The 121,896-nt window shown below is 45.2% G+C and overlaps 1 protein-coding gene across 2 annotated transcripts; it reads right to left on the bottom strand.

Annotated features, from left to right (window-relative positions):
- Nucleotides 1–425: 425 nt before the first annotated feature.
- Nucleotides 426–62,344, bottom strand: TSN (translin). Of its 2 annotated transcripts, XM_085647514.1 has the most exons (7): nt 62,135–62,344; nt 59,675–59,768; nt 46,412–46,459; nt 44,198–44,294; nt 39,277–39,392; nt 24,416–24,495; nt 426–2,363 (listed from the first exon to the last, which is right to left on the bottom strand). In XM_085647514.1, the coding sequence occupies exons 1-7, from the start codon at nt 62,198–62,200 to the stop codon at nt 2,124–2,126; spliced, it is 741 nt and encodes a 246-aa protein (XP_085503640.1). In that variant the 5' UTR covers nt 62,201–62,344; the 3' UTR covers nt 426–2,123. The 2 variants fall into 2 exon arrangements, with proteins under 2 accessions (XP_085503640.1, XP_085503641.1); XM_085647515.1 differs by lacking the exon at nt 46,412–46,459.
- Between the last annotated feature and the right edge of the window lie 59,552 nt (nt 62,345–121,896).

Here is a 121,896-nt window from a genome sequence, read left to right as displayed (position 1 = left end):
CAAGATTTTAAAAAAGTGTTTTAAGGAAAACATAGGTCTAGTTAAATTCCATCTAACCAACTACCCATCTAATTTTTAAATGCGCTAAACTCTATATGCATGAAGGTGACTGATGCTTATAACATTACTCAAAAACAAAAAATTCACCACAGACTTAACTCAAACGGAGCACGCATAGGCTTCCTTGGGGTTCGCTTGCGCCAAAAGGAACATCGCTCAGGGGTGGGGGGGTTGTTGATATCCCCAAGTGTCCGAAATGGGTGTATGCATTGGCCTGCGCGCCTGTATTGGCATTTCTCACTATCATGCTTTTCTGTGTCTCGCCATGGTACCAGTGGTTTTGTTCAATAAAAAGAATTTAAAAAAAACTAAAAACATTTTTTTTTACATTCAGATAAAATACGAGGTTATCAATTCTGAAACCATTGAAAACGTATAAAGATTTTATTGCTTACAACAAAGCCAGCAAATCTAGCTGAATGACTAAACACGATTCAACAATGAGTTACTGCTGATCTATATGCATGCTTCCTTTCTCCTCAACATTATACAATATTGAAATAAATTTAAATTTTGGCAACATACTTCCCTAAAAAGGGAATAAAACCGTCAGTACTAGTACACATTTTTTAAATTGGATTATACACCATGTAACAACACAAACAGACTAACTTTGATTGGAGTTAAGCAAATAAAATCTGCTAATGGGCGTTGTGGAACGCTTTCAATAACTGAAACGGAGCATTCCAGTAAACAAACAAAGCACATGTCTCTTGAAAAAAAACAGTGTTATGGAGTTTCCTTGCTTATCTACACAGATTGAAATACGTCAGTCAAACAAAAAGTAGTAATTTGACTCCAAGCACAACATTTCTTTTTGTGGGGTCGCTTAACCAGTTATGAGTGCCAAAATTTATTTTACTGAAACACACATTTGCTAACTTTGCTCTGCTTCCATTTAGCAAACTGAAGGTTTGTTTTACATTGAGGGAGACCTGCTAAGAAAATAAAAAGCACAAAAAAATATAGTACTTTCACAATCTCAGCATCTGGTGTGTTGCACCTATTCGGTGCAAACAGGAGCACTGATCACTATCCCTTCAGCCAGCTCTATGACAAACAAAAATATACCCTGGTATTGTCTGCTATGTACCTTGTATAAACTGTAAAAGAATTAAATTCGATCTTTAACAAGATCATGCAGAAAAGTGGGTTGGGGTCAGAAACGTTGCTATGTGCTTCCCAACCACCTTCCCACGTCTCTCACTTTTGAAGCAAAAACAACTGCGGTTTTATTCTGAAAAGAAGAAGATTTCATATGGTACTGAACCCTAACACTGACCTTTAACTAGCTGTGAAAGCATTGTGAGAAGCTGTGCATTTAAAATCCAAGGAAATTTGCCAAGTTTAAATGGTTTGAATTATTATGAATGTATTCTTTAAACTTTCAGACTAAAATGTGCTCCTTGAGGTTCTGAAAAAAAAAAAGAAGCAAACGCTTTCTCATACAACACACATTTATCTTTACTAGGCAATAATCTTGTAGGTCATGACAGACACATAATTGAAATCGAAAGCAAATCTGTTGCCCTTCGTAACACATCCAAGCGCTCTATGTCAAATAGTTACTGTAGCAAAAGTTTTTTTTTCATGTCTCCCTCTGGCCCAAATTCTTATCAAAAGCAAAAAAAGGATGGTGGTAATATTGATAACCTGCTCTTTGGGAGGTCTGCCTCAAATTCTCTCATGAACATTAGGGGTACGTCTGAGATTAATTTCAGAGTACTCCGCTCATGGAGCAGGAAGAAACTGTCATTTACAGTGGTGGAAGATTTGACGTCACAGTTGTGACCTTTTAAATATGATCACAGTCAAAATTTGTAAAAGTAGCTTTTAGAGTTAACTGAGTGAAGACAAAAACAATGCAGTTTAACTTTACATAACTGTGCTACAAAACCCGGATCAGACCACTTGCATCGGTTGTATGCTTTTGGAACTAATGAAAAATAACTTTAGTTTTTTTTGACTTTCCACAAAGAAAGGATAGGAGCTGGAGTTATGCCTTGCTGCCGTCTACCCAGTGGCAAACCTCTTGGCCAATCAAGGACAGACGCAAGCATGCTCTACTTCTCTGTTTCAACTGCCTCTGTGGTCTTTTCCTTGCTGAGTCCTCTGATGGATAGGTCATATACCACCTCCTCGATTTTCTTCACATCATACTTGAGCCCATCATATCGCTTCCTCAATGAATCATTTTTTAGGTTAAGAAGTCGGAATCCAGCATCCAGCTCATTAATGAAACTGGAAATGCGAATGGGTCGAGAATAGTCCCCTGCAGTAACACTGTTCACAGCCAGCCTGGACTGTGCAAACCAAATAAAAAGTGGGGGGAAAAACAGTTTTAAATTAGGCCAATCCTCATAGAAATTTAAAGCAAATAGTACATACATGGTTTATAGTAGCTTTTAGTTTTAGCAGATCAATTAATTCAAATATTTTATTAAACAAGAACAACTTTATGACGACACTGCAACATATTTAGTCAACTTAGAAGGGGGCTGAATAAAACTTGTATAACAATTCTTTTCACAGAAAAAAACATCTTTATTCAAACTTTTAAAAACATTACCGTAACCCTATCTTTTCCATTAAGTGCCCTTAACCCTGCCCCTTTATGGAAAATAAATTAGTTTGGTCCGGTCTGCTATGATGTGAGCCTTATTAATAAAGTGTCACACACCATAAACTGTTAAAATTTAACTATGATCTGTAACCTATAGTGTCTGGTTGCAGGGAACTTGCATTAAGGGTATGTGTGATTCCACTCTGAAGAGAATAGGCACAGTGCCTGTACTCTTCCTATCGGAGTTCGTAAAAGAATAATCCAGGACAAGTTCCTTACCTTCGGTATCGCCTTATCTGGTAGAGTCATGATCCAGCCGCAGATTCCTTACCTTTGAACTTCAAGGCGTCAGGCTGGATCCGGAAGATTTTTCTTATCAGTACCCCTGCACCCTGGTGGATATTGTTGGTCGACTCCGCGTAACGTCGTGGGCATAGTGATCGTCATGACGTCCGCGTCATCAATATAATCGTCACTCCGGTGCGCTGACATCAGTATTTTTCATGCCAGAAGCACAGAGCCTTGAAGTGAGTGACCATGGTGTTCTAAAAAAAAAAAGACAGCTAGGGCGCTGAAGGGAAACAGCCCTGATACGAATATCAATTCCACAGTGCGGGGAGGATGGGTGAGTCGGTAAGGAATCTGCAGCTAGATCATTTCTCTACCAGATAAGGCATTACCGAAGGTAAGTAACTTGTCCATTTGATAGAGAAATCTAGCCGCAGATTCCTTACCTTTGAACAGATACCCAAGCCATACCTTCCCCAGAGGAGGGACTGTTGAAACATTTTAGACCAGAAAATCCTGCAGATCAGAGTGGCCAAACAGGCTTTCCCTGTGAACCTGAGATTCCAGGCAATAGTGTCTGGCAAATGTGTGCAGAGACGCCCAGGTGGCCGCTTGCCAGATATCAGCAATTGGAACCCCACACTGGAGGACTGTGGTGGCTGCCTTCGCCTTGGTGGAATGGGCCCCAAGGCCTTCAGGAGGCTGCTTCTTTGCCAAGGCGTAACAAATTTTAATACAGAGGATAACCCAGCAAGAGGTGGCACGCCCCTGCTTTGCTCCCACGTACCCTAATATGAGTTGGTCATCCACCCGGAACTTTTTGGTGCAATCAAGGTAGAACAATAAGGCTTATTTTGGGTCCAGACGGTGGACATGCTCTTCTTCTTTGGAAGGGTGCGGAGGTGCATAGAAAGTGGGTAGAGTAACGGACTGTCCCAGATGGAAGGGTGTCACAACTGTGGGCAGAAAAGATGCCCTAGTTCTTTGTACCACTTTGTCAGGAAATATGGTCAAGTAAGAAGGCTGTGATGACAGTGCCTGTAGTTCGCTCACCCAATAGGTTGATATGGTTGATGTGAAGCTTCTGCCGGAGACCAGAGTCCTCTGATCTTCACCTCCCCCAGATGGCCGCCCCATCCCAGAAGAGATGTGTCCATCACTACTGTGAGAACTGGGTGGGGAAGAGAGGGGTCTGCCTCTGACCCAATCACGGTTTGTCAGCCACCACTGCAGGTCTTTTGCCGTGCCCTCCGATATAGAGATTTCCTGGATGCTGTGCCCATTGGAACTTCAGGTCCCACTGTAGAGCCCGCATATGCCATCTTGCAAGGTCAACCAGCAGGATGCCATGAGGCCCAACAGCCTCAGAGCCATTCTCACCGAAATCCAGGATAGCGGGTGAAACATCGGTATCATAGCCTGAATATCCTGGTCTCGCCGTTCTGGAGGATAGGCCTGAAGCTGCACTTTGTCCAGAACTGCTCCAATGAAAGGGAGCTTCTGACTTTGGTACATTGATAGTGAACCCTAGTGAATGCAGGAGGTTCACAGTAGTCTGGAGGTGGGAGACGACTGCTTGGGACGAGTCCGCCTTCAAAAACCAGTTGTCGAGATAGGGGAAGACTGGAACCCCCTGATTTCCGCAGATGGGCTGCAACTTCCGCCATCACCTTGGTGAACACCCGAGGGAAACTGGTGAGGCCAAAGGGGAGCACGGCAAACTGAAAGTGCTAGTGGCCTACCGTAAACAGCAGGTAGCGACAATGGGCAGGCAGGATGGGGATATGAAAATAAGCATCCTGCAAGTACAGCACTACCATCCAGTCTCCCGGGTCCAGGGTAGACAGGATCTGAGCAAGGGTGAGCATCTTGAACCTCCCCTTTTTGAGGAAATAGTTGAGGACTCTGAGGTCATGGATAGGACAAAGGCCTCAGTCCTTCTTAGGGACCAGTAAATAACGGGAGTAACAACCACAGCCTATTTCTGGCCCGGGAACCCTCTCCATATACCTCCCTTGGCCAAGAGAGCTTTTACTTCCTCACAGAGTACGGCAAGGTGATCCTCCGTCAGCCGATTGTAAACTGGAGACATGGATGGAGAGGTAGTCTCGAACAGAAGGGAATACCCCCTTCAGACTATTTGCAACATCCACCTGTCCGAGGTGATGTCCTGCCAATGGTGGAGATGATCGTTACAACAAACAAATGATGGACGGATGGACGGAATGCTGGCAATGCAGACATTCTCCCCCAGTCAAGAGATCTGGGTTAAATCCATTGTTCTTTTGCCCACTACGGAGATGATGGCATATTCTGCCACCAACTGGCCGTGAATGATCCTGAGGATTATTAGGAGGTGTTTGCGGTGAAGGAGGGGATTGTGGCTTGGCTCGACTTCTGGCCTCCTGACCCTCTGGGTCAGGATGAACCGCGTCCACAGCCCTATAGTGGCTGTTGAACTTGCGGGCCCTATGGACAGAATAGGGTTGGCGCAGTTGGTAACCCCTTCCGTAGCCATTAAAGAAGCGAAAAGCAGACACAGGCGGTGATGTGGTGAGGCGCAAGCACTTGGCCGTACCCTGCGAGTCCGTGAAACGCTCAAGTGCTGCATCTGCTTTGTCTCAGAAACTATGGGAGCCATCAAAGGGCATGTCCATAAGATAAGCCTGGACATTCCCTGGAAAACCAGATGTCTTAAGTCAGGCGTGGCGACGTACGGCCACCATCGTGGAAAACGAACGGCCTAGGGAGTCTGTTATGTCCAAGTCACATCAGATGGCGAACTTCACTGCATTTCTCCCGTCAGAAATCGCTTGGGAGAGTAGAATCTGGTCCTTCTCCAAGACTCTGGGCAGCACCTGTGCAACCGTGTCCCATATCGAATGGGAATAACGTCCTCAAGGTGCTCACCCACCGCAATGCTAGACTGGTGGAAGAGAACATTTTCTTTCCAAAGCTTTCCAGTCTCTTGGATTCCCTGTCCAGGGGTGCAGAAGGTAACGCGCCACGGGAAGTGGAAGCTTGAACCACCAAGCTTTGTGGGGTGGGGTGGACGGTGATGAAAGCAGTGTCTCCCAGTGCCGTGCGATGGCAGCGGGCAATCATTCTGTTCACAGGAGGCCCTGTGCTGGGCTTGGACCAGGTGCCCAGAAGAACATCCGTCAAGGCCTCATTGAAAGGCAGCATGGGTTCCCAAGTGGAGACACCAGGCTGCAGGATCTTTGTCAAGAGGTTAGAACGGACAGCCACTGTAGGGAGCTGCAGATCCAAGCCCTTCGGACCACCATAGCAAATGATGCCCCCTCCTCTATATCCAAGTTAGGGCGAGACAGCATGCTAGAATCTTGGGAGGTGTCCAGGTCACTGGTATCACACAGTTCCTCATACCAGTCCATGTCCTGAGGTTGCGGGATTTCTAAGGGATCCTGCTCCCCCTCCCAATCCTCCTAATCCATTCCTAGCCTTCCGAATAGGGCAAGTTGAATAGCATGGAGCCGTATGGCTCCTTCTGCGCCTGTCTCAGCGTTGGTGGACGCTCAACCGGCTCCGTGTTGTCCTGAATGAGGATTGAGGAGGCGCCTCCAGTGGACGCAGGGAACCTCGGCGGTGGAAGCAGCACTGGGGAAGATTGCTGTGGAGGTGCGACCGGCACCGGTCCGAACCCGGGAACAGGTCCACTAGTAGAGGCCGTGGCACTGGGGTCAGAGCTGAAGGCACAGAACCCACAGGGACTCCTTCATCGGAGCCCGATAGGCCGAGGGCATGCCGGCAGGGTCAGGCCGCCCAAATATGGCGAACATGGCGTCATAGAACTCCTTAAGTTTGCCGGGGGTCACTCCTGGTCCCGGAAAGGGAGGGAAAAGCAGACCTGGCCCAAGCACCAGCCCCACAGAAAAGGGCCTGGAACGCCGAGGTTCCTCGTCTCGTCATGCGACCGATGTGGCAAAGTTGAAGCACACTTGGACTTCTTGTGCTTTTTGGGATGGCTCTCACCTGACCACGACGACTTGGAAGAAGAGGACGTTGATCCTCCTGAGCAGTGCTCGTACCTTCCTCTCAACCAAGACCAGGATCGTGACAGAGATCGATGGGGCAACCTCCGAGGCGCCGGGCTGCAAGCAGCTTTCGGAACCGCTTACTCAAAACTTTCGGCCCATGGCCTGGCAATTGGAGCACGACTTTGTTGTGGTCGCGCTCCAGGCACCAGAGACCTACCATATGGGGGTCTGTGAATGAAATGGCACAGTGAGAGGACCCACACGGTTTGAACCCCCGAGGTCTTCTTGCTAGACATCCCTAGCACACCAAAAGAAGTTGCCAAAGTAAAAAAAAAGTCTGGCAAAAAATGACAGGTGGTAAGCTCTCTTCAACAGATCTGTGCTGGCTGGCGCAGAAAGAAAAGTACTGATATCTGTGTGCCGGAGTGGCGGTTATATTCACGACAACGAACACGACACCAATGACGTTACGTGGAGTCGACCGGCCCCATCTACTGGCTCTCAGGGGTACTGCTAAGAAAAATATCCCAGATCCAGCCCGATGCCTGGAAGTTTAAAGGTATGGAATCTGAGGCCAGATGTCTGTATCAGATGTGTTTTGTTTGTTACTCAGGTGACTGTCTTGTTAACATTTTAATGCATTCAGTCTAACAAAAGTTTGATTCAGGTCCTTTTTAAATGGCCTTAGTTTTATGTTTCAATTGAGTCCTAACTGAACGCCTTGTCTCAAGTGGGAAGCCTTTCTTATTGATTGTGATTACTGTAACAAAGTCTTCAGGCCTAACTGTGGACTGTGAGGAGTTCCTGTTACTGCAATACGCCTAATCAGGAATATTGCTAGATGTATATGTTAGGGCAGACAAGCATGAAAATGATCACCCTGTATCGCACAGATATGAGAAACAGACTAGAGTTAATTTCCTTCTGTGGTGAATCCTCATGGTAGACAATCTGCACTGTCATCTGCAAGGCCCTTTTTAGGAGTTTTTTTTTCTTCCATTTGCTACTTCCACCAAGAACTTGTTCACCATGTGATGTGCTGTTTTGCCAACTGAATGGTCTGTACAGAATTATGATTTGGAGTGTAGTATTTATCTGTGTGTCGATTAAAGTGCTTTTTCTTTTTAAAAGTAAAGCACTGCCTGTACAATAATTTGTTCAGTGTCAGTCTGTTACTGAGTTTTGTGTTTCCAACCCATGTAACCTCCCTGAAGCAGGTTTGAGCCTGCTTTGCTGTTGCTACCTTGGAAGTAAAGTGATGAAGGCATGTCCTTGGCTTTCAATTTGGTGCACTTTGGACCCATGTAGTAAATGGCCTCAGTTGACACAATTTAGACACAGTAACCCTGGATGACATTGGGTCTCCAAATAAGTTTTAACAGGGCCCCACAAAATAGCATATTACCACAATGATTATAGAAAATGTTAAATACCACACAAAATGAAAAAATGTAGTAAGGTTATCGAGCACTATGAAATGTTGCCACGGCCATGCTGAATAATGCTTTTCAATGTATATTAGGGACACATTTATTTTCTCCTAGTGCTGTATATAACCTTTCAAATGCTGTACTGATACTACACATTTTACATTTTTAGTTAATTACAAAAGAAAATATGTTCTGGTGGTATGAATCTAAAATAGGTTTTCTTCTAACAACTTTTCTGTGTGGTAGTTTTCTCTAAATGTGTTTCTTTGCAATGACATAGTGGTGCTTATTTTGGTTTCCTCAACCTAAGCAAATGTTCACTATAACATTTGGTAGCATCTCTGCAATGTATTTCTTTGAAATTACATAATTCAGTTGGTGCCCACGTTCAAACACACAATAAACATGTAGCTTTACAAGGCAGGAAAAGGCATTGTTTCGCAAACAATGGAACACTGAGTTTAAAGATTTTTTTTCTCATGCTGCACAACAAGTCCCAGTAACTTTTTTAAGTCCCTTTGTTAAAGAGAGGGAGTGAGTCTATACCCAACATCTGGTGTAAGCTGGACATACAATCCCCTTAGGAGTATAGTAGGGTCATGTTCCCGGCTCTAGATTACTACATGTGTCAGGTCACCATACAGCCCTCAAGACCAGTTGTCAGCATAAGAAGCATAGTAAAACTTTTAATCTGAATCTAAAAGCAAAGGACAGCAAATTTGTCAGATTCTTGGACCTATATTATTTACTTTGTCGATGAATTGTCCAACATTGTGGGATTTGGAGGTGGCAGTTTCCTTTTAAGAGCACAAGACTAAACCCAATAACAACTTGTTTAACCTCTAAACATTGAGTTCCAATACAATCTCTCTCTCAGACAGGAAGTCTGAGGAAAAAAAATGAATAAACACCAGAAACCACACTAGTTGCTTCGTTCAAGATTCTTGGCAGATTAAATTGCTTAGGAATCCTCGCAACCAATACGATCACAAAGTATAATTGATATGCAATTATTGTACAGCAAGGTAGTGCGCTCAAACTAGGCGAGACAGACCTCTTTGATGACCTATGACCTATATAAAACTGATTAATAATTTTAGTCAACCATCTAACTGATAGAAGGGTGTTTGGACAAAGTGTTTTAAAAATATCGGGAGACAGAAATATTAGAAATTAAATATCATGATGCCCAAATATAGTTGAAAGGAATATCGCTTTTTGAGGTAAGTCATTTAGTTGTACAATACAACAATGTTTTTTAATATCGTTATCACTAATATACTGATCAAAAATATCATTTTAAAGGGGGGCGTGGCCAGCAGCATGGCAGACTAGACGTGTCCTGCCGAAGCTCTGCAAGCCCACCAGTGAGCCTGCCGTTATCCTGAGCTCACATTCACTCCACAAACATGCACGCCCGCGCAGAGTGTCGGGGAACATACTGTGCGAGCAGTTGGGGACCGTGAAGCCCCGTGTGGCGCTGCAGTGGCCGGAGAACCGACGAGAGGAACAGACCCCGCATGAAGGACAAGATGGCGGCGGAGGGAGCAGAGTAGCCAGAATCGAAACTAACCAGCACCGGAGGGTACCGAGCTGTGTTGTACACCGGGGGGAAGACATCGCACACTGGGAGCACTCGGAGGACGGATGGAGCCGTGCCTCTCTGCCCCCCTCCCAGCCGCCTGGACGACCGGGCTGCCGCGGTGAGTGCGTGCAAAGCTGGCAGCGAGGGACGACCGAGGTCCGGAGGCAGTCGTAGCACACGGAGGGCAGACAGAGCTGCGCATCTCTCCCCCTCCCCTCCCCACCCCCCCCACCCCTCCCAACCTCCTGGATGACTGGGCTGCCTCAGTGAGTGCAGGCGGCGCTGGCGGCGGACAGCCGCGGTTAGAAGGCAGCCATAACGCCCGGAGGGCGATTGAAGTTGGTCTCCCTTCCCCCCCTTTCCGGCCTCCTGGACGCCCGGGCTGACGCACAAGTTCGAACTTGTGCGGCGCGGCAGTGAGAGAAAGATGTGGGCTGGATTCGGCCGCAACACCCGATGGACAGACGGAGCTATGCTGCTCTTTCCCCTCTCCCTCCCCACCTCCTAGCTTACCAGACTACGGCGGTGAAGGTGTGGGGTGCTGGCGGCAGGGGACAGCCGCGATCTGGTTGCATCTGTTTGCCATTAGAGCGTGTCACACCTGAGAAACGTAAGCGGTGGGGACAACAGGAAGGCACCTAAGCCGGCGAGTTGTAATCCGGCCGGCACCCGGGGGGGAGGGGCTATTGAAACACTGGAGGAAGGCGTTCCGGCTCCGTGAAGGGCACACCAAGCGACAATGGGCCCCTGATCAGTGCACCACCTTCTTGCGACAAGTGGGTCTGAAGGAGTCGTAGGGTCTGCCCACACCACAAGAAGAGGGCCGCCTGGTGCCTGACGCAAAGGAGAGGCCGAGGTGCGCTGAGGCGCCCCTAACCACGATGAAGCACTCTATACCCGACACCAAGGGAGGGATTTGGTTCCACCAGAGTAGCCTGACCCCCGGTGCACACTGTGGGGGGGCTGGAGGAGAGGGTTGCAGGTGCAGTGTTTGGTGCATGGTCCACTAAAGGGACAGTCTGGCCAGCTCCTGTGGAGATAGGATATCAACTCTGGTGACCAGGCACCTGCTGCTAGCACGGGGCACCGGCCGGAACGCATTCCGGGCAAGGGTCCTGCAGACGCCAGCTGAATCGGTGAGGGGTGGAGGGAAGGTTGGACAGCCTACCTGGCATCAGTGGAGGGACATAAGAGACGGGGGGCACACGGTGGCTGACCCTGTGGTGCAGCATAGCGCCCCACGAGAATTACTACCAGAAACAGCGAATCTCTGAACGCAGGCCAGAGGTAACCCATTGGTGTCATTACAGAATCCAGGCACTGTCCAGAGGGATTACCAATGGCGCGAGACAAGGACACTAAAACACAGAAACAGGGGAAGCTGGTGGGGGTGGTAGTTTAACGCAGTTTTCCAGAATATATTAGGAATGTACCAAGCAGGAATGTATCAGTTGCAGCCACTCGGGGGGGAGGGGGGGGGATTGAAGGGGGGGGATGCGTGGCGGGGGGAGGAACGGGGGAAGATGAGTCTTAGCAAGAATGGCAGTTAATCAGACCCCATACCTATTTTTGGGGCCGTAGACCTTACACCACACTAGTACATGCGGGATTCTCCATGGGAGCAAAGGGGATCGCCATACTAATAAGGAAAAATCCGCTGTTTAGGAAAGAACGCACTTTGAGCGACCCTAATGGAACATAAGTGGCAATACAGGGGCTTTGGGACAGACAGATCACACTTATTAGCGTTTATGCGCCCCCTAGACAACAGAAGCAAACGATGGACAAACTTCTTGAAGCAGGCTCACACACCCACATCATAGGAGGGGACTAACGATGTGATGGATCTCACTTGGGATCGCACGACAGTCCAACTAGGGGGCCCCAGGGTAACCCCACTCAAAAGATTTGCAGACACACTGACACTTACTGACCTCTGGCGAAGACAACACCCCCAGACAAAAGCATACTCTTTCTACTCCGGGGCCCATAAGGCCTTCTAGAGACTAGACTACATATTCACCCTGGCAGGAGAAGTAGGGGAAGTACAAAGGATTGAATACCTAGCAAAGTGTCTCTCAGACCACTCGCCCTTATGGCTGACAATTGGAGCCCGGACACAACACCAGACTGGAGAATGGAAATTGAATTTGTGGGAACTACAGGACGCACAGGTGGCCCAAGAGATCAGAGTAGACACGAACGTATATTTTCGGGAAAAAATATGACATCAGTGGATTCCGCCATTACTTTGTGGGAATCCTATAAAGCAGTCCTCCTGGACAGAGCCCAAAATATGATCGCACATAAGAAACGCAAAGAGACTGAGGAGGTAGCGAAACTTGAAGCGCAGCTCCTACAGGCTGAATCACAAGCCATCGCAGGCGATGACGACTCCCAGTTACGACAGCTAAAGCTCCTGCAGCAGGGAGTATCTTGCGCTAGCCAAAAGGGATGTACAACACACAATACAGGCCATGCATAGACGACTGTACGACGCAAATGATAAAACGGGTAGACTGCTCGTGCGGCTCAGCCGGAAAGAGCTGGAAAGTAGATGGGTCGCCCAAATACAGACAGATGATGATCAGTTCCACGTAACCCCAGATGCAATAGCGAATGCCTTTGCGAGATACTAGGAGGCCTTTTATGCAAAGCGACCTTTAGCAGACTCTGAACAGATCCACATGTACCTACAATCGATATAGCTCCCCCGACTAGAGTCCAGTGAATCACAAGTGTTGGAGGCAAAGCTGACAAAAGAAGAAATTGTGGAAGCCATAGGTCATATGAAAACTGGGAAGTCCGCGGGTCCCAACGGGCTCCCGCCAGAACTTTTTAAACAGCATGGGGCACTTTTTAGCACGCATCTCCTGCAGATGTACTTGGAGGCGCGAGAAACGGGTGCACTCCCCAAAGATTTGAGGACTGCTACCCTTGTAGTGATACCCAAAGAAGGGCGGCCGCCACAGAGATGTGGTTCATATCGAACCATCTCCCTCAGAAACGTGGATACTAAGATTTTGGCCAGAATTCTGGCCACTAGATTAACTCAGGTCATTACAGGACTTGTCCACAGGGACCAGTCGGGCTTTATGCCCAAGAGATCGCCGAGACTCCATCTCAGAAGAGTCTCTAATTGGCTGGAGATGGTGCAAGATAGGACTGACCCACATCTTGTACTGTCCCTAGATGCCGAGAAGGCATTCGACACGGTCCAGTGGCTGTTCCTCATGGCTGTACTGGATAGGTTGGGATTTGGTCCCGATTTTAGGAGATGGATAGCCATTCTGTACGAAGGGCCGTTAGCACAGGTTAGAGTCAACAGGCTCACATCCTGGAAATTCCCAGTAGAAAGGGGCACCAGACAGGGTTTCCCCTTGTCTCCGCTGCTTCCGCAATGGTTCTGGAACCACTTGCATGAGTCATTTATGCACACCCGCACATAACTGACTTTCGAGTAAATGATAATGTGACCTTGATGAACGCTTTTCTCTGTATGCTGATGACATACTGCTATATGTCACGCGCCACAAAACGATGTTCCCCAATATCATGGCGAGCTGCGAGGACAATGGCAAGTACGCAGGGTATAGAATTAATTGGGGAAAAATCATGTGTCTACCCAGCAGGGTAGGATGTGGAGAATGCTATCTATCCCAGCCAACTACAGGTCGCACCCACCGGGATAAAGTATTTAGGTATTAACATCATGCTGGATAAGCAGCTGTCGTTGGAGCGGAACCTTTATAAGGTGCTAGGGGAATTTCACGTAGACGCGGATCGATGGGCTTCATTACCCCCAACGCTGCTGGGAAAAGCCGCGCTCTTCAACATGATAACCCTACCAAAATTCTTATATGTCTTGCAAAATACCTACCATTTGATCCCGGAAGAGGTGTTCACTAAAAATGACGATATCCTGAGAAAGTTCCTCTGGGGGGGAAACTCCCAGGGTGGCATTTGGGAAGCTACAATGCAACCAATACAGCGGTAGCATTTCCCTGCCGGACCTTGAGGCCTACTATTGGGCAGCTCATTTGATAGTTAATGAATGGGCATTCGGCGAGAGGGACCACCCAGCTTGAAAACACGCAGTTCCTCAAAAGGCCATACTCACATTATCTTTACGGAGGCAAGGGAAGTGCAAAATTGTTGCCGGCCACACAAATTGTGATCATGGTGTGGAAGAATGCGGAGAGGCGCATGAAATTGGACGGCCGGGTGACCAAGGAAACCCCGTTCTGGGTGGGAACACGACTTAAGGAATTTGCCAAGCTGAAAGGTTTTCAGAAATGGGATTTGGTGGCCATTTCTCTGCTTAAAGACATAACATATCATAAGGAGCTTTTGACATTCTTGCGCCTCCAGATAGAGTACGGAATGAACAAGACACAACATTTCAATATCTGCAACTGAACCATGCCTGGCGGGCACAACATCTTGACATGGAGGGCCTCCCATAATATGCCCCATTAGAAGGACGACTCCTGATGGACGACATTGGGGAAAAGGCAGTTACTTGGACCTATAGGACAATTATGAACAACACACCAGACCCCCTGCGAAAACTGAGATCACACTGGGAGGCGGATATGGGGGACATAGACGACTTAGAATGGGAAATGGCTCTGATGCATCCTAGGGAAGTAGCTATTAGAACCAGACTGGTGATTGATTCAATTCAAGTACTTACACAGAATGTACTATGACAGAGCCCAATTGCATAAGATAGGCAGAGCGGAATTGCCCAACTGTTTGAAATGTAAGATCATGGAAGGGACCTTCTTTCACACTGTATGGGGGCGCACACACATACAGATATATTGGGGCATGCTGCTGAAGGAGCTGGGGCTTATATTGCACGAATCAATACCCCCAGATCCTATGTTTATTTTGCTGGGTATACCCACAGAGATTGATCTCCCCAAAGTGAAGCTGACATTGCTCCAGCTAGGCCTGGTAGTAGTCAAAAGAGACATGGCGAGGGCCTGGGGTGTTGAGACTAATCCAACGCTAGAAGAATGGTGTAGAGGGATGAACATGTATATGCTAGGGGAGAAAACAACCTATAAATCAAGGGGGTGCCGAAAATGTTCTGGAAAATATAGAAGCCATGGTTAACTTATTATGGCCTTGCACTCACGGATTCGCAGTAGACTGGGGGGAGGGGGGACAGATGGGGGAGAGAGGGGGGGTGGGCGAGCCCGTTGACAGACACTATTTGATATTGTTGATTATTTATGTGACAATATTGTCGGACTTCGCTCTGCTTGTAATGAAAACTGAAATGAGATGCTTTGAATATCTGATGTGGTTTTGTAATGTAACTAAGAAAATGCAAATAAATACATTCCAACAAAAAAAATATATATCATTTTAATTATTTCATTGTGCTTTACTTGATATTAGTTTTGTGTTACTACTTTTATATAAATGTTAATTATTTTTTAAATGTACATTCTCATTTTAAGTGACTTACAATTTTTTTAGAACTATTCAATAGTAAGTTATAGTGTCAAAGCGGGTTGTTGGGTTTGTAGTTGGATGGGGTGGGAAGTTAATTAGGCAATACATAAATAAGATTTAAAACATTTTATTTAATTATACGAGTAATATTATGCACATTATGTATTACTGATTTATATATTGTTTGTAGCCTTTTAGTTCTGTAGGGTATAGGGAGGAGGGTTAAGTAATTCACAAGTAATTATTCATCATTTAATTGATGTTCAATTATGTAAAATATGAAACTGGATTATTTTATTTCTATTCTAGTAGCGAGACGTTAGGCTTGTATGGGTATAGAGTGGGAAGTTAAGTTATAGTTATGTATTCATTATTATTTGTAAATTAATTATTTAATTGAATCTTAAATATGTAAATTATGGAATACGAATACGTATTTAATTTTATTTTAGTTGCAGGATGCAAAGTTTGCAGGGGTCGAGAGACGTAAGTTAAGTAATTATCAATTAATTAATTGCTAATTATTTATTTAAATATGTAAGTTATGGAATAGTTATATTTTAGTAATATTTTAGGTGCAGGCAGCTAGGTTTAGAACAACTAGCTAGGAAGTTACAGGGCTGATTACGATGGCGGACGGACTTCAGTCCGTCCACCATCGTTTCGTATTTGGGACTGCCCGCCTACAAGGTGGCAGTCCAACAGTATGCATTACGATGCGACTGCCACCGAGGCAGTCGCATTGTCTATCTTTTGTATTGCTGCGGATGCTACGGTCTGCAACACCCGCCGCAGTGCAAAACAAAGACCGGTTCCATGCAGTGCCTGCCACATGGTGCTAGGATTTGTAGGGGGGCTCCCAAATCAGTTTCTGCCAGCCGTTTCTCTGCAGGTTGACTGCCGTGGATCGATATATGGAAAGTAATATCATAAAACCTACAACGGTGCCTGGCATGCACCGCCACAATGTAGGGACTAGCGGGAGTTGGATGGCGGTCAGTCTTTCCGACCGCCACACTTCCGCCCACCATCGTAATATGGTGGACGGAAAACCGCATTACATTTATTTAAAATACGATAATTATTTTTTATTGAATAGGAATTATGTACATTTGTTTATTTAATACATATACATGTTAAATAATTTTTTGTATTAACAGTTTTAATATTTTTCTACATTCATGGTTACTCATATATGTGTTTTAAGTAAAGTATTTTCCCTACTCTTACTTAGACTGCAGTAGGAATAGTAAATGTAGCCTCTTTGGAGTTCAACACTTTACCTACTGTGAGTGGGAATGGTAGATGTCACCCCTCTGAAATCCAACACTTTCCCTACTATTGCAAAGACTGGACAGTATATTTCACTCCTCCAAAATCCAATGGTTTCCCCACTGCTGAGCTGTTTGGAGTGGGAATAGTAAATGTAACCCTGCCAATGCCCAACACTTTCCCTACTGGTGTGTAGGCTGGAGCAGGAATAGTAAATTTCACCACTTCGACGTCCAACACTTTTCCTACTGTTGCACATTCCCTATTATTGAGGTGATTGGAGTATAAATAGTAAATCTAACCCCTATGAAGTCCAACACTTTCCCAACTGTTGCATAAACTAGAGTGGGAATAGTACATTTAATATATTTTAAATATTCTTAGACTCAAATAGTTTTTATAAGATTGGTTAAATAGGTTTTATAGCACTAATTGTTTTATTTTTTATATTATTTGTTTTTATGTTGACATTTTGGTTTAATGTTTATAGTATTTTTGGTAAATGTGTTTGGATTTTTACTTTTTATATATTTTATTTATGGTCTACATTATTTTAATGTATTTTTCTTATTCAATTGTTCACCATTTTTATGGTTTAATTGTGTATGTTATACACATAAATACACTTATTACTATGAATACGCTTTTCATATTAATAAATATATATTTTATTTAAATATATAATGTAAACAAGAACATTGGAACGTTGGCAGCTCCACTGAAAACAATGGAGTTCTCCGGGCTGCTTCTAATGGCTGAGAGAAGCCCGGAGCTCCAACATTCCTAAGTTGTTGTTCACAGCTGTTCCTGTGGACAAAGGCTTCACTGGGCCCGAGGAGCCACGAGGCCTTTGTTTTATTTGTTATAACCTTCTGCCCTCTAGTGGTGTACTGTTCTAATAGCCTTACAGCACTCCGTAGCTGGGCTATCCCGGCATTTTAGTCCCGCTCTCTTGTTGAAAGGCCCTCACCAAAGCAGGTCTTTAATGGGCAGTACAGCCCACTACAGTGGGATTTAAGGCTATAATAAATATTTTCATTAATGATATTATATATTTTCACATATATTCATAGTAATACATTTAAAATATAAAACAATTAATACAATCTAAAATAAAAATATATGTATTTATATTCACTGAAAAAACCATAGGTTTCAGGGACGTTATAGTTAGCTGGACATTTCACTCTTACAAAACCATACCAAACAGTTATAACTGCTGATGACGTCACATATTACATCAATCATGACATGGTCAGTGACACCACTGATGACATCTCAAATGCCATCACTGATGACATCATCCAGTGACTGTGTTTCTGTAAAGTTTAAATATGTAAAGTTTAAAATATGTTTTATATTTATATATATATGCCAAGGTGTATTGAAGAATGAGAATGAGTGGGTGTATAAGTGTTTGAATGGATGATTTAGTAAGTGCATGACTGATACAGACATTTACATACGTTTAATTACTCACTTAGACAGTCTGTCTGTTGGTGTGTAAGCAGTTGCATAGGTTAGTGAGTAGCTAAATGACTGTCCATACGAGTTGATTGGTTGTCTGAGTACCTGTGTGGGTGCCAGAGTGTCTATGAGGGTGGGTGGGGGGGGTGTGTGACTCCATGCATGGATATACAAGTGGGTGATTCAGTGGGTGTATGGGCTGAAGAGTACATCTGCGAAGAGCGGTATGGATGGGTGAGTGTGTATGGTTGTGTTTTTGAGTGAATGGATGTCTCAGTGGTACATGTGTGAGTAACTACATATCTGAAAAGCAGTATATGTGAGTGACGGAGTAGATAAATGAACTATATGTGAGAGTGAGTGATTGTGAGAGTGGCTGTATGGATGAGTGTGTGGTTGTAACAGTGATTGTGTCAGAGAGTAAGTATGTGTTTATGTCTGTAAGTGAGCTTGTTTTTGAATAACCGTATAGGTGTGTGAATGAAAGTGTGATTGATCTTTTGCATGACTGACTAGGTGTGTGAGTACTGCTATGGATGAGTGGCGGTGTGTGGGTGTCTGTATAGGTGTATGAGTACATGCGACAGTGCTGTATTAATGAGTGACACAACAAACAATTGATGGACGGAATGCTGACAATGCAGACATTCTCCCCCAGTCAAGAGATCTGGGTTAAATCCATCGTTCTTTTGCCCACTACACCACCCCAGTTTAGACATGGGCATATGCAAATCAGTCTTGACCCTGTGCCTCATGGGAACAGTCCAGCCCGAACTGCCAAGCCATGTCTTCCCTGGACCGGAATCAAGCATCCTAGGACCGGTTTCTGGCTATCAGCCGTCATCAGCCAGGATAGCTTGACTCCAGTGGCGTAGTGAGCACGGGTCCCACGTCTGGGAATACCCATCCCACTTGGGGCGAAAAGCGTTACAACAAACCCGTGCTCACTACGCCACTGGAGTCAAGCTATCCTGGCTGATGACGGCTGATAGCCAGAAACCGGTCCTAGGATGCTTTATTCCGGTCCAGGGAAGACATGGCTTGGCAGTTCGGACTGGACTGTTCCCATGAGGCACAGGGTCAAGACTGATTTGCATATGGCCATGTCTGAACTGGGGTGGCGTAGTGGGCAAAAGAACGATGGATTTAACCCAGATCTCTTGACTGGGGGAGAATGTCTGCATTGTCAGCATTCCGTCCATCATTTGTTTGTTGTAACGCTTTTCGCCCTAAGTGGGAAGGGTATTCCCAGACGTGGGACCCGTGCTCACTACGCCACTGGAGTCAAGCTATCCTGGCTGATGACGGCTGACAGCCAGAAACCGGTCCTAGGATGCTTTATTCCGGTCCAGGGAAGACATGGCTTGGCAGTTCGGACTGGACTGTTCCCATGAGGCACAGGGTCAAGACTGATTTGCATATGGCCATGTCTGAACTGGGGTGGCGTAGTGGGCAAAAGAACGATGGATTTAACCCAGATCTCTTGACTGGGGGAGAATGTCTGCATTGTCAGCATTCCGTCCATCATTTGTTTGTTGTAACGCTTTTCGCCCTAAGTGGGAAGGGTATTCCCAGACGTGGGACCCGTGCTCACTACGCCACTGGAGTCAAGCTATCCTGGCTGATGACGGCTGACAGCCAGAAACCGGTCCTAGGATGCTTTATTCCGGTCCAGGGAAGACATGGCTTGGCAGTTCGGACTGGACTGTTCCCATGAGGCACAGGGTCAAGACTGATTTGCATATGGCCATGTCTGAACTGGGGTGGCGTAGTGGGCAAAAGAACGATGGATTTAACCCAGATCTCTTGACTGGGGGAGAATGTCTGCATTGTCAGCATTCCGTCCATCATTTGTTTGTTGTAACGCTTTTCGCCCTAAGTGGGAAGGGTATTCCCAGACGTGGGACCCGTGCTCACTACGCCACTGGAGTCAAGCTATCCTGGCTGATGACGGCTGATAGCCAGAAACCGGTCCTAGGATGCTTTATTCCGGTCCAGGGAAGACATGGCTTGGCAGTTCGGACTGGACTGTTCCCATGAGGCACAGGGTCAAGACTGATTTGCATATGGCCATGTCTGAACTGGGGTGGCGTAGTGGGCAAAAGAACGATGGATTTAACCCAGATCTCTTGACTGGGGGAGAATGTCTGCATTGTCAGCATTCCGTCCATCATTTGTTTGTTGTAGTATTAATGAGTGACTGCATGTATGAGTGACTGTATGGGTAAATGAGTGGATGTGTGTGAAGACCTAGGAATCAGCGAGTGGGTATGTAGTAACTGGTATTGGTGTGTCTATGGTTTCGGAAATGGTAGTCTGTATTGTAGAGTAGGTGTATGAGAGGTTATATTGGGGTGTGAGGAGGTGCTTCAGATTATCACGTGGATGATGTCGTCAGTGATGTCATTTGAGATGTCATCAGTGATGCCACTGACTATGTCATGAATGATGTAATATGTGACGTCAACAGCAGTGCATGGCGGGGGCGCGAGTTATAGTTAGCTGAACTAACTATAACGGTGGAATTTCTATGGTTTTGTAAGAGTGAAATGTCCAGCTAACTAGAACATCCCTGAAACCTATGGTTTTTTCAGTGAATTTCAATGTTTTTTTAAATGCTGATTTCTAACTATGACATCCCTATTAAGTCTCATTGAATCCTGAAGGTCCCTTGTGGCCAAGTAGCCCACCAGGTACATTCAGTAAGCGCCACAGACCTGCGTTTCAAAGAGGTGTTCTGAGGCCACGCCCCTTTTTACACCACGCTGCAAACGCGGCTTCTGGCATACTGCTGCTCAGAGGATGAAGTCCACTTATGTCTTGAGGTCCTCAGGACACAAGAGGACCTCATCGCCCCACCAGCAGTGCACCAGAAGCCCAGTTTGCAGAGTGGTGTAAAAAGGGGCGTGGCCTCGGAGCACCTCTCTGTAACGCACCCCTGTGGCGTTTACAAGAGGTACCTGGTGGACTAGTTGGTCCCCAGGGACCCTCAGGATTGAAGTGGAATTAATTCCCCAACTTAAAATGCGCCACAGGGCGCGTTTGCACTGTGGTGCAGGGAGGGGTGCCTGATGTGACAAGTGTGCAAACGCACCCTGTGGCACGTTTTAAGTTGGGTGATTAAGTCTCCTTGAATCCTGAGGGCCAACTAGCCCATCAGCTACCTCCAGTAAGCGCCACAGAGCTGCGTTGCAGAGTGGTGTAAAAAGGGGGTGTGGCCTTGGACCACCACTCTGCATTGCAGCTCCCTGGAGGTACCTCGTGGGCTAGTTGGCCCCCAAGGACCCTTAGGATTGAAAGGGACTTAATCCTCCAACGTAAAACGCGCCACAGGGAACGTTTGCACACTTGTCAAATCAGGCCAGCCCCCTCCCTGCACCACTGTGAAAACACGTCCCCTGGTGCGTTGTAAATTTGGGGATTAAATCCCCTGGAGTCCCGAGGGTCCCTGGGGTCCAACTAGCCTACCAGGTACCTCCAGTAAGAGCCACAGACCTGCGCTGCAGAGAGGTGTGAAAAGGGGTGTGGCATTGGACCACCTCACTGCAAGGCAGCTTTGCATACTGGAGGTACCTGGTGGGCTAGTTGGCCCCCAGGGACCCCCAGTATTGAAGGTGAATTAATGCCCCAACTTAAAACACGCCAACTTAAAACGTTTGCAGAGCAATGCTGGGAGGGGGTGGGGCCTCCAGTAGGATGCCGGTCTTTTTTTTTTTTTTTTTATTATTTATTTTTTAGAAGGGGGCTGTGTGGCCCCCCTTTTTGCTTTTTTTGGGTCCTGGGGACCCCATCCCCCAGGGCCTCACCCCTTTTTAAAAAAAAACAAACAAAAAAAAACAAAACTCATGAACGGGAAGGGGGCAGCGTGGGCCCCCCTCCCGTGGCCAATTCCAGCCCCGGGGACCCCATCCCCCGGGGCATGGCCACATTTATTTTTTATGGAGGGGGGCTGACTGTCCCCCCTCCTGACGCCTCTATTGGCTCCGGGGACCCCATCCCCCAGGGACGGCCTTTATTTTTAAAAAAAATTCGGGGGAGGGGGGCCGCGTGGCCCCCCTCCTCAGGCCAATTAAGGCCCCTGGGACCCCATCCCCCGGGGCCGGCCTGCCTTTTTTTAGGGGAGGAGGGCCGCGTGGCACCCTTCCCAGGCCACTTCTGGCCCCAGGGACCCCATCCCCCGGGGCCGGCCCTATTTATAGTGGACTGTGGGGGGGCCCCAATTCCCCCACGGTCCCGCTGGCTCCCCGCCTCCAGCAGGAGCCGGCATTGCTTTTCCACAAGGGGAGCTGCTAACATGCAGCTCCCCTTGTGGAAAAGCAATCTGGTTAGGATTTTGAAAGCGAGAGCAGGAAACCAAACCCAAACCAGTGTTTGCTATGACAGGGCGGGAGCTGCATGGCTCCCGCCCTGCCATAGCAAACAGCAGTGTCCCGGGGGTGGGCATCCCGGGACCCCGCATGAGCCGGCCCTGAGGGGTGGCGGTCCCCAGGGCCATGAAGGCCTCCAGGAGGGGGGGGGGGCACGCGGCCCCCCTCCCACCTAGTACACAGCACCAGGGAGGTGGTGGACCCCCGCATATGCATATTAGTGCCCCAGGCGTGTAGGGGGCTCGAGCCCCCCCACACAGGTTTATTTATTTTGTTAAAAAAGCCCCAGGCGGGGCGGTTCCCGGGGGATGCGGGGTCCCCCGCATATACTTCTTGGCAATGTCCCTGGGACCTGGCCCACCCGGGGGCCTCAATTAAATGAAGCGCGGGATCCCGCGCTTCATTTAAAAAAAAAATAATAATTCTGTGGGATTCGCGACCCCAGCGTGAAGTTTGCCGTCATTTTTAAAAAAACAAATGCTTTTTTTGGCCCTGGGGGTCCTTGTGGGACCCCCTGAGCAGGCCTAGGGGGTCAGGATGTTTCTACCCTGCCCCCTTTTCTTGTTCTTAAACATTTTTTTCACTGTTTTCTTGTGACTCGGTTCTACCGAGTCACAAGATGGCTGCCAACCCTTCCTGCTTTGGAGTGTTGACAGCCAATTAGAATAATGCTCGTGGTCGGGACGGTTCGCGAATCCACCGCGGCCATAGATATTGAAAATTTTATTTTTTGAATCTCTCAGCAACTACTGAACGGATTTACACCATTTTAAAAAAATGTCGCTTTGTGAATCAAACACTACCTTTTTGCAAAATTTGGGGTAATTCCGTTCAGCAGTTCGGGCTGTAGCCGGTCTCAAAATTGCCTATGGAAATGAACACACTAAAAACGCGTTATGGGACCCCCCTTTTTGCTCAGCCCCCGCTTGATGAATCACCCCCAAACTTTCAGGATAGGAGCTGACCTGGATAGACTTGGAGAATTTCGCGAAGATTCGTCAAACAACGCCAAAGTTATTAGCAAATCAAAAAATGCCTTTCCTATGGAAACTAGGTTCTAACTATAACTACCTACTGGCGACCACCAGTAGGTAACATAGTCACACATACATACAAACAAACTTGCACAAACACATGTGTGTGTGTATACAAATATATATTTATATTGTAATAAATATTAATGGAATATATTTAATTTACATTATATTAAATGTATTTATTAAAATATTTTACGTTTAACTACTTTAAAATCTATTGATATTTAAGATAAATGGTTTTTTTTATTTTTGGGACATATTCGTGTCAACGATCCCCCCCCGCTATTTTTGTACTTACCATTATAAGTACAGGAGCACGATATTGTGGTAAACGATATATTTGACACAATATTTTGGTCATTGATATTGTGTCCAGTAAGTGTCCAATGGAACAAGTCCACCCCCATGTCTGGCAAAGACTGTTAATCTTGTGTTCGAAGACTAAAATGGTACATAGAAAGCTATTCGCTTTGCTACCTAGCAGAGAAAGGCTCTTCCCGAGCAGGAACGTGTTGTTCAAATGCCACTGCTAGTCTTACATTAAAAAGTCCCGAATATTCACAACATTTTTCACACGCCATTTTGCAGAATTTTGATTTAAAAATGTGGAGGGTTTTTAGCCACCCACCCTGTTCATAAGGTCAATGTGATGCGCTAATATAGAATATGAAGTAGTTAGGATTTGAAGCTAAGAACTGTAAAGCAAAACAGAAAAGGCCATATCAAAAAGTCATTTCAAACAGGGTAATTATTAGAGCAAGCAAAATTCTGTTTTATTTTGATTTTATAACCTCCCTTTTTGGTTGCGGAGCCCCCGTTACTAAATATCAAAATGATAAAACTGGGGTAAAGGTAATTACATATACATTAGCTTCATACCAGTTCACTTGCAAGCGTCAGAACGCCAGAAAGGTAATCTTCGATGTCAAGGTGAAATCCTTTTTCCCGGTTACACTCAACTGGAATAACAAAAGCACATACAACACAATCAGTATTTAACATCTACGGACACTATGCCAACAAAAAACATGCTCTACGGTATGCTGAATAGAAAGTGTAAGAACAGCAACTTTTTTAGATGGTAGTACCACAATAATGTGAAATCTCATTTAAAAGGCAAGCGGAATAAACTCGGGCCACAGACTGGCCAAGGTTTAAGTTCCACAATCCTGGGAACAGTAAAGGAAGTGCTAGGAAATAAATCACTAAAACAGATTAATGCTGACAGTCAGATAGGAATATCGGCTTCAGTGAGCAGTAAAGCTATGCACATAGATAAACTTGGCAATGAAGAATGATAATGTACAAAACTAAACAATAACTTTACAGAAGATTTACATTATTACTCTTAACACTATTAATGCAGATAGGTTTCTCCTGTTTATTGGAAACAGTGCAAGACATATTCTAATTCCCGAGTGGATCCACTAATGAAATGTGAAGTTAGGTCTGATGACTAGCAACAACTTTGCAAGTACTTAGTGCTGTTGTGCCAACAGTGTAAATGACAGGGTCCACCCAGTAGCGAGGAGACACCTCAAGGGAGCAATCAAAGACACAATGACTTCTGTGTGCCTACTAATGACAAGGTGCTGTAATAGCTGTTATTGGCCCTCTTGAAGCTCTGAACCTGGTGGACAAATGGAAGGCCAGCAGATAACGAACCATGTCGCTGTAACTTACAAGAACAAGTTGCATATCCTTGACCTTATAACATCTGAATTCTACAACAAAGGGCTAAAAAGAGTACCGATTAGATGATACTCATTTTTTATCCCTTGTACACACTATAATCATTTTTTATCCCTTGTACAAACTATAAACCATTAATATGTTAGGACCTTGTAAGGACAAGGTTAACATGTTTCATTGCACTGCAGTTGTGCTAATTTTATCAAGACAGGAGGATCCCCTCTGTTGCTCCCATGAGATGTCTCCTCGCAACTGGGTGAATCTTTTCTATTATTTACACAGTGGTACTAAAAGCTGCTAATGATTGTGTATCTAATTTTGCAATTCATTAGTGAATCCTCTCAGGAACAATGATATATCTTACATTGTTTCCAATAAACATGAGAAAAATCTATGGGGATTACCAGATGACGCCATGTCACTGGGAAAGTCTTTCCTTACTCGGTGATTCCTTTGACAGACTTGATTTAAGGTGTGTAAATCCAGCTTTCTGTAGAAATGAACCTAGATTACAATTCTCAGAATTCAACAATATAATCAATTAAAGTCGAACACTGGAAACTAGAGCCCTGATTACGATACCGGTTGGACGTGTGTCAGACCGTCATCATCTCGGAATCGAAACCGACAGACTAGTAGTCGGCGGTTCCATCCGACAAAGTAGGATGCGACTGCCTACAAGGTGATTGGAAAAAAATTAATTTTTCCATTGCGGCTTGTGCTGCTGCCAGAAAATGGCTGCAGCACAAGCAGCATTGGAAAAGGAATATGCTACTTACCAGTATGCATCTGTTCTTGGCATGTAGAGCTGCAGAGTTGTACACTTAGCATAGATCGCCATCTGGTGTTGGGCCCGGATGTTTGCAGTTTGTTTTTGTTCTTTGGACAGTCTTTGGAAGTCACGAGTTTGGTGACTCCTCCTTCGGTCCGTACTGCGCATGGGCTTCGGCTCCATCCTCAGATTGTTTTTCGCCAACAGGGAAATGATGGAGCGTAGTAATAACAGTGAGAAACCCATGTGTGTTGTATCTAAATAAGATGTACTGGAACGGATACAGGTAGCCGGGGAGGTGGGTGGGCGTGTACAACTCTGCAGCTCTACATGCCAAGAACAGATGCATACTGGTAAGTAGCATATTCCGTTCGAGGCATATGAGCTGCAGATTGTACACTTAGCATAGATTATATAGCAGTACCCAACCTAGCGGCGACCACCGGTATCCGTTGCAGTGGTTTGAAAAAGTGTCTTTAGTACAGCCTGGCCCACCCTAGCTTGCTGCTTGGAATGCACATCTACACAGTAATGTTTTGTGAAGGTGTGCGGTGTAGACCATGTGGCTGCTTTGCAGATGTCATCTAAGGGTATATTCCCTAGAAAAGCCATAGAAGCCCCTAACTTTCTTGTAGAGTGGGCTTTAGGCGGAACAGATAATGTTCTTTTTGCCTTTTGATAGCAAATTTGTATGCACTTTACAATCCACCTAGCTATCCCTGATTTAGAAATGGGGTTGCCTTTATGTGGAGGAGAGAAGGAAACGAACAATTGTTTAGTCTTCCTGAAGGGTTGCATTCTTTGTATGTAGTATAGCAAAGCCCTTTTCACATCGAGTGTGTGTAAGGCCCTTTCTGCAACAGATTGAGGTTGCAAGAAGAAGACAGGTAATTCCACCGATTGATTGAGATGGAAGGGGGAAATGACCTTGGGCAGAAACTTCGGATTTGTGCGAAGTATGACCTTGCTGTGATGTATTTGTATGAAGGGTTCCTGTATAGTGAACGCTTGTATTTCACCAACCCTTCTAAGGGAAGTGATAGCTACGAGAAAAGCTGTTTTCCAGGTGAGAAACTGTAGCTCACATTTATGCATTGGTTCGAAGGGCGGACCCATTAGTCGTGTAAGAACTAAATTTAGATTCCATACAGGGGAAGGTGGTGCCCTGAGAGGAATTACTCGTTTAAGGCCTTCCATAAAGGCTTTAATAGCGGGCACTCTGAAGAGTGATAAATGCTGTCTGTTTTGTAGATAAGCAGCGATCGCTGCTAGGTGTAGGCGTATGGATGAATATGCCAGGTTACACCTGTGAAGATGGAGCAGATAGCATATAATGTGCTGTATGGATGCATCTAAAGGGTTGATTGTATTGTTACGGCAGTAAATTACAAATCTTTTCCACTTTGCGGCATAGCATGCTCTAGTGGTAGGACGTCTGGCTTCCATGATGATGTTCATGCAATCAGGGGGAAGGTTAAGGTATCCGAATTCTAAGATTTCAGGAGCCAGATCGCCAGGTTGAGCTGAGCTGGGTCCGGGTGCCTGATTTCTCCATGGTTCTGGGTTAGGAGGCATGGGGATAGGTGCAGTTTTTGATGTGGTACCACTGACAGTTGTAGTAGCGTGGTGTACCACGGCTGCCTGGCCCACGTCGGAGCTACTAGAATGAGTGTGAGGGAGTGTTGTTGTAGCTTCCTTACCACTAATGGAATTAGTGGGAGAGGTGGAAAGGCGTATGCAAATCTGCCTGACCAGTTCATCCATATCGCATTGCCCTTGGACAATGGGTGTGGGTATCTGGCGGCGAAGCTTGGGCATTTTTTGTTTTCGTGGGTGCCGAAGAGGTCTATCTGAGGATGCCCCCACTGTTGGAAGAATGGCTGAAGAACTTGTGGATGCAGTTCCCATTCGTGTAGTTGTTGCGTTTGTCTGCTGAGCAGATCTGCCATGGTGTTTTGTACGCCTGGAACGTGCTGTGCCAGGAGAAAGATGTTTTGGGGAATTGCCCATCTCCATATGCTCTGGGCTAAGCGGGAGAGCTGGGGAGAGTGTGTCCCCCCCTGTTTTTGGATATAATACATTGCAGTCATGTTGTCTGTGCGAATGAGGACTGCTTTGCCCGAAATCTGTTTTTGGAAAGATTTTAGGGCTAGAAAGATCGCCAAGAGCTCCAGATGGTTGATGTGGAGCAATTTTTGCTGTGGCGTCCATAGACCTTGCATTGTGAGGTGTAGGAGGTGCGCTCCCCAGCCGGAGAGCGATGCGTCCGCTGTTAGAATCACCTGAGGAACCGGGTCCAGTAACGGCCGCCCTTTGGAAAGGTTTGTGGTGTTCCACCACTGCAGAGAGTGATGTGTGCGGCCGTCCACCAACACCAGATCCGTCAGCTGACCCTGGGCCTGGTTCCACTGTTGTGCTAGGCACTCTTGAAGTGGACGCATGTGGAGTCTTGCATGGGGCACTATGAAGATGCAAGACGCCATCATTCCTATGAGCTTCATAAACACTCTTGCTGGAAGAGAGTGTTGGGGAAGGAAGGTTTTGCGTAAGGCTTGAATGCTTGTGATTCTGGCTGAGTTTGGATAGGCAATACCTTTGGAGGTGTCTATAGTGGCCCCGAGATATTGCTTTGTGTGAGATGGTATGAGGTGGGACTTTTGGTAGTTCACCGTGAAGCCTAGCTGGTGGAGCAGTTGGATGGTGCGGTTTGTATGTTGCACACATTGGTGGTAGGACGCGGCTTTTATCAGCCAGTCGTCTAAGTAAGGGAAGACGTGAATATGTTGACGTCTGAGGTGTGCTGCTACTACCGCTAGGCATTTGGTAAACACCCGTGGTGCGGTGGTGACCCCGAAGGGGAGAACCGTGAATTGGTAATGTTGCCCGTCCACCACGAACCTGAGGTATTTCCTGTGAGAGGGGTGTATTGGAATGTGAAAGTATGCGTCTTTCAGATCCAAGGTTGTGAGAAAGTCTCCCTGACATAGGAGCGGGAGGACTTGTTGTAGGGTGACCATGTGGAAATGGTCTGAATGTATGTAGGCATTTAGAGGCCGGAGGTCCAGAATGGGCCTGAGGGTCCCGTCTTTCTTTGGTATTAAGAAATATAGGGAGTAGACCCCTAGATTTTGCTGATTGACAGGGACCTGCTCTATAGCGTGTTTTTGGAGGAGGGAGAGTACCTCCTGTTTGAGCAGTGTGGAATGTTCTTGAGACATTGGACGGTGCCTTGGTGGGATATTGGGTGGGGTAGATGTTAGCTCGAGACAGTACCCTGACCGAATGATTTGGGTCACCCATTTGTCCGATGTTATGGACTCCCATGCGTGGATAAAGTTTTGTAGTCTGCCCCCGATCGGAGTGGGATGGTCTGGGGGGAGCGGAGGGAAGTCATTGTGTGGGCGGGGTGGCAGAACGGGTGGTGTTAGTTTTGCCCCTGCCCTTATTGTTGTTGCCTCTGTAACCACCCCTTTGGTTGCCCTTTGAAAAGGTATTTTGAGGAGGGGACTTGTAGGAGGTAGAGGCGCTATCGGTGGAGAAGCCTCTGCCTGTGCCATGAAAGGAGGAGCGTCGAAAGGAACGTTTAGAGGCTTGTGTTTGGAGTGCCCCCATAGACTTTGCTGTGTCTGTGTCCTTTTTCATCTTTTCCAACGCTTCGTCTACCTTTGGCCCAAAGAGAGTTTGTTGGTCAAAGGGGTGATTGAGTATGGACGCCTGGACTTCAGGCTTGAACCCTGAGATCCTGAGCCAGGCATGGCGACGAAGCAGGACACTGGTATTTATGGCTCTAGAAGCAGTGTCGGCTGCATCGAGGGCACACTTAATGGAGGTGTTTGTAATTAGTTTACCCTCCTGTATTAGTTCATGAGCCCTACGCTTGTGTTTCTCGGGAAGGTGCTGCATAAGAGGCTCAAGTTCGTCGTAGTGTGCTCTGTCATAGTGCGCAAGTAGCGCTTGTGTGTTTGCAATGCGCCACATGTTTGCAGCTTGAGAGGCGGTGCGTTTGCCAGACGCGTCTAGGAGTTTGGATTCCTTGTCTGGCGGTGGGGCTTCTCCTGAGGACTGGGAGTTAGCCCGCTTTCTAGCTGTAGAGACAACTAGGGAATCTAAGGGAGCAGGGCCCTTAATGTATGCAGGGTCTGTGGGTGCCGCCTTGTACTTTTTCTCTATTCTAGGGTTTAGTACCCTGGCCCTGACAGGGTCTTTGAACACCTCTGCGGCATGCTTGGTGACACCCTTAAGCATGGGTAAAATAGATGTGGATTTGTCCTGTATGTCAAATGTGTCCAGTAAGAAGTCGTCTTCCACTGGTTCACTGTGCATGTCTACTCCATGGTAGTGTGCTGCTCTCTGCACTAAATGATGAAACCCTAAGGAGTCCTCTGGAGGAGACGGCCTGGATGGGTATAGGTCGTCCTGAGGCATATCGGGTATATCAGGGTTATTGTAATCCTCCCATGGGTCTGGGGTCCCCGGTGGAGTGGGATCCATTGGGGCGTCCGCCGGGTAATTGTCCGGGTCCCCGTCGTCCGGATCTGGGGACGGGGTCGGAGAGTAATGAGGTAAAGGTGGCGGAGACCTGGGAGGGGGAGGGGGTGGAAGAGGTGGAGGAGGCAGGGGAGGAGGTAGTGGGGAGGGCACTCTGAGGGGAGAAGTAGCAGAGTCCTTCCGTTTGGGCGGTGGAGGAGGAGCCGGAGTATCACGGCGTCTTTTCTTGATAATTAAAGTCATAGCCCAGTCTTTGGACAGAGTCTTTTGTAAAGGGTCTGGTGTAAACAGAGCCAATGGTGCCGAATCGTCCGTCGGCACCGATGATTTTGGAACCGAGGGCTTCGATGGTTTCTGTGCGCCATGCTTTTTTGGGGCCTCCGGTTTTTTCGGCGTCGAGGGAGTTTCCGGCGCCGGAGCGTCGGTGCCGACTGATTTGTGTTTGGTCGGCGCCGAGAGTCCAGGCTTCGGCACCGGTGGCTTCGGAGTCGAGCTGGATATTACTTTCTTCGGTGCCGGATGCTGTTTTTCGGCACCGGGCGTCGGCTGGCTCGATCCCGAGCTGCCGTGAGACTTTGGAGGCTTCGACACCGGGCCCGAATGTGGGGTGATAGAAGCTTTGGTCTTGGTTTTGCCCAGGCCAGCAGGCGAGGGTGTAACCTGAGTCTCTTTGGTTTTGGGCGCGGGGGTGGGAGGGGGCACAGTACTCACGACCCGCTGCGCCGGTGTGATGTCCTCCACGTCGGAGTCGTCGGCCTCGGAAGCGCTGACGACGTCTTCCTCCTGCTCGGTGTGTATTTGCCCCGAAGCTTCGGCGCCGTCTCCGAAGATGTCCGGTGGAGCTGCAGATGATGAGTGCGCCATGGTGCGTCGGGCTCTTCGATCTCGGATGGTCTTCTTCGATCGAAAAGACTTACAGGCGGGGCAGTCTCTGGCCTCGTGTTCTGGAGAGAGGCAAAGATTACACACCTGATGGAGGTCGGTGTGGGGAAATTTAGACCCACATTTTGGGCACTTTTTGAACGGAGTCCTTTCCATCGGCCGGGACCGGAGTCGAGGAGGGCCCGAAGGCCGGTGCCGATGTACGGGATGGAGAAAGTGCCGCTTCGAGAGATGAAGATGATGATGAAGAAACTCGAAGAAACGAGGATTTTCCGTCGAGGCTGGAACCGTAGAAGTTCGAAGCCGGAGCACGAAGTATCACATCCGAGCCCGATGGCGGAAAAAACAATCTGAGGATGGAGCCGAAGCCCATGCGCAGTACGGACCGAAGGAGGAGTCACCAAACTCGTGACTTCCAAAGACTGTCCAAAGAACAAAAACAAACTGCAAACATCCGGGCCCAACACCAGATGGCGATCTATGCTAAGTGTACAATCTGCAGCTCATATGCCTCGAACATTGATGTTTTCACACATCCATGTCCCATGTGCCAGGACCAATGTAGTGCCTGGCACACAGGGCATGGATGTTTGGGGGGCACCACAGGCACCAACCCCCAGGGCTCATAGCGTAGGCCGCTGAGGGACAGGGGCCCTACTAGGGGCCCCCAAAGTCCGCTTCTGACAGCCTTTCAATGGCGGCCGGACTGCCATTGAATGGCTGTATGAAAGGGGTATCATAATGAGGCCCTAGATGTCACATTGACTTGAAATCATGTGCTCTCCCTCTCTAGCCATTAAAACTCTTCCCACCCTAATGTAGCACCTCTCTCTGCTATAGCCCTTACCTTCCTGGAAGTCTCCTTTGCTTATGTACTCCCACTTTTCTCCCTCACTGCAATTTCCAGCTCTAGGTGCCTGCCTCACTGCTTCAAACGTTCTGCTCATAATGTAACTTCCCTTCCAAGATGCCTCCCTTACCACTGCAGCCCATACCCCTCATCTCTAGCTCCTGCATCTAGGCGCATCAGTTTTTTTCTTCTCGACTCCAGCTCTACTTCTGCTCCACTATACCCATTAAGTCACTTACTTTGGATCCTTTTAACACTGTTGTGCTTCCCTTTTTCTTCAAGAAATGCCACTATCACCAATGCTCTATTTCACTCCTCTAGCCCACTCTGGATCTAGCTCTTCTTCAGCCCCTGCCATGTCCCTTTCTTGTATGACTGATTCTCAAATGTCTTTCTCTCTCACCTTCACCTCCACTCTTCCAAGAGTGTTTTTACCATGATTCTCTCCCCTCCACCTGATAATTAGCTTTTTCTGAGTGCTTCCCTCACCAGTGATACTCTTCTCTCTTCTAAACGCTTTCCTGTGTGCCTGTATAACAAATGACTGCCCCCAGTTCCTCTCCAACCTTTATTCCCTGACCTGGCTGTTAGACACAGCACTACCTCTTTTCCAGTTCACACTACCTGCCTTCATCATCCGCCAGTCTGCCAATTTCTGAATTTTTGTCTCCATCGAAATGCCCCCTTCTACAGTCCATCAGTTCCTACATCTTCTTCACGCTCCGTCGCCACCTCCACCTAATACAGTGCATGGTTCAGGACTCCTTTCTTCATCCCTCTCGTGCCTGGACAGTCATGCTTCGTTTTCCTGGGCACCTATCTTGTGACAGATACCACCATCCTCTACCACTATGCTTCCATTTCCTAGTTACATGCTTAGCTCACATTTGCTCTCTCCCTACTTCCCTCATGCTCCTGAAGAGGGAATTGGAGACTGATGACAAATTGTTTGTTCCAATTGGCACGTTGAATGCCGAAAAAGAACAGAACCAAAGAATTACGAGACCCATGTTTGCGTATCCACTAAATAAAAATCTGAAGGACCATATAGTGAGATCGAGAATGCCATCCAGCAAGAAGTTCATCCAAAAACCTATTGATGGCCTTAATCCTGAGGTTGGAAATTTTAAATGCACCACGTGCAAAGCATGCCACTTGGCACTGGAAACAGCTAACATGTTTTTCAATGGACATTCCAACACTGTCTTTACTAAAACGAAGACTGTTGACATGTCCTTGTGATTTGGGGTTTGTAGGTGAAACATCACGTTCCCTGGCCACTAGCCTGACTGAACATAGATCCGCTATACACACTAAAAAGGCCTCAGCTCCCCATGTCCAATATAACATTGATCTTAATCATACTCCAGATGATATCTGGTGGTTTATCCTGGAGAAAATACAGGCTCATCCAGGTATAGACCTCGAAGCTGTCCGTAAATGAAGCAAAGTATTCTGGATATTTTCTCTAAATACCTTCACACAGTGTCTCAATCTTGAAATTCTGTGGAAACAAGCATTCAAATTCAACCATTAAATGCTCCTTCACATTAAGAAACTTGTCTTTTTTTTAACCTTACCACATACCATACCTGATGATTTATATCATTCAACGCTGCTTGATGCCATCTTCCATATTAGACGACCTGTTGTAGTGACTGTGTGGATGTCATTTTGCTTAGGACACTACATCCTTGCCACATTGAGATATCTGGACATTTCTCCAATATTAGCCATAGACCTGATAAGTTTAATCTGGCTTCCTGACCTCTATCTGAGTGACACGCTTAACTCTTTGTATGTAATTATATTATCTTTACATGTATTCATATGGCCAGCTTTTACATCCATCTTTAGACAATTTTTTGTCTGGCATCTTGATTTATTATAGATGCGGTAGCTTGCTTCACACTGTATATAATTAGATTGTTTTCACATTTATTTTTTCTGTTAGTGCACAATTTGCTTTTGAATTAACGTTTTTGCACTGCACAGTGAGGTCAAGGAACGAAGCTTCCCCCCAAATACAGCGCCCTTCGCCGTTCTATTTGTATTTATACAACATTTTTAGAGAGAACTTTGATTAGCTCTTTGGCCGGTTTGCTACCATCCAACCTGGCTCATCAATACACAGCTTTCAGTCGGCATTACAGACATCAATAGCCTATGTATTTCGATTGTTATTTAAGACCTGTAATAAGATGGCGCTTCTTTTCTTGCTGAAACGGTACCTGACCTTCTACTTCTGAGTCACGACCTCGGGCTATATACGTTCGAGGCATGTCACCCTCAACTACGTACATGTGCGGAGATATTGCGGCCAGTAGGCATATCGGCTTATAAGCACCAGGTGAGATAATCTGCATGGAGACATATCTCATGCCTATCAATATTGGGTGGGTATTTATATTGTATACCCATCTCTTCACTTTGCAGCCGACGTTTGTTTTTATACATTGGGCCTACCTTAATTGGAGGGACTCTGTTTCCATCGGACTGGCCCATCTTACATATGCTGATCGAAGTAAGTTGTTAGCCACTATTCCATCTTGGGGGCAATTTAGGTAGGCGGGCCCTCTAGGTATATTTCGGAAGTGGTCCCTTCGGGTTTGTGTAACATGCTCATACTTCCATTTGGATGACATGAGCACCCACTCCAGTTACATGGACCGTCTGATTTAGCCACCTTTCCTTTTATGTGTGGGGGGCACACTTCATGACTCCACCTTTAAGTTTGTCCACTCGCATAGCGCATTTATAATGCTGTTACCCCAAATCATCTTTAATTTTATTCAACCTTAGGACCGAGCTACCAGGTAGTTGAACTCCATCCTGACTTGTCCCGCCACTGCGACATTCTCTCATTCTTGGGTAACAGCAACTTCCATGTTCCCTGTCAGCGATACGCGCAGAGTGGCCGATTATAGTATCCTAGGTAATATAAGTGTTCAATACACCAATTCCATCAATAACTGTGTTGCAGTTGCTCACGCTTCATGCAATCCGTGTCATTTTTTATAAATCTTTTTTCTTGTGTGAATTATTTTTAGGGCACTTTTACCATCGGTGTCATTCTTACAGTGCCAAACATTGTAACTCGGCAGAGTTTGATCACCAGAGGACTTTCTAAAGTTTCTGGGCCCATGCTTATAATCTTTGCCACTGAGTTGTGGCAATAGCCACGCTGTTCTAGGTAACTTTATTGCTTTTTCCCCTTGTAGCAATAGCATGCATAAGGCTGGATCATCTTTACCTAGTCACTATTGGATCAACATTGAACAACATTTTGCATGAGATTTGTTTGTGCTTCCACTTGTGTGGTAACAGCATGCTTGAGATACATCTGGGCTCTTATCAATATCAGTTACACTTACCGCACTGCACCTATATTGTTTTTTCAATTTTTGTATTGGTTTTAAATATCACTCCTCACGTATTTCTTTTCATTTTGGTATTAGTCATCCATAATATGATTTATGTCTGTGATTTACTACAGAATGCTTCAACATGGTTTTTGTCTTCAGCTGTGTATAACATAATTGCTGATTGAAAATGAGGCTAGCTATGTTTTAGTTCTACTAAATGTCTTCATCAATTTTTACCTTTACACTGCTTTATGTACAAATGAATGTTAAGGACACTTTGTAAATAGATGTTCAATAATTTCCCATGATCTTTCCACCTTAATATCTTTTTTCCATAATACTGTATACAACAAAAATTTCGAATTTGAATAAAATTAAAGTATATATTCAGAAATGGGAAAAACTATTTCGGTAATGAGTTTCTTTAATCTATTTGTAATGTTGCATGGTGGTTAGAAAATGTGTATGCCCGCAGATCTATATGAACTATTACCTGCCCAAGTATGTTTTCAAATGTATAGACGTTTTTCCCTGCTTTTGGCAAGTTATTTGTATGCAGGGGCCCCTTTATTCTAAAATAAATGCTTTCCCAGTAGTGCCAGCTGTATCCCTGTCGGCGCTGCCATCGCTTGGAAGGTGGGATCTGAGAGCAGTCCACAAGCAGACACTGGATGGAGGCCCCCTACATTCTGGTATCGGCCTGAATCAGACCAGCTATATGAAAGGACATTGGGTGACTGGCTGTATGTAATTGCTGGGTCCAGATGATGTTGGGTGATCACAACCACCTCCTCATTTCCCAGGAGCCCCTACAGGAGTTCGGGTAGGCCACGAAGCTGGACAATGCAGCTGGGGGTGTGGACAGCAAAGCCCCCAGTTCAAGAATGTTGGAGACCTGGTGACCCCGGTTGAGGCAACCTCATCACTATGATCACCCAGCTGCAAAAACTGTACTGGATAAGTAGGCAAAGGTTTCAGAGGAATCTGGAGATTAGGGAGAGACTTAACTCCCTTGTGGTTGTGCTGTGATCTTTGTCAATTAGTACATACTGCACTACTCAACTTGATGGAAGTAGTTGTGCTGTTCATTCTTACTGATGTTGAAGCGAAGAGTATAGCTCTAATGGGCCCAGCAGCAGTGTTACCGACCTGTTCACTTGGACCTTTACTGTGCATATGGCAGTGATATTGGCTGGCATTGGGATCCAGTAGCAAACATACTTTAAATTCCAATTATAAATCTAAATATGTGAAATGTTGATGGTCATTGCATTTGTAATTCTTTGGTAATGGAGCACGGTAAAATGGGCACACTGGAAATATGCCTAGGGACTTAAAAGGGAGCCCCTGTGGACAAGCCCTCGTAAATGCTGGCACAACCCGCCGAAGTGAACTAAAACGAGTACCACATTGGCAACCACCGGCACAACTTAATCCATACTGAAACACAAGGCAAAAAATAAATAAAACAATGTTCCAACACTAAAATCTGAACAAGCTATAATACAAAACAAAAAAACCTTCTACCCCTCATCGTAGGCTTCTGTTTATAGAAAGTAATAGTGGAAAAAACATCTCCCTGACTCTCCAGGTCAGGGCTCTTCACTGGTGTGGATCAATGTTCTTTGACATTGGTTAGACCCAACTACAAACAGCAGTGAAATGCTTTAAAGGAAACATTTTTACTTGGCTGGAGCACCTCAAACACGTAGTTCTGTACGCAGACCAGTGGTGTTAGTGGGATCCAGTTAAGGATAGATAAGATTTAAAATAATAGGATTTGGGAGGGATCAAGGAAGAGGAAATGTATTTGGTACACAGCACACTGTACAACAGTTTTTTTACATACTCGCATTACACATATTTACAATTGATGCATACGACAAACATTTACATAGAAGCATGATCTTGGTCAGTAGCCAAAGCAGGTAATAAAATACAGGTTGCCATGTGCAATTTCGCCAGGTGACTAACTCACCTACGAACCACAAGAGGGCAGTTAGGAAACCTTTACCACAAAGTGCCTGACTCAGTAATTAATAACCTACATGCCTTACAACTATGCCAAGAATGCACATAGAACAAGCATAACTAGACTACTGTGATTTCTTCATACGCAAGATGCAAACCTCAAAATATTCAAAGATATACTAAATGTAGCAGTAAATTATCATTTGAGTTAATTAGTCCATCACTCACCTAGGAACCCTCACTCAGCTACATGACCTTGCCAAGACAGAAAAAATAAATATGAAATAGCCTGCAAACTGCCATAAGTGAAGATATCAGAATGAAATAGTCTTTCCCTTTTATGATGAAAGAAACAGTGATGGTGATTAGAAAAGAACGCAAAGCAACTAGAGATCATTATGGATTCCAGCTTATTTTCTATCACAATATATGGGCATAAATTACAGTAGGTCACCAGCAACTCTTTAATAGTTGCCATGCTTAAACCCGGTGCACTCAAGGCACCCAAGAGCAGGGTCCATTGGTTTTAATCCAGAGGGTAGAAAATGGACTATCAAAAGGTAAAAATGAAGTGGACTAGAGAACTCCAGAGATGGGCAGCAGCTCAGTGCGCAGCACGGAACGCACCGAGTGGCAATACATAATCTGATCACCAGACCATGATGTAGAAGACCACACTTGAAATTTTCAGATAGCAAGATCCTTAGAATTGTAGAAACACTTTATAAAAAGTACTGCCCCAAAGCACACAGAGGTCTTTATTATGAGTGGCCTGATAAATAAGTTGGATTTTTCCCCAAATACAAAATTACCAACACTGTGGGTACCGAAAACACCGGTGGTGGGGAAAATCTGGCTCGTAACAAGCTCCACCTTCACAGACCTCTAACAAATAAGCTATTTATTCCAGGTCTGACTCCCCTGGAAATTCTACATTTTCCCCAGTACTTTCACACAGAGATTTCAGCTGTTTTTAATGGGCAGAACCTCAACGTTGATATACAGAGATCTGTGGTTTTGCAGCAGATCTCATCATTTTGATGGGGCAGGTAACTACTGTTACTTCACCTCCACTGGTGTTGCTCATGGAGTGATGACGTTGAAGGTCTAAAGAAGAAATGTGAGAATGGGCAAAATAATGTTGCAATAACGATGGTTTTAAATACAACTTTGCTATGTTCCCCCCAGGCCTGTGAACCACTACATAGCCGTGACAACCTATTTCGAAAAAAGCTGCATTTTTTTCATTTAAATAAAAAATGAAAAAAAGCTACAAACAAGCCAAGACTGACGAATAGTGCCACAAAAGATGGGAGTTAATAATATTTCCCTAACCTAAATTAGCTAAGGAAAATTCATTTGCATGCCTATGAAAACAAAAGCAAAGTTTAAATGATTGATCACAAAAGTGAACTACAAAAAAATATGCTATAACAATTAAGTCAAAAACTAAGCACAATAATCCAAGCAAAACGAGTTTAAAATCAAGCACATCCCAGTAGGACTGAACATATAGGAGATCGCTGGCATGAAAATGTCAAACGTGCATGAGAATGGGGCACAAGAACCAGTTTTTCATTATTTTGGCGTGATTTACTAACGGATGATTTTCTCCAAAAGAGGCAGACGCTTCCACCACCACTTTAAAAAGGCAACAAAACTATCTTTGTAACAGGACGCTACATAGCGCTTGTAAAGAAAGGCATCTCTCAAAACTTACTGCCAAGAATGTCTGCTACAGCTTCTCGTGTTACAAGTTCTTCCGTCTCTAGGTAGATGAGAAATGCTGCCAGGAAAACCAGGCGCTGCAATACGAACCTCCAGTGCTCATGAAACCTACATTCGACACGGGCATTGTAGATTAATCATTAAAAACAGAGGGAAGATTATAGCTTTGGATTTCACGTTATCTTAACTGAAAAGATAAATGAAAATATTTTTCAAATTACAGTAATTATAACCCCATTTTATTTAAGCCTTTGCTGTACTTGTTATGAGCAATCAAGGCACTGACAAAGGTGCTGATAAATAAATGCGTGAGCACGTACACAGAAGCAAGGCAATCTTTCCCTTTCAAAGGTTTCTTGCAAAACACAAGAGAAAAATCCAAACACCTCTATTAAGTAACTTGCATGCCTATACCTTTGATGACCTACTCATGAGAATCAGCGAGATCCCAAACTCTTTGGAAATCACAGGTGAATGATTATAAAGCAGACATTTAAAGTAAAAAGAACTGTTGATGGACAGAATGCAGAACAATGTCATACATTCACCCCAGTACAGAGATCTGGGCCTAAATCCATCGTTTTTTTTGCTCACCATGCTATTCCAGTGTGCAACATTCCGTCCATCATCTTGTGTGTTTTGCTGTTCGCCTTATATGGGAAGAGTATGTCCAGACATGGTCCCGTGCTCACTACACCACTGGAGTCAAGCTATCCTGGCTGAAGAGGGGTGAAACCCCGAAACTGGTCCTAGGATGCTTGATTCCGGTCCAGGGAAGACATGGCTTGGCAGTTCGGGCTGGACTGTTCCCATGAGGCACAGGGTCAAGACTGATTTGCATATGGCCATGTCTGAACTGGGGTGGCGTGGTGAGCAAAATAACGATGGATTAAACCCAGATCTGTGACTGGGGGTGAATGTTTTGCCAATGTGCAACATTCCGTCCATCATCTTGTGTGTTTTGACATTTAAAGTAAACACAATATTTGTTGGCATTAAGTGGCTTGCCTCACATTACAGTTGGTAGCGTTTGCATCTGGTTAAAAGCAAGCACAATGTCACGAAGCATACCAAAGTTTATTTTCGTTCATAGGTATAATTATACCTTCATTAGTTCTCAATACAGACATTAATACAAATCATAATGAAGATTTGTCCTCCCTTAAATCTTTATAATACCCGTATTCCAATATTATCCAAAGTTAAATTATTGAGCTGCAAGTTCATTCCTGTGAAGAAGTAAACACTGCTTGCACCACATACTTGTATCATTTCTTCAGCCCCTTAATTGCCTCCGTACAGGATACCATTACAGGCAGTCACTTGTGTCTTTGAAATGGATGACTCCAACCCAGTGGGCACTCGTACCCTAAAGGTATTTACCAACACAAAGTTGCAAGACTTTCCAAAAGACAACTCTTTAGAATCATGACCAGGGTAGAGTTTAAATTTGGACAAAATAGCATGTGGAGCCTTCGATATCGAAGGTAGGACTGTCGCTTATAATGCACAAATGTAACTTCTATTTAATCAACTATAACTTTGACCATTAGAAATCTAAAGAATAAACATTTAACCATTACTTCTACCCCTTTGACATATACCTGCCCCTCAAGGTGGGAGCCTCCCTTTAGCACATTTAGTCCTAGCACAGTAACATTTCCCACTATTGTGAAGATCAAACCATAGCTGTAGCACGTAACATTGAATAGTACAATCCTGCCTCTTGGAAAGAAATAGTCCCAATTAGTTGACAGGGTTCACTGGTACGTAGTACAAAATATGCCAATTTAGCATGTAGAGGTACAGTGTTAAATTAGTACTGCAATACCCTGGCAACTTACTTGCCACTCAAATCCTTTACCCGCCTCTATAAACCCACTGACTATTAGTTACACACAGAATTGATGTAGTTGTTCATTTCTTAACATACAACCCAATGATCACCACCATACCTCGCGGCAGTGCTCCAAAATAGTACATTCATGTAGACAGAAACCTATAATTACAAGCAAGTTAAAAGATACACATCTTACTTGCATTTTTAGTGGATGGCTGAACTTTAAAAAAATGACAAATCCACTATTAAAAACAGTCCCATGTATTGAATTTTGGGGTACATCTACTATTTCAGAGAAGGAGACAGAGACTGTGGTGGGAAAGTGTACATGTGGGAGAGGGAGACGAGTGGGGAGTTTTGAATGACCTGCGATACCATAAAAAGCTGCTGTATAAACACCCAAAATTTGGTATTTGTGGTGCAGGTAAAATAGACTTGAAAACCTGAAGGGTTCGAGACCAGAAGTTCCCAATGGCGTACCACAGAAAAATCGAGGGTAGGATCTAAGAAATGGGGTTACTCTTACTGGCCAGAAAGGAAAAATTGAAAATCTGTTAGTCCTCTTTCTCTAAAGCTGAAATCATTCCAGAATTTGTGCGATGTGGGCATGAAAACACATGGGTGAAGAGGAAGAGAGACAATATCTCTACACACAGACTCAGTGAAATAGATGGTATTACCCCAACTTCCATTTGTTTCAATAGCTTTAATGAGCAGTAGGAAAGAGGCTTATTGAGAGTAACCGAGTTAATGGGATCAATTTAGGAACTAGTTAGGCAGGACTTTCTATATCTTGGTAAAAAAGACCAAAGTGGATGAATATGTTCTAAAGGATATTTTGTCAGATTATCCTCCACTTGCTCCCCCCCCCCCCACCCCCTGCAATGCTATACTTATTTTTTTACGATCCGTGGGAAGGAATTGAAAAACAGCCCATTTCAACTTTTGCATGGGAGGTAATTTGAGAGGTTTGTTTAATGTCCACACAGTTTCTGGCAACACCATGTGGCTAAGCAATCAGAATAGTGTCTGGATTAATACTGAATAGTCTAGTACAAAGGCTGCCTGAGGAGTCACTCGAAATGGTGAGTTCAAAGTTTATATATGCATCTATAAGGTGAATGAATTCAATCGTTTGCAACAGGCATTTAGTCAGAAAAAAATAAATAATCATAGGAACACACAGAAGTTAATTTTCAATATACACCTTTACTCATGTGTGCAAGAGTTATTGGTTTTACAGGGTGAACCATGATACAATTTGTGCTGGTGGTGCGGTGGTTGGGGTATATAAAGGGAATTACCGTTCAATGCGGGGATGAAAATCCACCTTGCAAACAAAATCCCTATGTGTTACTTTGATTATTTAATTTATGTAAAAGAATCACAAGTGCAAAGGGTTGAATATAATTCCTTTCCAGCTACAGATACAAGTATAAATAAACTTTAGACTCATCATTTAAAGTGAATCACCAGAGACCACTATTCCGGATTACTTCCTAAACGCAGGTTCCAGGTGGCCAGTCCTGTTTTAGCTGTACTTGGCTTAAAAACAGCAGTATAAGAGGCTTTGTCCCACGGAGGCCTATATCAGACATTCTTGTCTATTAAAAAACATATATCTCAAATTGTGTCTGCTACTTTCTAGCTGGTGCCAGAGGCTTGTATATCAGCATTCCCTCTATGCCAAGTATCACTTGCCTAAGCAGGTGTCAGGTCATTACAGTGTGATAAAATTATCAATGTAATAAAGCAATGGGTGAAAAAAATTAACCTGAAAAAAATATTGGAAGACAAAAACTGTTAAGGTGTGGACAGGTGAAGGAGTGTGTTTGGTTTAGTTTAGTTTAATTCTTTGTGTAAAGCTTGTTTATGGGTCACGGAAGCGCCAGGGGTAACAGTTAGGCTATGGGTGTAACTTAGGTTGATGGTCAGTGGGGTAAGAAATAGGGTACTTTGATGGATAGGAATCATTAAAGGGAAAAGTTACAAGTTAAGGTTTGAGTCAGCGTTAAGATTATGTTTATGGAAGATATAGATTAAAGATACGGTGAGTTTTAAGTATATTTGGAAAGGAACACGCAAGTAAGGTCACCTTCCCGTTCCAGTTTTTTTAATACAAAAATATGTTAAATTGAACGCAGTATTCACATTTTTGGCAATTGTTGGCCACAGGTTTTTGAAAAACAAGATTTGAGATAGGAACCTCAGATTTTTTACTCCTAGGTGATATTATGCATGTTATGTATTCCCTAGACATCGTCTCTGATGCAGCAAAATTAGTATGTTGAAGAATGGGCTTTTGGCTTTACATTTGATGGGTATGCCAGGGAACATGTTCCTACACCTAGACTGAGACATAGACGTTTAGAGGGCTAAGGCAGCAAGAAATTCCCATTAAAAAAAAAGCATGCCTTGAGGTCAGCAGTGCTCATCTCTGCCTCTAAAACTATTAACCTCTAACGTTTCTTTCTCCACAGAAGGGATCCTATGCATAAATATAGAAAATTACAAGTATTCTTTGCAGAAAGTAAAAACAAAATCCATAAGTCACAAACACACAAGATAAAAATCCAAGTGCACAAACAACCCAGTACCACTCTTCATTGGGTGGTGGGGATAAAAGATAAAGGAAGAAGAGTACTTTTAGAAGTCAGACCAGTATGGACTGATGAGGCGGTAGCATACAGATTTACTCTCAAAAGCTCTATTCATAATTTTGGAGCACTTTGCAGTAATGCCGAAAGTTCCTAACATTTTGGTAATGTCAACGACCTAGAGGGAGAACTGAGAGATCAAGGATCCCTCACCATCAAGAATGCTGTTCAGATTTATAAAATTAGAATTTCAAAGAAAATTGAGACGGCTGTATTGATAATCAAACTAAGAATTTTAATCTCACAGTGCAACACTTGAAGCATTCAGTAGACAAGCTTGCAACAGGTGACTGTACTTAAAAAGCCCAAATGTTAAATCCAACAGTTTATTTTTGGTTTTAAACGGACTTCAGTATTCTTCATCACAAGACAAACAGCTACAGTGTAAATAGCGGTTTTTTTCTGTTTTTAATTACCTATAATACTGGTCAGCAGGGAACTTCGTCTTGAGAGTGGCCAGTTCAATCTTCACTGTGCTGAAATGTTCTCTGGCTTTCAAACACTTTGCGGGTACTTGGCAATAGAAAGGTGATACACACAAGCATGAACACACAGACTTGATTTGTTCAGATCATAATACAGAAAAACGTTTCCAACCATTCATGTCAAACTACGACTATAATGTAAACAGATTTGGTGGAGTTAATCCGTGTTTATTGGGTTTAAGATAAGCACAATAGAATATAAATATCATGCTCTAATGTAACAACTTATAAGCAATCGATGGAATGGAGTGTATGATAGCTACTTTACGCTGGAACAGCTATAACATTTATAAATGCCTTCTTTGTACAAGAGAAGTCAAACTATAAAATGTTGTCACTTCTGGTATTCAGGCGCTGTAAAGCACACTCCATGACACTTACTTCATGATAGAAGACAATGATAACTCGATTTGGGATGGAAGTTATTTGAATTATAATCCGCTTTTCAAAGCTTCTTGGAATTTTGCATTACGCAAGTCTGCATAAAAAAATATATCGTCTTGATATAACGGCTGGAGACTGGTTCATAGAGAAAAGGTCTCATCAAGAGACATTTTCAGCTCAAACCAGTCTCCTGATGCTTTCTTGTGAGATGTTTTTATGCAGGCGAGAGCTTGCCTAAAAAAATCGTCAATCTATCGACAAACCACATTTCACTTTGAAAGCATAGTTTCACAAAGTTTTCATGGAAGATCATGAAGTTGTGTGTTAAAAAAATAAATAAATCACATTTTCGCATACCATTGAACTGGACGTCAAACAGCACTTGGTTCCAGGGCTGGAGAAGTGAAATTATCAAACTTGAATGAATATTGATTCTACTTTGTGTGCAGAGGGTCTTTCCTATTCTACTTTTATACCACCACACATTTTTTTTGTTTAAAATTACTTTATTGGGATTTTTACATTACTTATTACATATTGACCTCTTACATCATTAGAATGCATTGACACATAGCTGCGATTGGTAGCGGAATAGCATACACATTTTTACTGCATCACCGCCATTATAAAAACTAGACGTTGGAAAAAGTTTCTGGGAGGAACCCTCCAGCTGGTTTGTGCTTTTCAGTGGTGCTTTCTTATACTCTGGCTGAACTTGCTTTCAATGGGCACACATAAATATTCCACGCTCATGTTTTCTTTCCCAGGGTTATCGTGTCTAATCTTGTCTGAATGTGTTCCCATCTAACTGTCATCGGAGTTGCAGATGTGAAACAGCGAACTACCAACTATGGGGGTGAAACTAGGGGGGACGTTAGGGAGCTATCGGACAGTGTGTCGAAGATATCAATAGTGCGGACGGTGTCGTTGCCTTTGTACAGTGTAATGGTACGTATGTGGGGGGGGGGGGGGGGAGGTTTGAAGCCCTCATGGCAGGTTACCCTAGTGTAGAAGAGGAGAGCTCCTGATAGGACTTTAGCAGGACCTTGGATTTAGGCAGGTGGGACCCGTCGTGGGACTTCTGCTACTGACCTTACAGAGGACAGAGGTGGGGTCTGGGATTGGGAGTCTACTGGTGCTTCCTTCGGAGTGGTTTCGAGCGCGAATGTGTATAATAACTGTGCCCATTCTAAAGAAATGGGATGCTTGTGGATTGTGTATAAAGATGGGTATGCAGTTCCTAAGGGTGAGGAGACATACACGGTCAGCGAGTACTAGGTTCAATATGTAGGTTCAATAAGTGAATCCTATTATTCAAAGTGAGAGGGGGAGACCCCTCTTCGGAACTGGAGCCCTCACACACCCAGCAAGCTAGGTGTCATGCTTCATCATCTGGGCTTGCTCCTCGTCGGGCCAGCGCTGCAATGCCCGACGGGCTCCCATATATGGGGCTCCTTGCCGGAGATCTTTTGTCCCTGCCGTTTGGTGCAGTGGGGGGTGAGGGGCCCAGTAGTGTAGATGTAGTGTAAGTGAGTTAAAACAGGTCAATTAATCCTTGAATTGTATTTATTCTGGTAGGTAAATTGCCTGATTAAAAGTCAATAGAGTGGTGTAAAGCTAGGGGTTAAGTGCCTAGATGCCTACGTCCTACTCTCATTCGGTCGACATGTTTCTTGCCTCTGTTGTCAGTAAGATCATGGGCAATTCATCAGGACCAGGGTATCAAATGCTATCTACACAAAATGAGAGGGGAAAACCTACCTCCCACATCGTAATACAGTGGGCAATGTCCCACTGATGTGACGGAACCTAGATCAGAAAAAGGACAGATATTATAATGGCTGTATGTTTACTCGACATTCATAATGTGCCTTATACGCCTTAGTGACAATAGCACACAACATATTAGAAGGTGTGCATATACAAGTGATGTCTCACACAGTTAGAGTCTAGGTGCTGTATATAGTGGAAGGACCAAGCACTAAGTGTTTTAAAACTAATTACAACATGAGCAAAGCAGCAGTGGAGCATATTGTTGTGGAAATGCTCACCTAAGGGCCTAAATAGTATGGCCTCATCAATTTCCGGCGGAATAAAAGGGACACCAACAGTTAGTGTCCTGTTGAAAGAAAATAAAAATATAAAGAAAGATAAATGGGGATCGGTAAGTGAATGAATCAGTATCCATCCGTAGGTGCGCACATGGGAATAGTGTTATAACATGGAGTAGGAGGAGGAGATGATAACGAGGTGGATCGCCAATACCCCCTCAGCGTGTCCCGCACATAGGCAAGCTCACAAGGGACACAAAACCAACAAGACGCTCGGTGAGTAGTCAAACCTCGGGTGCTGCCTAAAGTGCCAGCGCACCAACGGTCTTGGAGAGCACCTAGAAATCTCAGCCCCCCCCCCCCCCCCCGAGGCCAATGTAAAATAGCACCAAACACTGTGGGCTGGCGGACGAGTCCCGTTGACACTTACCAAAAAATCCAGAGATTGTGTGCAGGCTCACCTATCCTCGCCGCCGGAATCGGGTGGAATGGGCTGTCAAAACTAGTTCCAAGTTATACCACGCCGGGTCCAATGGGGATGGGGTGGGTGGGGCTATGTGTCACATGTCATACATGGCAGTAATTCAAAGAAGGACAACCTTTGTGAATAACGGCGGCCATCTTGGCCTAGTCTTCGTCATTGTGCGGAATGGATTGATAGTAGCCATCTAAAACTGTTGATCGAGTCAAGTGTAAACTCATACATTCTCAACTTGATTGGCCTAGTCTATGTTCTAGTGCGAAATGGATGGAAAGTGGCCATCTAAGACCGTTGGTCGAGTCAAGTGTAAACTCATATTCCCAATGTAAGTAGTAATACAGTCCTGTGAAAATATGGCGTTCATATTTGTCACTGAGTGTCCTTTTCTGATGTCATGTAGTCAGTGTGCGCGGAGGTGAGGATCACGTGTGATTCGTGATGGTAATACAAAGAAGGACCACTGAGCCCAAAAACGGGCGGCCTTCTTAGCTCAGTCTCAGTCATTGTGAATACTATAGGTAAATGGTCGCCATCTTAGACCCAAAGGCAAGCCCCTCTGCGCCCGGAGCGCGTCCAGCGCCAGGACCCCTGGATGTGCTCCCATCCATAAATATAGTAAGCAACAACTTTATGACATACAGACTGGTGAGTGCTCGACCTGTAATGGCTGGAAGGAGGGGATAAGAACGAGCACCTACAAATGTTGGGGCTGTGGGTACCGTTTTGATCTATCACTGGGGAGGGAGGGGAAGGATCCCAATATACCAGATATAGGTTGTAAAGACCCCTCCAAAGGTAATAAAAGTCAAGATAGTCGACAAAATCCTCTACAAGGACCAGGCGGTAATAATGGCCTTAGAGTTTGTATTGACTTCACCCTCGTCTTACCCTTCCTGTCATGCGTACTATTGAACCCACGTTCACTTGTGAAACACAAATACCAATTAGAATGTCTCCTCCAATTAGAAAACCCGGATATTGCCTTCCTAACTAAGACTTGGACTGATGCCAGCTCAGATCCAGACTGGATTATGGCCCTTCCCCCAGGCTATGTAATGGTACAACATGATAGGATAGAAGGCAGAGGTGGGGGTATAGCTATAATCTATAGAGACAATCTAAAATTGCGCCATGAGGTTATAACGGCGCTTGCAGCTGAGACTTTAATGTTCTCATTGAAATTTAATGATTCCTTCACATTCAAAGGGCTACTTGTCTATAGGCCACCGGGACCCAGAATGGTGTTCTCGCAGGCCATTCTAAATTTTCTAGAGTCAAGCCTGGACTCTGAGTTTTTCACCATTATGGGGGACTTTAACTATCATCTTGAATTAGAGACCAACTCAGATACGGCAAGACTTGTGGATAATTTGGCAGCATACGGACTCTCCCAAATAGTACTGGAACCCACACATTCAGCTGATCACACATTGGATGAGATTTTCACAAATCAGTCAGGTATAAACATAACAAAAACACTATCCCTACCTTGGACTGACCATAGAGCGATTGTTTTTGAGGTGACCAATAAAACCTTTACCTTATCTAAGCCTCTTCCCACCTTGAACCTGCAGGTCCGGAAATGGAATAAGGTAAAAAAGGTCGACCTGGAACAGGCGCTGAGTTCGGGCCCATTCATATTAAATAGTGATAATGACATAGCAGCCAGCCAATTTGATAACTGGATCAGAACGGCTGTAGATAACGTTGCCCCTCAAATTAATAAAACCATTAGAAGAGCAACTGCAACAGCACCCTGGTACTGTCCGGAGATAAAAATAATAAAAATGAAATGTAGACGGACAGAACGGATCTGGAGAACAGATTATAGTACAGAGCATAAGCTAATCTATAATCAATGTCTGGAGGAATATAAGCAGGCTATCGTCAAAGCCAAAAGGACTTATTTTACTGCTAAAATAAGCGATGCAACACATTCCTCAAAAGGAACTGTTTAAAAGTGTATATACACTTGCTACACCTCAACACTCAGTTAAGTTTACACCTGACCAAGCCTTCTGCAACGTAATGGCCAATTTCTTTCAAAATAAAGTACAAGTGATCTATGATGATCTCTTAAACTCGGTTAACACTATGCCAGATAGTAATCCTCTAAACATGAATGTTTGGGCAGCAAGTGGTAGACTTGCATGCTTCAGGACACTTAATGTGGAGGAGGTCCATGACCTCCTGATATCCACCAAATCTGGTTCTCCAAACGATCCATGCCCCCCAGCAGTCTTTCATCTGGCCTCTAAGGTCATCAGTACACATCTTTCCCCCCTTTTAAATCAAGTCCTTGAAACAGGTAAATATCCTGAGGCATGGAAAAAGGCCTGTATAAGGCCAATTCTTAAAAAGCCGGCATTGGACCCACTAGAACCAAAAAACTAAATCGGCCAATCTCCTGACTATCGCTACCAGCAAAAATTCTGGAAAAAGCCATAAATAGGGAGTTAATTCACTACCTAGAAGATAATCTTCTGTTAGACCGCACACAACCTGGCTTTAGGCCTGGTCATTCGACAGAAACAGCGTTGGTGCTGGCAACTGAGGAGATTTGGAGGATAGTGGATGGAGGCGGCAGAGCAATCCTGGTCCTACTAGACCTTTCGGCGGCGTTTGACACCGTAAATCATAAGGTGTTGGTGCAGCGGCTGAAAGAGATGGGGGTGGAGGATATTGCACTGAATCTACTTTCCTCCTTCTTAGAAGCCAGAAAACAAAATATACATTGGGAGAACACACAGTCTGGAACGTTCCTACTCCCATGTGGTGTTCCGCAGGGTTCTGCTTTGTTCCCAACCCGCTTCAGCATATATGTGTCCCCACTGGCTAACTTGGTCAGGAAACATGGGTTTTCACTAATCATGTACGCTGATGATTCACAGCTTACCATCTCAGTTGCCAAATCTCCAGACACAGTAGCTATTGGCTTTCATGCATGTTTGATGGATATTATGTGCTGGATGAGTTCAAACTTTCTGAAAATAAACACGAATAAAACCGAGGTCCTAGAATTCGGTAAAGGACCATCGGTATGGAACACCAACTGGTGGCCCATGGAGGCGGGAGTCTGTCCTACCCCCGTTACTAAGGCTAAAAGACTAGCAGCTTAATTTATCCGCCCACGTCAACCAATTAACTTCCTCCTGCTTTTTCCTCTTAAAAACTTTGAGGAAAATATTCCCGTTTATAGCACCGGAGCTTCAAAAGACAATTGTAGTTGCATCGTTCTTATCTTTTTGTGGGAATTGACAAAGCACAGGAGAGGAAGCTACAGTCACTGCAAAATGCAGCGGCTAGATTACTTATGAATATTCCCAAGGGTCGTCCCACCTCAGAGGCCATCAGAACATTACATTGGTTTCCTGTCCGCCAAAGAGCTAATTTTAAAGCTCTGTGCCTAGTACATAAGGCCCTCCATGGAGGTATTTCTGGGGAGGTACGGAAACTCTTTACTAGGTATCTCCCTGTTAGAACTCTTAGATCCTCTACGGAGGGCCTTGTTTGTGTTCCAAAAACACGCAAGGTAAGATGGGGGGGGCCGCACACTGTCTTTTTATGCGCTGCAAAACTTTGGAACCAGATGCCATCTATTTTGCGTTGCCAATCGAATCGGATGAGGTTCAGGAAGGAACTAAAAACCTGGCTATTTGACAAGAACTAAAACCTAGGCTCAGGGCCCACTATCCATGTATCACAGCTAGCGCCAAGACGCCACGGCATTCGCTGCGCTTTATAAATAACAATTCAAATCAAATCACTAACACACTATCCAAAATCACTCAGGGTGAGATGGTGATCAGAAATGCCCACTGAGTACAAAAAGGTATGTGTGCGAGATAACAGCGGGAATCCTGGACCATTCTCGGGTCATTAGAAAGTCACTTCCCCTGTAATAAGTATCGCTCACTCATGCAGACAATCCTTTTCTGCAATGGAAATCACGAGTTGGCTAAACTGGCCCAGGGAATGTCATCATGGAGTCCCCTGCTGTCAGTAGATAGTCTGTTGACCCATCTCTGTTCAATCTTGAATAGAGCTTTTTGCGTGATCTGTGGGTGTGCTTCCAATATCAGCCATTTGATGGAATCAGGGGAATGGTTATGGTTCTTGAAATGTGTGTACATCTTGGTCGCAACCCTCTGGCGTCGGATGTTACTCCTGTGCTCTGTGATGCGAATTTTTGCCATCCGCAATGTCATACCTACATATTGCAGGCCTCAAGGGCAGGTGATCATGTATATACAGTGCGTAGTATTGCAATTGGTGTGTCTATTCATTTTCCATTTAAAGGTTTCCGATAAGGACACTTCTTTTGTGGTAATGGTAAAGCGACACACTGTACATGAACCACACGGGTAGTGGCCGGTGACTGGAGGCAAATCCCAAAGTTGTCTTTGGTCAGTGTGGTGTGTGTGCTTTGGGCGGGTGTTGATCAAGATGTCCTTTAGATTTTTAGTGCGTCTAAATGTAAATCTAGGGGCAGGGATCTGTAGGTCACCCGTGTTAAGTATGTTCCACTGTTTTTTAACAATGCGTTTTATTCTGTTTGATTCAGGGGTGAATGATGTCACACAGGTCAGGGTGTCGGCAAGGGGCTTGGTGTTGACCTCTAGGAGGGCTTCACATGGGTTATTCCTTGCTCTTTTCATGGAAGTACTAATCTGACGTTCTGGGTAGCCACGCCCTCTCAGGTTAGTGGCCAAAGTCTGTGCTTCTGATTTATAGTCTGTAATGGAGCTACAGTTCCGTCTAATATGGAGGAACTAGCCCACAGGTAAATTGTCCCCGAGTGGTTTAGGATGATAGCTACTGTACAGTAATAAGCTATTCCGGTCTGTAGGTTTTTTATACAGTGTGGTGTTTAATGAACCATTGTCTAGTCTGATGTTAAGATCGAGGAACGGTATGTCAGTGGCTGAGACAGTGTGGGTAAACCTCAGGTATTCATTTTGATTATTCACCTATAGTACGAAGTTCTCACAAGTAGACAGGTCCCCTTTCCAAAAGATGAGGATATCATCAATGAATCGTTTCCATAGTAACAGATTATTCATATATGGATTGTCGGGGTTCCTGATGACCTCATCCTCAAAGTGTGACATGTACAAACAGGCCACACTAGGGGCGAAGGTACTCCCCATTGAAGTACCTTGTGATTGGTGATACAATTGATCTTTAAACTCAAAAAGTTTTCTGTTAATGCTACCGTAGCGCATTCCGCTATGAAAGTGATCGGGGTTGGGGATGTCCATTCTATTTTACCCAAAGCGGTTTCAACGACTGCTAGCGTAGCTTGTTGGGGAATGTTCGTATATAGAGCCTCCACATCAAGTGTCATGAGGTAATCTATATCATTGCTGTTGGGTACTTCCTCTATGATGCGGAGGAGGTCGGTGGTGTCTCTCACGTAGGATGGCGTCTGTTTCACTAGAGGTTGAAGAAAGTGATCACAGAATTTAGACAACGGCTCAAGTAGTGAGCCAATGCCTGACACAATAGGGCGTCCTGGGGTGGGCGTGATGCCTTTGTGTATTTTCGGGAGTGTTTAAAAGTATGGTATTCTAGGTTCTTTTGCAATCAGGAAATCAGCCTCTTTTTTATTGATCCATTCATTAGTGACTGCTTGCGGATTCCCTTTACTTCCTCTTCTCTCAGCACCTCCTTACACCTTACCCCATTTTTTCATTGCGCCTACTCAGGCTGGTTCCGGGGGTCCCGTTGGGGCCCACCAGTGCATGGCTATTCCCCTTTTTGCTAATAGAATGGCAAGGGATGCAAAGCGGTTCTGCACTTTTTCGGTCTTCCGCCTGTGGAAGATCCCGAGGGCACACGCTTCCCACGTGGACATAGTCGTAATGTTGGTCGTCACCCTAATCGTCTGGTGGACGCGATCCCAGTAGTCTTGAATGGTGGGGCAGTCCCCAAACATTTGCGTAAAGTCTGCCTCAGGGGTTTGACATCGTGGGCATGCAAAGTGTGTATCTGGATAAAAACAGTGAAGGCGGTGTGGCGTCAGATATTCTCTGTGAAGGACATTGAACTGAATGTTCCTGAAATGCACGTTTCTGGAGACCTTCTTGGGGTATTCGAAGGCTGTATCCAACTCCCTATCGTTAAACACTCTCCCCATTTCCGTTTCCCATGTCTGGCGCAATGACTGTAATGGGGTGAGAATCAGTTCCCGGACTGCCTTGTAGAGCCACGTGACCAGGTGCCAGCCCGCTTCCCTGTGCAAAATGGTATGTATTACTGGATGTGTCGGAGGCTCCCCCTCGTTTGGGACCCCGGCTACTGTCTATGAGTTGCCTGTGTGTTAAAAACTGGCCTGGCGGGAGGCCGTATTGGTCGGTCATCTGGGCATATGTCCTAAGTTGGCCCTCCTCAAACAGGGACTCAAGGTCGGTCCAGATCTGGAGAGCGCCAGCAGTATAGTATTTCTCCTCTCTGGGGAAACCCACCAAAGGGAGTAGGGGTGAGTACGGGGGTCTACCTTTGGACATGCGATGGATTCTCATCATGCATGTGCGAGCTATGGATATCTGGAGAGGTCGAGTGCGCATGGGCTTGGTGCCTGGCAGCAGCATCCTATGAATTGCCGGGAGTGGTATACGGTCCTCCTCAGTGGTGGCCTCCCCGGTGTGACGTTCTGCTGTCCAGTGTGACAACCACTGCAGCTGAGCCGCCAGGAAGTATGCCTCAAAAGATGGCGCTCCCGAACCCCCCCCCCGATTTGTGGGTAAGTATAGTGTAGACAATGCCACCCTGTGCCGACTCCTTCCCCAGATCAGCTCGGTGAGCAGGGTATCTAGTTCCTTAAAGAACAGGCACGGTTGTATAACTGGGAGATTGGCAAAGTGGTAGAGTAGCCTTGGGACCATAATCATTTTTGCAAGAGCTACTCGCCCAATGGGGGCTAGGGGTAATGTTTTCCAGAACCCCACTGCCGACTGTATCCCCGCCAATGCCTTACGGTGACTTCCTTCGTACAGGTCCTCCGGGGAGTGGTACAATCTCACCCCAAGATATCTGCGCGCCTCGGCGCTCCATGCAAGTGTCTGAGTTTCGACCGGAATATCGAATGGGGCCAAGTGAGGACTCAGCGGGTACAGATTTTTTCCAGTTAACTTTAAGGCCGGAGGCCTCCGCAAATTCCCATAGTGTCGACCAGATAGGTGTTATGTTTTGGGTAGCGTCACGGACATAAATTAAAAGGTCATCCGGGTAAAGGGATACGCAATGCATCGTGTCTGCAAGTGGAATACCCCAGTTCTCGCCCTCCTGTCGCAGGCATATCACCAGGGGTTCCACCGCTAGGGCAAACAGAAGGGGAGATAGTGGGCACCCCCGTCTGGTTCCCCTTTCTATTACGAACGAAGGAGAGATATATGTCCCTATTCTGACTTGTGAGGCAAGGCCTGTATAGAGGAGCTTTGTGTATGCAGTCAGTGTAGGTCCTATATTTATTATGCGGAGAACCGCAAATAAGTATGGCCATAGCAGCGTATCGAAGGCCTTTTCGAGGTCTAGTATCAGACATGCTGCGTTGGGGAACTGCGCTCTCACCCTGTCTTGGATGTGGAATAATCTACTTAAGTTCTGCGAGGTGTTACGTCGTGGGATGAATCCACATTGGTCTGCGTGGATCAATGGTGTCAGGATTTGGGCATACCAGTCCGCTAGTAGTTTGCCCAGTATCTTACAGTCTGCGTTTAGGAGAGTGATTGGTCTGTATGAGGAGGGGAGCGTGGGGTCTCTGTGCGGTTTTGGGAATGTAACTATGATCGATTCCCTAAGGGAGCCTGGAAGTTTGCCGTTGTCTAATGCGTTGTTATACATGGTCACCATGCGGGGATCAATCGGGCTGGGAAGGTGCTTTAATATTCGAGTGGGAAGCCGTCCATCCCTGGCGCTTTATTATGTGCTAACGCTCTAATTGCCTGGGAAATGTCTGTGGACTTTATCTTCACCTGCAGCGCTTTTTTGTCCGGAGGAGGGATTTGGGGCAGGCGTAATGGGCGTAGGAATCTGGTGGTCATTTGATGGTCTCGCTGCTCTGGGGCTTGGTAAATGTCAGAATAATAATCGTGGAAAATGCGCAGAGTATCTAGCTGTGAGTGTCGGAGTATGCCAGCCCTGTCTGCTATTTCGGTGATTGGTTTCACCTCTGAGTCTTGCTTGGCGAGTCAAGCTAGGAGCGTACCCACCCTATTGCCTTCCCGGTGGACCTTGGAAGCATAAACCCTAAAATTATATTTGTGAGGGTCTCTCAGCGTCTCCGCGTGGGTTGTTTTGCCGATGGCTACTTGATCTGGGGTCCGCATCAGCTTTTATTCGTTAGAGCCGCTAGTGTTTGTTCCGCCATCTGCAGTGCCCTCTCTATTTATACCACCACACTTAAAGCCTTATCATGAGTTTGGCGGTCTGACTGCAGTAGCAGCCCGCGACGCTGCTTGACAAAAAACCACTGCATTAAGAGTTGTCCACGGAGCCGGCGGTGGGGAGTACTTCTTCCAAATATATCGATGCTGTGTGTGCACTTCGACTGCATATGTGTTGGATGCACAAACATACATGATATATGTGGAAAAATACCATATACCTATTACTGGGGTTCAGCCCATATGTGGCCAGTCCTGGCAATGTGTATATGGTACGAAAAAGACTCACCTGTATGTCATTGCACACGGGGCCATAATCCTCCGGGTGAAGATCATGCTCTAATGAGAGGAGAGGAGAGGGGAGGGGGGGGGGGGGGGACAATTGTAGACAGGGATCCATGTTGGAACCTGCCTGGAAGAAGAAGAAGAAATGGGTGAGTACGCAGACCAACTTGAAGCAGGAGGTCGGACCGCCACGGTCCATTTGTGGATAAGTCAACTCATAATAGGCACGGCAGTGCAGCTACCCCATACCGCCCCATGGTGGCTGCCATTCCCTCACCGCAGTCTGTTGGCTGTCTGGTCAGTCCTGCTGCGATCTTCCCTAAGCTAATCCCAATACAATGGTCGGACTGCCGAGCTCTCCACGCTTGGACCCCCACCGCCCAACTCGTAATAAGACCCTTGGTAACATAATCTCCAATTCTGGCTTCTCATACCGACTCTATGCTGATGGCATACAAATCTCATTCCCTACCCTCCCTCTAGTGCAGGAAGTTCCATGGCTATCTAATAAGTCCACTTGCTCCACTTATAATTAGGGATCCCCGTTTTTACTGATTTTTACAGACAGAAAACATCGTGTTTTCCCTTTGTATTTATTTTCAAAAGCGGAAAAGTACAAATAATTTGGCTTCTTTTGAGTGTCTCTTCATGCTGAGATTAATGGCTTTCAGGCTAGTAGATGTACATATTGCAACATGGCCAATAGCTTTGCGTATTGGCAGCATGGGGAGTTACAAAGCTAAATGAGATTTACTTACATTATTGCATATCTCAAAATGTATTTGTGCTGTTATGCTATTTTTTTCACGTGGATATATTGTTTTATTATTTTTGGCTCTGTAATGTGGTAAAACCTGACCGGCATGTGCACACATTTATCGGTTAAATAAATACGGAAATATACGAGTTATTACCTTATCTGTTCACAAAACAAATATGGATAAATACCAATTAGAGGGCCGAAAAATACATATGGGTAAATACAGACGGAAATGTTCACAAAATAAATACCATAAAACCGGGTGCCCTACTTATAATATATCTCCATGATCAGGCCCATGTTTGTGTTACAATGTAGTTTTATTGAAAGTAATCATATAAGTAGTACCTGGACAGCATTGAAATGATCTCCAGACTCAGGCAGAAGCTCCTGGGGGCAGAACCCTCTACCTCGCTACACATGTCCTATCTTGGGAGGGGGTGGGGGCAGCAGGGAAAAGGTGATAAAGATAGAAAAATCCATTCGATAGGGTATTTACATTCACAAACACAGGTAGCAGATTTTGATCAATGCCTCCTTCGGGTAAGAGGTTTTGTTTGAGATGGTGAGTACCTTAAACCATCAATGAAACAGTAGACAATATTGTTAGCAATTGGATATTTGTGGCAGTACTCGAACATTGAGATGAATCTTCAGTTATGGACTAATCAGTTGAGATAAAATGCCATTGGTGGAAAAATGTCAAAGAACGTGAAACAGGAGTACACCCGTTACCCAGTTGAGACCGGGTGAATTATGATACCAAAACAACAATGTCTCAACTAGTAATTACAGGGACAATTTTAGAAAAACGTATGAATCATAAAGGAAGGGAAACGAGAAACCAAAGTAGGAAATTTGTTGTCATTATTAGACTAATAGATATGACAGCACTATAGTACAATTAAATTAGATTAAAGTAGCCAAAAATACAAAAATTGTGTACTGACCGTGATTGGTGCAAGTGATAAGTGCAGTGACACAAGTGATATATACAGTGCGAGACGGCGCAAAGTGAAAACAAACATTAATCAAAAGCAAATTACATAAATACAGTAAATAATTTGTTATAAGGAATTCATCCTTGGAAGGCCGTGAATTGCACTGGGATGTCGACGGCGTTTCGACCTTATGCAATTAAGGTCATCATCAGGACAATGGCTACAATTTGAGGAGTGCTGAAGTCACATAGTAGTAAATTCTATATGGAGTCAAGAAGAACGCTAGCAATTGAGCGTTATCATGGAATCTGGCGAGCAGTGGAAGAATATATTCAAAGACACATTTACACTTACAAAATGCAAGGAATCCCCGGAATCAATCCACGTGAGTCCGAGGGGAACAGATTCGCCAAATATCTCGGCTATTTTAATTCAATAAAGCGCATAGAGGTGCACATCAACGAATGGAACCATCAATAACTTTCTACACCCGGTCGATCAATCACCAGAAGGTCAGGGGATCAGGAACAGGCGGAGTGAATTCAATTGCTAGTGTTCTTCTTGACTCCATATAGAATGTACTACTATGTGACTTCAGCACTCCTCAAATTGTAGCCATTGTCCTGATGATGACCTTAATTGCATAAGGTCGAAACGCCGTCGACATCCCAGTGTAATTCACGGCCTTCCAAGGATGAATTTCTAATAACAAATTATTTACTGTATTTATGTAATTTGCTTTTGATTAATGTTTGTTTTCACTTTGCGCCAACTCGCACTGTATATATCACTTGTGTCACTGCACTTATCACTTGCACCAATCACGGTCAGTACACAATTGTTGTATTTTTGGCTACTTTAATCTAATTTAATTGTACTATAGTGCTGTCATATCTATTTGTCTAATAATGACAACAAATTTCCTACTTTGGTTTCTCGTTTCCCTTCCTTTATGATGCATACGTTTTTCTAAAATTGTCCCTGTAATTACTAGTTGAGACATTGTTGTTTTGGTATCATTAGTGGAAAAATGCAACCTCATTGCTAAGCGCGAACTGTAAAGCACAACCATGACTTTTAAAACACGGGAGGTCTGAGTCACAAACATTTTTGTATGCATAGGCTACATGTTAATATATTCTATATCAAAATTTAAAGATTCAGCATATGCGTAGTTATAGAATCATAAAATACATTTGTATGGTGGGAAATCTAAAAGTAGGACAGATTTTCTGTGGTCTGTAGCGTAGGCATGGTGCAGAAAATAAATGTTTGGAGCGGAAATTACCAAGCAAAATGGAAACAGGTGTTTCTTTAAATAAAAAAAAGTTGGGTAGGTAAAACCATTACATTTCATGAGGATTTTGCAGATGGAGTTTCTACCCATGGAGAGCAGCCAGACAGTGGTGGGAAACATAATGCAGACTTTCCGGCTAGCGGAGTAAATAATTTTCAAACGTGTGCTTACAAATGAAGGACTGTCTTAGATGTCCACACTATGCCTGGAGATACTTGTGAATCCAGTTGGAGTGCGCCATGGTTTGGAATGGAACCCAAATTTTTAAATCAAGACGTTGTGAATCGGGCCCTGTACGTATAAAAAGCTTCTATAACATCACTCAACCTTTTCACCAATCTGCTTTAGGGGTTTTAATTTAAGTCCAAATGATAATACACGTGTGGCTAAGAGAGAGTTTGGTCTGAAAATAACCCAGCAAGCAGAAACCAGGTTAGCAGTTATTCCTTTATTCCTAGAAAAAGTCATAATACCTGGACCAAAAGAATAATGCACAGGATATTAACAAAAGTTACAGAATAGATCTAAAAAAAAAAAAAAAAAGTTTAACTATTTTTATCAAGTTTTTCATGGGATGACAACGTAGACACATAACAATGGAAGAGCTGTACCCCCAACATCCTACCTCTCCCCGATCGACACCTGCAGATTTATACACCATGAAGCCCCTCCCCACATACATCCTAATTGTGTTATCAAGATGTTGGGTATTAGAATGTTTGCCTGTAAGAACAATACCCCAATAGTCCGCCCACGCCCCCAAACTTTCCCGCAGAATAGAACTGAATTAATTTTGCTATTGAAAGAAGGTGACAAACTTACTGTCTTTAAGGCCAGCAACCTGATGAACCCCCTGCAATAGGGTCAAAATCTCTCTGGCAGTTTGCTCCAAAGTCTGGACAACTTTCCTTATTTCCTGCAACAACAAAAAAGTAAATAGCGTTACATTCGATGAGCGCTATAAGGTAGACGCTGGCAGAAACCGACATATTTTACTAATGTTACATTGCAGAGAAAAGAATGAAAAATGTTGGCAAAAGCAAATTGCTAATTCACATTGAGGGTGTCAACACTGCAGGTGTATGCTTCACGATACGTAGAAGGTGGTACAGATGCTGTTGGATACCACTATGTAAACTTGTTTACATTTTAACAGTAATATGTACTTACACATCTCGCTTCTTTTGCGATGTAAACCTTTCAGAATGCTTGAATGTGTATTGGGCAATATGTTTTCAATTTGTTTTAACGGGTTCACTTACCCATTACTTTTCAGTTTTTATTTCATAAACAGCCTGGGTTCACAAGGACTGGATCCATGCTTAATCATCAAGATAACCAACATGTAAAATGATTCATATTTAGATTCCCTGTAGATATATTTATTTCACTTGAATATCGTCAAAATCTGGCACAGATCAAGGACAAATATTGGGCATCGGGTTGGGGGGGGGGGGTCGGGATGACCTTCCAAGCAGTTTTTACAATCTGCTTATAATCAAACCTAATGCTATTGTGTGTGCTGTGTAAGAAAGGTAAGTAAAATCCATAAACATTTTAAATTAACAAGTGGTACAATACATTATAAAAACAAAATTATGACAACACAGACTGCCAAGCAGCACATAGTGTACAACTGTGCTACAGGTCATACTTTCAGACAATTAGCATAAAATTAGAGAAATGCTGCAAAATAAACATTTGGATGTTGGGAGGAAGCAATTAAATGGGAGAAAAGAGAGTACATTTAAATGGGCAAAACGACTTCTGCATGCACTAACACCACTAAACATGCTGAATCCTGCAATTGCTATATCACATATCACGCTAGAGTTAATACTTTTAAGGAAATGCTTCCCAAACTTTTTAGAATCACAACCCACTTTTTAGGACAAAAAGCATCCGTGACCGAACTAGCTTTATAATACATCAGGTGTAAATTTAATTTAAGAAAGCATCATGGGGTAGTGCATAGTTATTATCGGACAGCACGTTTTCCATTGAAATGGTCACTGAATGTGCACAGACATACAGTTCTATAGATAAAACCATATTGCACACAGATGATAATGTGTGGAAGTTGGGTTTCAGTGAATATTTATTAATTGTGCAACACCAAGAAAAATGCTTGGATTTGTTCTGATCGTATTGAAATCTTTTTTTCATCACACTTCAGAATTACAACAAAATATTTTCACGTTGTTTTCCTAACTGCTGAATGTGTATAGTTAGTTCATTTTCCGGTATTTACATTTTGTTGCGCGCAGGAAAAAAAAAAAAAAAAGACATCCTTCTTTACTTCATATACTACCCCAGGATTGTCACATATTTAATTTTATTTGTATTTCTCTGGCTGCAAGGTGAGAGAAGTTCGTAAACACCAGTCTCCTGTGTTAAAAAATAAGCAGCAGAAGACATGGCCTGACATTTGACCACTGTCTAAAGTGACATGATAAACACAGACTTTAAAAGCATCCTAATTTATTGCCTGGATTTGGAGAAACACTGTGTTATTGGGTTCCTAACGCTGTACTAGGTTTCATGAAGTGTTTGCTCTTGTTTTTGTAGGTTGTATGACAGAACATCACAGGTAAAAACATTGCATGCCTTTACAACGCCTTTTTTGGCACACTAAGCATTATTAGTCTAACTGAGGTAAGTATTGGTAAGGATATATATATATATATATATATATAACGAAGTGTTATCTTTTTAGGGCGCGACCCCCCAATGCTCCATACTTACTTTAAGTGCGTGCTAGAGACTATAGGTCGGGAAAAAAAAAACTACGAGCTAACAGAATGAGATGGCTGCATCCAAAGGTGTGGGGTAGGGTGGTTCATTGTCTTAGGCAAACAGCCAGCATTGAAATTCAGCACTGGGGATATGGAAAACTTCCAAATTGCAAATGCAGCAGCATCCAAATTCACCTAAATTTTTATTTCCAACTGACCAGTGGTCAATCAAATGACCCCACGTAACAGGATCTGCCTTTTCTCGCTGTTGGGATTTCTAACCATCACTTCTACAGGAGCTGTAGTTTAATTGATATTTTCACTTGCTGTGAACCAAGGCCACAAACGCAACGCGCTAGTAATTGTTAAATAAAACCCATCACTTAAAGGGTAGAGCCCGGATAACGCACTTATTTCAACGCAAATTTTTTCATTGGAGGCGCCGTTCTAACAAGATAGGAAATTAATGTTGTCGTACTATCTGTTAGTAGAAGCAGTTATCTGGCACCAATGTATACAAGTTAATGCGAACAGAGCCTTTGCCCACCTCTCTGATATCTTGGTCCACGGTGAGATTACCATGCAGGGCGACGAACAGCTCACTGACAGACATGACGACAGCAGTGTCACGGAATAGAAAGATGAGCGCAATTACAGGAGTAATACCCGGTTGTATTCTATTGCACGAGGTTCAGACACCACAGCTTCTCCAGCGCTCCTAAATAGCTGTCTCACAAGCCTTAGGCGTATCGCAAAGGCTCATAGGTAACAAATACACATACCTTGCCAACAACGACGCCATCTTGATACGGCGCCGGGACGTGTACACGTTAAGCAAAGACACGGAACAAAAACAAAGAAAAGAAAAACCAGCAATTTATGAAATGCTATGAAAAGTTTTTACAGTAATATATTACATGCTAATTGGTATTTAAAATATGATTGTTCATTATATAAGGTAATGTTGCCAGTATTATTTGGGAATAAACACGTATAAGTAATAATATACGTACAAAATAGAGACGAAGAAGTCGAATGTTACTTTATTCGCCAGCAATTTTATTGCTTTTAAAGTGATTCGCGAATGGTCGTTTAGCTTAGAAAGCTCCGAACAAGACCTGTTTGGCAATCTTCTTTTTAGCATTTTCCTATTAACGACTTCGACGCGCTTTCCACAGACTTGCGAGAACCCGTCGGCCATGTTTGAGCACTCAAGAAACCGTCTTTTCGGTAATGGTACACGTTTGGTAAAATCTCTGCAACAGCTTTTTCAAACGTATGTACAAATCTAAATTATTTAAGAACAGAATTAGTGGTTATCGGTAAATTTTCAGATTACAGCTGGTTCAGATTTGACAATTATGTATCATTTGCTAAAACGATTTTTTTCCTTCTGATTGATGAAGGGCATTTTAAAATACAAAACAAATAAAATTAAGTCTCGCTCTTGTATTGTGCACCACTGTACTGCATTGAAATCCAACAATGTATATTCAAAGATGGCCGTTACACTTGTTGCAAAAGCGACAGTAGCCTCTAGAACAGTGGTCTTCAAACTTTTTGATGCCAAGACCCCCCATCAAAGATTTTTAGCCGTCAGGACCCTCTCCCGACAAAAATGTCTAGAACTGGCACTCCTTATTATTGACGACCATAAATGTTCTCCAAAGAAATGGTAAATCGGTGGTTGCACCTCATTAGAACCAGTTTAACACCCATATATAGCAATTAGCAACAAAAAGGTGACCAGTACAGCTTTACAAAAGGCCTTCTACTGAGCAGCAACACCTATTGCTGCTTTATAGTAACCTTCGAACCTTTTGAGTGAATACATTTTTTTGTTAAAATCAGCAGATTATGCGGCAGATGATGGATTATGTGGTGAATACTCAAATCTATAATCATGCTAAAATCGCTGCGGCCACACAAACACATAATTCCAGTGGCCCTTGGTATAATAGCTGTAATACATGGGCTGCAACATTATTGCACAGCATTAAAGGAAAACCATACTGTATTAAATGGGATGCTGACGGCTTGGCATTTACAGCTGCATGTAAATGGAGGTAGCTGAACATCATTCATCATAATTAAAACATACGTACATTTTTTAGGTCTTTCACCTTCAGGTAGCTACATATAAAATAACGGGCAGCTTCAATGAATAATAAATACATTTTAAAAAGTTGTTACTCAGAGGGAAATGCACTATAATACATTATGAAACCTATATTAGTTAATGCAATGCAAAGGTCTGTGTGAAACCAGAGAACCACATAATTAATTGTGGTTGGTGTAGTGGAGAATAGTGACTTGTGTTATTTTACTGCTATGAGGTTACAGCCTGTGACAGAAAGCACTGTGAATATGTAAGTCTTTATTTTATACTTGCATTACACACAGTATAAGATAGACCGCTACAAAATGTGCAAAATGTTTTACGATAAAATGGTGCTTCCCAAATATACGAGCTGCTTTCAGAATAGAGAGGCTTATTTATATGCCCCTTGCGCTGCAGGTGCGTCACTTTTTATGACACTCTGATTGCACAGAGTGCAGACTCATATCTACGAGGCCACGCAAAAGTCACTTTGCTTGACTTTCATGGCCTCCTAGATATGGTGTACGGCAACACAGCGCAAGTCGATGCATTGCCTTACACTGCGTCAGGGGGGCGTTCCATGGGCGTTACAGTGGGTTTTTCCATGGGTTTTGACACATTCCCAGATTTACAAGGATCTGTAAACCTGAGGATGCATCAAAACTGTATGCTGCCCCAGGGGATGCGTAACAAAGAGAAATATCTTTATTTCTCCTCAATTGTTTCCTCTTTCTATGTGTAGTACACATAGAAAGAGGAAAAAGCCTCCATGGGTTTTTATTGCGCAGGAAGGCGGGCCTTCTTGCACAAAAACAATCTGCCAACAATGGTGGAAGGGTGCCTGTGTTGGCGCTAGGCACTGAATTGTGTGCTGGCAGAAAGAACAGGAATGCACCATATCTTATAAATACAGCCCATTCCTGCACTTTTGAATTGGCATATGGCAGTGCAGCAAAAATACTTGCGGAGCTGCCCTACACCATTTCATTGTAAATGAGGCCCATAGATTTTAGTAATATCCAGACCCTATGTAATGCATTTTTTTTTACATAATTGTCCCTTCAACACCTTCTCAGGGATAGTAAACACTATGTAAATAGAATGACTATTAAAAGCAAGCACTTATAAGCGCAGTTAACTCAATTAACTGCATCAGCACTCTCCTGAGAAATCAAAGCCAAACACACCTTTCTGCCAGTGTGCTGCTGGCCTGAAAGAAATGCAAATGTGCACAATGAGTTCATCTGCAAATCCTTTACATTTGCAGATTAACGTCTTGTGAACATTTGCATTTCTTTCAGGCCAGCAACACACTGGTAGAAAGGCGTGTTTAGTTGTCTGCCTGGCTTCGATTTCCCAGCACAGGACAGTCCCTGAATAACACTCTAGGGAAAGCGTTTGGGACATTTTCTTTTTAACAAATGAAGAGCGCGACCCCCTTCCCAGGACTCCATGGCCTCCCTGGAGGTCGCGCCCCACAGATTGAAGACCTCTGCTCTAGAAGCTATCCACCTTTCCGTATCATATTTAATAACCCTGGCCACCAGCCCTGAGGCCCTGGCATTCTCTTTGTGAACCTAGAGCCACCCCATCCTCTTTGTCGGATAGGTTTGTGATTTTCCTATTAATTTATGAAGTAAAGTCTTAATTCTTTTTTTAATTTTTATTTATTTTTAAGATTTTCAATCAATAGCATCTGGCGATCAAGATCAGTTACATAAATTCTTTAACACAAAACATTAGAAGCCAAAATCAGTCATATACCTGACACAGAATACAAAATATACAAAATAGTGGCTATCAGTTACACAAAACATAGGCATATGACAACCAAGGCATGGTAAAACATACTAGACAGCGATATCATTTCATATGCTCTATCATAGGCCCCCATATCTGAGTGGCCAATTTTTGTCTTTTAATTGATTTGAGACAATAAAGGCTGAACTCTAAATTAAAAATATTATAAAATTTAGCCTGCCACATCTCAAACGAAGGGGCTTCCTGCTGCAGCCAAAGTGACGCAATACATAGCCTAGCCACCGCTACAGCCATAAATATTAAATATCTGAATGGATACCTCGGTTGGCCCTGCTTGAGACTATCACCAACCCCTGTTAACATGACATCTATTGGTATATGAATATCTACCCCTGTAATTTCAGACAAAAACCCCTCAATATGCCCCCTCCATTGGGTTAAAAAGGTACAAACATAAAAGATATGCGTGATATCGGCCCTCTCCATCGCACATCTAAAACACTTCCCATCATTCGATCCCTCCATTTCAACATCCTCGCGGGTGTGTGATATAGGCTAAATAGTGACTTAAAATGTTGGACTTTCAAATTGGCTGATACACCCCTTCCTGTCCTAACGAGCACAGCATTTCCTATCTTGGGCTTCCAGATCATCCTGCTGTGTATCCAATAACGTACTATACAGTACCCCTATTTTAGCCACGCGTTTTACTGCCTCAACTAGAGGACTAGTTTTCATCCCACTCTGCTTCTGGTGTTTCCATAGGTATTCCCAAATTTGCAAATGTTTTAAAAAAAATCAGCTTTTTCCAAACTAAATCTGTCCACTAAGGAAGAAAATGAAGAAAGTCCTTCTTCATCAAGTAAATCTCTTAATTGCATTATACCCTTAGCCCTCCATTTATCCATTCCTAGGTCCTAAAATATAGAAGGTAACATTGTCGTAGAATTAGTAGGGGAATAAAAACATATCCCAGGAATCTCTAACATCCTCCGTACTGTCTTCCACACCTTATATGCTGTCACCACCACCTTAAAGCGTGTTTATTTAAAAGTAGCTTGGCTTAAAAAATTTAAATAAACAGTTTCTAGCTGCTGACCCCAGCCGCATCTGATATATTGATGGTGTTTCCGCCAGTGTGTCCACTTCCTGCCCTGTTAACAATATCCTCATATTTTGAAGGAAACAAGCATAATAGTAAAATGTAAAATTAGGGATGGCCCAGCCCCCACGATTACGTGGTAACATCATACATTTAGAAGCTCTCAGAGGTTTACCTTGCCCTAACAGAAACTTATCATACATAGATTGTAATTTCTGTAACTGTGCTCATGTCAACTCTAGTGGTACCGCCCTACAGTAATACATAACTTTGGGGAGAATATTCATCTTGAGTACATTGCACCTCCCCACCAGTGAGAGATGCAAGCACTCCAGCCGATCCAATTGCTGTTTAATCCTAGCCAACATACCTCCCCAATTAACCTCTACTAATTCCTGTAGGCACATCCTAATTTTGGTACCCAAATACATAGCTTCTTCAGTTACACGAGCATCTTCGGGGCAGGCCGCCTTTGTACAAATAATTTGTGTTTTAGTTGGGTTTAACTTATACCCTGATACCGCCCGAATATATGAGCCAGTTGCTCTATTTTTAAAATCGCTTGCGCTGGATCTGAGGTCTACAACATAATATTATCTGCGTAAGCTAAAACCCATTCATGGTATTGCTCACAGGGTGTAGAGCTGATCTTATTACTCTTTTCCAGCATTGTCAAAAAAAGGATTAAAGTACAGGGCAAATAACAACATGGAACAAGGGCACCCCTGCCTGGTCCCCCTAGTTATATACACAGGCTTAGATTATTTGCCCATTATACAAATCCTAGCTATCGGTGATTTGTACGTAGCTTGGATAGCTCTGATAAAGCCTGAGCCAAACCCCGTCTTTCGCAAGACAGCCCATAAAAAGGGCCAGGAGACACGGTCAAACGCCTTTTCGGCATCAAGAAATATCAAGCAGAGGGAGGGCGGTAGTTCATCTTTATTAGGGCCTGTCTGTCCCTATGCCTTATATGGTGGATTGGGTGGGCTGGGTGGGTTGGGTGGGGTGGGTGGTTGGTTTAGGGTTTAGGGTTTAGGGGTTGGGGCGAGTGGGGGGTGACGGGTAAGGGGGGTTTGAGGGGTGAAAAATCATCGACAGCCTGGATATATGATTTTGTTGATTTTGCAAGCATAAAAGTTTATGTTAAGATTGTACAAACACATGAACAATATACTATTTCAGTTACCTTAGCTATTCTCTCCCAAAAAATGAGTGACTTTCGGAATATTATTTTTGTAATATGGCCAGGAAATTAAAAATATGCACACTCAATATTTGTGGGCTAAACAACGTGAAAAAGAGAGACGTGTTTGCTAAAATCATTCAGGTTATAAATGTTGATATACTCTGTTTACAAGAAACTCATGTCGCTTGGGCTAAAAGGGGATGTTTGAGAAAACTTGGATTAGAATTGGTTGCATGCTCCAAACAGACAGGGGTGAAGAGAGGGGTTGCCATTCTTATGAGACGGGGCTTAGGCGTATGTGTTAAACTGGCAGAAGATAAATGGGGGCGTTGGGTGATTAGCTTATTTCAGATTGGACAACTTAGATTTACAGTATGCAATGTATATGGGTCCAATTTGGATGACGCGGAACTTATACATTTTCTCAATTTGGAATTAGCTCAATGGCCACAACCCCTAGTTCTATGTGGAGATATGAATATTCATCTGGACGTTAATTTAAATGTAAGGATGACTTCTTTATATAAAGGTAGGAAGCCACGTGTATTTACAGCGTTAAGGGACCTAATTATAGACCATGGTCTATTTGATGCTTGGAACGCAATTCATGGAGATGATTTAGGGTATACTTTTTACTCAGCTCCTCATAACAAATTTGTGAGATTAGATAATTTTTTTGTTTCATTACAATACTTAGGGAAACTTGAGCTAGATATTTTGCCGAAACTTATATCTGACCACAACCCCTTCATTCTTGAATTTATAATCGAACCACAATTAGAGGTAGGAAAACATCCATGGTCTTTTGAACGGAGTTTGCTTTTGGACGAGGAATATTGTCAATTTATGCTCAAAGTTATACAGGAGTTTTTTTCTTTTAATAAAGGAACGGCATCTAATCAAACTATATGGGATGCCTTTAAAGCCATAGTTCGGGGGGAAACCCTCAGTTTTTCTTTATCACGACGTAAAAAACTGATTGCCAAATACAAAAATGACTTTAAGATGGTTATGGCAGCCGAACATAAAATGGCTGAGGTGATTAGGTCTGGTGGGGATTCAGAATTGGCTCAACGGGAACTTACTGTTAATAGGGCTAGAGTATATTCTAATATAGCAGATAAAATAGCTCTAAAATATAAACAATATAAGGAGCAAGTATATGAATTTGGTGAAAAAACTGGAAAAGTATTGGCTAAAAGACTAAGGCAAAAAACTGTGTACAATGATATAGTCAAAATTATGGATGCTAATGGGGTTATTCAAGAAACAAGGGAGGGGGTTTTGAAGGCTTTTCAAAACTTTTATCAATCTCTCTATAGTGCTCCGCTCAGTGAGATACCTTGTAATGATGGGAGCGATTATCTGACGGGAGTCGTAACTACAGGACTTACTGAGCTGCAGAAAATACATTTATCTGCTCCAATAACGTGGGAAGAAGTTGAAAAAGCTATATTAGCATTAGCCTTGGGTAAAGCAATGGGCCCGGACCAGATTCCCTTGGAGTTTTATCGCACTTTTAGAAATATGCTGAAGAATGAATTACTGGAAGTATGTCAACAATCTTTTTTGGGTCGCCCTCCGGATTCATGGTCAGAGGCCACTATAGTAATTTTCTTAAAAAAAGGGAAGAAAGAAGTAGATATGGGGTCTTATAGACCCATATATCTTCTCAATGCGGATAGTAAAATTTATTCCAAAATCATTGCGAATAGGCTAAATAATCTTATGCCGTTATTGGTATCTAAGAGACAACATGGATTTATTTTGCGGCGTGATACGACAGATCACGTTAAAAGGATTATTTCTTTATTAGATTGGGCACAGGCCACCGATTCTTCGGTTGCAGTGGCTTTGTTAGACGCAGAAAAAGCGTTTGACCGGGTTTGTTGGAAGTTTTTATGGTCAACTTTAGTTTGGAAGGGTTTCCCTGCTGAATTTATTAAAGGTATTCAGGCTTTATATAAAAATCCAAAAGCGGTGCTGCGTATTGCAGGACGGCTTTCCGGCAATATTATAATTACTAGGGGGACAAGACAAGGATGTCCCACTTCGCCTCTGTTATTTGCTTTATATATTGAGCCCTTTTTAAATAGTCTGGATAATAATACTGGAATTAAACAGGTTTTGATACATGATATAGCTTATAAGGTGTTTGCATATGCAGACGATATTGCTATAGTCACAACGGATATTAAGATGGCTTTACCCAAGCTTAATGTTTCTAAGACTCAATTACTTCATTCAGACTTCGGACGCCCACAGGATATGCATTTTGAGGCGGAGGCTATATATCTAGGTATAAAAATATCAGCTGACATAGATAAAATCGTTTGCTTAAATACTGATCCAGTAATTGCCTCTGCTAACAAAACTTTAGAAAGACTCGATAATCTTCACTTGTCGTTATATGGCCGCAGCAATGTGCTGAAAATGCTTATTTTCCCTAAATTTTTGTACCTATTCCGAACCATTCCTTTATTTTTTTCTATCTCTATATTTAATCGAATCGAAAGAATGCCCTCCAGGTTTCTCTGGAGTTACCATAGATCCAGAAGAGCTTTGAAAAAGTGTACTCTACCAAGAGATAGAGGTGGCTGGGCAATTCCTAATTTTCAGTTATACTTTTGGTCTATCTTCCTGCAGAATATGGGCGTTTTATTGGTTAATGAAACATGTTTGGATGAATCAGTAAGACCATTAATATACGAGATGGTACTAGGAGATGAGGCACGACAATGTTTAGTTCGCATCATTGAGCCGAGTTATTATAAAAAAAACAAATTCAAAATTATTATTACTGCTTTTGAAATTTGGAGGAAAATCAAAAAAAGAATTGGACTTAGCTTTAATTTAAATTATTATACTCCTTTAATTAATGCCCTCTGTTACCGGATATTTTCAAAGATTCAATTATGTTCAGATGGTATCGGGCTGGTATACGGCAATTGGGGGATTTAATGGATGGCCAACAGATATCTTCCTTTGTATCCCTACAACAAAAGTATGATCTCTCTCGGACAGAATTCTTTAAGTTTTTACAGGTTCGTAGTTTCTTAGATAAAAAATGTGCAGATAATCAAACTTTGTTTCAAAAAGTAAAAATTATTGAAGTACTTCGGAAAAGATCGAGAATTGGTTATATCTATCAATTAATGTTGGCAAAACATCAGGACGACTTATCAGCGCTGGAAGATAAATGGCAAGAGAAATTTGATGTGGAAGGAATTGATATGCACAGAGTCATAGAAATATCAATCAAAACGTTGTATAATGGATCACTAATAAGTCAACACTTCATGTCTATTTATGATTTATATTACACACCCGCTAAACTTGCCAGATGGGTACATGATAGAGTGAATAAATGTAATCGATGTGGACTCATTGCCGCAGACACTATACATATGTCTTTTTTGTGCCCAAAATTAAGTCTATTCATTAGAGATGTAGAGTATTTTCTGTCTACTCATTTAGGTATACAAACACAAATTACTGCAGAATTAATTATCTTGGGCGCTCAAACTAGTAGTGATAGCTCTAGAACAGATCTGGAGGATAGATTTGTATTTATATGTATGTCAATCTTCCGGTGCTGTATTACAACGCAATGGCTTGATACCGAACCACCTGTTTTTAGCAATTGGCAAGCTAGACTACTGTCCGTTTATCATTTGGAAATGGCTGTTTATAAAACAAAGGGTAAGAAAAGAAGGTTAACTGGTTTGAAACTATGGGAACCACTCTTTAACTGGCTATGAACGGAACTTTATTTTGTCTTGTAAATTCATTGATTTCATGTGTTATGTTTGTATTTACTTGATTGAGGATATAATCATCTTGTTTGTTTGTATTTATTGTTTTTGTCTTGGCTGTCTGATGATAGAAATAATCAATAAAGAGAATTAAAAAAAAAAGAAATATCAAGCTCCACCTGCTTTGTTGTATATTAGCAAGGTCTATCAAAGTAACTACTCTGTTTATATGGTTGACCGTGCTCCTGCCAGGTATAAATCCATGCTGATGGATAGATACCAGGGGCCTTGACTACTCGTGCCAATCTAGTTGCTACGATAGAAAGTCTTTATTTTATTAAAGTCACGGAAGCGAGTATTATGCATCTCTGGTCTTGCATTTTATTAAATAGAGGCAGTCAAGAAAACCAAGAAATACTACAGTTTCCAAGAGGCTTACCAACAATAAGTCAATGTGAGACAACTATCAGTACGATTGTGTAACCAATCATGGTCCAGTATCCCTTATAATACCTATTGTGTCTGCAAACAATTCTCTTTTCTTGAGCGAGAAGTTATAAATAAGCATGAATAAAGGAAAAATAGATAACACAATGGTAAAAGCCAGAGTAAATGTAAACAGTTCTTAAAAAAAGTCCAAACAACTGGATCCAAATGGAGATGAAGAGGAAGGATGGGAAACAAGCATTTGCAATGCAATAGGTCTATCATTTATAAGAGTTTGAGCTATTGGCATTGTAAAATTACAATGCCTTTTATTTAGGTTTTGGTTTTAAAACAAATAAAAGGCATTGTCATTTACAATGTCAGTAGCATAAACTCGCATAAAAGCAGTGTGTGGAGTGTAGCAGTGTGTGGAGTGCAGCAGTGTGTGGAGTGCAGCAGTGTGTGGAGTGCAGCAGTGTGCCATGTGCAGCAGTGTGCGTCGTGCAGCAGTGTGCGTCGTGCAGCAGGGTGCGGCGTGCAGCAGTGTGCGGCGTGCAGCAGTGTGTGGCGTGCAGCAGTGTGTGGCATGCAGCAGTGTCGTGCAGCATGCAGCAGTGAGTAATGCAGCAGTGTGCAGCAGTGTGTGGCGTGGATCACCCCTTCAGTAAGTCAACCTCAGTCACTGAACCGCAGTATTAAGACCTGTTGAGCAAAGAGTGGGGTACCTTTACAACAGGATTGCCCAACTCATCCCAACATCTCCCAACATTTAGCTGATTTTAGGAAGCTGTCGTGTAGATGGAGTACAGTAAACTGCATCTCTTGTGTTCCACACGTTTCACCAGTATTAGTAGGCGATCAGCTTTTTATGTCATCATAGTTAATTGCGTCCCTGTTACTTCTATAATTGATAACTTGCAGTGACATTGAAGTCGGTAATTTCCAGGAGAATAAAAATAGACGCATAGAAATGCTTGATTTGCTAACCACTCTGAACATCATTCCATTCCGTTGTTTTTGCTGATATTGCTTTTAACTACTGGCACAAAATATATGCAGGGAGGCATTGTCACTGGCCTTTAAAGGGACATCCAGCCTGGGGTGCCGGGCCGTGTGCATACTGCAGGGAACGCAAGCTTCAGCGCCTAGTCACGTGTATGTACTTTATTAATCTGCTAGTATCATTTAATTTTCTAAACAGTGGTGGACCCCCAGAGGGCCTCAAACAGCTGACCTAAATTAGTTCTAGAGCCGGCAATTTTCTCATTTATAAACTATTTGAGTATGAACAGAAGCTACGAGACAAAAGTCTACTACCACCTGTTAGCTTCTTGCCAGTCCACGAATCGCGTTTAACTCCTGTCGGGGCTGTCACAGATCCCTGTCTTTATCACAAGAGGGCAGTGTCTGCTTGCAGTGGACGAGCCTTATCAGCAGCCACAGGGCCCCAGGTCAGCAAGCGGCGAGGGACCCGCTCGTATTGGACAAAAGTTGCAAATATTAACACATCTGTCCCTACAAGCTTGTCGTGACCTTGTTTAAACATGCAGGGCCGCTCTAAAGACTCTGTCTTTCCGTGTAAAGGTCAATGGTCGCGGTGTCAACACAAATCTCGATTTCACGGTAAAAACACCATCTGAATTTGTAATTAAAGAAAACTCTGAACAGTATTTTTGCCTCGTTTCTTTGCTGCGAATGGACATTTTAGTGTGTACAGTTTGAGCTCACAAAACTAAAATGAGTAACTTTTGTTGTCAGAAGCTTACGGAAGCGATTTAAGGACTGTAAAAGTAAAAGCCCCTTCGGTTGGCCATGAAAATCTGGGAAATCCATGAAATCCATAGTGCGGGTACTTGACCTTAAAGTGCCGGATGTTTCGATCTAAAGTATTTTATTCCCTCGATGTGGAAATTTTTTTTTTCTGTGTGGAGAAATCCCTCCCTCTGAAAATATGGGAGCGTTTGGGCCACCATTTGTTTGGGCGCTTTATCATTAGTGGTGGAGGTGCTTTAAAAAACTAGTGACACCACGACAATGTTACTGCTCCTGAGTTTCAAAAAGAGGCACAAGAATCCAGAGCAGACATGGCGAGTAAGTTGGCTGAAGAGGTGGGGGTGGCAAATGGTGTTCACGGGCGCTTTGATGTCCTCAGTGGCCGCGCGGCTCACTGAAAACATCAAAGCGCCCGCGAAATGTAAGTGATCGCAATCGCGATCACACTTCAAAGCGCGGCTGTGTGACAGGCGAAAGTGAAAGACGAGTGCTTTCAGGCTGCCAATTGGTGCGCGCGCCCGGCACACATGCACAGTAGTTGGCGGCCTGAAAGCACTCGTTTGCACTTCCAAAAGTGCTCACTATAAGTCTCGCCAGAACAGCGCTAAAGCGCTGTCTCAGGCGAGACCTAAAAAGGATAACTTCTCTTCTGAGATATCTGAGGTAGGTAAACAAAGACCCACTGGTATGTTCTTATGATGAAGAGGATGTTGGAGTAAAATTAACTGTTAGGGTGGGAAAAAACACAAAGTTAATTGAGTTTTGATGTGGAATGATACTTGCCTCCATGTCGTTAATAAAATTAAGACTTTCCTTAATAAATTAGAAGGAAAATAGACATTTTATGGCAAGACAAGTGGCTCCTATTATGCTTGTTCGAAGCATGTTAATTACAACAAAAGATGCTGTACAACCTGGTTTCCTCTAGAAAGTATGAAAAACATCATCCTTAGATCAATCAGCCAATCACAGAATGTCCTCCAAACGTGAACCTGCCCAGAAGGCCTTAGATGCCATGGCACCCCGGGAAGAGTGGGCACCAAAAAGGGTGGCATCTATGCCCTCAAGGGACATGACCACTTTAACTCAACGAGTTAGAGTAGGGGAAGAATCAGGTTTGTGAGGTTTTCTGACAGAGGTAAGGAGTTGGGTGTCTGAGGACATTCTGAGATGGATTGCTCTTTGTTCATAATTTTTAAGACAATTTCCCACACACAGTTTGGGTTGGTTAGGAAAACAAGGGTAAAACACAGTAGTTAAATTTGTTTTTGTGCATTTTCCTATATCGAAAAGATTGTTGGGGCTTATCTAGTGAATCATAGTTAGTTACATATTTACTCTGTTCCTCAATAAAGGAATCTCCAAATAACAGGCCTTCTGCTTTGATGCCAGAATCCATTGTTGCAAGGTTTGCCAATTGGGAATCAAATTTTAGCAGTAGACCTTTTCTCCGTTCATGGGTAATTGCAGAGTTGGCATTACCCAACAAACAAAAAGCTCTCTAGGTCCACATGGACAGTTCTTCAGCGCCAATGGAGACATTGTCGAGCCTTGCGGTTTCAGCAATATCATGAATACAGGCAAAAAGATGTATAATGTCCAGTATTTTGCAGGGGCGCCCCACTAGCATTAACACAAAAATAAACTGTTCATTGCTGTGTGGGCAACAGGAATGTAAGCAGAGGAATTGACAGCTTTCAAAATTCGTCTGTTTATTTTTCCGGGCCTGTGCTTCACGCAGGTGAAAATGCGCATGTCAACGCACAGCGCAGGACAAAGCAGGAGTCCAGATGGACTGCACATGTGAGGGAGGGGCGCTCTTCATTTCAGCTCCTGACTCACATTCACAAATTATTCGATATGCTGCACATGCCTATTATAGTGCACCTTGTCTAAAGATAGCATCCTGTGTTTATAACACAGTCGCCCCATGCCCTGTCAAATGCCAGGGTACAGACAAGTATACAAGGGTCAGCCACCAGTTGCATCCAGTCTTCTGATTTGGCAGTCTGAAATCAGCACGTGATCTCGATAAACGTCTCCAGATTCTTCGAACACATTCTATGCATATTTCCTGCATCCTTTAACGTTTGACTTTAAGCACAGTTTAAACAAGCATTGGCATAGCCAATAGGTCTCGCTTTTGGGACCTTATAAGTATTTAGTTATGCATCACAATATCCTTGGTGCAATAGCGTTACTGTTGCATGGCTAAAAGCGTATAAGGTCCCAAATGTGAAACCTATTGGCAATGCCAATGCTTGTTTTTAGAGGGCTGGCATGCATTTTTAAATGTAGGCTAGTAAGAAAGGTGCCAAGCCGTGGGGCAAGGATTATATACAAATAAGTTAGTAAGAGAGGTGAGTAATAATGAGATAGCACAAATAGAAAGGTGAAGCACAGAATGACAGGTGTTTTTAACCTAAGTAGCGAGGCAGAGAGGCAGGTAGAGCTGGTGGGATTAAAATTCTAACGTTATGAGAAGTAGAGAGAAAAGAGGTGAAAATGAGGTAGAGAGATGAGTGTAATACAGATGATGGCCGAGGGAGAAGTATAGAATGTAAAATTTGGGAGAGAGAGATAGAGGTAAGACCGATGTATTAAACGAGTGAGACGTAAGCAGAGATTGAACGGTAATAGCAAATGAGATAGAAAGAGAGATGAAAACAATGGTCGTGATAGATGGAGTGTAAGAGGTAGAGCGGGTATTGAAGAGATAAACTAATAAAATAATGAGCAAGGTGACATTAATAATAAGCGAGACCTGGTAGTCCAATTGTTGTGGTAAATTGAGAGGCTAGATAGTGTCTGTGAGGTGGGGAAGATAGAGATGAGGCAGTGAGTTGAGAGGCAGAGAGAGAATTGACAGAGAATGGTGATTTAGAAAGAGGCATGCAAGAGGTAGTTAAAGGTAATGTACAGATGTTAAAAATGTTTGTAATAAATGGTAGAAAGTGTAATAGAAAGAGAGATGAAATAAAGAGGGAGGTGAAGTAAATGTAAGAGAAATTATGTGGGATGAGATGCAGAGAGAGAGAGTGGAGAGAGTGGAGAGAGTGGAGAGAGAGAGGAGAGAGAGAGCAGAGAGAGGAGAGAGAGGAGAAAAGAGAGAGAGGAGAGAGAGAGGAGAGAGGGGAGTGAGAGGGGAGAGAGAGGGGAGAGAGAGAGAAGAGAGAGAGGAGAGCGAGAAGAGAAAAGAAGAGCGAGGGAAAGAGAGTGAGGGAAAGAGAGAGGGAAACAGAGTGAGGGAAAGAGCGTGAGGGAAAGAGCATGAGGGAAAGAGCATGAGAGAAAGAGGGAGAGGGTGAGGGAGAGTGAAAGAGAGTGAAAGAGAGAGAGGGAAAGAGGGAGAGAGATGCAGAGTAAGAGGGAGAGTGAGAGTGAGAGGGAGATTTGAGGAGAAGATGGGGCAGAGAGCTGATTGAGAGTTAGAGATCTAGAGTTAGTTTCGCAGTGAGGTTGTAAATTGAGTTTATGAGAGGTAAGTTCAGTGGTGCACTGAGGTTTATTGAAAGAGAGGTGTGACGTACAGAGATATGTTAAGGCTAGAGCAATAGTGTGGTAGGTACCTAGCCATGTATAAATATATTTCTAAAAATGGAGTGTTTATGTAAAGGAATGAGATACGGGACATAAAGGTGGATTAGGGTTTTAGAAAGAAATGTATTTGCTGGTATAGAGAAGTGACAGTTATTTACAGAGTGTTGGATGTTGAGATGTAAGTTAGATAGAAGTTCAGGGATTTTTTTTCTGGTCAGGTATATTCCCCTTGTGTGTAAATACCAAAGAATTATTTTCCTTAAAATAAATTAACTCTCAAATCTGCTGTAATCCATAAACTAATGCAAACACTGTACAACGCTGAGATGAGCCCACCATAGTCTCTTAAGATCAGACCCAGCTAACAATACTGTTTAAGGTAGTTTTGTTTAAAAAGTAAATTTTTTTATGGTTCGTTTTTTTGTGAGTTGAGTGTAAAGTGACTCAGCTCAGAAGGGAAACAACAATTAAGGAGGATGTCTCCGTGTGCCTTGTGCTCGGCTGGCGCCTCGGGCATGTTTACTGCGCAAACACATGGGAATGCAAAGCCATTATTCAAGCAGGATGGCTCTGTCTGCCTTCACGCCCAGTGGCCACTGTTGTCTGTTTACTGCGAGAATTAAAGAGGAAAAAGACCGAGAAGGAGAGAGACATTCAGCTTGTGGAAATATGGATTTTTCTGATCAGTTATGTCCCCTATCTTGGACCCCAACGGTTTCATGTATGAATCACAAGTACATGTATGTTCCCTCCAGTTCCAGTTATGAAGACGCAAACTCATGTGCGTCCACCGTTAACATGTCCTCTTTCAGATCCGCCATGAATAGACTGGATATTCCATTCCTAAGTATGAAAGGCCACCGGCTTTATATGGTTCACTTATGCCATTTTACAGTCCAGGCAAGTAGGCCCTGATTCTGTCATCAAGCTTTTCTTGCTTTCTGCCTCTGAAGCTCCAGTCTGAGCCTGCATCTGTGACCATGAACTTTGTCTCATTCCCTGCGCGGCTCACGATGCCTGACATCAGCCTGTTGCCTGCCAAGAAACTGTATTTCACCTTCGAAATTATCTGCTCCGCTCCCTGCCCAATGCATTCCTGTCTAGTAGTTTAAGTAAACATTCTCCCAGCTACCGAGCAAAGGCCCGGCTTCTCTGTCTTTATGCAAGTAATTCATAGCCCTGTTACTATGGAAGATTCCTGCCCTCGCATCTAGTGTAGACACTTAGACGCTTGTACACGCACTAACAGTCAGTATAGTCAGTATAGAATAAGATTCTACTCCAAGAAGGCCTCTCTTTTGGATAACATAGTTCTTTAAACATAGGATGTTAGATATGATTTGGGATTAGGTTGACTTGACACTCCAGACATCTGTCGCCACATGTAGAGCTAAATGTCAAGTCCCCTTCACCCCCTAGTTGCACGTCAATCACACGTCATGCTGCTGTGCGCGCATTTCTGCCAAGTATTTCTGCTGACATTGCGAAATTCTTTCATGGAACCACCCTATTATGACATCACACCTGATGACGTTCTTTAGTCACACCCAGTTACACCTACTTTTGCTACACTATCAATTGTTACGCCTCTTGCATTTGCTTCACTGTAATGCCTATTGTATAAAAGTGATTAATTATCAATAATGTATGTACTTCACTTCCTGAACCTTCGTGGTGATGGAACTTGGAGCAACCGATTCGAATCGTCCATTGGAATAAAGCCCATTCCGAACCTCTAATACCACGGATTCTGCCTCTTATTTATTTATTTATTTATTTATTTATTTTTTGAAACCGTTTATTGCAATTTGTAAAAGTTACAGGTATGGGCCTACAACCATCCGGCCGGCCGCTAGAATGACAAAAGCATATTGCATACATACAGTAAAAGTCTCTCGGCAGTGCAGAGCAGTGAGACAGGAGTAATCAATGGTGCAGGCCACACAGCTCCAAGCCCACAGTACGGTTCCCTTTTCTTGAAACAAAACAACACCAAAAAACCACATCCGCAAGGCAACCCGCGATCCAAAGTGACAGCACGTGCTCCATAAGTGGGGGATCCAAACCAGCAGCAGAACCCTGGAGAGGGGAATGGGAATAGATCAGGGACTGGGGGACCGCGCGCCCGCGGCCGAGGGAGGGGGGCCGTCTAGGGAGACGGAGCAGGCGAGGCAGCCGGTAGCAGTGTTGGCTCACAAATACCCCCGCGGTAGGCGTTCCAGGGGCCCCAGAGTTTCACCCACGCCCCAGGCTTACCTCTCGCCACATACACCACCTTTTCACGAAACATACACCAATCCATATGCTCTTTCCAGGCCGACACCGCAGGGGGCCTCTGGGATCCCCACAATTGAGCAATGTCGCGCTTGGCTATCATGTATCCCAGAGTCACCCACCGCGTCTGCGGGACCGAATAGTCATTCGGTTCCCATACATTCAGCAAGCATCTCCTCGCTTCAGGCAGCAGCGCGACACGCGTAACCACACGCAGGACCTCATGCACACCACGCCAGAATCGCTCCACCTTCGGGCACTCCCACAGTATATGCATGAAAGTCGCCAACGCACCACAGCCACGCTTACACATTCCGTCACCAGCAAAACCCATACGCAGAAGCCTTGGCCCCGTCACGTAAACCCGGTGAAGGATCTTGAGCTGGACGAAACGAAGGCGAGCCGGGATGGCCACCTCTTTCGGAGAGGCCACCGCGGAAATCCAATCCTCGTCGTCCAGCTCCAGCCCGTCGGCAACCCAAGCCACGCGGAGACTAGTCAGCAGGCACGATCTATCGTTGATCAGTTTTTTGTATATGAGGGAGATCGTGCTGTCCGGGACATGGCCATCTAGGACTCTGTCCTCCAGGGGGGAAGACTCCGGAATGGATGCGACATCCGGGAAGACGGAGCCCAGCGCATGGCGGACCTGTAGGTACCGAAAGTACTCACTGCCCTGCAGCTGGAACTCCGCCTGCAGCGTCTCAAAAGTTTTGAATCCCCCCCTCGTCCAGAGATCTCCCACCGTGCTGATTCCGATCGTGTCCCACTTCTCGAAGCCCTTCGACGTCCACAGGGAGCCCAACCTCTCAGACGCATACAGCGGTGACGCCCGGGTCAAACGGTCCTTCCACCCCATAGCTGCATTAGCCGCGTGCCAGACACGCACCATGACACGCGTCGGTCCCGTCAAACGGGAGTCGGGCGCGCCAGAGTAGAGCGCTCGATTGTAATCGCCACCGGGCAGGAGCATCTTATCCATCTCAAATGCCGGGTTCAAGGCGGGCCCGTAAAGGCCATGATTAATTGCAGCTAGTTGGGAGGCCCAGTAATACCGTTTAATGTCAGGGAGGGCGACCCCCCCATCGTACCACGGGAGCGTCAATTTAGCCAGAGCAATGCGCGGCCTCCCGTCCCAGAACAGGCGCCGCTGGAGGCCCTCCACCTCACGGAAATAGCGTGCCGGGACCAAGTCCATAGTATTCTGGAGGGCGTAGAGGAAGCGTGGCAGGGACATCATTTTAAACAAGGCCGCTCGGCCGAGAGGCGAGAGCGGCAGACGCCGCCAGCGCACCACGTCCTCCCTCAAGCGCCGGAGGGGGGGTAGCAAATTCCGCTCATAGCGGGCCTCCGGATCAAGAGTGATATAGATACCCAGGTACCGAAAACCTTGGGAGGCAATCTGGATCGGACAGTCCCGTGGTAGGGCCGGAGCCTCCCCGGAAAGCACATAGACACAGGATTTCGCCCAGTTGATGACCAGGCCTGAGTTGCGACCGAATGAGCGCAAAACATCAACCAGGACGATCAGTGATTTACGCGGGGAGGCGAGATACAGAAGGATATCGTCAGCATAGAGGGACACACGGTCCTCATGCTCGGGGGTCCAGCGGAGACCACGGATAGAAGGGTGCCACCGCAGCCACTCCGCCAGGGGCTCCAGGGCCAGGGCAAACAGGAGAGGCGACAGGGGGCAACCCTGTCGCGTACCCCTCCCCAGCGCGAATGGGGCCGAGACTCGCCCATTCACTACCACCTGCGCCAATGGGCCCGAATATAGCAATTTGACCCAGCTAATGAAACCCGGGCCAAACCCGAATTTCGCCAGCATCGCCCAGATGTATGGCCATTCAAGCGTATCAAACGCCATGGTGGCGTCCAAGGACGCCAAGATGGCCGGCTCCCGCACAAATGGGACACGCGCGAGCACCCCGTGCAAGCGCCGCAGATTGAGCGCCGTGTTGCGGTGCGGTATAAAGCCAGATTGGTCTTGGTGGACCAAATCGCTCACCACGCCAACCAACCTGTTGGCCAACACCTTGGCGAGGATTTTGGGCTCCGCGTTCAAAAGCGAAATCGGCCTATAGGATGTGACCCGTTCACGGGGCTTCCCCTCCTTGTGGATCACCACAATTGTGGCCAGACGCTGGTCCGGCGGGAGGGAACCCCGCGAGTGGGCCGCCAGGAACATCGCGCGCAGGTGGGGCGCCAACACATCCGGGCGTAGCTTGTAGAGCTCGATGGGAATACCATTGGGGCCCATGGCCTTGCCGGATGCAACCGAGCGAATAGCCAAGGCAATTTCGTCCGAGGTGGGAGGGGCGTCCAGCGAATCCCTGTCCTCCACCGTTAGGGAGGGCAGTGCGATGTCCCGAAGCAGGGCATGGGAATCTGCCTCCGAGCAGGGGGAAACCGGGGAGTAGACTTCGCGGAAATAATCCGCGAAGCAGGAGACAATGGCTTCCGGCTCAGTGACACACGCACCATCAACACTCTCAATCAAAGGCACCACGCGGCTCGCTCTCTCCCTCTTATCCAACCACGCAATCAATTTGCCAGCCTTATCACCCACATCATACAATCGCCCCTGCTGCTCTCTACTGAGGCCCCTGGCCGCCTCCGTGACGAGGGCCCGATAGGCCGCCTGCTTTAGGTGTAGAACATGCAACTTGTCGTCTGTTACCCCGCTCCCCAGGTCACCCTCCAGTTCTGCAATCTCGGCCTCTACCCGGGTCACCTCCTCCCGCTCGCGCCGCCGGGCATGGGAGATAAAGGAGAGGGCCTCCCCTCTAAGGACTACCTTGAAAGCCTCCCACAGGGAGATGGCCGAAGAGACCGACCCCACATTCTCATCGAAATATCGCTGTAAGGATTTAATCAAATCGGCACGAATGGTGGGGTCACGCAAATACCATGCATTGATTGGGGCCACCCTGCCATCCCCCCTCGGGAAGACATCGAAATGCAACAACAATGGGGAGTGGTCTGAGATACCCCGCGCCAGATGGCGCACCTCCCCCACCCTCCCTGCATGGGCCGCCGGGACAAGGATGTAATCAAGCCGCGAGAGGCTACCATGGGCACCCGAGTGGAAGGTGTACTGTCGCAATGCAGGATGCTTTAATCGCCAGCAATCCACCAGGCCCAGCGTGTCCAGAAGGCCGGGCAGCCACGCCTGCACCCGGGGGAGGTCCCTAGGGGGATGGCGATCCATAGACCCAGAGGCTACCGCATTAAAATCCCCTCCAACCACCAGCAGGCCACTCGGAAGGTCCAGAAGGAGGCGCCCCAGGTCCGCGAATGTGGTGGCTTGTAACCCAGGCGGGACGTACACTGATATAAAGATAAACACTCTACCCTCCATTCTTCCCACCAGAACCGTGTAGCGTCCCCTCTCATCATGGCGCACCTCATCAATCTCCAACGGGAGCGAGTTCTTGATCATAATACCCACCCCCCGCGAGCCCGAGGTGAAGCCGGAATGGGCCGCTAAACGATATCCCCGCCGGTTCATTGCATAAAAGGAGTTACCTATAAGGTGCGTCTCCTGCAGGAAGACAACATCTGGTGAAATACGTTTTAAGTACTGCAGGACCACACCACGCTTAATCCTATCCCCCAGGCCGTTAACATTCCATGACAACACAGTCAAATCCCTACCCCCCATCATACGTCGAAACAATCGGTCGTCCCCCATCGAGCATCCTAAAAACAACAACATAGCAGCGGGTTTGCCCTGCGGTGCTAACAAACAACACACCCCCCCACCCCCCGGTCCCAACAAAACTCCCCCCTCCCTGCACCCCTGCATGAGCCCAGACAGCCCCCCCAAAGTGCAGTGTGCCTGTCGCCCCATAGCTAAAATACTAACTAGTCCCCCAGAGGAGGAGGGAAGCCCCCAACAGACCCCGCACGACCTCCATAGGAGGGGAACATACGCAATCAATAAATGGTGAAGGAACAACGTCCAGAGCAAGGCCTACTCAGTCACCCCTCAATTCTGATCCGGCGGGCCCTCCTCGCCAGCCGCGCCCCCCCCGCCCCCCCGGCCCCGATCTCCAGGCAGAGTGTCCAGCCAGTCCCCAGCCGCCTCGGGCCGGTCGAAGAAGTGCGTGCGACCATCCACCTCTACCCTCAGCTTAGCTGGAAAGAGCATTGAGTACTTGAGGTTCAGGTCCCTTAGGCGACGTTTAACACCAAGAAAGCTCTGTCGCTGCTTCTGGACCGCCGGGGTAAAGTCTGGGTAGAAATGTACCTCCATGTTGTCAAGCTTGACCGGTCCCTGTTGTCTGGAGGTCTGGAGGATAGCATCTCTGTCCCGAAAATTAAAAATCCGGGCAATGAGAGGCCGCGGCGGGGCACCAGTCTTAGGTCTGCCCCCGGGGACCCGGTGAGCACGCTCCACCGCAAAAAGCTTACTCAGCCCCCGGGGCTGGAGATGGGTCAGGATCAACTCTTCCACGAAAAGATCCGCCGCCTCCGCCTCTCGTCCCTCCGGCACCCCCACAATACGGACATTATTCCTCCGGGCCCGACCCTCGGAGTCCTCCAGTCGCCGGTCCATCAGGGCGCTCGCCTGGCCAAGCCGGCGCACCTCCTTCTGGAGGGCCACCACGTCTGTCGTGAGGCTCGTTGCGGTGTGGGCCAGGGAGTCGACTCGGTCGTTTGTTTTGGACAAGTCTGCCCTCACAAGGCTCACATCCACCAGGACCGAGTCTATTTTTTGCGCTAAGGTGTCGAAACGCTGGTCCACCGAGGCCTTCATCTCTGCGATGGCGCCCATGACGTCCCGGAGGGTCAGATCCGCCGGATGAGCGGACGCCTCCGTCGGGCCCACCGGGGATGCACGCGATGTCTCCGGAGAACCCTTCTGGAGCGTGTAGCGGTCCATACTGTTGGCCTGGTGCGTCGTGCCACGGCGGGTCGTCTTCACCTTCGCCCGGTCGCCATCTTGTTTGGTGGACATGCTGGCTCTTCCACCGTCGTGCCAAGCTCCCCAAACGGGCCGCTATACCAAGTCACGGGTGCCAGGGGGGGGGCAGGGGCGACCACCGAACCACGGGTCAACCCACCGCCGGCGGGTCAGCCGGGCTCCTGGACAAGGCCACACCACCGCACCCCGCTCCGCAGTCCGACCCCGCTTGAGAGCTAGGAGGGCGCAAAAGCGAAAGTGAAAGTGCGGGGTACGCCAGTCGCCCAGCCCCGCTCGCCGCTGTTATTCACTTTGTCCCCGGATCGCCCCACTACTCCAATCCGGGGGGCCGGCGAGGAGAAGGCCGCAACCTTCGATCGATGCTCCCACCGGCGTCCGGGGTCCGATTCGAGCCCAAAAAACGGGTGGCGCCTCAGCTCCGGTTCCCCAACACAGTCCCCTCAACAAGGACAGGATATCGCCAGGATTAATTCAGGAGGTCGCGGAGGTCCTCGGGAGCCTCGCACCTACGCGGCCATCTTGGTTGCGCGCTAGGCTCCTCCTCTGCCTCTTATTTATTGAGCTATTTTTATTATGTTTCTGTATCAAATTAAGTCCCGGTAATTAAATTATTTACCACATGAATGGCGCCCGAACAGGGACACTTTCTCATCTCACGCGCCGGCGGTGCGTTGCAGGCCCGGTCTCCTGCCACAGCTGGACGGACAACAACGCGTACCAGCAGGATTTCCTGTATCTCCCTCCGGTCAAGCGGGGGCGACTGAGGCTGCGATCAACACCCAGACGAGGCGGTGAGAAGTGCGAAGTATCCCGACCAGAGCCTAGCTGAGAGAGCAAGATCCGAGGTATACAGAGGCCCACCAGGTTTCCGATGTCCCGAAGTGTCCGAAGTTTTCGAGTCGAGTCCAGTCCGGTCCAGTTCAGTTCAGTTCCGTTCCGAGGCCTTCCGTTCCGAGCTACCCGGTGAGTACCATTACTGGGGAGGCGTTCTGACGTGCACATAGGTTGTGCCGGTCAAGACGGGTTTGGGTACACAAATCCGGTCTGCACTGTTTTAGCAGTGTATCTGTACTGTTTAGCAGTATATCTAGTATATCAAGTATATAAATTCAGAATAATTCAGTTAATGCCGAGTATTATGTTTAGTGATTAAGTTTCCTTAAATCGTCATCATCATCGTTGCTCAGTTAAATGTTAAATGTTAAATGTTTTTTTAATACGTTCTGCATATTGTGGTGTGAATGACTGTTCATTATCGTGTTTTATTGTATTAAGTTTGTTCAAAATCAAGTACCAGATCAGTTCTCAACATGCCGCTCTTTTCGAAACTAAGACAGATCACAACTAGAAAAGGGGTACTCGAAGAAGCTGTTCCCATTCCTCCTAGGGACACTCCAGGGTACTTCATGTATCATAAACACGGCTTAGACGCTATATTATTTCTTGATCTATGGGTAGACTACACTAAGGAATTACCAGAAAGTCAGAGGTGGCCCGCAGCTGGGACCTGGGATGCAGATTGCATCGTGAAAGTAGAGGAAGAGTTATGGAAAAGGAAAGCCAGACAGTCACAGAAAGACGCCATTGAATTATGGCGTAAAGAATCGTATAGACGTACAGAAAAAGCACGTAGACAGGAAGAGAAGAGTAAAGAGAATTCAAATAAAGTCCGAGAAAATCTATTAATTGAAGAAGGTACACGAGTGAAATCAGAACAAGTAGACAGACAAAGAAATGCCCTTATGAAGGGTATGTATCCCCTTCTGGCCGAGGGATTACCTAAGGCTACTCCGGGGATACCAAAAGACTTGCCACCCCCATTATTTCCAATAAAAGTACATCCTAAGGGGCATCCTAGAACCGCAGAAGATGTTTTTCTTTCCTCATATTTAGATGACGCAGCTCCCGAGTATGCTAACCCCGCCCCACATAGACCGTCGGCCGGGGAGGTTCAACGCCAAGATCCTGTATCTGTATCTCTACAACAACAAATCCTGACACAAGTTCCGGCAAGCACATCTGTTTCCACGTCTGTTCCTACAGCTGCTTCTACAGCTGTGCCCACACCTATAGTTGCTGTATCGCGTTCTACGAATCCTTTCACGCCCGATACCCCAGACGGGGCTACCGGAGGTGCTACCAACATTTTTTCTACGCCACCCAGAATAAATAAACTTACTTTTCAAGAGTCAGCACATCCACGTACCCCCAAACTCATAAATTCCCGCACGCTTAAGGAACTTCTTATAGATTGTAGATATGACCCTGTGCCCGGCAAAGAGGACGAAATGATCATGGCATCATTACGTATCAGACGAGCCGCGGTGTATTTAGGGAAGTTACCAGGAATGACTGTGCATCTAGATAATATATATCATTTTGTCCAAACAGGGCGAGATTCTGAAAGTATTAACAGAGCTATGGAATACCAGAAAGTGGAAATACAGGGGGAACTGTTACGTTTCCTCATAAATTGTGTGATCAGAAATCAAGACCGACCGGGGGTAGACCCGGAAACAATGGAAACTCTTACCAGATGGAGCCAGAATATATCAGAAGGGAGACATGATAGGCAAAAATGTATAATAGCCATGTGCAGAAAGATCCGTAAAGAAATAGAACGCCTACACGAAGAGAGATTAGCGGTAGACCAGTTTGAACAAAACGAGGAGGAGGAAGGATCAGGACTGTCCACAGGACAGTCAGAAACCATAGCCTATGTAGGTAGAGGAAGATCTTGTAATAGTACTAGATGTTTTACTGACCCGATACGTCCGATATGTCCAGATAATAACAGGAATTTCCAAACACCTATAATAAATATAAGGTCCCCCGAGCATTCGTTCCAAGCCGCTGACAAATTACTGCGAGAACGAAGGGGTTATCATTTACTCGATTCTATGGATGAACAAGAATTAGCCAGGTCAGCCGTTCATTGGGTTGACAGTCCCGGAAAATATGGTGATGATACAGTAGCACACACATTTTTGAACCTCACCCCAGATGAACAGCGTTTAGCTGGGATTTATATGATTCAACAACTTCTTATACTATATAAAAGCCAACATTCAGATCCTGGTCCCTTACCTGATATATTGACTGAATTACTCACGAATAGATGGAGAGGTTCAGGTACTAAGCTAATTAAAGAAATACTAGAATCAAGAAAGCAGTACATTCTTTTTGTATGTCCAGAACATGTCTCACTGCCCATCAAGGAAAGACCGATGTATTACATGGACAGACAGAATCCCTTACGAGAAGTACACCCAATAAAGGGCGAGGACAATCAGTTTAAACGTGTATTTGTATATACGCCCATATCGAAAATAGAATTGTTAGAAATGAAGAAAGTGGTACCCAGTCATGACAAAGACCCAGCGGGTTTCCACCGAGAAATTAAAGACATGTTACTCATGGGAGAGTATACCTATCCCGACATTATGACAATATTAAAGGTATTAATGCCTGCTGGCATTTATGAAAAACTCAAGGAAAAAGAGTGGGAGGTAGGAGACCAAAAGATAGACTGGACAGCATTAGAAAATGAAGAAAGGGCCCGAGGTCAAAACTAAAGCACTACCAGGTTTACTAGTACAGGTACTGCCACGTTTATTAACCATGAAAAAGGAAGACTGGGGTGCAATCTCAGCCTGTAAACAAAAGCAAGATGAAGACACTAGTGATTTCTATGCCCGATTCGAAAAATGTTTTGGTATAAATAGTGGTATAAAAGCAAGTAGCGAGTCATACCCACATCTGTTTGTGACAAAATTAGTTGAAAATTCCTTGCCCCAGGTGAAGAATAGAGTATTAAAATTCGAGAGTACCTGGCAAGGTAATACCCCATCACAAATGTTACAAATGTTACAGTACCATTACAATAGAATTAGAGAGGAACAAGAACATGAACAGAAACGCATGAAAGACACGAAAATGAAAATGCTAGTCTCTCAGACAGTTCCAGCTGAAGGACATAAAAAGGGTACGACACAGTCCGGTGATTCAGCAGGACCTGTAAAAGGGACATGCAACTATTGTAAACAGCCAGGACATTACATACATGATTGCCCAGTCCTGAAGCGTAATATCGCCACAGGTAAAACACAAGAAAGACCACGGCCACCTAGACAGGATCAGAATGAACAAGGAGCACCACAGCATGCACAGTCCATGCCAGCTCCGCAACAGTCTATACAGTTTGTGCCAGCTGCACCAGCGCTGCCGGTTGCTGCCACACAAACCACGACACGACAGCTGTACCAGACGGCACAGTATGACTATCCTGATTATCAACGATACGCATGAACCAGCCTAGAGGGGGAAGTTGACTTACCCCTTATCGAGGTCCCTGTAGACCAAGAAGGACCTTATGTACATAGTGAATTATTAGGCCAAGATAGAAAATTTTTACTTGATACAGGGGCAAGTCGAACAACAATAAAACACAGTGAAGTTCCAGGGGCACCCCTCTCAGGCTCACAGAATATTTCCCTTGGTTTTTCAGGAAAACCTATTGTTAATGAAGTATCACAGCCTCTTCCACTTACGATAGGACCCTTGACCAGAACTACAGATTTATTGCTTACTAAATCATGTCCAGAAAACTTGTTAGGTATAAAAACACTGAAAGCTCTAGGAGCTATAATATGTTGTTCTCCGGAAGGAGTAAGATTGTTTTTACGTGATTTCAAAGGTCATTATGTGTCTCGAGACATGGATCCTCGACTGCAGACTTTACCTACACATTTATGGGCACAAGGCCCCACTGATGTGGGTTGCATGAATATTACACCATATCGAGTTACATTAAAGGCAGGAGTGGTATTACCACGAATGCGACAATACAAGTTACCACCAGATGCTGTAGTGGCTTTACTACAAATTATTGACGAGCTCATTGTCCAAGGAGTAGTTGTGGAAACAGACTCCAATATATGTAATTCCCCGATAATTCCGATTCTTAAACGAACAGACCCAAAGGCCCCGCCAGTATATCGATTGGTTATTGATCTGCGCGAATTGAACAAATGCATTGTGCCACAATTCCCTGTGGTCCCAGATATCTCGTCATTACTGACAGCTATTGATTCTGAAGCAACATTCTTTACTGTAATTGATCTCAAGAATGCCTTTTTCAGCGTCCCAATAGATCCGGAAAGCCAATACTTGTTCGGATCTAGTCTAAATGGACGTAGCTTTAAATTCACACGCGCACCTCAAGGATTTACAGAAAGCCCCAGCATCTATAGCCAAGCACTGAAACGAGAACTCGACAGTATCCACATGCCAGTAAACACTGCCCTGCTTCAATATGTCGATGATCTGCTGATCACCGCTAGAAGCAAACCTGAATGTGAGAAAGCATCACTGACAGTTTTACAATTTCTAGCCGAAAAGGGGCACAAGGTGTCCCCTTCTAAGCTGCAATTCTGTGTCCAGCGAGTTGTTTATCTTGGACACTCGCTGTCCAAGGAGGGGAGGCAGCTTACACCCGACCGCATTCAGTTAATAGCTAACATGCCAATACCCAAGACACAAAAGGAGGTGCGGGCTTTTATAGGCCTCACTTCATATTGTAGGCAGTGGATCCCTCAGTATGCATTTCTAGCAAAACCACTCATTCAATTGACAACACAGGAGGCAGCCACATCGACTGTTCTCCCTTGGACTCAGGAACATGCACAAGCTTTTGAAAGCCTAAAGAAAGCCTTATGCCAAGCACCGGTTTTAGCAACACCATGTTACAATAAACAGTTTACACTCTTTGTTACAGAACGCGAAGGTACTGCCTTGTCAGTACTCACACAGGAACAGGCAGGATCCCACAAACCATGTGCTTATTTTTCTAGTACATTAGATCCCGTAGCTCAGGCTTTGCCTGCATGCCTGAAATCAGTGGCAGCAACAGCTTTAGCAATCAGACAAAGCGATGCCATAGTGTTAGGACATCCATTGACAGTTCAAGTACCACATGCAGTAGAGGTTCTTGTGAATCGAACGCAAACACAACACTTGACTATAGCACGACTTACAGGATATGAATTAACATTGTTTCAGCCACATATAGAAATCAGATGTTGTAACACATTGAATCCTGCCACACTTTTACCTGTAAATGGAACAGACCCACTAGCTCATGACTGTATTGAAGTTATCACTATCACAACGAAACCCAGACAAGACTTGACAGACGTCCCATTGTCAGACCCAGACCTAACGTTGTATGTAGATGGTTCATGTATGAGAACAAGTACAGGAGAGTTAGTGGCCGCTTACGCAGTCACAACAGACACTGAAATCATTGAAACAAATTGCATAAATACCTTGTCCGCTCAAGCAGCAGAGCTCGTCGCTCTGACACAAGCCTGTATTCAAGCCACAAATAAAAGAGTCAACATATACACTGATTCACGTTATGCATTCGGAGTTGTACATGACTTCGGCGTACTGTGGCGAGAGAGAGGTTATTTAACTTCTCACGGTGCCCACATTCAGCACGGACCCCTCATTCATGCCTTATTAGATGCAATACATCTACCCACTGCAATATCAATTATGAAATGTAAAGCTCATACGAAAGTTACTGATATCATTTCTCAAGGCAATGATCTAGCTGACAGAACAGCTAAACAGACTGCTCAAACTCAAACATCCGACATGACAAAGACAAAAGTCCCGACGCCAACACATTGCATGATGGTTAAGGATCCCACTCTTGATGTAATTGACATACAGACACATGCTACTCCAGACGAAATAAAGAAATGGACTGAATTAGGAGGGATCCAAACGGATCAAGGATGGATGACGAAGGAAAAATCTGTGTGGTTCCTTCCTGATTCAATGGTCCAAGTCATTATTAACACTGTTCATAGTCCAGCACATCTAGGAGAAAAAGCTATGCTAGACAGCATTCAACACATTTGGTTCAACAAACATTTACGAGCAGCAGCCAAACAAAAGGTTCGTACCTGTATGATCTGTTGTCAGTTCAACCCAGGAAAAAGCATTCCCGTAGAACAGGGTGGATTTCAGCCTCCTGATCACCCTTTTGAAATCCTCCAGATGGATTATATCCAGATGGAACGATGTCGAGGATTCAAATATGTTCTCGTAGTTGTCTGTGCTCTTTCCCGTTAGACAGAGGCATACCCGGTTTCAGATTACACTGCCCCGACTACTGCCAAACAGTTAGTTCGAGAATTCTTCCCACGGTACGGTTTACCACGTGTTGTCTACTCAGATAACGGCCAGGCGTTCTCATCCGAACTAATGAAACACGTTTCACTTTTGTTAGGCTATCAGTGGAAATTCCACTGTGTCCGACACCCCGAGGCAGCAGGTCTCGTGGAAAGACATAATCAGACCCTGAAAATTAGATTGTCCAAAATATGCAGGGAGAAAGGTGTCGACTGGGTAGTAGCATTACCAGTTGCACTCTTTTACATGAGAATGGTAGCACACTCTCGAACAGGGCTATCCCCGTATGAGGTGATCTTTGGCAGACCACCAAATATGTGGGGGACGCCTATACCACGTAAAATAACTGATATTGACTGTAATATGCTGACAGATTATTTGGCTTCCTTGATGTCTGCACTACAATCTTGTCGTTCACAGGTAGCTGCAGCTTTTCCTGACAACACTGAGGTGAAACCCCATGACGTAGTTCCGGGGGACCTGGTCTTGGTGAGGAACTTTGATCGAAAGACTCAGCTGGATCCTAGGTGGAGGTCGCTGCAACTGGTCTTGCTCACCACAGGGACAGCCGTGAAGATCGAAGGCAGGAAAGGCTGGGTGCATTCAAGTCATATCAAGAAATTTCATGGACTACCATCGGATGTAAATACCACACTTCGTGTGTCTTCACCCATTGACTCAAAACTTCCTTTGGTTGAATCAAGTAGTCACGAACAATATAAACTAAAACTCAGATCTAACCAGTCGGGCAATTTGATTGTTTAAGTCCTCTCCAAGGTGAAGCGGTTGAATTTGTCTCTGACATGTATCCCTTAGACCTGAATAGAGAAAAAACCCGAAAAATGTTGAAACGACATGCATACTGTAAATCACTGCGTAGTCATTGCACAGTGACGTTATTAATTTTGTTTTTCTTAAGTCTTTTAATAATTATTGCAAGTATATTGTTGCACATATATTATCCTATTTCTAGACATGTTTATAATGTTACTGCTGAACATTCTTTTAGTGAATTACCCCCGCATGAGTTGTCTTATAGATTTGCGCTGCGCAATAATACGTTTATTAGTATGTTACATCATTCCCATCAGGTTAGCAATGCTACAAATTGTTGGATATGTGGCCGACTCCCTCCCTATCAGAATTATAAAGGAATTCTACCTCTTTTTCCATACCCGTTCACACACAACGGCTCCTGTGGAGCATGGTTTAGTTTAATTAATTCCTTAGATTCAAATTCTGCAGTTTATCAAGACAACTGGGTATGGGGAAATTTAAACTTAGTTTTACTTAAAGTCTGCTACCCTAACAAGGAGGGACTTCCCAAGAGAACAGGAACTGATCTAGAAAATGAAGTTTATGGATTAGGTAATTTTACGCCTAATCTTATGATCCTAAATATCGAATCCGAAGCTACTCCAATTTTGCCCGCCATGTCAGTATTTCCAGTAAAAGGTGAATTATGTGTAAGAAAGAATGGTTCCATACATATGGGCCATAGTAGATGCACCACTGTAATAGAATTCAGTGATCAAGGCAAGTCGACATTTAGAGCTTCCCGCCATTCCTATTTTATATGTGGTCAGACGGCATATGTACGTTTGCCTCTAGATTGGGATGGTACCTGCTACATTGGATTCCTTTTGCCACCTGTTTTCCTAGCTCCTCCCGATTATCACAGAAATACTCATTTAGTACACAATAGAGAAAGGAGAGATCTCCCAATAGTCGATTACACTGAAACAGCATGGGAAAAATACACAGATTTCAATAAAGGTCTCTTTCCCTATATAGGTACCGTTACTAATAGTAAGCTGATACGTAGATTAACTAGAACCCTTGAAGCAGTAGTGAACGAAACTATTTCCGCCTTAGGCAATTTAACAGAAGAACAGTCTGCTATGCGGATTGTTGTGCTTCAGAATCGTCTTGTCCTTGACGTTATCCTGGCCGATAGGGGCGGAGCTTGTAGGGTCATCGGATCAAGTTGTTGCATTTTCATACCAGAAAATTCGCCATCTGTATATAAAGCCATAACCCGCCTTCATAAGATTGTAAGCCAGATACACCAGAATCCAGGCACCTGGACTTGGTCCGGTTGGTTTTGGAGTGTATTATCTACCTTTGGATGGAAGGTCCTATCCTTCCTAGGTATTGGCTTTCTCATACTATTCAGTTGCTGTCTATGCCTACAATGTGGACCAGCGATTTGTGGTCTGTGTGCCACATCGTGTATTCCACCACCAAGATTTCGTTCGTCCCAGAAGAAAAAAGAAGAACAAATGATGCTATATGAACAGATCAATGGATTGATGAAGATTGATATCTCTTGACGGGCAAGTAGGGGACAAGGAGGGAATGTGGAAATATGGATTTTTCTGATCAGTTATGTCCCCTATCTTGGACCCCAACGGTTTCATGTATGAATCACAAGTACATGTATGTTCCCTCCAGTTCCAGTTATGAAGACGCAAACTCATGTGCGTCCACCGTTAACATGTCCTCTTTCAGATCCGCCATGAATAGACTGGATATTCCATTCCTAAGTATGAAAGGCCACCGGCTTTATATGGTTCACTTATGCCATTTTACAGTCCAGGCAAGTAGGCCCTGATTCTGTCATCAAGCTTTTCTTGCTTTCTGCCTCTGAAGCTCCAGTCTGAGCCTGCATCTGTGACCATGAACTTTGTCTCATTCCCTGCGCGGCTCACGATGCCTGACATCAGCCTGTTGCCTGCCAAGAAACTGTATTTCACCTTCGAAATTATCTGCTCCGCTCCCTGCCCAATGCATTCCTGTCTAGTAGTTTAAGTAAACATTCTCCCAGCTACCGAGCAAAGGCCCGGCTTCTCTGTCTTTATGCAAGTAATTCATAGCCCTGTTACTATGGAAGATTCCTGCCCTCGCATCTAGTGTAGACACTTAGACGCTTGTACACGCACTAACAGTCAGTATAGTCAGTATAGAATAAGATTCTACTCCAAGAAGGCCTCTCTTTTGGATAACATAGTTCTTTAAACATAGGATGTTAGATATGATTTGGGATTAGGTTGACTTGACACTCCAGACATCTGTCGCCACATGTAGAGCTAAATGTCAAGTCCCCTTCACCCCCTAGTTGCACGTCAATCACACGTCATGCTGCTGTGCGCGCATTTCTGCCAAGTATTTCTGCTGACATTGCGAAATTCTTTCATGGAACCACCCTATTATGACATCACACCTGATGACGTTCTTTAGTCACACCCAGTTACACCTACTTTTGCTACACTATCAATTGTTACGCCTCTTGCATTTGCTTCACTGTAATGCCTATTGTATAAAAGTGATTAATTATCAATAATGTATGTACTTCACTTCCTGAACCTTCGTGGTGATGGAACTTGGAGCAACCGATTCGAATCGTCCATTGGAATAAAGCCCATTCCGAACCTCTAATACCACGGATTCTGCCTCTTATTTATTGAGCTATTTTTATTATGTTTCTGTATCAAATTAAGTCCCGGTAATTAAATTATTTACCACAAGCTAGTAGACTGTGTAATGTTTAAAATATGTGACGAATGAACTATAAAAAAACTGCTTTAAAAAGTAATTCCCGTTGTATAAATGACTAAGAAATATTCAATTGCAGAGGCCTTTTCACATCAAAATGAATGTTTATAGTTTTTTCCTGCGTGCCCTCTTTTGGTTACTCAAGAAAGTAGCATTTCACTAGATATCATGCACTGAAGCGTTTTTTCAATGACAATGTTGTGAGTAATACGGTTATGTGGGTGGCTGGCCACTTTGCAGGTTGGGAGTGATCTGTGGTTGACGAGTTTTAAGATTTACAAGGTCTGACTGCAGCATAGCGGCTCATTGCATGTCTGGTCTCATTATATGTGTGCGCTGGCTGAATTCAGAATTGTATTGTATGTTAATGCCCATGTCAGGCTACTACCAGAAAACAAGCAGAGCAACATGAGTCACAGCGATATGGAATAAGTGTCTAGTGAGAAGTACAGGCAAATGAAACTAACGAAAAGGGATGGAGGAGAAGGGATGGGGGAGATGCGAGCAGAAGTGACAAGAAGGGCTAGGCGAGAAGGGAGGGGGAAATGCGAGGAGCCTGAATACAAGTGACGACAAGCATTGACTTAGCTAATAGGTCTCGCTTTTGGGACCTTATAAGTATTTAGTTATCCATCACAAAATCCTTGGTGTAATAGCGTTACCGTTGCATGGCTAAAAGCGTATAAGGTCCCAAATGTGAGACCAATTGGCTATGCCAATGCTTGTTTTTAGAGGGCTGGCATGCATTTTTAAATGTAGGCTAGTAAGAAAGGTGCCAAGCCGAGGGGCAAGGACTATATACAAATAAGTTAGTAAGAGAGGTGAGTAATAATGAGATAGCACAAATAGAAAGGTGAAGCACAGAATGACAGGTGTTTTTAACATAAGTAGCGAGGCAGAGAGGCAGGCAGAGCCGGTGGGATTAAAATTCGAACGTTATGAGAAGTAGATAGAAAAGATGTGAAGATGAGGTAGATAAATGAGTGTAATACAGAGGATGGGCGAAGGAGAAGTATAGAATGTAGAATTTGGGAGAGAGAGATAGAGGTAAGACCGATGTATTAAACGAGTGAGACGTAAGCAGAGATTGAACGGTAATAGTGAATGAGATAGAAAGAGAGATGAAAACAATGGTCGTGATAGATGGAGTGTAAGAGGTAGAGAGAGTATTGTAGAGATAAACTAATAAAATAATGAGCAAGGTGACATTAATAATAAGCGAGACCTGGTAGTCCAATTGTTGTGGTAAATTGAGAGGCTAGATAGTGTCTGTGAGGTGGGGAAGATAGAGTTGAGGCAGTGAGTTGAGAGGCAGAGAGAGAATTGAAAGAGAATGGTGATTTAGAAAGAGGCATGCAAGAGGTAGTTAAAGGTAATGTACAGATGTTAAAAATGTTTGTAATAAATGGTAGAAAGTGTAATAGAAAGAGAGATGAAGTTAAGAGGGAGGTGAAGTAAATGTAAGAGAAATTATGTGGGATGAGATGCAGAGAGAGGAGAGAGTGGAGAGAGTGGAGAGAGAGAGGAGAGAGAGGAGAGAGGAGAGAAAGAGGAGAGAGGGGAGAGAGAGGGGAGAGAGAGAGGAGAGCGAGGAGAGAAAAGAAGAGCGAGGGAAAGAGAGTGAGTGAAAGAGAGAGGGAAAGAGAGTGAGGGAAAGAGAGTGAGGGAAAGAGCGTGAGGGAAAGAGCGTGAGGGAAAGAGCATGAGGGAAAGAGAGTGAGGGAAAGAGGGAGAAGGTGAGGACGAGTGAAAGAGAGAGAGGGAAAGAGGGAGAGAGATGCAGAGTAAGAGGGAGAGTGAGAGTGAGATTTGAGGAGAAGATAGGGGCAGAGAGCTGATTGAGAGTTAGAGATCTAGAGTTAGGCTCACAGTGAGGTTGTAAGTTGAGTTTATGAGAGGTAAGTGCAGTGGTGCACTGAGGTTTATTGAAAGAGAGGTGTGACGTACAGAGATTTTTTAAGGCTAGAGCAATAGTGTGGTAGGTACCTAGCCATGTATAAATATATTTCTAAAAATTGAGTGTTTATGTAAAGGAATGAGATATGGGACATAAAGGTGAATTAGGGTTTTAGAAAGAAATGTATTTGCTGGTATAGAGAAGTGACAGTTATTTACAGAGTGTTGTATGTTGAGATGTAAGTTAGATAGAAGTGCAGGGATTTTATTTTCTGGTCAGGGATATTCCCCTTGTGTGTAAATACCAAAGAATTATTTTCCTTAAAATAAATTAACTCTCAAATCTGCTGTAATCCAGAAACTAATGCAAACACTGTACAACACTGAGATGAGCCCACCATAGTCTCCTTAAAATTAGTCCCAGCTAACAATACTGTTTTTAAGGTAGTTTTGTTTAAAAAGTACATTTTTTTATGGTTAGTTTTTTTGGGAGTTGAGTGTAAAGTGACTCAGCTCAGAGGGGAAACAACAATTAAGGAGGATGTCTCCGTGTGCCTTGTGCTCGGCTGGCGCCTCTGGCATGTTTACTGCGCACTTTTATCACAAACAGAGAGGGAGAGAATAAACAACGTGGTTGCGTTCTCCCTGAGTAACTTTTTTTCACAAAAAGCAACCACTATTGAATTGGCGAAATACCAGATTCAGAGTAGTGGAAAGATGTTGTTCAACTATCTACTTGACAGGTGGAATATCAAAGATATTGAAGTAAAAGCCTCACTCACGTAATAGTGACATGCTTCATCATAGGCAATTACTCCACACCCAGAGAAGATGGTACTCTCTGGGCGGACTCAACCAAAGATATACTGGGAGTTCCTAGATAAATGAACCACTGGTTAGGCAGGGAACCAGATCAGATTAAAAATACCTATGAGTGTACCCTATTTTAAATTATTTATTATTGGGCACTCATGATATCAGTAAAAACTTATTGTCGGGGTTTCTTTGAACTCGATTTGTTCAATTGTACCCGCTACCGTATGCCAACATGTTTCGGCCCGTCTTGTAGCCCAATCGGGTCTTGGGGCCTTCGTCAGGGCGATATCTTTCTTTTCCTTATGCTATAAGGTCCCTGCGATTAAGCTGTACATGTGCTTACATGCAACTCATTCGTACGTGAGGCCTAATGCACTCACCTGTCCGTATGTGCCTTCCGACTTCAGTAGAATTTTTCTACTGCCCTGTGCCTACTGGCATCATGCAGATCTCGTGTGTTAGGTGCAGTCCTGTAGTCAAACATTCATCAAGGACCCTGCACCGCCGTTACACCTAGTCAACCACACCGACGGCAGACGGTGTGGTTGACTAGGTGTAACGGCGGTGCAGGGTCCTTGATGAATGTTTGACTACAGGACTGCACCTAACACACGAGATCTGCATGATGCCAGTAGGCACAGGGCAGTAGAAAAATTCTACTGAAGTCGGAAGGCACATACGGACAGGTGAGTGCATTAGGCCTCACGTACGAATGAGTTGCATGTAAGCACATGTACAGCTTAATCGCAGGGACCTTATAGCATAAGGAAAAGAAAGATATCGCCCTGACGAAGGCCCCAAGACCCGATTGGGCTACAAGACGGGCCGAAACATGTTGGCATACGGTAGCGGGTACAATTGAACAAATCGAGTTCAAAGAAACCCCGACAATAAGTTTTTACTGATATCATGAGTGCCCAATAATAAATAATTTAAAATAGGGTACACTCATAGGTATTTTTAATCTGATCTGGTTCCCTGCCTAACCAGTGGTTCATTTATCTAGGAACTCCCAGTATATCTTTGGTTGAGTCCGCCCAGAGAGTACCATCTTCTCTGGGTGTGGAGTAATTGCCTATGATGAAGCATGTCACTATTACGTGAGTGAGGCTTTTACTTCAATATCTTTGATATTCCACCTGTCAAGTAGATAGTTGAACAACATCTTTCCACTACTCTGAATCTGGTATTTCGCCAATTCAATAGTGGTTGCTTTTTGTGAAAAAAAAAAAAAAAAAAAATGTTTACTGCGCAAACACATGGGAATGCAAAGCCATTAATCAAGCAGGATGGCTCTGTCTGCCTTCACGCCCAGTGGCCACTGTTGTCTGTTTACTGCGAGAATTAAAGAGGAAAAAGACCGAGAAGGAGAGAGACATTCAGCTAGTAGACTGTAATGTTTAAAATATGTGACGAATGTACTATAAAAAAACTGCTTTAAAAAGTCATTCCCGTTGTATAAATTACTAAGAAATATTCAATTGCAGAGGCCTTTTCACATCAAAATGAATGTTTATAGTTTTTTCCTGGGTGCCCTCTTTTGGTTACTCAAGAAAGTAGCATTTCACTAGATATCATGCACTGAAGTGTTTTTTCAATGACAATGTTGTGAGTAATACGGTTATGTGGGTGGCTGGCCACTTTGCAGGTTGGGAGTGATCTGTGGTTGACGAGTTTTATGATTTACAAGGGCTGACTGCAGCATAGCGGCTCATTGCGTGTCTGGTCTCAATTTATATGTGTGCGCTGGCTGAATTCAGAATTGTATTGTATGTTAATGCCCATGTCAGGCTACTACCAGAAAACAAGCAGAGCAGCATGAGTCACAGCGATTTGGAATAAGTGTCTAGTGAGAAGTACAGGCAAATGAAACTAACGAAAAGGGAGGGGGAGAAGGGATGGGAGAGATGCGAGCAGAAGTGACAAGGAGGCCTGGGCGAGAAGGGAGGTGGGAATGCGAGGAGCCTGAATACAAGTGACGAAAAAAGAGGAGGAGAAGGGAGGAGGGAGATGCCAGCAGAGCATCAAAGGGCTGGGTGAGAAGGGAATGCAAGGAGCAGAGGAGCAGCTGTGCACGTGCACGCCATCGTGCACGCTAGCTCTAGGCCAGCAAAACCATGTGGGTAGCACTTTTGAAAACCCACTTACTCAATGTCTCAAAGAGACAGCTTTCGCTGTCTCAGCGAGACCTAAAAAATGGCATTTAATAAATTTGAAATAGCAATCACTTCATTTGAGATGAAGCTGGAAATCATGTTCTCTCACTCCGGGTAAATTCCCCAGATGAAAACTTGCACTCTGTTTTTTTTTCTAATGCACGTGGTAAGTGATAGTTTGTTTATGTTTTAATATTCTTGTCTGGCAACAAAAAATTAATCTGAGATGTTGAAATTATGAATATACGAAAACGTAAACAAAGCTGTAGATATGCTGTCAAGGACAGAGAAGGCTAGAAACATCTGAAAGGTATCAAGTTCAGGCTGGGTAGGCACTTCATGTTTGAACGGATGACCGAAGGCTGAGCGCCCTGCTTTTCTCAGCTGGAAAAAAAAGAAGTCTGCAGGAAACCAAATCTATAAATCAGGAGGTGGCCCCACACTCACAAACAGATTTTTTAACACAAATGTGAGGGACTTTGCTGTAGGTCTCGGCCCATTTCAGGGAGAGAATAGAGATGTGGTTTGTATTGGACACTTGGTATGCAACCGTCCAAAACAGTAATGCAAACAACAAACAAACCTCAAAATTTACTAAAGTGCATGTTAATCTGACATGTACACATGAATCACTTCTAGCGAAGATGCAGACACTTCAGCCACACAGCACATGAGCCAGCATTTCGAACAGAGCTTTATTTTAAATTGACAACATTTACAAAACTATGTTTGAAATGCTTTATAAAGAAATGTATGTCCCTTTGCAGCGCACATGGCTTCAGAAGGCCCGTAGAAGCAGAGAATGGAGAGAATCCATGAAGAAGCTGGCCTGCAGTAAATCGACTGGAAAGGGGGCATTCGGGTTAGTTTCTTTTCAGTTAATGTTAAGAGTTTTCCTTATTATTGACAGGGCGCATGAAAAGTATGAAAAGTCATATTCAAAGTTGCTATTCTTTTTTTGTAATGTGTTGTACTGTTAGCACTGAGGGTCTGCAGTTACCCCACTTAACCTTCATATAGAGTTAATCCTATTTAACTTTCTTTATAAACAAAGATTTAGTTTTTACTGTTTACTAGAAGTTCGAGTCAGAAACAAACAAGCCTCGCTCTGGCTCAGCTAGAGGCCCTGTTAGGTTTCATGTGTCTTCTCAGGCAAATATTTGATTTCACCAAAACTCTCTTTACTTCATTATCATGTATGAAGTATATCACTTTCAAATACATATTTGTGTTCAGGCTACCAGTTTTACAAAATGATCACTTTTAATAGTGCAGTGCTACAATGTGCCCTATTATTGTCAAAGCTTCAATGTGTTATAGAAATAAGCTTTTTAAAAAACTTTTAAGAGACTTTATCATAATTTATGTTGTTTATTGTGTGATTTACACAACACATATTTTCACAGCTTGGCTTGTGCATGGGCTCTGAGATCCAAGCCAACAACCCCTGTTAATTAGTTGTCTTGTCCACCTCTACTATGTACCAATACAGCACTAAGAGGGATGTCTTCTGACTCATGTGCAACAGCCATTGTTAAATCACCAGACAGCTGAAGGGCCGAGTTTATCCTGCTATAACTGACCTTGTAAAGTGAATGATAAAGGGCAAAATGGTAGCATGATGCACTTAGTACAACTAAATGCAGCAGTTAATTCCTTATATTCCTAGAAAAGCCAAGGCATACTGGCACATCACAAGAATACTCGAATATGTCATCAGTGTCCTTTCAAAACCCCTAGATTTCGAGCTAATTAATGTGGCGATTGGGCTCCAAACAGAACATTTTGTTCTAATGCTTTACAAAATGTTTGCAGCGGAAAATCCTTGAAGTAGGTTGTGCTCCTAGGTTTGTGTGCTTGCTTATTCAAATTTGAAGAAGGTATTTACGCCTCACCACTTTCAAAGTTCACCAGCTGCCATTGGCATTTTGGTCTGACAAGTAGACCGTGCCTTGTCCACTCCCTTGCAAGGGTCTTTGCCAGATTCGAAGAAAGAGGTTGGGATATTGGGATCTATTAAGGGGGTAGAAGTAATTTGAGACGGTAGAGAAGGAAAGGACATTCAGACTTTAATTTGGCCCTGGTTTGTTTGTCAAGAGGCAGTATAGTCCCCCTGTGGTCTGAAGGAAGCCATTCCGTAGAGTTCGGATGATAAATAGGCTTAGGGTCAAACATAGGGAGACCACCTTTGTCCAAGACTGTCTTAAAATTGTAGGGATCTGAAGAAGTGGCGACTACCTTTCTTATCTTTTCTTGAGGCACTGAAAAGGAGGATTTCTAGTAATATATAGTTTTTCATAAACAGAAATTCCTAAGTGAAGGCTTATAAACACCTAGTTTATCTGATTTTGGAAGGCTTCCGTTGTCTGAGAACCCTAGCCATATTTCTAGGTGAGATATATTCCAGGCCAGGTCTAGTAATACATGTGTGCTGTCATGGATTCTACTTTTCCTCTGGCCATTGTTGCAAAGAGATAGTTAGATGATGAGAAATTAAAATATAGGTTAGATTGCACATTCAATATGTGTTTTCACATTTTAATATTCTTGAAGGAATATTTTAAAACCTGGGTGTAGCCCCATAGCTAATGTGAGGTATGGAAAGTATCCCAAAGGAATTTTATGGCAGTCAAAGAAATAGTAAAAGTAACTTAAAAGGTGTTTAAATGTTCTATTGTAGCCTGACAATTGCACAATATCTTCTGCATGTTTTACTGAATACAGTCAGGCCACATTCATAATTTGCTTGCCCTTTATAAATAAAACACAGTAGACTTGTAAAAAATGTGCATGATCACAAATGAATTTCAGAGAAGCAACAACTCGGGGCTGCCTTAAAATGTTAAATACTGACTCAAGTTGGACAATGAAATACATTAAGGGCCTGGTTTAGTGTGTGGCAAGATGAATGCAATATGGGTTTCACCACTACACCTTGACCAGTCAATTGAATCAAGGGAGGATCACTTCCTTGGCAGCCACCTTTCCAGGATTCACCTTCCACACCCAATCCAGTGGATACTAAGAAAGAGTTTGTTGGGGCCTGTGGGAGAGTAGGGTCTGCTTTCTATGTTCACCCCCACTTTTTGCTTTTGCTTTACTGATTTTCGACTTAGATGTGGCTGTGGGCCTGCTAATCAGACCCACAGCCCTGCTGTTCTCTCTCTAAATTGATACTATGTACTTTAGGTGCATAACCCATTTGGATAGGATCACCTTATTGGCCCCTGTACAGTGTACCCTAGGTACCCAGGGCATAGGTGTACCCTAGGCCTACCAGGGGCTGCGGCATGTGTTATGCTACCCCTTGCCTGGCCTTCCATTTTGACACAACTGGCTGATCACTCAGCTGGGGCAAGGTCGTGTAATCACCCCTTGCTTAGGTGTAGTATTCCTATACCTAACTTACATATAGACACATGTGTACCTATCAGTCACTCCTATGGCAGGCCTTAACAATCCTGGAGGCAGAGTGCTTGGTAACATGTGAGATGGTGCTCTAGCATGAGCTGAGCCTGTCTGCAGCTTTCGGAACCATGTCCTTATAGCTGTTCTATGATATAGCCTACCATATACTCTTAAAGTGCCTTATAATCTTAAACGGTTATGGTAACTATGGTTTGGCTTTATCGAAACATGTCGTGTAAGGTGTCTAACACTGTGGAATAATACCCCCATACCATTTCTGGACATGAGGATATTATTCCTTCCTTCTAGAGGGAAAGACATGTTAAAATCATACTTCACTGTTAGCCTCTGACCAAAGCCTCAGCATCACAAAATGGATGCTGCTGCCACGCCACAAGTCTGACTTCCTGCTGCTGGGAGTGATCCCAGCCAGGGAGGCCTGGACAATAGGTTTCCTGCTTGGGGAGGTGCTAGCACCTCCCCAGACAGCCTTTAGTGTATTGGGGCAGGGTGGGCTGAAAGGAATGAGACATGCCTGGGGCACACAAGGTGTTCCTTGCATAGTCCAGTTCAAACCGGCGCTGGGGCACTCCAGCCCCAGCTCTGGCGCGAAACTGGACAAAGGGAAGTGGGTGTAACCACCCCCTCCCAGGTCCCACCCATAAGGCGTGACCTAGCAGGTATCCCAGCCCCCCAGATTAGTATAAGAGTGGGAGTTGGGCCTCAAGACTTTAGATTATCCTGAACCTGCAACTTGAACAGAAACTCTGGACCTTCGACATTCGACGAAAGAAGAAGACTGAAGAATCTCCCTTGTGGCCAAGGAGTGGCTACCCTGTGCAAACAGGCACCATCAAGAGACTACCCTTTGCTTTGCTAAAGTTCTACGAGGGACCGACTGCAGAGCCCGACCAGAGCCTTGACTTCCAGACTTCTCCGACCCTGATCCACATCCACAGCAGAGCTGAGATCCGTGGAGGCGACGAGAGACGTGGGACCGGCTACCTGGGAAAAGTGGCTAGTATCTTCAAGCGCAGCTTCTGAGGCACCCTCGAAGTTGTGCACCGGGGATTGAGAAGCCCCACCCCCAAGCACCATCTGCACCGAAGACCAGCCCCCCACACTCCACGAGTCCTGCGTAGGGGCCTTCTGCATTTTCCTGCTTGCCGCGTCTGTCCGGTTGCTTGCCCGCTGGCTAGTGGCCTTTGTGACGACGCATCCTGAAATCTTCTGCGCTGGTTTGGCTCCTCCAGACTGGCTCCCGCTTCTCTGCAAAGAAGAAGCACCCCAGACCTTCCTGGTCTGCACCAGAAGCAAGTCCTCCGTTCTTCGTGGGTTCCGCTTGCCAAAGCTTGGTGAGTCCTAGTCCAACTTCGACGCCGCCGACAGCAAGAGCCTTCGTGGGACAGCTCGCCTCCTGGTCCTGGTCGTCCTCGACGTTCCCTGATCCTCGTGGCTGCAGCGACAAGCTTCACCTTCACCTGCAATCTTCACGACATCGCCTGGTTCCACGTGGTCACTGGCTAGTGACCTTGACTCTGTCCCCTCTGCTTGCAGGTATCCTTCCTTCCTGATCCCAGCCTTGGGATCCACCGGACACTCTTCACTGACTGCCTGTCAGCATCTTTCTTCAGGCATCCATAGGAGTCGACGACGAAACCCGACGCAACTTCACCCCTATGCACCCGCAGCCTGTGGGCTAGGTAACTTGGGTACTCCGGTGCTCATCAGGATAGTGACTATCCTAGTGTCTAGTTTTCCAGTCTCGACTTCCTAGCTACTCCGGAAGTGTCCTAAATCTATCTATTTCTAAACTGTACTATTGCTAGTGACTTTTACGCATTACGCGTGAGTGTTTCCACTCTGCACCTGAATCCCGTGGGCCTCCCACTTCCTAACCCTTGGTAGTATAGTGTAGCCCCAGCGATTCCCTAGGCCTATCCTATTTCCGTGACAGTGGTCCTTATACCACTTACTTAGTATATGGTTTGCGTGGCCCCTAGGGCCTAACTGTATTACTTACCTGTGTGACTTAATGTATGCATAAATAAGACTGTGTTGTACTTACCTCTAATCTCATAAAGAGTGCTGAGGGTTTGACTAGAATAAATACACTTTATTTTATATATATCTGTTGTGGTGTCCTTTCATTTGGTATTCAAGGGATTATATATGGTATCACAGCTGGCTTCACATGCCATTCAGAGTTTAGCCTAAGACTGCTCTTGTCCATGCTACCACTAGGATAGCTGGTCTATAAGGTTGACTTTACAACCAATCACCATAAGGGTTGTTTGGACTGATATAAGGTGTACACTAGAACTAGTGACATCATACATCAGGCCAACTTCTCACATTGGTGAGCAGCGGTTGGGATCTGAGCTTGCTGTTGTAATACCATTGTAATCTTGAGATACTAAATTGAAAGATCACACAGATATTGTCTAGGTACATATAACATAGATTATAATACTTAAGTCCTACTGGACTTAGTAGTTGTAGGTTGAAGGGAGTAACACACCATGACTACAACTACCAGAGAGGTTTAGTAGAAACAACTAGTGTAGGTAGGTGCACACACCACACCCTCACTAGATCATGTCTCTGGGAGGAGATCAAGTAGATGCTCTCTCAGGAGGGTCAGGTCTACAGAAGACCCCCTCTAGATATGATACCCTAACATTCCAGGAGATGAGACAATTGTGTACCTCCAGAGGAATAAAACAGGGTGCAAACCCTACCCTCCTTCAGTTAAGACAACTCCTAGAGGAGTATGATGCTCTTAAAGCCTCTCAGGCAGGTACCCTAGGTACAAAGGAGGGTCTACCCACCACAGATGAGTCAGATGGGACTTCAGATGAAGAGGTAGACAGCCAGGGCCAAGTAGGAAGACTTAGCCAGGCTAACCTAAGCTTACATGGGAGTTTGCATGGGGTCCCCCCATACAGACCCCGAAGTGGGCTTACACAGAGAAGCAGGAGGGACAGATCCCCTTCAAGGGAATCCATCCACTCCCATGTCTCTAGCATCTCTAGTGTTTCCTCTCACAGGGGAATGACTTCCCCTGAGAGAAAGGAACATGAAGCCAGAATGAGGGAAGCTAATCTGAGGATTCAGAGGGAAGAACTTGCCCTTGCCAAGGAAAAGCTTGCTCTGGCTAGAGAGCAAAAGTTAAGTGGGTCAGAACCCACTGGTGGCAGCAATATCCCTAAGGATAGAGACAGGCACTATGATAATATAAACCTGAGCAAGATTGTCCCTCCCTACAAGTGTGGGGATGACATCCACAAATGGATAACTGCTTTGGAGAGAGCTTGCAAAGTACAGCAGGTACCCCAAAGTCAGTGGGCAGCTATCTTGTGGCTCTCCTTCTCTGAGAAAGGTAGAGACAAGCTCCTCACAGTTAGTGATGAGGATGCAGATAATTACACTGTCCTGAAGAGTGATCTGATTGATGGGTTTGGCCTAACCACTGAACAATACAGGTTGTTGTTCAGGGATACCCAGAAGACACAGACTCAGGACTGGACTGACTTTGTAGATTTTGCCACTAAGGCTCTGGAAGGCTGGCTAATGGGAAGTAAGGTTGAGGACTATACAGGATTGTATAATTTGATCATGAGAGAATAAATCCTTAACAACTGTCAAAACCAGCTATTGCATCAACACCTGATTGATTCTGATCTGACTTCTCCCCAAGAATTGGGAAAGAAGGCAGATAGATGGGTCAGGACTAGAGTTAAGCAGAAAAACCAGAACCAGGGCAGTGATCAGAAAAAGGCAGACCAGAAGGGTAATGATCAGAAACAAAAAGACCAGAAGTCTTCACCAGGCCCCCAAAAGGCTCAGGGGGAGGGTGGTCCCAAAAAGGATACAAAGAAAGAAGGCCAAAAGAAACCATGGTGCAACTATTGTAAGTCCAACTCACATTGGTTTAGTGAGTGCACCAAAAAGGATAAGCCCCCAGCCACCATTGCCCCTAAGGCAACTGTACCCCCTAGTTCAGCTGTAAGTGGTGGTTCCCAGCAAAAGGGTGTAGTAGGGTTAACCCTGGGAACTGAGGAGGATTCTGGCCTAGTCAGAATACCTACTCAGGCTGTTCTGATCTGTGATGGGGACTTGGCTTTGTCCTCTACTGTAGGCCCCAGTAACCTGGGCAAGTACAGACAGACTCCTTTTATCAACCAAAGAATGGCTCAGGCCTACAGGGACACTGGGGCTAGTGTCACAATGGTGACACCTGCTTTTGTGGACCCTGGACAGATCATGCTAGGTGAGAATTACCTAGTGACCAACGCTAGCAATGCCACTACCTCCCATAGTGTGGCTATTGTTAACTTCTCCTGGGGAGGGGTAACTGGCCTCAAGAAAGTTGTTGTTAGTTCAGACCTTCCTGTAGAGTGTTTACTGGGCAATGATCTTGAAACTTCAGTTTGGTCTGAAGTGGAGTATAGGACCCATGCAGAAATGCTGGGGATAGATGCACATGTCCTTGCTGTGACCAGGTCACAGGCCAAAAAGTGCACCACTGAACAAGTGCTGGATCCTGAAACTATGGACCAGTCACAACCCAAGAGAAAGAGCAGTAGGGTTAAGGCTGTGCCTTCCCCCCTGCCTCAGGTGGTGGATCAGCCCTCCCAGGAGGATGATTCTGAGAGCCCTGAAGGAACTGTCCTAGGAGAACTTGAACCTGATCAGGTTGAGTTTCTTGGGACAGGGGGACCTTCAAGGGCAGATCTGAGACAGGCTCAATTAGACTGCCCCTCTCTTGAACCCCTCAGACAGCTGGCTGCTGCTGAGGCTGCAGGGAATGCTCAAGGTACCCATAGAGTGTATTGGGATGAAGGGCTACTGTATTCAGAGGCTAGAGACCCCAAGCCTGGTGCATCCAGGAGGTTGGTCATACCACTGAAGTTCAGAGGCTTCCTTCTTACCTTGGCCCATGATATTCCCCTTGCAGGACATTTAGGCCAGAACAAGACTTGGGACAGGCTTGTCCCTCACTTTCACTGGCCCCATATGTCAGAAGATACTAAGGAGTTTTGTCGCTCCTGTGTCACCTGCCAAGCCCGTGGCAAATCAGGTGGCACCACAAAGGCCCCCCTCATACCACTACCTGTGGTGGGGGTCCCCTTTGAAAGAGTGGGCATAGATATTGTAGGACCAATGGACCCACAAACAGCATCTGGGCACAGATTCATACTGGTGATAGTGGACCATGCCACCAGGTATCCAGAAGCTATTCCCCTGAGGACCACAACAGCTCCTGTTGTGGCAAGGGCCCTGCTTGGAGTATTCTCCAGAGTGGGCTTTCCAAAGGAGGTCATTTCTGACAGAGGTGCCAACTTCATGTCAGGATACTTGACTGCAATGTGGAAGGAGTGTGGTGTGAACTACAAGTTCACCACACCCTATCACCCACAGTGCAATGGGCTTGTTGAGAGGTTCAACAAGACCCTAAAGGGAATGATAAAAGGTTTACCAGACAAGCTTAGGCGAAGATGGGACATCCTTTTACCCTGCCTTCTGTTTGCTTACAGAGAGGTCCCACAAAAGGGGGTTGGCTACAGCCCTTTTGAGCTTTTGTTTGGGCATCCTGTAAGAGGACCCCTGTGTTTGGTAAGGGAAGGATGGGAGAGACCTCTCAGACAACCCAAACTGGACATAGTGGATTATGTACTTGGTCTCCGCTCCAGGATGGCAGAGTATATGAAGAAGGCTTCTAAAAACCTTGAGGCAAGCCAAGAACTCCAAAAAGCTTGGCATGACCAAAAGGCTGTACTGACTGTTTACCAGCCAGGACAGAAAGTGTGGGTGTTGGAGCCAGTGGCCCCAGCAGCACTCCAAGACAAATGGTCTGGACCCCACACTATTGTTGAGAAAAAGGGAGAAGTCACCTACTTGGTGGACCTTGGGACTCCCAGAAGCCCCCACAGGGTGCTTCATGTCAACAGATTGAAGGCATATGTTGAGAGGGCAGACATGGGGCTACTCATGGCTACTGATGAGGGGCAGGAGGAAGAGAGTGACCCTCTCCCAGACCTGTTGACTCAGAACCCTGATGATGGCTCAGTTGATGGTGTGGTCTTTTCTGACAGCCTCACTGCCCATCAGCAACAGGACTGCAGGCAAGTTCTGCAGTCCTACAGACATATGTTCTCTCTGACCCCAAGTCAGACACACTGGTGCACCCATGAGGTGGACACTGGTGACAGTCTGCCTGTGAAGAGTAAAATCTACAGGCAACCTGACCATGTCAGGGACTGCATAAAAGTTGAGGTACAAAAGATGTTGGAGCTGGGAGTCATTGAACCTTCAGAGAGCCCTTGGGCTAGTCCTGTAGTCCTTGTGCCAAAGCCCCACACCCAAGATGGTAAGAGAGAGATGAGGTTTTGCGTGGATTACAGAGGTCTCAATGCTGTCACTAGGACAGATGCCCACCCAATACCTAGGGCAGATGAGCTCATTGACAGACTGGCAGCTGCTAAGTTTTTGAGCACATTTGACCTGACAGCAGGCTACTGGCAAATCAGACTAGCTGAGAGTGCAAAGGCCAAAACTGCTTTCTCGACCCCAGGAGGACATTATCAATTTGTGGTAATGCCCTTTGGTCTGAAGAATGCACCTGCCACTTTCCAAAGGTTGGTGAATCAAGTCCTTACTGGGTTGGATGATTATTGTGCAGCTTATCTTGATGATATTGCTGTCTTTAGCTCCACCTGGGAGGATCACCTGGTCCACCTGAGGAATGTTTTAGAGGCCCTGCAAAAGGCAGGCCTCACTATCAAGGCCACTAAGTGCCAGATAGGGCAGAGCAAGGTTGTATACCTGGTCCACCTAGTTGGTGGGGGTCAGGTTCAACCACTGGAGAGCAAGATCCAGACCATAAAGGACTGGACTCCTCCAACTACCCAGACTCAGGTCAGAGCTTTCTTGGGCCTGACTGGGTACTACAGAAAGTTTGTTAAGAACTATGGGTCCATTGTGACACCACTTAATGACTTGACCTCCAAGAAGATGCCAAAGAAAGTTCAGTGGACAGTAAGCTGTCAAAAAGCATTTGATGACCTGAAGCAGGCCATGTGCAGTGCACCTATTCTGAAAAGTCCAGACTACTCCAAAGAGTTCATTGTCCAGACAGATGCTTCTGAGTTAGGTGTGGGAGCTGTTCTTTCACAACTGAATGTAGATGGTCAAGACCAGCCCATTGCTTTTATAAGTAGAAGGCTGACCCCTAGAGAGAAACGTTGGTCAGCTATTGAGAGGGAGGCCTTTGCTGTGGTTTGGGCCCTGAAGAAGCTGAGGCCATACTTGTTTGGCACTCACTTCAAGATTCAGACAGACCATAAGCCCCTCTTGTGGCTAAATCAGATGAAGGGTGAAAATCCCAAACTTCTTAGGTGGTCCATTTCCCTACAGGGGATGGACTTCACAGTGGAACATAGACCTGGGACTGACCATGCCAATGCAGATGGACTCTCCAGATATTTCCACTTAGAACATGAAGACTCAACTGGTCAAGGTTAGTTTAATGTCCCTAAGTTTGGGGGGGGGGGTTGTGTAGGAGAGTAGGGTCTGCTTTCTATGTTCACCCCCACTTTTTGCTTTTGCTTTACTGGTTTTCGACTTAGATGTGGCTGTGGGCCTGCTAATCAGACCCACAGCCCTGCTGTTTTCTCTCTAAATTGATACTATGTACTTTAGGTGCATAACCCATTTGGATAGGATCACCTTATTGGCCCCTGTACAGTGTACCCTAGGTACCCAGGGCATAGGTGTACCCTAGGCCTACCAGGGGCTGCAGCATGTGTTATGCTACCCCTGGCCTGGCCTTCCATTTTGACACAACTGGCTGATCACTCAGCTGGGGCAAGGTCGTGTAATCACCCCTTGCTTAGGTGTAGTATTCCTATACCTAACTTACATATAGACACATGTGTACCTATCAGTCACTCCTATGGCAGGCCTTAACAATCCTGGAGGCAGAGTGCTTGGTAACATGTGAGATGGTGCTCTAGCATGAGCTGAGCCTGTCTGCAGCTTTCGGAACCATGTCCTTATAGCTGTTCTATGATATAGCCTACCATATACTCTTAAAGTGCCTTATAATCTTAAACGGTTATGGTAACTATGGTTTGGCTTTATCGAAACATGTCGTGTAAGGTGTCTAACACTGTGGAATAATACCCCCATACCATTTCTGGACATGAGGATATTATTCCTTCCTTCTAGAGGGAAAGACATGTTAAAATCATACTTCACTGTTAGCCTCTGACCAAAGCCTCAGCATCACAAAATGGATGCTGCTGCCACGACACAAGTCTGACCTCCTGCTGCTGGGAGTGATCCCAGCCAGGGAGGCCTGGACAATAGGTTTCCTGCTTGGGGAGGTGCTAGCACCTCCCCAGACAGCCTTTAGTGTATTGGGGCAGGGTGGGCTGAAAGGAATGAGACATGCCTGGGGCACACAAGGTGTTCCTTGCATAGTCCAGTTCAAACCGGCGCTGGGGCACTCCAGCCCCAGCTCTGGCGCGAAACCGGACAAAGGGAAGTGGGTGTAACCACCCCCTCCCAGGTCCCACCCATAAGGCGTGACCTAGCAGATATCCCAGCCCCCCAGATTAGTATAAGAGTGGGAGTTGGGCCTCAAGACTTTAGATTATCCTGAACCTGCAACTTGAACAGAAACTCTGGACCTTCGACATTCGACGAAAGAAGAAGACTGAAGAATCTCCCTTGTGCCCAAGGTGTGGCTACCCTGTGCAAACAGGCACCATCAAGAGACTACCCTTTGCTTTGCTAAAGTTCTACGAGGGACCGACTGCAGAGCCCGACCAGAGCCTTGACTTCCAGACTTCTCCGACCCTGATCCACATCCACAGCAGAGCTGAGATCCGTGGAGGCGACGAGAGACGTGGGACCGGCTACCTGGGAAAAGTGGCTAGTATCTTCAAGCGCAGCTTCTGAGGCACCCTCGAAGTTGTGCACCGGGGATTGAGAAGCCCCACCCCCAAGCACCATCTGCACCGAAGACCAGCCCCCCACACTCCACGAGTCCTGCGTGGGGCCCTTCTGCATTTTCCTGCTTGCCACGTCTGTCCGGTTGCTTGCCCGCTGGCTAGTGGCCTTTGTGACGACGCATCCTGAAATCTTCTGCACTGGTTTGGCTCCTCCAGACTGGCTCCCGCTTCTCTGCAAAGAAGAAGCACCCCAGACCTTCCTGGTCTGCACCAGAAGCAAGTCCTCCGTTCTTCGTGGGTTCCGCTTGCCAAAGCTTGGTGAGTCCTAGTCCAACTTTGACGCCGCCGACAGCAAGAGCCTTCGTGGGACAGCTCGCCTCCTGGTCCTGGTCGTCCTCGACGTTCCCTGATCCTCGTGGCTGCAGCGACAAGCTTCACCTTCACCTGCAATCTTCACGACATCGCCTGGTTCCTTCCTGGTTCCACGTGGTCACTGGCTAGTGACCTTGACTCTGTCCCCTCTGCTTGCAGGTATCCTTCCTTCCTGATCCCAGCCTTGGGATCCACCGGACACTCTTCACTGACTGCCTGTCAGCATCTTTCTTCAGGCATCCATAGGAGTCGACGACGAAACCCGACGCAACTTCACCCCTATGCACCCGCAGCCTGTGGGCTAGGTAACTTGGGTACTCCGGTGCTCATCAGGATAGTGACTATCCTAGTGTCTAGTTTTCCAGTCTCGACTTCCTAGCTACTCCGGAAGTGTCCTAAATCTATCTATTTCTAAACTGTACTATTGCTAGTGACTTTTACGCATTACGCGTGAGTGTTTCCACTCTGCACCTGAATCCCGTGGGCCTCCCACTTCCTAACCCTTGGTAGTATAGTGTAGCCCCAGCGATTCCCTAGGCCTATCCTATTTCCGTGACAGTGGTCCTTATACCACTTACTTAGTATATGGTTTGCGTGGCCCCTAGGGCCTAACTGTATTACTTACCTGTGTGACTTAATGTATGCATAAATAAGACTGTGTTGTACTTACCTCTAATCTCATAAAGAGTGCTGAGGGTTTGACTAGAATAAATACACTTTATTTTATATATATATCTGTTGTGGTGTCCTTTCATTTGGTATTCAAGGGATTATATATGGTATCACAGCTGGCTTCACATGCCATTCAGAGTTTAGCCTAAGACTGCTCTTGTCCATGCTACCACTAGGATAGCTGGTCTATAAGGTTGACTTTACAACCAATCACCATAAGGGTTGTTTGGACTGATATAAGGTGTACACTAGAACTAGTGACATCATACATCAGGCCAACTTCTCACATTGGTGAGCAGCGGTTGGGATCTGAGCTTGCTGTTGTAATACCATTGTAATCTTGAGATACTAAATTGAAAGATCACACAGATATTGTCTAGGTACATATAACATAGATTATAATACTTAAGTCCTACTGGACTTAGTAGTTGTAGGTTGAAGGGAGTAACACACCATGACTACAACTACCAGAGAGGTTTAGTAGAAACAACTAGTGTAGGTAGGTGCACACACCACACCCTCACTAGATCATGTCTCTGGGAGGAGATCAAGTAGATGCTCTCTCAGGAGGGTCAGGTCTACAGAAGACCCCCTCTAGATATGATACCCTAACATTCCAGGAGATGAGACAATTGTGTACCTCCAGAGGAATAAAACAGGGTGCAAACCCTACCCTCCTTCAGTTAAGACAACTCCTAGAGGAGTATGATGCTCTTAAAGCCTCTCAGGCAGGTACCCTAGGTACAAAGGAGGGTCTACCCACCACAGATGAGTCAGATGGGACTTCAGATGAAGAGGTAGACAGCCAGGGCCAAGTAGGAAGACTTAGCCAGGCTAACCTAAGCTTACATGGGAGTTTGCATGGGGTCCCCCCATACAGACCCCGAAGTGGGCTTACACAGAGAAGCAGGAGGGACAGATCCCCTTCAAGGGAATCCATCCACTCCCATGTCTCTAGCATCTCTAGTGTTTCCTCTCACAGGGGAATGACTTCCCCTGAGAGAAAGGAACATGAAGCCAGAATGAGGGAAGCTAATCTGAGGATTCAGAGGGAAGAACTTGCCCTTGCCAAGGAAAAGCTTGCTCTGGCTAGAGAGCAAAGGTTAAGTGGGTCAGAACCCACTGGTGGCAGCAATATCCCTAAGGATAGAGACAGGCACTATGATAATATAAACCTGAGCAAGATTGTCCCTCCCTACAAGTGTGGGGATGACATCCACAAATGGATAACTGCTTTGGAGAGAGCTTGCAAAGTACAGCAGGTACCCCAAAGTCAGTGGGCAGCTATCTTGTGGCTCTCCTTCTCTGAGAAAGGTAGAGACAAGCTCCTCACAGTTAGTGATGAGGATGCAGATAATTACACTGTCCTGAAGAGTGATCTGATTGATGGGTTTGGCCTAACCACTGAACAATACAGGTTGTTGTTCAGGGATACCCAGAAGACACAGACTCAGGACTGGACTGACTTTGTAGATTTTGCCACTAAGGCTCTGGAAGGCTGGCTAATGGGAAGTAAGGTTGAGGACTATACAGGATTGTATAATTTGATCATGAGAGAATAAATCCTTAACAACTGTCAAAACCAGCTATTGCATCAACACCTGATTGATTCTGATCTGACTTCTCCCCAAGAATTGGGAAAGAAGGCAGATAGATGGGTCAGGACTAGAGTTAAGCAGAAAAACCAGAACCAGGGCAGTGATCAGAAAAAGGCAGACCAGAAGGGTAATGATCAGAAACAAAAAGACCAGAAGTCTTCACCAGGCCCCCAAAAGGCTCAGGGGGAGGGTGGTCCCAAAAAGGATACAAAGAAAGAAGGCCAAAAGAAACCATGGTGCAACTATTGTAAGTCCAACTCACATTGGTTTAGTGAGTGCACCAAAAAGGATAAGCCCCCAGCCACCATTGCCCCTAAGGCAACTGTACCCCCTAGTTCAGCTGTAAGTGGTGGTTCCCAGCAAAAGGGTGTAGTAGGGTTAACCCTGGGAACTGAGGAGGATTCTGGCCTAGTCAGAATACCTACTCAGGCTGTTTTGATCTGTGATGGGGACTTGGCTTTGTCCTCTACTGTAGGCCCCAGTAACCTGGGCAAGTACAGACAGACTCCTTTTATCAACCAAAGAATGGCTCAGGCCTACAGGGACACTGGGGCTAGTGTCACAATGGTGACACCTGCTTTTGTGGACCCTGGACAGATCATGCTAGGTGAGAATTACCTAGTGACCAACGCTAGCAATGCCACTACCTCCCATAGTGTGGCTATTGTTAACTTCTCCTGGGGAGGGGTAACTGGCCTCAAGAAAGTTGTTGTTAGTTCAGACCTTCCTGTAGAGTGTTTACTGGGCAATGATCTTGAAACTTCAGTTTGGTCTGAAGTGGAGTATAGGACCCATGCAGAAATGCTGGGGATAGATGCACATGTCCTTGCTGTGACCAGGTCACAGGCCAAAAAGTGCACCACTGAACAAGTGCTGGATCCTGAAACTATGGACCAGTCACAACCCAAGAGAAAGAGCAGTAGGGTTAAGGCTGTGCCTTCCCCCCTGCCTCAGGTGGTGGATCAGCCCTCCCAGGAGGATGATTCTGAGAGCCCTGAAGGAACTGTCCTAGGAGAACTTGAACCTGATCAGGTTGAGTTTCTTGGGACAGGGGGACCTTCAAGGGCAGATCTGAGACAGGCTCAATTAGACTGCCCCTCTCTTGAACCCCTCAGACAGCTGGCTGCTGCTGAGGCTGCAGGGAATGCTCAAGGTACCCATAGAGTGTATTGGGATGAAGGGCTACTGTATTCAGAGGCTAGAGACCCCAAGCCTGGTGCATCCAGGAGGTTGGTCATACCACTGAAGTTCAGAGGCTTCCTTCTTACCTTGGCCCATGATATTCCCCTTGCAGGACATTTAGGCCAGAACAAGACTTGGGACAGGCTTGTCCCTCACTTTCACTGGCCCCATATGTCAGAAGATACTAAGGAGTTTTGTCGCTCCTGTGTCACCTGCCAAGCCCGTGGCAAATCAGGTGGCACCACAAAGGCCCCCCTCATACCACTACCTGTGGTGGGGGTCCCCTTTGAAAGAGTGGGCATAGATATTGTAGGACCAATGGACCCACAAACAGCATCTGGGCACAGATTCATACTGGTGATAGTGGACCATGCCACCAGGTATCCAGAAGCTATTCCCCTGAGGACCACAACAGCTCCTGTTGTGGCAAGGGCCCTGCTTGGAGTATTCTCCAGAGTGGGCTTTCCAAAGGAGGTCATTTCTGACAGAGGTGCCAACTTCATGTCAGGATACTTGACTGCAATGTGGAAGGAGTGTGGTGTGAACTACAAGTTCACCACACCCTATCACCCACAGTGCAATGGGCTTGTTGAGAGGTTCAACAAGACCCTAAAGGGAATGATAAAAGGTTTACCAGACAAGCTTAGGCGAAGATGGGACATCCTTTTACCCTGCCTTCTGTTTGCTTACAGAGAGGTCCCACAAAAGGGGGTTGGCTACAGCCCTTTTGAGCTTTTGTTTGGGCATCCTGTAAGAGGACCCCTGTGTTTGGTAAGGGAAGGATGGGAGAGACCTCTCAGACAACCCAAACTGGACATAGTGGATTATGTACTTGGTCTCCGCTCCAGGATGGCAGAGTATATGAAGAAGGCTTCTAAAAACCTTGAGGCAAGCCAAGAACTCCAAAAAGCTTGGCATGACCAAAAGGCTGTACTGACTGTTTACCAGCCAGGACAGAAAGTGTGGGTGTTGGAGCCAGTGGCCCCAGCAGCACTCCAAGACAAATGGTCTGGACCCCACACTATTGTTGAGAAAAAGGGAGAAGTCACCTACTTGGTGGACCTTGGGACTCCCAGAAGCCCCCACAGGGTGCTTCATGTCAACAGATTGAAGGCATATGTTGAGAGGGCAGACATGGGGCTACTCATGGCTACTGATGAGGGGCAGGAGGAAGAGAGTGACCCTCTCCCAGACCTGTTGACTCAGAACCCTGATGATGGCTCAGTTGATGGTGTGGTCTTTTCTGACAGCCTCACTGCCCATCAGCAACAGGACTGCAGGCAAGTTCTGCAGTCCTACAGACATATGTTCTCTCTGACCCCAAGTCAGACACACTGGTGCACCCATGAGGTGGACACTGGTGACAGTCTGCCTGTGAAGAGTAAAATCTACAGGCAACCTGACCATGTCAGGGACTGCATAAAAGTTGAGGTACAAAAGATGTTGGAGCTGGGAGTCATTGAACCTTCAGAGAGCCCTTGGGCTAGTCCTGTAGTCCTTGTGCCAAAGCCCCACACCCAAGATGGTAAGAGAGAGATGAGGTTTTGCGTGGATTACAGAGGTCTCAATGCTGTCACTAGGACAGATGCCCACCCAATACCTAGGGCAGATGAGCTCATTGACAGACTGGCAGCTGCTAAGTTTTTGAGCACATTTGACCTGACAGCAGGCTACTGGCAAATCAGACTAGCTGAGAGTGCAAAGGCCAAAACTGCTTTCTCGACCCCAGGAGGACATTATCAATTTGTGGTAATGCCCTTTGGTCTGAAGAATGCACCTGCCACTTTCCAAAGGTTGGTGAATCAAGTCCTTACTGGGTTGGATGATTATTGTGCAGCTTATCTTGATGATATTGCTGTCTTTAGCTCCACCTGGGAGGATCACCTGGTCCACCTGAGGAATGTTTTAGAGGCCCTGCAAAAGGCAGGCCTCACTATCAAGGCCACTAAGTGCCAGATAGGGCAGAGCAAGGTTGTATACCTGGTCCACCTAGTTGGTGGGGGTCAGGTTCAACCACTGGAGAGCAAGATCCAGACCATAAAGGACTGGACTCCTCCAACTACCCAGACTCAGGTCAGAGCTTTCTTGGGCCTGACTGGGTACTACAGAAAGTTTGTTAAGAACTATGGGTCCATTGTGACACCACTTAATGACTTGACCTCCAAGAAGATGCCAAAGAAAGTTCAGTGGACAGTAAGCTGTCAAAAAGCATTTGATGACCTGAAGCAGGCCATGTGCAGTGCACCTATTCTGAAAAGTCCAGACTACTCCAAAGAGTTCATTGTCCAGACAGATGCTTCTGAGTTAGGTGTGGGAGCTGTTCTTTCACAACTGAATGTAGATGGTCAAGACCAGCCCATTGCTTTTATAAGTAGAAGGCTGACCCCTAGAGAGAAACGTTGGTCAGCTATTGAGAGGGAGGCCTTTGCTGTGGTTTGGGCCCTGAAGAAGCTGAGGCCATACTTGTTTGGCACTCACTTCAAGATTCAGACAGACCATAAGCCCCTCTTGTGGCTAAATCAGATGAAGGGTGAAAATCCCAAACTTCTTAGGTGGTCCATTTCCCTACAGGGGATGGACTTCACAGTGGAACATAGACCTGGGACTGACCATGCCAATGCAGATGGACTCTCCAGATATTTCCACTTAGAACATGAAGACTCAACTGGTCAAGGTTAGTTTAATGTCCCTAAGTTTGGGGGGGGGGGTTGTGTAGGAGAGTAGGGTCTGCTTTCTATGTTCACCCCCACTTTTTGCTTTTGCTTTACTGGTTTTCGACTTAGATGTGGCTGTGGGCCTGCTAATCAGACCCACAGCCCTGCTGTTTTCTCTCTAAATTGATACTATGTACTTTAGGTGCATAACCCATTTGGATAGGATCACCTTATTGGCCCCTGTACAGTGTACCCTAGGTACCCAGGGCATAGGTGTACCCTAGGCCTACCAGGGGCTGCAGCATGTGTTATGCTACCCCTGGCCTGGCCTTCCATTTTGACACAACTGGCTGATCACTCAGCTGGGGCAAGGTCGTGTAATCACCCCTTGCTTAGGTGTAGTATTCCTATACCTAACTTACATATAGACACATGTGTACCTATCAGTCACTCCTATGGCAGGCCTTAACAATCCTGGAGGCAGAGTGCTTGGTAACATGTGAGATGGTGCTCTAGCATGAGCTGAGCCTGTCTGCAGCTTTCGGAACCATGTCCTTATAGCTGTTCTATGATATAGCCTACCATATACTCTTAAAGTGCCTTATAATCTTAAACGGTTATGGTAACTATGGTTTGGCTTTATCGAAACATGTCGTGTAAGGTGTCTAACACTGTGGAATAATACCCCCATACCATTTCTGGACATGAGGATATTATTCCTTCCTTCTAGAGGGAAAGACATGTTAAAATCATACTTCACTGTTAGCCTCTGACCAAAGCCTCAGCATCACAAAATGGATGCTGCTGCCACGACACAAGTCTGACCTCCTGCTGCTGGGAGTGATCCCAGCCAGGGAGGCCTGGACAATAGGTTTCCTGCTTGGGGAGGTGCTAGCACCTCCCCAGACAGCCTTTAGTGTATTGGGGCAGGGTGGGCTGAAAGGAATGAGACATGCCTGGGGCACACAAGGTGTTCCTTGCATAGTCCAGTTCAAACCGGCGCTGGGGCACTCCAGCCCCAGCTCTGGCGCGAAACCGGACAAAGGGAAGTGGGTGTAACCACCCCCTCCCAGGTCCCACCCATAAGGCGTGACCTAGCAGATATCCCAGCCCCCCAGATTAGTATAAGAGTGGGAGTTGGGCCTCAAGACTTTAGATTATCCTGAACCTGCAACTTGAACAGAAACTCTGGACCTTCGACATTCGACGAAAGAAGAAGACTGAAGAATCTCCCTTGTGCCCAAGGTGTGGCTACCCTGTGCAAACAGGCACCATCAAGAGACTACCCTTTGCTTTGCTAAAGTTCTACGAGGGACCGACTGCAGAGCCCGACCAGAGCCTTGACTTCCAGACTTCTCCGACCCTGATCCACATCCACAGCAGAGCTGAGATCCGTGGAGGCGACGAGAGACGTGGGACCGGCTACCTGGGAAAAGTGGCTAGTATCTTCAAGCGCAGCTTCTGAGGCACCCTCAAAGTTGTGCACCGGGGATTGAGAAGCCCCACCCCCAAGCACCATCTGCACCGAAGACCAGCCCCCCACACTCCACGAGTCCTGCGTGGGGCCCTTCTGCATTTTCCTGCTTGCCACGTCTGTCCGGTTGCTTGCCCGCTGGCTAGTGGCCTTTGTGACGACGCATCCTGAAATCTTCTGCGCTGGTTTGGCTCCTCCAGACTGGCTCCCGCTTCTCTGCAAAGAAGAAGCACCCCAGACCTTCCTGGTCTGCACCAGAAGCAAGTCCTCCGTTCTTCGTGGGTTCCGCTTGCCAAAGCTTGGTGAGTCCTAGTCCAACTTTGACGCCGCCGACAGCAAGAGCCTTCGTGGGACAGCTCGCCTCCTGGTCCTGGTCGTCCTCGACGTTCCCTGATCCTCGTGGCTGCAGCGACAAGCTTCACCTTCACCTGCAATCTTCACGACATCGCCTGGTTCCTTCCTGGTTCCACGTGGTCACTGGCTAGTGACCTTGACTCTGTCCCCTCTGCTTGCAGGTATCCTTCCTTCCTGATCCCAGCCTTGGGATCCACCGGACACTCTTCACTGACTGCCTGTCAGCATCTTTCTTCAGGCATCCATAGGAGTCGACGACGAAACCCGACGCAACTTCACCCCTATGCACCCGCAGCCTGTGGGCTAGGTAACTTGGGTACTCCGGTGCTCATCAGGATAGTGACTATCCTAGTGTCTAGTTTTCCAGTCTCGACTTCCTAGCTACTCCGGAAGTGTCCTAAATCTATCTATTTCTAAACTGTACTATTGCTAGTGACTTTTACGCATTACGCGTGAGTGTTTCCACTCTGCACCTGAATCCCGTGGGCCTCCCACTTCCTAACCCTTGGTAGTATAGTGTAGCCCCAGCGATTCCCTAGGCCTATCCTATTTCCGTGACAGTGGTCCTTATACCACTTACTTAGTATATGGTTTGCGTGGCCCCTAGGGCCTAACTGTATTACTTACCTGTGTGACTTAATGTATGCATAAATAAGACTGTGTTGTACTTACCTCTAATCTCATAAAGAGTGCTGAGGGTTTGACTAGAATAAATACACTTTATTTTATATATATATCTGTTGTGGTGTCCTTTCATTTGGTATTCAAGGGATTATATATGGTATCACAGCTGGCTTCACATGCCATTCAGAGTTTAGCCTAAGACTGCTCTTGTCCATGCTACCACTAGGATAGCTGGTCTATAAGGTTGACTTTACAACCAATCACCATAAGGGTTGTTTGGACTGATATAAGGTGTACACTAGAACTAGTGACATCATACATCAGGCCAACTTCTCACAGGGCCCTTCAAAGTTGAAGCCAGTGCACAAATATGTGACGCTCCACTATTCATAACAAAGCAATAAACGTGAATGGTCCTGTTGGTCCTATGTCAACAGACTTAATTTAAAAGAGGACCCCAGCAGTCACACATTGGTACAGATATACATATAAAAAGTAATTTTGCTTCCATCATCCAGGACGTGAACATAG

The sequence above is a fragment of the Triturus cristatus genome, chromosome 3_2 (assembly GCF_964204655.1).
Source record: "Triturus cristatus chromosome 3_2, aTriCri1.1, whole genome shotgun sequence".
In the NCBI taxonomy this organism is placed as follows: domain Eukaryota; kingdom Metazoa; phylum Chordata; class Amphibia; order Caudata; family Salamandridae; genus Triturus; species Triturus cristatus.
The sequence above is the reverse complement of the archived record's forward strand: the minus strand, read 5'-3'. Positions and strand labels throughout refer to the sequence as shown.

Bases quoted from the DNA above. Each gene is read 5' to 3' on its own strand.
- TSN (XM_085647514.1), bottom strand. From the start codon at position 62,200: ATGTCTGTCAGTGAGCTGTTCGTCGCCCTGCATGGTAATCTCACCGTG. The intron at 24,496-39,276 runs GTAAGTTTTGAG...TTGTTATTCCAG, and splicing joins TGTAGCAGACATTCTTGGCA to TTGAGTGTAACCGGGAAAAA. The intron at 2,364-24,415 runs GTATGAAGCTAA...TGGTTTGCACAG, and splicing joins TGACGCTTGCAAGTGAACTG to TCCAGGCTGGCTGTGAACAG.